The sequence below is a fragment of the Lithobates pipiens genome, unplaced genomic scaffold (assembly GCF_037356315.1).
Source record: "Lithobates pipiens isolate NorthernLeopardFrog02 unplaced genomic scaffold, aLitPip1_a1.2 Scaffold_23, whole genome shotgun sequence".
Classification (NCBI taxonomy): domain Eukaryota; kingdom Metazoa; phylum Chordata; class Amphibia; order Anura; family Ranidae; genus Lithobates; species Lithobates pipiens.
Window position 1 is genome coordinate 43,772,225 of NW_027507785.1, and position 126,111 is coordinate 43,898,335.

The window sequence follows — 126,111 nt, forward strand, 5'->3', positions numbered from 1 at the left end:
GCAGGGGTCTCAAACTGGCGGCCCTCCAGCTGTTGCAAAACTACAAGTCCCATGAGGCATTGCAAAGCTAACAGTTGCAAGCATGACTCCCACAGGCAGAGGCATGATGGGACTTGTAGTTTTGCAACAGCTGGAGGGCCACCAGTTTGAGACCCCCTGATCTATAGTAATGTTATTTTATTATATAATTTTATTGGTACTATTTTTTTTTGGATGATTAAAAGAATATGCATTTTATGATATATATGATGTTTAGGTGCAGCCAGCGATCAATCATTAAATATGTATGGCTTGCATAGTTACCATCTTGGGAAATGGTTTTATTTCGATCGCTGTATGATGGTATATAACAGTGATGGTGAATCTTGGCACCCCAGATGTTTTGAAACGACATTTCCCATGATGCTCATCCACGTTGCAGTATACTTGAGCATCATGGGAAATGTAGTTCCAAAACATCTGGGGTGCCGAGGTTCACCATCACTGTTATATAATATATAAATAAATCTGTCTGTTGCCATTTATGTTTAGATTAATATATTATTACGTACAGCTGTATGCAGTCCATTGTCTTTTGGAACTGTGTCTACTGACATAATAGGTCCCTGGTGTCCGTTCGAACTATTATTTTATCTTACTATGTTTAAAATCTATAAGAAAATGGCCGCGGTTGTAGGCTACAGCCACTAGTACGACTATTGCGATGTTTATCTATTACGGCTACAAGAAAATGGCCGCCAATAGCTGACACTATTTAAAGTGGTTGTAAACCCTTACAACACACTTTGACCTACAGGTAAGCCTAGATTAAGGCTTACCTGTAGGTCCAAGAAATATCTCCCAAACCTACACGGTTTAGAAGATATTTGCCAAAAGACAGGCACCGCTGTCTACAGCGCATGCATACGCCGTAGACAGCGGCGCGCAGGCGCACTGAGCGCGGCACCGTCAACGGCGAATATGCCGCGCGTGGCGGCTCCCGTGTGCATGCGCGGGAGTGACGTCATCGCGGCTTCGCCGAACGACAGCGGCGGAGCGGCAAGACCCACCGAGAAGATGGATGCGCCGGACTACAGGGGACAGCGGTGACATCGCTGGTTCCTGTGTCAGGTAAGTGACACATAATGGAGTACTATGCCGTGCGATGCAATGCATAGTAGTCCATTATGCTTTACCTTTGCAGGGAATGAAAGAGGAAGTAAACTCATCAGGGTTTACTTCCTCTTTAAGTACTTGTCCTCACCCCCTATCTTATTCCCTGATGAAGTCACATGACTAGTGACGATACGTGTCAGAGAATCACCAGACTTCAACGTCGGCACTTCCCCGTGCGCCTGCGGGGAAGAGCTGCACAACGACTCACGCATATGCGTGATACGATACGTCGTACGCGCATGTGCACACCTATGCACACGGCTATGGGTCTTACCTGATTGGCCTGACAGGCCTATAAAAGGCATCAATGTGCTCTGTGTCTTTGCTGGTTTGTCTCCTCAGCTCACCTGTGCTCCTGTTTCCTGTTGACCACTTCCTGTTGTGACCCGGATTGCTTGAAGACTACTCTGATTCTCTCCTGATCTGACCCCTGGCTTGTTAAACGGACTTCCTGCTCATAGCCTTGCTGACTCCCGGACTGATACCTGTGTTTGACCCTCGGCCTGCCTCTGGAATATCCTCTGTTTTCTGCACCTAGGTTTGCTGGCTCACGGACTGTTACCTGTGTTTGACCCTCGGCCTGCCTCTGGAATAGCCTTTGTCTCACGGACTGATACCTGTGTTTGACCCTCGGCCTTCACTCCAGGTGCTTGAACCCCTGGCAGGCATTTACTTCTACCAGTTCCTTCAGAAGACCTTCTGCATACTAGTCACCTGCTGGCAACCCGTGCCTCTCCGTGCCCTGTACCCACTGTTCCACCCTCAGGGGTACTGTGCACCCAGCTGCAAGGGAAGCCGCTCTCAGCACTTCGGCTTTGGTGAGTACCTGACAATACGCGTAGGAATACAGGAACGTAACAGAGATAGGAGGACACCGGAAGTGACACTTTGAGGAATTGCAAGATCACCTTTTGAATCACCTCTCTGCTCACGGAGTTGTTTAGCTTTATGGCACTGTGTGGACTCACAGATCGCACGATCTAATACAGATGGTTTGGTGTTGTGGATTTAAACACATTGAATTTTTACTGGACTTTTTTAGTTGTCACTGATGCACTTTATGTTATTCATGCTGGAACAAATGTGCTGTATCTACTTATTTCATTTTTGCACTGCACTTTATTGAATACTGGAAAGTTTTTAGGCACGGATGCACTTTAGAAGCTTTATATATTGAAGTAGTTATTATTAATTTTCATAGCACAACTTTGCACTTGTATGTTTTTGAGTCTGTTTATAGACACGTTTATTGTGATTGCTCTACTATTTATTAGCGTTATTTATTTATTTGGAGCACAACACCATTTATTGATTTTTTTTTTTTAAATACACTTATTTGGGGAGGGTTTGCACCCCTGCCAGTGATTTGCTGCAACCATAGTTTCACTTTATTTCGTTTCATATATATATATATATTGTGGCACGAGAATATCTTATAACTAATAATACATGTGTGCTTGTTGTTATATGTGTATCAGAAGTAGTAATGATACATTGTAACCAATATGTATTTATTAGATCACATTCTGGCATCACAAAATAAAAATATCACATTGCCACACTTTGCTTGGATTGCACATGCTGTATGTCCCGAAAAAAAGCTGATGTCCAGGCATTTTATTTACTAGAAATGATACGGAGGGTTAAAATTTGCGGTTGAATTTCTTCCTGCTTATTTTGGATTTTACAAATAATCACAATGATATTTATTTTTAAAGCCTGGATTAAGGGTAAATAATTGGCAGAAATTGGCAGCCTAACCTGACCACGGTGAGGGCAGCGGCATCTCAACACTTCCTGTGGTCGGGTGATGCTGACATTTTTAAACCATATTTTAGCCTTAAAGCTGAAAAAATATAGCTATGGTCAAACTTTCTGTAATAAAGTATGTCTCTTATGTATGTTGTGAAGGCAGTTGGATCCCGGAGATATCTCCTGTTCAGGAATGCCCCTTCGTCTTCCTCTTTCTAAATTTCTGCATCCTGGGAATATCTCCTGTTCAGGGATGCCCCTTCATCTTCCTCTTTCTAAACTTCTGTTCAGGGATGCCCCTTCATCTTCCTCTTTCTAAACTTCTGGAGATATCTTCTGTTCAGGAATGCCCTGTCATCTTCCTCTTTCTAAACTTCTGGAGATAGCTTCTGTTCAGGAATGCCCCTTCCTCTTCCTCTTTCTAAACTTCTGGAGATATCTCCTGTTCAGGAATGCCCTGTCATCTTCCTCTTTCTAAACTTCTGGAGATATCTTCTGTTCAGGGATGCCCCTTCATCTTCCTCTTTCTAAACTTCTGGAGATATCTCCTGTTCAGGAATGCCCCTTCATCTTCCTCTTTCTAAACTTCTGGAGATATCTTCTGTTCAGGGATGCCCCTTCATCTTCCTCTTTCTAAACTTCTGGAGATATCTCCTGTTCAGGAATGCCCTGTCATCTTCCTCTTTCTAAACTTCTGGATCCTGTGAAAATCTTCACTACAGGGATGCCCCGTCCTCTTCCTGCCTTTGTACTTCTGGACCTGCAATTGTAACATTTTTTTTAGATCATCAGGCAAGAACAGCAGTTCAGTACTCATGTCAGGGCTAACATGAGTAGTGATGCTGTTGTCACTACTGGTTTCAGCCTTGTAGCAGAAGGAAGGCGCCCCCATCCCTACAGTAAACCATTGCGCCCAGGGCAGCCGTCCCTCCTGCCCACCCCTTTGTCCCAGCCCTGGCTGGAAGACCCAGAGCTGTTAACCATTGCAGCGCCAGAAGCTCAGAAGACAGGAAGATGACGGGGCATCCCTGCAGTGACAATCTCTCCAGGATCCAACTACCTGCTCAGCATACATAAGAGACATACTATGTTACAGGTAAGTGATATAGCTGTAGGGATATGTTTTTAAGTAAGTAAGTAAATTTAGGCTTTTTAGACTTGTGATGCTTCCACAAACCATTTTTAAGCCCCGAAGAAGTGGGGCCTATTTCCCCGAAACGCATTCTTGTGTAATAAATATCGCAAATGTATTTCCAAGTGACATGACCGTTCTCACCAGACGCGCCTAACCACATATGCAAGATTTGGTTAGTCTTCTGATAGGTGATTCCTTCCAATGTGATCTCAGAGGCTAGGACCAGAACCCGCTCCCCCCCCCCCACACCAGACGTTCATCTCAGGCTTACCGCCTTCAAAAAGAACGCATTTCTTTGGATTTAGACCAGAACCAGTCCTCATTCTCATTGGTCCAGAGCTACAGGCATTACAATAGTGGTAATATAGAAGAAGCCATTAAAAAGAACAATGTTCTAAGATACATCCCAATTATTTCATAAATCTTTTTACTTACATAATAATAGAAAAAAAAGAAAAAATTGTCCGTGGATTCCAGTGGTGGATTGTCTGGCGTTTTGTATAATTAAACCCCCAGTAGATATTTCTCCTAATGTCTGCACAGATGTACATCAAAACCATTACATGATGACGTCATCGCGTTACACGGAGAGATGATACTTCTCATCCGTCTGTCAAATCTCGCTTAGTCCATGTCAGCTCCTATCAAGCACTTCAAACTATTGCAGCTTATATGTTCTTGACATGATATGGAAAGAGATTGCCCGGCTTCTTCTGAGCTGGACACCAGTCTTGGGTCACCATAGGCAGAGGCTAGTAAGTCTTGCAAGACATTTCGGGGTTGGGGAGAGAAACTAAACACCAAAGTCATATAAACACAGAAAGAACAGTCCAACCATAATAGCATCCCCCAAGGGGTAGTGAACCCCCGACCTCGGCGCTGTAAGGATAAAGTGCTATCTGTTATCTGCTGTACTGTGCCGGTACCGGCCATGTACAAGGTTTTTTATCCTTTTTACATATGAGAACAATGAAACATTTGCCTGCCACCACTATAGTGATGGGGTCCCCATATGTCAAATATAGTGGAGGGATCCCCATACATCCCACATATAGTGGAGGGGTCCCCATACATCACACATATAGTGGAGGGGTCTCCATACATCCCACATATAGTGGAGGGGTCCCCATACATCACACATATAGTGGAGGGGTCCCCAATACATCCCACATATAGTGGAGGGGTTCCAATACATCCCACATATAGTGGAGGGGTCCCAATACATCCCACATATAGTGGAGGGGTCCCCATACATCACACATATAGTGGAGGGGTCTCCATACATCCCACATATAGTGGAGGGGTCTCCATACATCCCACATATAGTGGAGGGGTCCCCACACATCCCACATATAGTGGAGGGGTCCCCATACATCCCACATATAGTGGAGGGGTCCCCATACATCACACATATAGTGGAGGGGTCCCCATACTTCACACATATAGTGGAGGGGTCCCCATACTTCACACATATAGTGGAGGGGTCCCCATACATCACACATATAGTGGAGGGGTCTCCATACATCACACATATAGTGGAGGGGTCCCCAGATATGTTAAATATAGTGTAGAAGCCCCCAAATATCTAACATATATAGGGAAGGGATCCCCACACATCTCATAAATAGTGTATTAAGTCCCTAAATATGTAAATATGTCAAATATAGTGAAGAAACCCCCATATATCTCTCACATATAGTGGAGGGGTCCCAATAAATCTCACATATAGCGAAGGAGTCCCCCTATATGTCAAATATAGTAGACAGGGTGCCATACATCTAAAATATAGGGGTAGGGTCCCCATAATTCTCACACATAGTGGAGGGGTCCCCCATATATGTTGATTATAGTAGAAGGGTCTCATATCTCACATATAGTGGAAGGGTCAGATATAGTAGAGGGGTCCGCATGTATCTCACATATAGCTGATAACAATGAAACATTTGCCTGACACCCATATATTGGTGGGGTCCCCATATGTCAAATATAGTGTAGAGGTCTCCATACATCTAACATATAGTGGAGGGGTCCCCATGCAAGTCACCTATAGTAGAGGGGTCCCCATATATGTCAAATATTGTTTAGAAGCCCCCATATATCATATACTGTACAGGTCTGCATACATCCCACACATAGTGGAGGGGTCCCAATACATCCCACATATAGTGGAGGGGTCCCAATACATCCCACATATAGTGGAGGGGTCCCAATACATCCCACATATAGTGGAGGGGTCCCAATACATCCCACATATAGTGGAGGGGTCCCAATAAAATATCAAATATAGTAGAGGGGTTGCCATATATGTCAAATATGGTGTAGAGGCCCCCATACATCTTATAGTGGTAGGGTCTCTCTCCATACATCTAACATATAGCAGAAGGACCCCCATGGATGTCAAATATAGTGTAGAGGTCTCCATAGATCAAACATATAGTGAAGGGGTCCCCAGGCATCTCACATACAGTTTAGGGGGTCCCCATATACGTTAAATATAGTGTAGAGGTCCCCATACAGCTAACATATAGTGAAGGAATCACCATAAATCTCACATATAGTAGAGGGGTCCCCATATATGTCAAATATAGTATAGAGGCCCCCATACATCTAAAATATAGTGGTAGGGTCTCTCTCGATACATCTCACATTTAGCAGAGGGGTCCCCATGGATGTCAAATATAGTGTATGGGTCCCCATACATCTCACGCATAGTGGAGGGGTCCCCATATATGTTGATTATAGTAGAAGGGTCTCATATTTCACATATAGTGGAGGGGTCCCCATATGTTTCACATAAAGTAGAGGGGCCCGCATGTATCTCACATATAGCCAAGGGGCCCCTGTACATGTCAAATATATTGGAGGGGTTTCTATGCATCTCACAGATAGTTGAGGGGTCCCCATGTATGTCAGATTTAATGGGGGCTCCTATACATCTCTCATATAGTTGGGCCTCCATGTAGCCAACATATAGTGGAGAGTCCCCCAGGCATCTCAAATGTAGTGTAGGGGGTTCCAATATGTGTTAAATATAGTAGAGGGGTCTCCCTGTACCTCACATATAGTAGAGGGGTCTCCCTGTACCTCACATATAGTAGAGGGGTCTCCCTGTACCTCACATATAGTAGAGGGGTCTCCCTGTACCTCACATATAGTAGAGAGGTATATATCACATATAGTGGTGGGGTCCCCATGTATGTCAAATATAGTGGAGGGGTCCCCAGACATCTCAGGAGGCCCCACATTTCTCACCTATAATGAAGTGGCCCCCACATATCTCACAGCTCCTAACAGTGTAAAACTAACTTGCCCAAGCATTGCCCGTCACCCTCTATAATTATGTGTCAGTTACCATTACTAGAAGAGAAGTACTATTACCACAACTCAAAACTGTATTATTGCCAGGAGCAGTCCGACTCATTATGTCGATGTGCCCATGAACACCGTGACACCCCCCACCCTGTGGATTTTGGTCGGGGGTCTCTCACACACGTGCAGCCTTGGCCATCTTCTCCATCGGAGGAGCCAATCAGCCCTTTCCTTATATCTAATAGTAAGAAAATCACAATCATCTCCCCGCCACCGAACACCCAGTGCAGAAATTCTCCGCACTCCCTCCAGTCACAAGCCTTGTGCAGATCGCACTCCTTCTGTCGAGGCGACGCCCCCGCGGAGCGCGGTTAAAGTTTGCTGAGAAAAATTAGCAGGGAGGAGTGAAATTCTTCCGGCCTGTCCATGTAGCAGGCATGCCCCGCCCCCTTCAGCGGGCTGAGGGTGTGGTTGGGTAGGTTCTGCAGGCTCTCAAGGGATTGGCTGCCCAGATTAGTGTCGAGCGTGCCATAGACGACGAGGGTGGGAACCTGCGTAGAATACAGAGGGAAATATTTAGTTACTATTTAGAATATTATGTAACGTAAGCTGTAAATAACATATGTATTCACTACTAAACAGAAGAATACGTGAACAAACCAGCTAATCAATGACAGAGCGATTAAAAGGTTTGATCCAATGTAGCGCGCATTTGTGAAGGCGGAGCAAATATTTCCTATATATTCTGTAATAAATTAAAGCCTATGATCGTCAGGTCCCCTCTAGTGGCCAAAATGCGGTATTGTTATCCGAAATACCTCAGTGAGAAAATATACCGCATTTTGGCCACTAGATGGAGATGAGGATTATAAATTAAATCTAATGCAGAAAATTTGAGGGACATTCCCCTCCACACCTGCTGTGCCCATTATAAGAGGTTCCCAACATCCCTGATGGGATAATTCTGCCACGCACCTTTAGTCATAGGTGACGTCGTCTGAGGTGACGTCACCTATGACAACGTGCGTTGGGTGGCTTAGACGTGTTGACGCAATCACGTGACCTCTGAGCGAATGGGCGCTCGCTTGCCGGCCGGCAATAACGCTGTTTTTTTTACCTCTGAGTATTTGTGTCTTTTTTTTCATAAACTTAGGGATTATATGGTAAAGCATTGATCCTTTTAGTGATATTTAAAACGTTGCTGTAATATTAGTCACGTAATATAGTTGGATGGGAGTAGTTAGATAGCGCAATTCTGTATTATTGCAGTGGCCCTTGGTTAAGCTGAAGTGCCCCTAGTCTAAATGTAATATTTGCAGCTAGGCTGTAGCCAGCCTGAGCTTTCTTTATGTTATCTGGGATATGTTTGGATTCATCCTAAGCCCAATGGTATTGATTGCTTTTGCCTGCTTCTAAAGCCGACTGGCCACCCCCAAGATAAGCCCAAAAAAGGTTCCAACTCTTCTATATAGAGCAGTGGTCTCCAAACTGCAGCCCTCTGATTCCTTTTATCGGACCCTTGGGGCATTATTCCCCCCTAACACTGACAACTGAGCACTATTCTTTCCACTGACACCAACAATGGGGACTCTTCCTCCCCACCACTGGTGTCAGCGGGGAAGGAATAGTGCCCCACCACTGGCGCCAGCGGGGAAGGAATAGGGCCCCACCACTGGCGCCAGCGGGGAAGGAATAGGGCCCCACCACTGGCGCCAGCGGGGAAGGAATAGTGCCCCACCACTGGCGCCAGCGGGGAAGGAATAGTGCCCCACCACTGGCGCCAGCGGGGAAGGAATAGTGCCCCACCACTGGCGCCAGCGGGGAAGGAATAGTGCCCCACCACTGGCGCCAGCGGGGAAGGAATAGTGCCCCACCACTGGCGCCAGCGGGGAAGGAATAGTGCCCCACCACTGGCGCCAGCGGGGAAGGAATAGTGCCCCACCACTGGCGCCAGCGGGGAAGGAATAGTGCCCCACCACTGGGGTCAGCGGGGAAGGAATAGTGCCCCACCACTGGGGTCAGCGGGGAAGGAATAGTGCCCCACCACTGGGGTCAGCGGGGAAGGAATAGTGCCCCACCACTGGGGTCAGCGGGGAAGGAATAGTGCCCCACCACTGGGGTCAGCGGGGGAAGTAATAGTGCCCCACCACTGGGGTCAGCGGGGAAGTAATAGTGCCCCACCACTGGGGTCAGCGGGGAAGTAATAGTGCCCCACCACTGGGGTCAGCGGGGAAGGAATAGTGCCCCACCACTGGTGTCAGCGGGGAAGGGAATAGTGCCCCACCACTGGTGTCAGCGGGGAAGGAATAGTGCCCCACCACTGGTGTCAGCGGGGAAGGAATAGTGCCCCACCACTGGTGTCAGCGGGGAAGGAATAGTGCCCCACCACTGGTGTCAGCGGGGAAGGAATAGTGCCCCACCACTGGTGTCAGCGGGGAAGGAATAGTGCCCCACCACTGGTGTCAGCGGGGAAGGAATAGTGCCCCATCATTGGTGTCAGCGGGGAAGGAATAGTGCCCCATCATTGGTGTCAGCGGGGAAGGAATAGTGCCCCATCATTGGTGTCAGCGGGGAGGAAATAGTGCCCCATCATTGGTGTCAGCGGGGAGAAATAGTGCCCCATCATTGGTGTCAGCGGGGAGAAATAGTGCCCCATCATTGGTGTCAGCGGGGAGAAATAGTGCCCCATCATTGGTGTCAGCGGGGAGGAATAGTGCCCCATCATTGGTGTCAGCAGGGAGGAATAGTGCCCCATCATTGGTGTCAGCAGGGAGGAATAGTGCCCCATCATTGGTGTCAGTAGGAGGAACTATGCCCCACTGCTGACAGTGTGGGGATTAATGCTCCATGGGCCAGACAAAAGCAAGCAAAGGGCTGCATCTGGCCCCTTGGCCACAGTATGGAGACCACTGTTATAGACAGAACTCCTGATATGATGGGAATTTGGGGAATTATGATGGGAGATCTTACTAATAAAGTACCCAAGACGTTCCCCAAGAAGGTGGGGATGACTCAGCCCACCAGGCTCCACCTATATCATTGATGGACTGACCCTTTAAATCTGCTTATATCTGCCCCCCAGATCTATAGCTCAGGGCCGGGTCTACCCTCCGCCCTGCCGGCACTTACCTGGATCTGTTGGTATTGCTGCGGCTTGAAACCTTTGGTCCCAACGGGGGCGATGGGGACGAATCCTCGGAGGCGTTCCGGGTGCTGCAGGAGGAGGGGTAAGGAGAACAGACCACTCATGGAGGGACTGATGAGGACTGGCTGGCGGCCCCCCAGGGACTCAATGATGTGCAGCAGATAGTCTGTGCGTCCTTTCTCCGATGACATTGGCTGGGCCTGCAGTGATTGGCCGTATCCTGGAATGAGACGCAGATCTCAGACACCCTCCGGGGAAAGATTTCATAAAAAACATACAAAAAGCTGAATTCTGAGACTATCTGCAAATCAGATTCCAAGAATGTCTTCTGAGGTCCTTTTATATTTATCCATTGCATTGTGTGACTAGCATGACTAATGTGCATTACTATGATAACACGCATGTAAACACGCTTGTATGACAGGCCGACAACATTGCTGCTAATTGCAAAGTAGCGGCTTCGCTTCCTGTAAATAGGAAGTGCTATTACTGGCAGGATCTACAGGTAAGAACATTTGCAGATTCACAAACAAAAAGATAGAAAGTAACATTGTTTATAAACATTATTCAGACAGGAGATAGAGTAACATTGTTTATAATTAATGTTAAGATGCAGTGGTGCAGCATGAAAAGAGGGGGGGGTGGGGGGGGTCCGGTGCGGTCGCCCTGGGCACAATATTTAGAGAGGGGTGCAGACAGGGCCAGCTGCACCAGCTGGTAAATGAAAACCTCCACATTGTGCCCGGGGGGCGAGAGGGTGCAGAGTGGAGGTTTTAGTTTACCTGCAGGAGAACGGATCCAAACATGCAGAGGAGGGCCGATCCTGATCCCAAGTGTGCAGGGATTAAGGAATGAGCACCATGCTGTGCAGGGGGGTCAGGTCGGGGGTGTTAGCAGCGGAGGGGGTCAGGGTGGAGGAGGCCCTCCGCTGGTTGGTGCAGCTACCACCATCACAAGGCGTGGGGGGATTGTGTGCGATAGGAGAGGGGGGGGGGGTGATCAGAGTGGAGGGGTGGTGGGGGAGGGGTGCGATCAGAGTGGAGGGGTGGTGGGGGAGGGGTGCGATCAGAGTGGAGGGATGGGGGAGGGGTGCGATCAGAGTGGAGGGATGGTGGGGGGGGGGGGGGGTGATCAGAGTGGAGGGATGGTGGGGGGTGTGTGATCAGAGTGGAGGGATGGTGGGGGGGGTGTGATCAGAGTGGAGGGATGGTGGGGGGGGGGGTGTGATCAGAGTGGAGGGATGGTGGGGGTGGAGGGTGTGATCAGAGTGGAGGGATGGTGGGGGGGGGTGTGATCAGAGTGGAGGGATGGTGGGGGGGGGGGGGGGTGTGATCAGAGTGGAGGGATGGTGGGGGGGGGGGTGTGATCAGAGTGGAGGGATGGTGGGGGGGGTGTGATCAGAGTGGAGGGATGGTGGGGGGGGTGTGATCAGAGTGGAGGGATGGTGGGGGGGGGGGGTGTGATCAGAGTGGAGAGATGGTGGGGGGGGGGTGTGATCAGAGTGGAGGGATGGTGGGGGGGGTGTGATCAGAGTGGAGGGATGGTGGGGGGGGGGGGGGGTGTGATCAGAGTGGAGGGATGGTGGGGGGGGGGTGTGATCAGAGTGGAGGGATGGTGGGGGGGGTGTGATCAGAGTGGAGGGATGGTGGGGGGGGTGTGATCAGAGTGGAGGGATGGTGGGGGGGGGGGGTGTGATCAGAGTGGAGAGATGGTGGGGGGGGGTGTGATCAGAGTGGAGGGATGGTGGGGGTGGAGGGTGTGATCAGAGTGGAGGGATGGTAGGGGGGGGTGTGATCAGAGTGGAGGGATGGTGGGGGGGTGTGATCAGAGTGGAGGGATGGTGGGGGGGTGTGATCAGAGTGGAGGGATGGTGGGGGGGGTGTGATCAGAGTGGAGGGATGGTGGAGGGTGTGTGAGCAGAGTGGAGGGATGGTGGGGGGGGTGTGATCAGAGTGGAGGGATGGTGGGGGTGGGGGGGGTGTGATCAGAGTGGAGGGATGGTGGGGGTGGGGGGGTGTGATCAGAGTGGAGGGATGGTGGGGGTGGAGGGTGTGATCAGAGTGGAGGGATGGTGGGGGGGGGGGTGTGATCAGAGTGGAGGGATGGTGGGGGTGGAGGGTGTGATCAGAGTGGAGGGATGGTGGGGAGGGGGTGTGATCAGAGTGGAGGGATGGTGGGGGTGGAGGGTGTGATCAGAGTGGAGGGATGGTGGGGGGGGTGTGATCAGAGTGGAGGGATGGTGGGGGTGGGGGGGGTGTGATCAGAGTGGAGGGATGGTGGGGGTGGGGGGGTGTGATCAGAGTGGAGGGATGGTGGGGGTGGAGGGTGTGATCAGAGTGGAGGGATGGTGGGGGGGGGGGGGTGTGATCAGAGTGGAGGGATGGTGGGGGGGGTGTGATCAGAGTGGAGGGATGGTGGGGGGGTGTGATCAGAGTGGAGGGATGGTGGGGGGGTGTGATCAGAGTGGAGGGATGGTGGGGGGGGTGTGATCAGAGTGGAGGGATGGTGGGGGGGGTGTGATCAGAGTGGAGGGATGGTGGGGGGGGGGGTGTGATCAGAGTGGAGGGATGGTGGGGGGGGGGGGTGTGATCAGAGTGGAGGGATGGTGGGGGGGGGTGTGATCAGAGTGGAGGGATGGTGGGGGGGGGTGTGATCAGAGTGGAGGAATGGTGGGGGGGGGGTGTGATCAGAGTGGAGGGATGGTGGGGGGGTGTGATCAGAGTGGAGGGATGGTGGGGGGGTGTGATCAGAGTGGAGGGATGGTGGGGGGGGGGTGTGATCAGAGTGGAGGGATGGTGGGGGGGGTGTGATCAGAGTGGATGGATGGTGGGGGGGGGTGTGATCAGAGTGGAGGGATGGTGGGGGGTGTGATCAGAGTGGAGGGATGGTGGGGGGGGGGGTGTGATCAGAGTGGAGGGATGGTGCGGGGGGGGGGGTGTGATCAGAGTGGAGGGATGGTGGGGGTGGAGGGTGTGATCAGAGTGGATGGATGGTGGGGGGGGTGTGATCAGAGTGGAGGGATGGTGGGGGGGGGGTGTGATCAGAGTGGATGGATGGTGGGGGGGGGTGTGATCAGAGTGGAGGGATGGTGGGGGGTGTGATCAGAGTGGAGGGATGGTGGGGGTGGAGGGTGTGTGATCAGAGTGGAGGGATGGTGGGGGTGGAGGGTGTGATCAGAGTGGAGGGATGGTGGGGGTGGGGGGTGTGATCAGAGTGGAGGGATGGTGGGGGTGGAGGGTGTGATCAGAGTGGAGGGATGGTGGGGGGGTGTGATCAGAGTGGAGGGATGGTGGGGGTGGAGGGTGTGATCAGAGTGGAGGGATGGTGGGGGGGGGGGGTGTGATCAGAGTGGAGGGATGGTGGGGGGGGTGTGATCAGAGTGGAGGGATGGTGGGGGGGTGTGATCAGAGTGGAGGGATGGTGGGGGGGTGTGATCAGAGTGGAGGGATGGTGGGGGGGGTGTGATCAGAGTGGAGGGATGGTGGGGGGGGTGTGATCAGAGTGGAGGGATGGTGGGGGGGGGTGTGATCAGAGTGGAGGGATGGTGGGGGGGGGGGTGTGATCAGAGTGGAGGGATGGTGGGGGGGGGTGTGATCAGAGTGGAGGGATGGTGGGGGGGGGTGTGATCAGAGTGGAGGAATGGTGGGGGGGGGGGTGTGATCAGAGTGGAGGGATGGTGGGGGGGTGTGATCAGAGTGGAGGGATGGTGGGGGGGTGTGATCAGAGTGGAGGGATGGTGGGGGGGGGGTGTGATCAGAGTGGAGGGATGGTGGGGGGGGGTGTGATCAGAGTGGATGGATGGTGGGGGGGGGTGTGATCAGAGTGGAGGGATGGTGGGGGGTGTGATCAGAGTGGAGGGATGGTGGGGGGGGGGTGTGATCAGAGTGGAGGGATGGTGCGGGGGGGGGGTGTGATCAGAGTGGAGGGATGGTGGGGGTGGAGGGTGTGATCAGAGTGGAGGGATGGTGGGGGGGGGTGTGATCAGAGTGGAGGGATGGTGGGGGGGGGGGGGGGGTGTGATCAGAGTGGAGGGATGGTGGGGGGGGGGTGTGATCAGAGTGGAGGGATGGTGGGGGGGGTGTGATCAGAGTGGAGGGATGGTGGGGGGGGTGTGATCAGAGTGGAGGGATGGTGGGGGGGGTGTGATCAGAGTGGAGAGATGGTGGGGGGGGGTGTGATCAGAGTGGAGGGATGGTGGGGGGGGTGTGATCAGAGTGGAGGGATGGTGGGGGGGGGGGGGGTGTGATCAGAGTGGAGGGATGGTGGGGGGGGTGTGATCAGAGTGGAGGGATGGTGGGGGGGGTGTGATCAGAGTGGAGGGATGGTGGGGGGGGTGTGATCAGAGTGGAGGGATGGTGGGGGGGGGGTGTGATCAGAGTGGAGAGATGGTGGGGGGGGGTGTGATCAGAGTGGAGGGATGGTGGGGGTGGAGGGTGTGATCAGAGTGGAGGGATGGTAGGGGGGGGTGTGATCAGAGTGGAGGGATGGTGGGGGGGTGTGATCAGAGTGGAGGGATGGTGGGGGGGTGTGATCAGAGTGGAGGGATGGTGGGAGGGTGTGATCAGAGTGGAGGGATGGTAGGGGGGGGTGTGATCAGAGTGGAGGGATGGTGGGGGGGTGTGATCAGAGTGGAGGGATGGTGGGGGGGTGTGATCAGAGTGGAGGGATGGTGGGGGGGTGTGATCAGAGTGGAGGGATGGTGGAGGGTGTGTGAGCAGAGTGGAGGGATGGTGGGGGGGGTGTGATCAGAGTGGAGGGATGGTGGGGGTGGGGGGGGTGTGATCAGAGTGGAGGGATGGTGGGGGTGGGGGGGTGTGATCAGAGTGGAGGGATGGTGGGGGTGGAGGGTGTGATCAGAGTGGAGGGATGGTGGGGGGGGGGGTGTGATCAGAGTGGAGGGATGGTGGGGGTGGAGGGTGTGATCAGAGTGGAGGGATGGTGGGGGGGGGGTGTGATCAGAGTGGAGGGATGGTGGGGGTGGAGGGTGTGATCAGAGTGGAGGGATGGTGGGGGGGGGTGTGATCAGAGTGGAGGGATGGTGGGGGGGGGGGGGGTGTGATCAGAGTGGAGGGATGGTGGGGGGGGGGTGTGATCAGAGTGGAGGGATGGTGGGGGGGGTGTGATCAGAGTGGAGGGATGGTGGGGGGGGTGTGATCAGAGTGGAGGGATGGTGGGGGGGGGGTGTGATCAGAGTGGAGAGATGGTGGGGGGGGGTGTGATCAGAGTGGAGGGATGGTGGGGGGGGTGTGATCAGAGTGGAGGGATGGTGGGGGGGGGGGGGGTGTGATCAGAGTGGAGGGATGGTGGGGGGGGGGTGTGATCAGAGTGGAGGGATGGTGGGGGGGGTGTGATCAGAGTGGAGGGATGGTGGGGGGGGTGTGATCAGAGTGGAGGGATGGTGGGGGGGGGTGTGATCAGAGTGGAGAGATGGTGGGGGGGGGTGTGATCAGAGTGGAGGGATGGTGGGGGTGGAGGGTGTGATCAGAGTGGAGGGATGGTAGGGGGGGGTGTGATCAGAGTGGAGGGATGGTGGGGGGGTGTATCAGAGTGGAGGGATGGTGGGGGGGTGTGATCAGAGTGGAGGGATGGTGGGGGGGGTGTGATCAGAGTGGAGGGATGGTGGAGGGTGGTGAGCAGAGTGGAGGGATGGTGGGGGGGTGCATGTCATGAGTATATCAGAGTGGAGGGATGGTGGGGTGGGGGGGTGTGATCAGAGTGGAGGGATGGTGGGGGTGGGGGGGTGTGATCAGAGTGGAGGGATGGTGGGGTGGAGGGGTGTGATCAGAGTGGAGGGATGGTGGGGGGGGGGTGTGATCAGAGTGGAGGGATGGTGGGGGTGGGGGGGTGTGATCAGAGTGGAGGGATGGTGGGGGAGGGGGTGTGATCAGAGTGGAGGGATGGTGGGGGTGGAGGGTGTGATCAGAGTGGAGGGATGGTGGGGGGGGTGTGATCAGAGTGGAGGGATGGTGGGGGTGGGGGGTGTGATCAGAGTGGAGGGATGGTGGGGGTGGGGGGTGTGATCAGAGTGGAGGGATGGTGGGGGTGGAGGGTGTGATCAGAGTGGAGGGATGGTGGGGGGGGGGGTGTGATCAGAGTGGAGGGATGGTGGGGGGGGTGTGATCAGAGTGGAGGGATGGTGGGGGGGTGTGATCAGAGTGGAGGGATGGTGGGGGGGTGTGATCAGAGTGGAGGGATGGTGGGGGGGGTGTGATCAGAGTGGAGGGATGGTGGGGGGGTGTGATCAGAGTGGAGGGATGGTGGGGGGGGGGGTGTGATCAGAGTGGAGGGATGGTGGGGGGGGGGGTGTGATCAGAGTGGAGGGATGGTGGGGGGGGGTGTGATCAGAGTGGAGGGATGGTGGGGGGGGGTGTGATCAGAGTGGAGGAATGGTGGGGGGGGGGGTGTGATCAGAGTGGAGGGATGGTGGGGGGGGTGTGATCAGAGTGGAGGGATGGTGGGGGGGTGTGATCAGAGTGGAGGGATGGTGGGGGGGGGTGTGATCAGAGTGGAGGGATGGTGGGGGGGGGTGTGATCAGAGTGGATGGATGGTGGGGGGGGGGTGTGATCAGAGTGGAGGGATGGTGGGGGGTGTGATCAGAGTGGAGGGATGGTGGGGGGGGGGTGTGATCAGAGTGGAGGGATGGTGCGGGGGGGGGGGTGTGATCAGAGTGGAGGGATGGTGGGGGTGGAGGGTGTGATCAGAGTGGATGGATGGTGGGGGGGGTGTGATCAGAGTGGAGGGATGGTGGGGGGGGGGTGTGATCAGAGTGGATGGATGGTGGGGGGGGGTGTGATCAGAGTGGAGGGATGGTGGGGGGGGTGTGATCAGAGTGGAGGGATGGTGGGGGTGGAGGGGTGTGATCAGAGTGGAGGGATGGTGGGGGTGGAGGGTGTGATCAGAGTGGAGGGATGGTGGGGGTGGGGGGGTGTGATCAGAGTGGAGGGATGGTGGGGGTGGAGGGTGTGATCAGAGTGGAGGGATGGTGGGGGGGTGTGATCAGAGTGGAGGGATGGTGGGGGTGGAGGGTGTGATCAGAGTGGAGGGATGGTGGGGGGGGGGGGGGTGTGATCAGAGTGGAGGGATGGTGGGGGGGGTGTGATCAGAGTGGAGGGATGGTGGGGGGGTGTGATCAGAGTGGAGGGATGGTGGGGGGGTGTGATCAGAGTGGAGGGATGGTGGGGGGGGTGTGATCAGAGTGGAGGGATGGTGGGGGGGTGTGATCAGAGTGGAGGGATGGTGGGGGGGGGTGTGATCAGAGTGGAGGGATGGTGGGGGGGGGGTGTGATCAGAGTGGAGGGATGGTGGGGGGGGGTGTGATCAGAGTGGAGGGATGGTGGGGGGGGTGTGATCAGAGTGGAGGAATGGTGGGGGGGGGGGGTGTGATCAGAGTGGAGGGATGGTGGGGGGGTGTGATCAGAGTGGAGGGATGGTGGGGGGGTGTGATCAGAGTGGAGGGATGGTGGGGGGGGGGTGTGATCAGAGTGGAGGGATGGTGGGGGGGGGGTGTGATCAGAGTGGATGGATGGTGGGGGGGGTGTGATCAGAGTGGAGGGATGGTGGGGGGTGTGATCAGAGTGGAGGGATGGTGGGGGGGGGGTGTGATCAGAGTGGAGGGATGGTGCGGGGGGGGGGGTGTGATCAGAGTGGAGGGATGGTGGGGGTGGAGGGTGTGATCAGAGTGGAGGGATGGTGGGGGGGGGTGTGATCAGAGTGGAGGGATGGTGGGGGGGGGGGGGGTGTGATCAGAGTGGAGGGATGGTGGGGGGGGGGTGATCAGAGTGGAGGGATGGTGGGGGGGGTGTGATCAGAGTGGAGGGATGGTGGGGGGGGGTGTGATCAGAGTGGAGAGATGGTGGGGGGGGGTGTGATCAGAGTGGAGGGATGGTGGGGGGGGTGTGATCAGAGTGGAGGGATGGTGGGGGGGGGGGGGGTGTGATCAGAGTGGAGGGATGGTGGGGGGGGTGTGATCAGAGTGGAGGGATGGTGGGGGGGGTGTGATCAGAGTGGAGGGATGGTGGGGGGGGTGTGATCAGAGTGGAGGGATGGTGGGGGGGGGGTGTGATCAGAGTGGAGAGATGGTGGGGGGGGGTGTGATCAGAGTGGAGGGATGGTGGGGGTGGAGGGTGTGATCAGAGTGGAGGGATGGTAGGGGGGGGTGTGATCAGAGTGGAGGGATGGTGGGGGGGTGTGATCAGAGTGGAGGGATGGTGGGGGGGTGTGATCAGAGTGGAGGGATGGTGGGAGGGTGTGATCAGAGTGGAGGGATGGTAGGGGGGGGTGTGATCAGAGTGGAGGGATGGTGGGGGGGTGTGATCAGAGTGGAGGGATGGTGGGGGGGTGTGATCAGAGTGGAGGGATGGTGGGGGGGTGTGATCAGAGTGGAGGGATGGTGGAGGGTGTGTGAGCAGAGTGGAGGGATGGTGGGGGGGGTGTGATCAGAGTGGAGGGATGGTGGGGGTGGGGGGGGTGTGATCAGAGTGGAGGGATGGTGGGGGTGGGGGGGTGTGATCAGAGTGGAGGGATGGTGGGGGTGGAGGGTGTGATCAGAGTGGAGGGATGGTGGGGGGGGGGGGGTGTGATCAGAGTGGAGGGATGGTGGGGGTGGAGGGTGTGATCAGAGTGGAGGGATGGTGGGGGGGGTGTGATCAGAGTGGAGGGATGGTGGGGGTGGGGGGGGTGTGATCAGAGTGGAGGGATGGTGGGGGTGGGGGGGTGTGATCAGAGTGGAGGGATGGTGGGGGTGGAGGGTGTGATCAGAGTGGAGGGATGGTGGGGGGGGGGGGGGTGTGATCAGAGTGGAGGGATGGTGGGGGGGGTGTGATCAGAGTGGAGGGATGGTGGGGGGGTGTGATCAGAGTGGAGGGATGGTGGGGGGGTGTGATCAGAGTGGAGGGATGGTGGGGGGGGTGTGATCAGAGTGGAGGGATGGTGGGGGGGGTGTGATCAGAGTGGAGGGATGGTGGGGGGGGGGTGTGATCAGAGTGGAGGGATGGTGGGGGGGGGGGGTGTGATCAGAGTGGAGGGATGGTGGGGGGGGGTGTGATCAGAGTGGAGGGATGGTGGGGGGGGGGGTGTGATCAGAGTGGAGGAATGGTGGGGGGGGGGGTGTGATCAGAGTGGAGGGATGGTGGGGGGGTGTGATCAGAGTGGAGGGATGGTGGGGGGGTGTGATCAGAGTGGAGGGATGGTGGGGGGGGGGTGTGATCAGAGTGGAGGGATGGTGGGGGGGGGTGTGATCAGAGTGGATGGATGGTGGGGGGGGGTGTGATCAGAGTGGAGGGATGGTGGGGGGTGTGATCAGAGTGGAGGGATGGTGGGGGGGGGGTGTGATCAGAGTGGAGGGATGGTGCGGGGGGGGGGGTGTGATCAGAGTGGAGGGATGGTGGGGGTGGAGGGTGTGATCAGAGTGGATGGATGGTGGGGGGGGTGTGATCAGAGTGGAGGGATGGTGGGGGGGGGGTGTGATCAGAGTGGATGGATGGTGGGGGGGGGTGTGATCAGAGTGGAGGGATGGTGGGGGGTGTGATCAGAGTGGAGGGATGGTGGGGGTGGGGGGGGTGTGATCAGAGTGGAGGGATGGTGGGGGTGGAGGGTGTGATCAGAGTGGAGGGATGGTGGGGGTGGGGGGTGTGATCAGAGTGGAGGGATGGTGGGGGTGGAGGGTGTGATCAGAGTGGAGGGATGGTGGGGGGGTGTGATCAGAGTGGAGGGATGGTGGGGGTGGAGGGTGTGATCAGAGTGGAGGGATGGTGGGGGGGGGGGGGGGTGTGATCAGAGTGGAGGGATGGTGGGGGGGGTGTGATCAGAGTGGAGGGATGGTGGGGGGGGTGTGATCAGAGTGGAGGGATGGTGGGGGGGTGTGATCAGAGTGGAGGGATGGTGGGGGGGGTGTGATCAGAGTGGAGGGATGGTGGGGGGGTGTGATCAGAGTGGAGGGATGGTGGGGGGGTGTGATCAGAGTGGAGGGATGGTGGGGGGGGGTGTGATCAGAGTGGAGGGATGGTGGGGGGGTGTGATCAGAGTGGAGGGATGGTGGGGGGGGGGTGTGATCAGAGTGGAGGGATGGTGGGGGGGGGGGGGTGTGATCAGAGTGGAGGGATGGTGGGGGGGGGTGTGATCAGAGTGGAGGGATGGTGGGGGGGGGTGTGATCAGAGTGGAGGAATGGTGGGGGGGGGGGGGGTGTGATCAGAGTGGAGGGATGGTGGGGGGGTGTGATCAGAGTGGAGGGATGGTGGGGGGGGGGTGTGATCAGAGTGGAGGGATGGTGGGGGGGGTGTGATCAGAGTGGATGGATGGTGGGGGGGGGTGTGATCAGAGTGGAGGGATGGTGGGGGGTGTGATCAGAGTGGAGGGATGGTGGGGGGGGGGGGGTGTGATCAGAGTGGAGGGATGGTGCGGGGGGGGGGGGTGTGATCAGAGTGGAGGGATGGTGGGGGTGGAGGGTGTGATCAGAGTGGATGGATGGTGGGGGGGGTGTGATCAGAGTGGAGGGATGGTGGGGGGGGGGTGTGATCAGAGTGGATGGATGGTGGGGGGGGGTGTGATCAGAGTGGAGGGATGGTGGGGGGTGTGATCAGAGTGGAGGGATGGTGGGGGTGGAGGGTGTGTGATCAGAGTGGAGGGATGGTGGGGGTGGAGGGTGTGATCAGAGTGGAGGGATGGTGGGGGTGGGGGGTGTGATCAGAGTGGAGGGATGGTGGGGGTGGAGGGTGTGATCAGAGTGGAGGGATGGTGGGGGTGAGGGGGGTATATAAAAGTTCACAGGTTAGGGGGTACAAATTACTTGCTGACAACCAGCACTATGCCATTGTTCAGATGGGAGATGCAAAGAAACATTGTTTATAAACATTGCACACCTTGGTATTCAGGCTCACTTTCCACCAATAGGAGATCATTTCAGCCTATAGGAAATACAATTACCTGGCAAGTCGACGGCCACCGCCCGATATCCGTGTTCTGATAGGATCTGCAGCGTCCCCAGAGTCTCCCAGGTCTGTGAGGTGAAGGATTGGCCGTGTAACAGGAGAACGGCGAACCTGGAACCCCGGAGACAGGAAACGTTCATTATACACACCGGAGACACCGAGTACAATACGAAGGAAACCCCCCCCCCCCCCCCCCCACTTCCCAAATCATGAGGGTGTTGTAGATTATTCAGGCACTTCCTGTGATCAGGTGACAACGCTTCCTCCCTGACCCCCAATTGTCTCCTGTGTTGTCACCCTGTCCTGTGCGCCCCCTGGTGGGGGACTACACGATCTGCCCGCTGTACATAGAGAAGCACAGAGACCCGGTGATGACATCACCAGTCTAAAATAGAGTATGGAATAAAATTAAGTTTTTATTCGTACATTTCATTGGCTGTGGAGGAAGATATACGAATGAAGGAGTGGCAACGCAGCCCAATCATTTCAATGGGCTGCCTTACGTGCGGCAAAGAATCGCATGCATTATTTGTTTTTTTTTTAACCGCCAAATGTGCGTTTTTTTTGGGGGGTTTTTTCGGGACGCCGTCACCAAGGAGCGGCACCGCAAGGCATCTTTCACTCATTTCCTAACTGTGTGCAAAATTGGAACAATTGTAAGCGCATTTGCGCTAAAGTGTGACCGCAGCCTCAGCGGCGAAAGGTGGCCTGGGGGGGGCGCACAGGACACCGGTGGCATTGGGCGTTTCTTGGGCGATCGGTGGCGCTCTCAATTTTGGAAGGCCTATAAAAATTACCAGGTGGTGCCCCCCTCCCCCTCTGAAGTGTAACATACGGCCAGTGCCAGGGCAAAAATTGGCAAAAATGCCCCCCCATTCACTGAGGGGTCAGGGGCACCCACAACCCTGCAATAAACCGTTGCGCCCCGGGGCAGCCACCCCTCCCCCCTTGCCCCGGGCCCAGCATATGGGGGGGGGGTGGGATTGTCCTCCTCACCTCTCGGTTGGGCCTCCCTCCAGGGCGCTCCGCGGCACGGCCTCCCGGTAGAAGGTGGGCCAGTCCCCGGAGAGGGTGGCGGTCCGGACGGTGACGTTCATGCTGTCCTGCGTCTCGGAGCGCGGACTCTCCACTTTGGGCTCCTCCAGGTCCGGCTTGGCGACGGGGAGAAGGAGGTAGAGGAGGACGGAGATGGACAGAACCAGAAGAAGGACGGCCACCTTGTTCCGACCCAATCCCATCCTTCCAGCAGGGGGGCGCGCAAACCGCAAATTCCTTCCCACGAAATCCCCCCCAACGCACGGCGAGACGGCTGCTGCTGTCTTATGTGACGGCTGATGATCCCCACCCCCTCCAGCTGCAGCTTCCCTCCCCCCTCCCCCACCCCTCCTCCGTCATCTGCCAACGTCTCTTCCTCCTCCTCCTCCCCCCTTCTACTGATCCTCAATGGCCGCTTCCATCGCAGCCCAACCACACAGGCGGCCCGCAGAGTCCCTTTAAATCATCAAATTGTTTCATTTGTAGGAGGAAAAAACTGAATCCCAATGAGGCTCCGCCCCCCCCCCCCGAGCGACTTTCATTTCCGACTTCCTGGTGCGATTTTTGATGTAATTTTACGCTCTCCTTCAATCTTTTTGTTGAAGTTTTATAAACGTACAAAGAAAACGATAACAAAACAAACAAACAAAAAAAAAGAAACATCACGAACTTTACATTCTATGGATCAAAGCCGCATCGAAAAGTCGCACCATTTTCAACGGCTTCCATTGAAAAGACTGGCGGTGCGACTTGGTTTATTTTGGCCATCTGTGTCCCCATTGGGGAGATTTCCCTTCACTTCCTGTCTCAAAGCCAAAAGAGGAAGTGAGGGAAAATCTGGGAATGTCAGAACTCTATAACACCCCCCCCGGTGGGAAGTGAAGGGAAATCTCCCCAATGGGGACACCACTTCTGGGATTCCCAGATTTTCTCTCATTTCCTCTTTTGGCTTTGAGACAGGAAGTGAAGGGAAATCTCCCCCAATTGGGGTCACTAGTTCTTGGATTGCCAGATTTCCCCTCATTTCCTCTTTTAACTATGGGACAGGAAGTGAAGGGATATTTCCCCAATGGGGACACTAGTTCTTGAATTCCTTGATTTTCTCTTATTTCCTCTTTTGGCTTTGAGACAGGAAATGAAGGGAAATCTCCCCAATGGGGACACTAAGACACTAGTTCTGAGATTCCCAAATTTTCTCTCATTTCCTCTTTTGGCTTTGAGACAGGAAGTGAAGGGAAATCTCTCCAATGGGGACACTAGTTCTAGTTTTCCCAAATTTTCTCTCATTTCCTCTTTTGGCTTTGAGACAGGAAGTGAAGGGAAATTTCCCCCAATGGGGACACTAGTTCTTGGATTCCCAGATTTTCCCTCATTTGCTCTTCTGGCTTTGAGACAGGAAGTGAAGGGAAATCTCCCCAATGGGGACACTAGTTCTGGGATTCCCAGATATCCTCTCACTTCCTCTTTTGGCTATGGGACAGGAAGTGAAGGGACATTTCCCCAATGGGGACACTAGTTTTGGAGTTCTGGGATTCTCAGATTTACTCGCATTTCCTCTTTTGGCTTTGAGACAGGAAGTGAAGGGAAATCTCCCCCAATGGGGTCACTAGTTCCTGGATTGCCAGATTTCCCCTCATTTCCTCTTTTAACTATGGGACAGGAAGTGAAGGGACATTTCCCCAATGGGGACACTAGTTCTGGGATTCCCAGATTTTCTCTCTTGTTCTCTTTTGGCTATGGGGCAGGAAGTGAAGGGACATTTCCCCCAATGGGGACACTAGTTCTTGGATTCCCAGATTTTCTCTCGTGTCCTATTTTGGCTTTGAGACAGGAAGTGAAGGGAAATCTCCCCAATGGGGACACAAGTTCTGGGATTCCCAGATATCCTCTCACTTCCTCTTTTGGCTATGGGACAGGAAGTGAAGGGACATTTCCCAACGGGGACACTAGTTTTGGAATTCTGGGATTCTCAGATTTACTCGCACTTCCTCTTTTGGCTTTGAGGCAGGAAGTGAAGGGAAATCTCCCCCAATGGGGTCACTAGTTCTTGGATTGCCAGATTTCCCTCTCATTTCCTATTTTAACTATGGGACAGGAAGTGAAGGGACATTTCCCCAATGGGGACACTAGTTCTTGAATTCCCTGATTTTCTCTTATTTCCTCTTTTGGCTTTGAGACAGGAAATGAAGAGAAATCTCCTCAATGGGACACAGATGGCCAAAAAAAAAACCTGTCAAACATCAAAGTCGCACAACAAGTGGCACCGCCAGTCTTTTCAATGATACCCGTTCAAATCGGTGCGCACTTAAATCCTCAGCGGCTTTGAAAAGGCGCCTGCGGTCCTTTGCAGCGACTTTCGATGTGACTTTGATCCATAGAATGTAAAGTTAGATCAAAATTGCACCAAAAGTCGTAATCAAAGTCGCACGGGGAATGGTGAACGGAGCCTCAGGATTACAATGTCTCTCTGCTATAGTGCGGGTGGGAAGGGGTTAATTGGGGATGACGGCAACCAAACCCCAGAACACCCCGGGGATTCGGATCGCCGTTCCAGAATCACAGCAACATGTGAGCGCCATTTCTTGTTAACGGCATCCCAATCGCTGCAAAATCGCAATACGCGAAGCTTGACGCTCAAAAATGGGAAGGGGGCTTCTCTTGGGCAACAGCGCCGTGCGTTGCGATTGTGCCTTGATGCAACCGCGATTGGGGGGCTATTAACAATCCGAATCGCCAAGGTGGGGAGGCAGCCTAAGACCCCATAAAACACTGAAGAGGTTTTCAGGCGTTTTAGTGGTAGAAATAGTGCCTGAAATCTGCCCCCATTCTCTGCAATGGGTGACGTCACACTGGGGCTGTTACTGGGCGGGTGATGGAGCCAGACTTGTGTAGCTCCGCCCTCTATGGATGAAGTCTGCTGCACACAGGGCTCTGCAGTGATGACACAGGCCCATCAGGGGGCGCAGCGATGGGACAGACGCAGTTGGGAGGTGCAGTGATTACACAGGCCCACCAGGGGGCGCAGCGATGGGACAGACGCAGTTGGGAGGCGCAGTGATGACACGGGCCCACCAGGGGGCGCAGCGCAGCAGATATAAAGTTTGTACAAAGCTTGGTGCTTCCTGTCTGAACTTTGGACTTGTGCTGATTGGACGGCTGCAGAGACAGGTAAGTTCCCTCCTCACCTGTCATTAATTATCAATCCTAATGAAGGGAAGACCTAAACATGTTCATACAGGGAGAGAGCAGACTGGGGGAGGGGGGGTAGTGGCTGGTGCAGAGCATTGCACCATGTACACGATAAGATCTAAGCAGGGTCTGCAGAGAATTGCACCATGTACAGGGTAGAATCTGGGCAGGGTCTGCAGAGCATTGCACCATGTACAGGGTAGGATCTGGGCAGGGTCTGCAGAGCATTGCACCATGTACAGGGTAGGATCTGGGCAGGGCCTGCACAGCATTGCACCATGTACACAATAAGATCTAAGCAGGGTCTGCAGAGAATTGCACCATGTACAGGGTAGAATCTGGGCAGGGTCTGCAGAGCATTGCATTATGTACAGAGTAGAATCTGGGCAGGGTCTGCAGAGCATTGCATTATGTACAGAGTAGAATCTGGGCAGGGTCTGCAGTGAATGGCAGAGCTTTTTCTCCTTTGTGGAACTACAACTCCCAGCATGGATCTGGCAGGTCATACAGCGAGCTGACTCCGCAGAGTCTGAGTTGTGTAATGCATTGTGTATATTGGCAAACACGGCTCAGCCTCATTTCACTTGTACTCTGACTATATATGGGACCGCCCACTCTGATTATATATGGGACCGCCCACTCTCAGCCTGATTATATATGGGACCGCCGACTCTGATTTTATATATAGGACCTCCCACTCTGATTTTATATATAGGACCGCCCACTCTGATTTTATATATAGGACCGCCCACTCCGATTATATATAGGACCGCCCACTCTCAGCCTGATTTCTGTATTGCAGAGAATTGTGAGCTGATAATATAAGGAGGGATTTCCTCAGTTCTATTATCTGGATGTAACCCGCTTCCCGGTTGGTTGGGGGGGGTCCTCTCAACACTGTCTTGTGTATAATATGAGGGAGGGAGGGAGGGGGGGGGGGGTAGTCCCGCCCGGTCGGTGTATCCGGGTCGGTGAGTGCAGCGCAGATCCCTCCCACCGCCTCCGAAACTCAATACAAAGGAATCCGGACGGATCGATTTCACCTTCTTTTCACGCATTAGGAAACCGCCATTGTGTGCAGCGGGGGATGTTCTGCCTCTTCCCTCCCCACCCCAATACAGTCCAGCAGGATCATTCAGGGCCCATTCACACCGGCCTGATCAACCGCGGTGCACCGAACGCTCTACAGCAACCGAAAATCACACGTGCTGCATTTTTTTGGGGTGGGGCTGTACTGCAGCGCACACGCCGGGGTGGGGAGGGGCTGTACTGCAGCGCACAGGCGGGGTGGGGCGGGGCTGTACTGCAGCGTACGCCAGGGTGGGGCTGTACTGCAGCACACGCCAGGGGTGAGGCTGTACTGCAGCACACGCCGGGGTGGGCGGAGCTGTACTGCAGCGCACGCCGGGGTGGGGAGGGGCTGTACTGCAGCGCACAGGCGGGGTGGGGCGGGGCTGTACTGCAGCGCACGGCGGAGTGGGGAGGGGCTGTACTGCAGCGCACAGGCGGGGTGGGGCAGGGCTGTACTGCAGTGTACGGCGGGGTGGGGAGGGGCTGTACTACAGCGCACAGGCGGGGTGGGGCGGGGCTATACTGCAGCGCACGCCAGGGGTGAGGCTGTACTGCAGCACACGGCGGGTGGGGAGGGGCTGTACTGCAGCGCACAGGCGGGGTGGGGAGGGGCTGTACTGCAGCGCACAGGCGGGGTGGGGAGGGGCTGTACTGCAGCGCACAGGCGGGGTGGGGAGGGGCTGTACTGCAGCGCACAGGCGGGGTGGGGAGGGGCTGTACTGCAGCGAACGCCGGGGTGGGGAGGGGCTGTACTGCAGCGCACAGGCGGGATGGGGAGGGGCTGTACTGCAGCGCACAGGCGGGGTGGGGCGTGGCTGTACTGCAGCGCACGGCGGAGTGGGGAGGGGCTGTACTGCAGCGCACAGGCGGGGTGGGGCAGGGCTGTACTGCAGTGTACGGCGGGGTGGGGAGGGGCTGTACTACAGCGCACGCTGGGGTGGGGAGGGACTGTACTGCAGTGCGCAGGCGGGGCTGTACTGCAGCGCACGGCGGGTGGGGCGGAGCTGTACTGCAGCGCACGGCGGGTGGGGAGGGGCCGTACTGCAGCGCACAGGTGGGGTGGGGAGGGGCTGTACTGCAGCGCACAGGTGGGGAGGGGCTGTACTGCAGCACACGGTGGAGAGGGGCTGTACTGCAGCGTACTGTGGGGTGGGGAGAGGCTGTACTGCAGCGCACGGCGGGGTGGGCAGGGGCTGTATTGTGGTGCAGGTGTGCCGAGAGAGAGCATTGGGGTCCTGTGCGGAATGAATGGCGCTGCATCACACATAACACGGGGCGGGGCCTCATTCACACCGTACAACGCATAACAAATACCACCTAACGCAGGGCTGGGTATTGGTTTCCAGTACCACAAGGGTCCTGTGATTCGCAGCGGTGCGTTCCAGAATTACAAGTGAGAGAGCCGAGCGGCACACGGAGATCCGAGTTCACATGAGATTGCTATTGACAGGAGTTTTTGCATTGAAGTCCATGGGAGGAGAGCGTGCATTGAAGTCCATGGGAGGAGAGCGTGCATTGAAGTCCATGGGAGGAGAGCGTGCATTGAAGTCCATGGGAGGAGAGCGTGCATTGAAGTCCATGGGAGGAGAGCGTGCATTGAAGTCCATGGGAGGGGAGCGTGCATTGAAGTCCATGGGAGGAGAGCGTGCATTGAAGTCCATGGGAGGAGAGCGTGCATTGAAGTCCATGGGAGGAGAGCGTGCATTGAAGTCCATGGGAGGAGAGCGTGCATTGAAGTCCATGGGAGGAGAGCGTGCATTGAAGTCCATGGGAGGAGAGCGTGCATTGAAGTCCATGGGAGGAGAGCGTGCATTGAAGTCCATGGGAGGAGAGCGTGCATTGAAGTCCATGGGAGGAGAGCGTGCATTGAAGTCAAGTCAAAGGAAGGCGAGTTTGCATTGCATTAAATGGGAGGCGATTTTTGCATTGAAGTCAATGGGAGGCAGTTGTGGAAAGAGACAAAAGCGCACCTGTAATAAAACCGCACAGAAACCGGAATGACTTTGCGAATTCAGTGCACATCGGTGAGAAGCCAGGGGCCGGGACGCAATTTCTAGTCGCCATGGTGACCTGGGATTTGTCGAGCCGCGACAGAACGCAATTGTTATAACCGATCGTTCCGTGCAAATCTGCCCGTGGATGGCGCGCACCGGCGCTGCGAAGGCACAGAACTGACGCAGAGCCGGATTTGCATTTCATTATTTCCATAAATTGCTGAAATTTGGACCTTTCACACGCCGCCGGCCTCCATTGCTGTTTATGGCGTTGGGTGTGCCAGTTATTGCCCCTTCTGCCCTTTCACACACATCAAGTTTGTTTTGAGTTTGTTATCTGTATGAGCAGCTGATTGGCCGGCGTGATAAGTTCCCCGCCTCCTCCTGTCCATCCAGATAATAGGGTCATCGCCCCCCATTGGCTTCCTCTGGGTTGGGACAATAAAAGTATCAGATCACAGAGCCGTCACCTCCACAGAGATGCACTTCAGAGGGGGCCTCCCAGGAGAAGTAAGGGGTCTACAATGTTATGTGCGGCCCACAGCCGGGGTCAGCGGGGTATCTGTAATGTGTACAGAGCAAGGTCAGCAGAGACTACCTAGGGACTCCGCTATGTAACGGGGGACTCTGAGGTGGATCCTGGGTGGGGGGGGGGGCTGTAATGTAAGAAAAATCTGATGGGGACCCTGATGTACTAGGGGTCCTCTGATGGGAACTGTGATTTAAGGGGGTCACTGATGGGGACCTTGCTGTAATGGGGGGCTTTGATGGTGGGACATCTGATGTGGACTTTGATACAAGGGGGGGCTGTAATGTAAGGGTTATCTGATGGGGACTGTGACTTAAGGGGGGGGGGACTGTGACTTAAGGGGGGGGACTCTGATGGGGACCCTGATATAAGGGGGACCCTAATGTTAGGGGGGACTCTGATGGGGACCCTGATATAAGGGGGACCCTAATGTTAGGGGGGACTCTGATAGAGACCTCGATGTTAGGGGGAACTCCGATGGGGATCCTGATGTAAGGGGAGACTCTGATGGGGACCTTGATGTAGGAGGGACTCTGATAGGAACTTGATGTAAGGGGGGGACTCAGGTGAAGGGGAGACTCTGATGGGAACCCTGATATAAGGGGGGACTCTGATGGGAACACTGATTTTAGGGGGGAATCTGAGGGGGACTCTGATGGGACCTCGATGTTAGTGGTGACCCCCAAGGGGACCCCCCCCCGATGTTAGGGGGGATCCTGATGTAAGGGGAGACGCTGATGGGGACCCTGATGTAAGAAGGACTCTGATAGGAACTTGATGTAAGAGGGGGGGGGGACTCAGGTGAAGGGGAAACTCTGATGGGGACCCTGATATAAGGGGGGACTCTGATGGGAACACTGATTTTAGGGGGGAATCTGAGGGGGACTCTGATGGGACCTCGATGTTAGTGGTGACCCCCAAGGGGACCCCCCCCCCGATGTTAGGGGGGATCCTGATGTAAGGGGAGACGCTGATGGGGACCCTGATGTAAGGAGGACTCCAATAGGAACTCCAATGTAAGGGGGGACGTCGATGGGGACCCTGATGGAGACACTGATGTTAGGGGGAAATCTGATGGGAACTCTGATGGGGATCCTGATGTATGTGGGTACTCCTATAGGAACCCTGATGTAAGGGGAGACTCTGATGGGGACCCTGATGTAAGGTGGACTCCAATAGGAACCCTGATGTAAGGGGGGACTCTGATGGAGACACTGATGTTAGGGGGGGAATCTGATGGGAACGCTGATGATAGGGGGGACTCTGATGGGGACCTTTAATGTAAGAGGGACTCTGATAGGAACTTTATGTAAAGGGGGGGGGGGGGACTCAGGTGAAGGGGAGACTCTGATGGGAACCCTGATAAAGGGGGGGACTCAGATAGGAATTTGATGTAAGGGGGACTGGAAGATATTCGGAATGAAAGCCCCTGGAAGGAGTCATGTGACTTCCTAATGACTGCCATAATAATCTGACATTTTTGGGTCTTGCCTCTTACATTGAAGCCCTGAGATACGTAAAACCGCAGCAGCCAATGGGAGAGTCCTATAGTACATAAGGCAGGAGGTGGAGGGAGATTCGCACTCGGGGGGGGGAGGGGAGGGGGCTCTTCTCAGGGCTGATAAGTAACACATTTGGGGTCTATTTATAGAAAGAAAAAACAATCTCTGCACAAATGTGACAAACATTCGCACAGCAGCAATAAAATTGCTCCATTTTGTGTAATCTGATTATTTCCTGTGATTGGAGGCGCCACCTGGTGGCCACAATGAGGTGTTTCCAGGAAAATACTGCATTATGGTCACTAGATGGCGCTCACAAGTGATTCTTCCCTCCTGCAGGTGGCAGCAGACATGGCGGAGGTCCAGATCCGGGAAGGATCGGTCAGCACATCGGGACAGACCCTGTTTTACCGCGAGGCGGTCCCGCCGCAGCCGCCCAGCTCTCCCAAGCCCCCCGTCCTTCTCCTGCATGGGATTCGGTTCTCGTCCCAGACATGGCTGGAGCTCGGAACGCTGAACAAGCTGGCCGCCGCCGGACACCGAGCCGTCGCCATCGACCTCCCAGGTGCGTAAAGAACGACTTGCGGCTACATCGATCAGCTATCACACATCCGATCATACATCCACATTTCCCGTGTTCTGTCCCTTTAAGAGCTCCGGACTTCCTGCAGTGAGCCGATGTAGTGTCACAGTTTGATGCCTATCACAGGATGGTGCGGAAGTGACGTTGTTGCGTACTGCGCATGCGCGATGCGCTCCAAACGCTCGCGCCGTGCGTTCCAACATAGTTTCGGCAATACAGTTCAGCGAAACCATCACATAATGTTACGGAAGTGATGTTACACACAACACAAACACGGGCCACGTTGTTGCGTACTGCGCATGCGCGATGCGTTCCAAACACTTGCGCCGTGCGTTCCAACATAGTTTCGGCAATACAGTTCAGCGAAACCATCACATAATGTTACGGAAGTGAAGTTACACACAACACAAACACTGGGCCGTTCGTTACAACACTAATACTTCCCTTGTTACCTAGTAGGTTTTGCATTGCTGGGACTTGTAGTGCCTATCCTGAGCTACATGCTTCAATGTTCAGTGTCCTCATCCCTATCCCCATGCTTCAATGTTCAGTGTCCATCCTTATCCCCGTGCTTCAATGTTCAGTGTCCTCATCCTTATCCCCGAGCTTCAATGTTCAGTGTCCTCATCCTTATCCCCATGCTTCAATGTTCAGTGTCCATCCTTATCCCCGTGCTTCAATGTTCAGTGTCCTCATCCCTATCCCCATGCTTCAATGTTCAGTGTCCATCCTTATCCCCGTGCTTCAATGTTCAGTGTCCTCATCCCTATCCGCGAGCTTCAATGTTCAGTGTCCTCATCCTTATCCCTGTGCTTCAATGTTCAGTGTCCTCATCCCTATCCCCATGCTTCAATGTTCAGTGTCCTCATCCCTATCCGCGAGCTTCAATGTTCAGTGTCCTCATCCTTATCCCTGTGCTTCAATGTTCAGTGTCCTCATCCCTATCCCCATGCTTCAATGTTCAGTGTCCTCATCCCGATCCGCAAGCTTCAATGTTCAGTGTCCTCATCCTTATCCCTGTGCTTCAATGTTCAGTGTCCTCATCCCGATCCGCAAGCTTCAATGTTCAGTGTCCTCATCCTTATCCCTGTGCTTCAATGTTCAGTGTCCTCATCCCTATCCGCAAGCTTTAAATGTTCAGTGTCCTCATCCTTATCCCTGTGCTTCAATGTTCAGTGTCCTCATCCTTATCCCTGAGCTTCAATGTTCAGTGTCCTCATCCCTATCCCCCTGCTTCAATGTTCAGTGTCCTCATCCCTATCCGCGAGCTTCAATGTTCAGTGTCCTCATCCTTATCCCCCTGCTTCAATGTTCAGGGTCCTCATCCTTATCCCCGAGCTTCAATGTTCAGTGTCCTCATCCCTATCCCCCTGCTTCAATGTTCAGTGTCCTCATCCCTATCCGCGAGCTTCAATGTTCAGTGTCCTCATCCTTATCCCCCTGCTTCGATGAGGACACTGAACATCGAAGCATGGGGATAAGGATGAGGACACTGAACATTGAAGCTTGCGGATAAGGATGAGGACACTGAACATTGAAGCACAGGGATAAGGATGGACACTGAACATTGAAGCTCGGGAATAGGGATGAGGACACTGAACATTGAAGCAGGGGGATAGGGATGAGGACACTGAACATTGAAGCTCGGGGATAAGGATGAGGACACTGAACATTGAAGCACAGGGATAAGGATGAGGACACTGAACATTTAAAGCTTGCGGATAGGGATGAGGACACTGAACATTGAAGCACAGGGATAAGGATGAGGACACTGAACATTGAAGCTTGCGGATCGGGATGAGGACACTGAACATTGAAGCATGGGGATAGGGATGAGGACACTGAACATTGAAGCACAGGGATAAGGATGAGGGCACTGAACATTGAAGCTCGCGGATAGGGATGAGGACACTGAACATTGAAGCATGGGGATAGGGATGAGGACACTGAACATTGAAGCACAGGGATAAGGATGAGGACACTGAACATTGAAGCTCGCGGATAGGGATGAGGACACTGAACATTGAAGCATGGGGATAGGGATGAGGACACTGAACATTGAAGCACAGGGATAAGGATGAGGACGCTGAACATTGAAGCTCGCGGATAGGGATGAGGACACTGAACATTGAAGCACAGGGATAAGGATGAGGACACTGAACATTGAAGCTCGGGGATAGGGATGAGGACACTGAACATTGAAGCACGGGGATAGGGATGAGGACACTGAACATTGAAGCACAGGGATAAGGATGAGGACACTGAACATTGAAGCTCGCGGATAGGGATGAGGACACTGAACATTGAAGCACGGGGATAAGGATGGACACTGAACATTGAAGCTTGGGGATAAGGATGAGGACACTGAACATTGAAGCACGGGGATAAGGATGGACACTGAACATTGAAGCATGGGGATAGGGATGAGGACACTGAACATTGAAGCACAGGGATAAGGATGAGGACACTGAACATTGAAGCACGGGGATAGGGATGAGGACACTGAACATTGAAGCACAGGGATAAGGATGAGGACACTGAACATTGAAGCTCGCGGATAGGGATGAGGACACTGAACATTGAAGCACGGGGATAAGGATGGACACTGAACATTGAAGCTTGGGGATAAGGATGAGGACACTGAACATTGAAGCACGGGGATAAGGATGGACACTGAACATTGAAGCATGGGGATAGGGATGAGGACACTGAACATTGAAGCACAGGGATAAGGATGAGGACACTGAACATTGAAGCACGGGGATAGGGATGAGGACACTGAACATTGAAGCACAGGGATAAGGATGAGGACACTGAACATTGAAGCTCGCGGATAGGGATGAGGACACTGAACATTGAAGCACGGGGATAAGGATGGACACTGAACATTGAAGCTTGGGGATAAGGATGAGGACACTGAACATTGAAGCACGGGGATAAGGATGGACACTGAACATTGAAGCATGGGGATAGGGATGAGGACACTGAACATTGAAGCATGTAGCTCAGGATAGGCACTACAAGTCCCAGCAATGCAAAACCTACTAGGTAACAAGGGAAGTATTAGTGTTGTAACGCACGGCCCAGTGTTTGTGTTGTGTGTAACTTCACTTCCGTAACATTATGTGATGGTTTCGCTGAACTGTATTGCCGAAACTATGTTGGAACGCACGGCGCGAGCGTTTGGAGCGCATCGCGCATGCGCAGTACGCAACAACGTCACTTCCGCACCATCCTGTGATAGGCATCAAACTGTGACACTACACCGACAACGCCTCCTCTGCTGCACCGAAATCCCCAGCACCGTTGTCACCGCCCAGTTTTACCCTGTAGGATTACAGAACACCTCCTCATCTCCATAACATAAGTGTAGTCCAGCATGGGAAAAACCGGGCTCTGTGTACAGCACTATGGTATATGACAGAGCTATATAAATATATAATGGTGTGTCACTGTGGGGGGAGGGGACATTAGAGTGTAAGCTCCTCTGTACAGAGACTGATGTGACTGTGGGGGAGGGGACATTAGAGTGTAAGCTCCTCTGTACAGAGACTGATGTGACTGTGGGGGGAGGGGACATTAGAGTGTAAGCTCCTCTGTACAGAGACTGATGTCACTGTGGGGGAGGGGACATTAGAGTGTAAGCTCCTCTGGCACAGAGCCTGATGTGACTGTGGGGGAGGGGACATTAGAGTGTAAGCTCCTCTGTACAGAGACTGATGTGACTGTGGGGGAGGGGACATTAGAGTGTAAGCTCCTCTGTACAGAGACTGATGTGACTGTGGGGGAGGGGACATTCGAGTGTAAGCTCCTCTGTACAGAGACTGATGTGACTGTGGGGGAGGGGACATTAGAGTGTAAGCTCCTCTGGTACAGAGACTGATGTGACTGTGGGGGAGGGGACATTAGAGTGTAAGCTCCTCTGGTACAGAGACTGATGTGACTGGCTCTCTGTACAGCACTGCGGTATATGCTGGTGCTATATAATGCATATTAATAATAATTGTCTTATTTGATTTGCCCTCTGTGCAGGTTTGGGCCGCTCCAAGGATGCCGTGGCCCCGTGTCCCCTGGCAGAACCGGCCCCGCCCTCCTTCATACAGGAAGTGCTCGACTCCCTGAATTTGGCCCCTGCAGTGATAATAAGCCCCTCCCTCAGCGGCATGTACTCTCTTCCCCTCCTCCTCCACAATCCGCAGAGCGTCGCTGCCTACGTGCCCGTCGCCCCCATCTGCACAGACAAGTTCTCCGCTCAGGACTACGGCCGCGTTCAGGTAAAAAAAAAAAAAAAGAGCACCTGCCAGCTGTTGCTATTTTCTCTCCAGGTCGAATCTTCTTCCTAGAGTAGGAAAAATACCACATCGTGGCCACTAGATGGAGCTGATGACCATAGTAAATAAGTATTTCCTGTAATCATCACCCCCTCCTAGTGGCCCATAATGTGGTATTCTCCTGATTCACTCTATGAAGAACATTCGACCTGGAGAGAAAATGACAATAAAACTTGACCTGATAAACTGCATGTACAGTCGTTCAGTTAACAGGACAAACAGCTTGGAATTTTTTTTTTTTTTTTTTTTTTTTTTAAATGCACCTCTTAACTCAGCGCTAAATCCCTCGTAGACGACCTGATTTTGGGGCAGAGTTTTGTGCGTAACAAAGCAGCTACCTCGCTGTGATCTATTGGAAATCTTTGCCTGAGCCAAGCTTTCAATTTATTTTATTTTTAATTACCTTTTTTTTTTTTTGTTTTATTTATTTATTTTTTGAAAAAAGTTAAAGAATTTTATTTACTTTTTTTTTGTTTTATTTTATTTTTAATTCAAAATAAATTAAAATTAAGTAAAAAAAAAATATTACCCATAAAAATTAATAATTTATTTTTAAATTAAATAATTTTTAACAAAATTTTTTTTTATAAAAAAAAAAAATATTAATAATAAAAAAAAAATACACCTCTTAGTGTCTGCTCTATAAATACTACATTTATAACTCTCTGTTTGTACGCTAGGTTCGCACTCTGATCGTTTATGGGGATGGAGATGAGCAGCTGGGGGAGGTCTCACTGCGGAACCTGAAGAATCTGACCAATCACCAGGTGTTTTGCATGAAGGGGGCGGGGCACGCCTGTTACCTGGATGACCCAGACACCTGGCATCGCGGCCTCTTGGAATTCCTCGCAAGCCTGAAATGAAGTTCCTGCGCAACACGAGCCGAACCGCTGTAATTCCATTGCGATTGTAGCGCCAGATCGAACGCCATGGACCGCCGGACCAAGTGCCATAGACCGCCGGACCGAACACTATAGACAGTCTGACCAAATATTGCAATAATAAATAAAATGCCCCTCCCCCTCCAATCCTCTCCGCTTCTCTCTCATACATACATATATATATATATATACACATACACACACACACACACACACACACACACACACACACACACACATACACATATATATATATTTGTAGCAGATCTTACAAATGACTTCCACACATTATAAAGTTGATTGCACACAGACTCATATAAATCATTTTTATAGACACAATACATCTCCTATCCTCACATCTATAGTGCAAACAAAATGATAGTGCTTTACAGAGAATGTCTTACCATCAATATGGTTGCCTGCACCAAAGAGCTTACAATCTAAATCCATAAAGCTGAATCCACAAAGCTTTAAAACACAAGGAAAAGTATCTTTTCATTTTAGCAATGTGACGGTTATTTTAAAATCTTATTAGACTGCTGAAAATAACTGTCACTTTTTTGAAACCAAGTACCCTTATCCGGGGTTTGTGAACTGAGCCCGCCTCTTATAAAGTGAACCTGTCATGGGAATGAAATAATAGGTTTGATAGAAGAGGTCAGCAGCAGTCAGAACTATAGATGTCGTCTTCGGGTACTTCTGTTATCTTCACGAGAGCCTTGGGAGCTCCCAAAACCAATAGGGGTGGGTGGGGGGGGGGGGTTGTGGTGTTCACTGGGACAATGTCAGTAGTTTTAAAGTGGACCTGCACCCTAAATCTCAAACTGCTCCCCTGCCTCTTCCCTCTCCTGAAAATTGACTTTTTTTTTCTTACTATGTACTTTGTGATTCTCTCTCTCGTCAAGAAATTATTCCAAACCCTTACATAGGTACAGATGTTCTGCAGAGCCACCGACGACACCCGAGTATGTGCCGGGCCTCCCGGCCATGCGCGCACGAGTGGGGCTTCCCAGATATGTGCAAAGGACTGCCGACACAGAGATGCAAAGCCTTCCTCGTTTTATGCACATGCATGGAAAATCCACAGCTGCCTAGGCAGGTTCTGCCAGGACCTGAAGGCCAAGCAGAGTCTGAGGGCATATCTGTGCATGCGCAGTAATGGCAGCCGGTGTGGGGGAGGGGGGGGAGCTTTGCCTGTACAGAACTTTACTGAAGTTCTGCTTTAACTTCCTCGCTCAACTAAAATGTGTTTTTGTGTCTTCCCAAAAAGAATTGAGCCTCTTCAATGGAAGCCAAACGGGGCATGAAGACATGATACTAAAGGGTTAACTTCAACCCTTCCCCAGTCCCCTAGTGCTGTTTCAAGTTCAGTTGGAGCCATCCATCGACAAGCCAATTGGAAGCTGAAAGGGCATAAAAATATGACACCCTTTCCCATTCTATCCAAGACTAAGTAAAATGTTTTTGGTGGAGAATGCGGGCAACCCCCAGCTGCTTCTCACTCACTTCAGTGCTGTTCCAAGAATTATTGGAGCCACCCATCGACCCAACAATTAGGGGCCAAAAGGGCATAAAAACCATGAAACTTGATGGTTCAACCTCTCCCCATTCTATCCAAAACTGGATAAAATAGTTTTCGGTGGAGAATGCGGGCAACCTCAGCCACTTCTCACTCATTCAGTGTTTCGATTAAGTTGGAGCCACCAAAGGGGGCCAAAAGGGCATAAAACAATACACAGATGGGTTCAACCCTTCCCCATGCTATCCAAAACTAGATAAATTGTTTTTGGTGGAGAATGCGGGCAACCTCACCCGCTTCTCACTCATTCAGTGTTGTTTCGATTCAGTTGGAACCACCAATTGGCGGCCAAAGGGGCATAAAACACAGAAGGGTTCAACCCTTCCCCATTCTATCCATAACTAGATAAATTGTTTGTGGTGGAGAATGCGGGCAACCTCACCCGCTTTGCAATCTTTCAGTGGTGTGCCAATTCAGTTGGAGCCACCAACAGGAAAAATATAAAAGATTCGTCCCCCTGAACCTTGTAGATGGGTTTGATCTACCGGTGGAGATGAAGGTGAGATTCCAGATCACAGGAGCAGCAGAGCCACTGAAAAGTCTTTGTAGGGAAAGAAACAAACACAACCAAACTCAGGTCCCAATCTGCCTGGTCAGATACGTCTTAAGGCCGGTCACCAAGATGCTTGGTTTCCAGGGCATTCATTTGGTCTTAATATTTATTAATAACACCCTAATCCACCCACAGTGCAGCATCATTCTAGCGGAGTGCAAAAGAACAATGCAGTCAGTCTAAATTGATCCCCTGCTTACACACCCCCCCCCCCCCCCCTGCCTTCTGGGCATAGCTCCACCAGTAGAGAATAGTCAGAGAGGGAGGTATTTGCTGAAAAATGTCCTTCACAGAATAATCACAGGTGCATTATGGGTGAGATTCTCCCAGGAACTGCAGTAGGCGGCACACTCTTTGGTTTTTACATGATGGTGGGGAGGGCAAGTCACAATTTTCATTGGCTGGGGTGGAGGTCTGGGTGTTGGACTCAGGCAGGACCACTGGACTGTGTGCACGTGGGACACTAGGGTAGTTCAGTGTATCAGGAGACACCAGGCATGGTAAAATGGTAAATATTGGTAGGAGTGCAGGGAGAAGACACATGATGTGCGCAGTGGGAGGCGGCCTCTAGAACTGCAGGAGCAGCAGGTAGCGCATGCGGGCCTGGCTCTCCTTGTAGACGAGGTATTCACTCTGACCGAAGTGTGTGTCTTTGTATTTAGGCATTTGTATTGGCGGTCCTTGAGGAACGATTATTTTCCTCCCGTCCAAGTTCAGTTCGGTATCCTTCTTGGGGTCTACAAATCAATCATAGAACAACATAAAAACCATATAAGGATATTATTAAATACCATAATCAGCAACAATGTCATATCTACAGAACCAGGGAAGGCTCTTAATGTCCCCAATACAGTGACGAGCAGCAGCCGCTTTGTCCTTAGAACCCGACCCCCCCATGACATACTTGCCCCGGGACCCCTTATTTCCAGTCTTTTAATATAAAGTATATTTAAAGACAATCAAAACCAATATAAATAACTCTAACATACATTATAAAAAAGGTACAGTTAGAGGTCCATGTATAAAATGTTCGCTGTGGGGATACGAAACATCTGCACGCAGGGGCGGACTGACAACTCATGGGGCCCCCGGGCAATAGGAGATTATGGGGCCCCTGGGCAATAGAAGATTATGGGGCCCCCGGGCAATAGAAGATTATGGGGCCCCCGGGCAATAGAAGATTATGGGGCCCCCAGGCAATAGAAGATTATGGGGCCACACAGTATACACACACACATACAGTATACACACACACACATACAGTATACAGACACATACAGTCCCTGGTTTTATTGAGGCTGACAACCCTGATGGTGCCCCCTAGTGGCATGGGGCCCTCGGTCAGTGCCCGAGTGCCCCAATGGTCAGTCCGCCCCTGTGCACGATCAGGAAGAAAATTGCTGCATTTACTCTAATATGTGTAGTTCCTAAATCATCAGTGCCACCTAGTGGCCATAATGCATTCCCCCCCCCCCCCCCCCCCCCCCCCAGAAACCCCTCAATCGGTATTGCAGCTACTAGATTGTGTCAATGATATAGGAACCCAGTACCAGGACAGGGTCGTCCAGCACCCAAGGATCCAGAATTGCAACCTCCTCCCTCCACTTTTAATACATGTACCACCCTGCATCTGTCCTTTGCCTCCTTGTTTGTCTGTGCCCGGGGCAACTGGCCCTCCTGCCCCCCCCTTTGTCCTGGCACACACACACACACACACACACGTACAGCGATTTTTGTAACAATTGTGTGGATGCTTATAGCCGCACAGCAAACATTTTACACATAGACCCCTTACTGTACCTTTGAATGGATTTTAAAGGCGTTACACTGGGTTTTTGTTGTCCCTAAATTTACTTTAGGTCGAAAACGTTTTACAGCCATAAAAAAAATTCTAAAATCATAATTGCCCAAAAAGTCTGGAAATGAGGAGCCCCGGGTCTGTGTATAAAATCTAAAATCTGTATAAACATCCGCACAATCCATATGAAAATTGCCACATTTTCTCTAATATGTGTAGTTCCTATGTGGTCAGTGCCATCTAGTGGTCACACTGCAAATCAGGAAACTAAAAATGTATCATGGCCACTAGATGGCAACGACGATCTAGGAACCACACATAATAGAGGAAGTACAGCAATTTTGGTTCTGTTTATGTAGATATTTGTCCAATCCACACATCGAACATTTTACACAGAGACCCTTTAGTTTTGGAAGCAGAAGTGAAGGACTAGAACCCCATTTTTTTTATTGCTGCCTGTCTTTTAAATGTGTCCTGGTGACCAATGTTACCAAAACAGTTGTCACCGGAAATGGTGACCTGGTGACAACGAAAAAAGGGGATTTCCCATTACTGTGGAGAGATTTCCTCCCATTTCCTGCCCCCAGAAAATTCCTTAAAAGGGGTTCTAACATTTTTCTAAAACAAGAAACCTGTTTAGACTTTGAAGATCACCTAACCTCCTCACCCACCCCACCAAAAAGTATTCAGGGTCTGATCCGGGGGGGTTGACAGCATTTAGTCACATGAGCTGTGTTAAAGGGGAAGATTACCCAATCAGAAGCCTCATCCTTTCCTTCGGCAGCGAGAATGGAATCCCAGTAGTATGATCCTGGAACAGTACCTTTTCCACTTTAAATACAACAGATAAGAAAAGAAAAGATTTTCATAATCCATACCTGGTTCTGTCATTCCGCGTGCCACCACACTGTCATACCCCGCGGGGGCCTTCTTCAAGGAGGGGTCATCTTTGGTGATGTGATACTCCTCCCCCAGGGCCACTTCATTCAGGAACATGATTCCAAGGGCCTTCGAGGTGCAGCCGACTGCGAGAGCAGAAAACAGATCAATGTCGTGGCATCATCAGTTCACAGTTCATATATCTACCATTCAATGGGTAACTCTGTGGTCTTGCAGGATTTGGTTCTGGGTTCAGTCCACAGTTGCATTCTCGGTTATGTTGGGAATAACAACGAATGGTCATAGGGGGGGGAAACTCTCCTCATCCAAAAAGTCCCACCAGCCCACAGCTGCACCTTTGGCTATGTTGGGTATAATAAGCTAAGGCCATAGGGGGAAAAGCCTGCTCCTCCTCCAATCAGTCCCACTAGCCCACAGTTGCACCCTTTGCTATGTTGGGTATAACAGACGACGGCTGTAGGGTGAAAACCCTACTTGCCCAATAAATCCCACCAGTCTACAGTTTCAGGTTTTGCTATGTTGGGTATAATAGCTGATGGCCGTAGGGTGAAAACTCTACTCGTCCAGAAAGTTCCACCAGCCCACATTTGCACTCTTGGCTATGTTGTGTATAACAGTCGACGGCTGTATAGGGAAAACTCTCCTCATCTAATAAGTCCCACTAGCCCACAGCTGCACTTTTCTCTATAACAGACTACAGCCGTATGGGGAAAGCTCCCCTTGTCCAACAAGTGCAGTTGTATTATTGACTATATTGGATATACCAGTCAATGGTTGTAGAGGGAAAGCTGCCCTCATCCATTAAGTCCCACCAGCCCACCAGTTGCACTCTTGGCTATATTGGATATAACAGTTGACGGCTGTATAGGGAAAACTCTCCTTATGCAAGAAGTCCCACTAGCCCACAGTTGCACTTTTGGCTATGCTGGGTATAACAGCCATAGGATGAAAGCTGTCCTCATCCAAAAGCTGTCCACCAGCCCACAGCGGCACTCTTGGCTATGCTAGGTATAGCTGCCTACATTTGTAAGGGGAATACTGTCCTCATCCAATAAGTCCCACAGTTGCACTCTTGGCTATGTTAGGTATAAGAGTCGACGGCAGTAGTGGGAAAACTCTCCTCGTCTAATAAGTCTTGCTAGCCCACAATTACACTCGTGGCTATGTTGGGTATAACAGCCTACAGCCATAGGATGAGATGTCCTCATCCAGCAAGTCCCACCAGCCCACAGTGTCTCTCTTGGCCATGGTGGGTATACCTGCTTACATTTGTAGGGGGAAAAGCTCTCCTCATCCAGTAAGTCCCACCAGCCCACAGTTGCACTCTTAGCTATGGTGGGTATAACAGTCAATGGCCATAGGGTGAAATTTTTCTCGGTCAAGAAGTCCCACCGACCCACAGTTACATTGTTGGTTATGACAGCCTACAGCTGTAAGGGGAAAGCTCTCCTCATCCAATATTGTCCCACCAGCCCACAGTTGCATTCTTGGCTATGGTGGGTATATCAGTCTACAGCCATAGGGGGAAAGCTCTCCTTATCCCACTGGCTCACAGCTGCACCTTTCGTTATAACAGACTACAGCCATAGAGGGAAAAGATCCCCTTGCCCAATAAGTCTCACCAGCTCACAGTTGCATTCTTGACTATGTTGGGTATACCAACCAATGGCCGTAGAGGGAAAGCTGTCCGAATCCCAGGGCTGGTGCAAGGATTTTTGACACCTTAGGCAAAACCTCATTTTGCCCCCCCCACCCACAGCTCCACCCCTGACTTCACCCCTTTTGTCCTGCCCATGTATACCCCCACCTTTTTAATGACGCACCCATCAAATACAGCCCACCAGTGCCCATCAAATGCAGCCTCACCGGCGCCCATCAAAGGAGCCTCACCGGCGCCCATCAAAGCAGCCTCACCGGCGTCCATCAAAGCAGCCTCACCGGCGTCCATCAAAGCAGCCTCACCGGCGTCCATCAAAGCAGCCTCACCGGCGTCCATCAAAGCAGCCTCACCGGCGCCCATCAAAGCAGCCTCACCGGCGCCCATCAAAGCAGCCTCACCGGCGCCCATCAATGCAGCCTCACCGGCGCCCATCAATGCAGCCTCACCAGTGCACATCAATGAATGTTTGCTTGCTTCCATTCATTCAGGAGTTGGGACACAGACACAGTCCTCCGCCGCCACTGCGCCTCTGATGTGTACGAATGGAACGGTGGCTGCCTGCTGATGCCGAGACTTAGTTGCTTGTTGCAAAGAGAATAGAGTAGTAACACCAGTGGCCGGGCGCCCCTAGGCAGCAGTGTGCCCTAGGCGGCTGCCTAGTTTGCCTAGTGGTAGCATCGGCCCTGCTGAATCCAATAAGTCCCACCAGCCCACAGTTGCACTCTTGGCTATGTTAGGTATAACAGTGGACGGCCATTGACAGAAAGCTCTCTACTTTTTTCTACAGCAGAGCAGTACTTGCTCCTTTCTCATCTAGGCTAGAATGGCAAGCTCTCAATTAGACTTACAGGGACGTGCTGTGGGACTCTGTGTGGCCTTCAGGACCCAACAGAGACCATCTACACAGGCGTGTTTTCCCCTCGCATATGAGCAAAGACAGCAAGTATAGAGGTTCCAGACCTTTGTTTTTATGCACATAGGCAGGGAAACCTTGCCCATTTGCCAATGTGGTGCAGGGCTCTGCCAGGTCCCTGTGCACGCATCAAATCTTCAAAAAGAGCAATGCGGGCAGATGGGCCAAGCCAGAATTAAGGGGGCTGAAGTTTTAATGCTTTGTAATTTCTAAGCAAAGATCCTCATGGAGTTTATACAGGGATTACACTCAGGACTCCGGCAGGTGAACAGGGTGATGGGGTGATAATAATCAGTGTGGGGGGGGGGATGTCAAGGGATCCCGTCACTCATGAATAGACAAAGCATTAGCTTCACTTTAAATGTGCCGCCATCTTACCGTATCCTGCAGATTTACTGTTCTCGGAGGCGAAGTAGATCCCTCTGCCCACGCGCCCTCCTGAATGGGGCATTATACGCAGGCCACTTTTCAGGATGGCCGCCACCACTGCTACGTTGGTGCCGTGCCACAGCAAGCGCCGGTTCTCAATGTCCTTGTGCTCTTTGAGTCTTTCCTCCTGTGGCATCGAGAGATACAAAGAACAGCAGATTAGAAAAAAAAGGAAAAGACGATGCTGGAGACCTGTCACAATATATAATTTACAAAGATATTGATTGCCTAAGACTAAGGTATCCCAACTTAATCACTGACATCTCATAGAAGCGATAACGTGTTATATTCATTATAAACGTATTCAATCTTGTTAAATATGCAGCTTTCAATAAAATAATCCCACTACGAAGGACCTTTTTCAGATACTTCCCGTTATAGGGTGACAACGCTCTGGCCTTCCTAATTGTGCTCCTGCGTTGTCACCCGTCACGTGTGTCCTCTGGTGGTAAAAAGCAGTTCTGAGGCCAACAAAAGCCCATTGACACAAACCTGAATTGTAAAGTATGACTGACCTCCAAGTCTCGGTCCACACGCCAGACATTCAGGATTTTCAGCGTCCTGTAGGTGGGTCCCGTATTCTTCAGATACTTATCAATCACCTTAGAGAGAGAGATACAAGACACGTTACATTTATAGAAGTCCAAGGCTTTCCAAACCATCGCTTGTGTAATCTCCAGTCCAATTCACTGCATTCTGCTAAAATTGAGAATTCCCAGGTCTGTACACCCGCTGTACCCATAATTAGGGGTTCCTACTATCCCTGTGCTGAGTTCCCGGGTCTGTACACCCGCTATGCCAGTGTTTCTCAATTATTTTCTGTCATGCCCCCCCTAGGAAGAGGAAAATATTTCGCGCCCCCCCGCGCGACTGTAAATAGTATCATTTGTCTATAAAATTGTTAAGTACACCTCTACATAACACTGTATCCTTATTAACGTATATGGAAATAAAAAAAAGAAAGAAATGTGGATCAATTTAGCACAGGATTTAACGGAGCGGGGGGGAGGGTATTGCAGAGTATTGGGTAATGCAGAGTATTGGCGGAGTATTGGTGGAGTAATGCGGAGTATTGGTGGAGTAATGCAGAGTATTGGCGGCGTATTGGTGGAGTAATGCAGAGTATTGGCGGAGTATTGGTGGAGTAATGCAGAGTATTGGCGGAGTATTGGTGGAGTAATGCAGAGTATTGGCGGAGTATTGGTGGAGTAATGCAGAGTATTGGTGGAGTAATGCAGAGTATTGGTGGAGTAATGCAGAGTATTGGTGGAGTAATGCAGATTATTGGTGGAGTAATGCAGAGTATTGGTGGAGTAATGCAGAGTATTGGTGGAGTAATGCAGAGTATTGGCGGGGTAATTCAGAGTATTGGCGGGGTAATTCAGAGTATTGGCGGGGTAATTCAGAGTATTGGCGGGGTAATGCAGAGTATTGGCGGAGTAATGCAGAGTATTGGTGGAGTAATGCAGAGTATTGGCGGAGTAATGCAGAGTATTGGCGGGGTAATGCAGAGTATTGGCGGGGTAATTCAGAGTATTTGCGGGGTAATGCAGAGTATTGGCGGGGTAATGCAGAGTATTGGCGGGGTAATGCAGAGTATTGGCGGGGTAATGCAGAGTATTGGCGGGGTAATGCAGAGTATTGGCGGGGTAATGCAGAGTATTGGCGGGGTAATGCAGAGTATTGGCGGGGTAATGCAGAGTATTGGCGGGGTAATGCAGAGTATTGGCGGGGTATTGCGGAGTATTGAGTAATGCAGAGTATTGGTGGGGTATTGCAGAGTATTGGTGGAGTAATGCAGAGTGCTAGTGACTAACCTGGTTTACTTCTCGGGTAGAGGGGAGGGAGGAGACAGTCCGGATCCCAGCGGCGTGTGTCTGCCGCTGGCTGCGCTGGAGGCCGTATGCGCACTTGTCCACGTGTATGGCCGATGTCATGTGACCGGTTGCTAGACGCGGAGCGGCCCTAGCCTAGCAACCAGTCACTCGGGAGGCAGAGGAGGCGGGCTACTCGAGCCCTGCTTGGAACGCACCGCACTGCGTGTAATGCCGCTTGTCCGAGCGGCTGTTTGTCACGTGGAGGGCTCCGAGATAGGAAGGGTTGCCATGACGACTCTCCTGCTCCTGCTTACATGATGTCAATCTCCAGTGTCAGACGGGCCCCCCTTTACGGAGCCTCGCGCCCCCCCTGGGGGGCGCGCCCCACTATTTGAGAAACACTGCGCTATGCCCATTATGAGGGGTTCCCATCACCCCTGCGCTGAATTGCCAGGTCTGTACACCTGCTGTGCCCATTATGAGGGGTTCCCATCATCCCTGTGCTGAGTTCCCGGGTCTGTACACCCGCTGTGCCCATTATGAGGGGTTCCCACCATCCCTGTGCTGAGTTCCCCGGTCTGTACACCCGCTGTGCCCATTATGAGGGGTTCCCACCATCCCTGTGCTGAGTTCCCGGGTCTGTACACCCGCTGTGCCCATTATGAAGGGTTCCGGCCACCCCTGCGCCAAGCAGGTGTACAGACAGGTGCCAAGTTCCAGAGTCTGTACACATGATGTGCCCATTATGAGGGTTCCCACCATCCCTGTGCCGAGTTCCCAGGTTTGTAACCTGCTGTACCCAGCATGAGGGGTTCCCACCATCCCTGTGCCAAGTTCCCAGGTCTGTACACCCTCTGTGCCCATTATGAGGGGCTCCCACCATCCCTGTGCCGAGTTCCCGGGTCTGTACACCCGCTGTGCCCATTATGAGGGGTTCCCACCGTCCCTGTGCTGAGTTCCCGGGTCTGTACACCCGCTGTGCCCATTATGAGGGGTTCCCACCATCCCTGTGCCAAGTTCCTGGGTCTGTACACCCTCTGTGCCCATTATGAGGGGCTCCCACCATCCCTGTGCCGAGTTCCCGGGTCTGTACACCCGCTGTGTCCATTACGAGGGCTTAGCAGCAAATCATCCTATTATAAGCTATGACTTACAAATGGAAATGATGATAACATGTAGGCATTCATAGCCTTCGGTTCCTCAAGCATCATGCTATTATTGATAGAACACTTTTACATAAAACCTGTTTCAATAAAGTGAAGTCACATTGTCCTGAGTACTTGCTCGGTAGACAGGTTCTCTCACTCACCTTGTACTCATCCGATTTAGGGGACAGTAAGTTGAGCTGACACTTCAATAGTTGATAATCCACATCCAGTGGGTGGGGGACCTCTTCCAGTTGGGATTCCTCTTCCTGCTTCACCTTGTCCGCCTGCAAAGTCTGAGCCAGCTCGATGTCTGCCAGGACCTGATGGAGTAATGGAAGCATTTAGAGGGGGGGACAACACGGCCAACAATATTCGGTTTTTGTATGCCTGTATAAAAACATAAATTCCGGTACCAGTAGCATGTCCTTCTTGGCTTGCAGGACCTCCAGGCTGTCGATAATGGGGGGTGTCTGGCGCCCGAAGTTGTGTGGAATGATTGTGTAGAAGCGGGAGGACAGGTCGCTCAGCTCCGGCTTTTTGGCTTTTCTGTCCAGCGCGGCCTGCAGGTTCTCCAGAGCGTCAAACCCCTTCGCTATCTGCGCCTTGCTCAGCTTCCCCAGCGGCATCTTCTTTATGTCTGCGGCGCAGAAGAGGTCACCTTTATTTCAGCATTGATATCCAACTATAGAGCTAGTCTATGAAGGCAAGTTTGCTTTGTCATCTTGTGCTCCTTATATTTAAAGTGGTTGTAAACCCTTACAACCAACTTTGACCTACAGGTAACCCTAGATTAAGGCTTACCTGCAGGTCCAAGAAATATCTCCTAAACCTACACGGTTTTCGGAGGTATTTACCGAAAGACAGGCACCACTGTCTACGGCGCATGCGACGTAGACAGCGGTGCGCAGGCGCACTGAGCGCGCCACAGTCAATGGTGATATGCCGCAAGTGGCGGCTCCCGTGCGCATGCGCAGGAGTGACGTCATTGTGGCTTCGCCGAATGACAGCGGCGGAGCAGCGAGACCCACCGAGAAGATGGAGGCTCCGGACTACAGGGGACAGCGGTGACTTCGCTGGCTCCTGTGTCAGGTAAGTGACACATAATGGACTACTATGTGATGCGATGCGATGCGATGCATAGTAGTCCATTATGCTTTACCTTTGCAGAGAATGAAAGAGGAAGTAAACTCATCAGGGTTTACTTCCTCTTTAAGGATTTTATTACCAACAGAAGGCGATGGAGCCAGCTCTTACTCTAGATCAGGGATCTCCAAACTACGGCCCTCCAGCTGTTGCGGAACTACACGTCCCATGAGGCATTGTAAAACTCTGACATTCACAGGCATGATGGAAATTATAGTCCCTGAGCAACAGGAGGGCCATAGTTTGGAGAGCCCTGCTCTAGACTTATATATATGCTGTATGGTCAAAGGTTATTTAGCCTGACCATCACACTAACTTCCTCTTCAAATTGATGGAGTTCAGGTTCCTCCAGTGAAGAGTCTTCTTAATAGTCCATTATACAAAGAGATTGCAGACAATGTCGCTCTTCCAACCTTGTGGTAACAGTTTGGTGAAGACCCTTTTCTGTTCCACCAGGACTGTCCCCTGTGTACAAAGCCAGCTCCATAAAGACATGGCGTGACCAGTTGTTTGGTGTGGAGGTCGTGCACAGAGCCCTGACCTCATCCCTACTGAATACCTTTGGGATGAATTTGGAAGGTCAATGGTGAGCCAGGTCTTCTCATCCAACATCAGTACCTGACCTCACAAATGCTCTTTTGGATAATAAGGGTTCTAGCCTTCCCCAGCCTTGTCTGGGGAAGGGCCTTCTCAGTTCTAGCATAATTGGAAGCCAGCTCTTTAAAGACATAGTTTGATGGGGTTGGTGTGGAGAAATTGGATTATCCTGCACACAGCCCTGACCATAAACCTTACTGAACACCTTTGGGATGAATTGGTACACTGATGGTGAGCCAGGTCTTCTCATCCAACATCAGTACCTGACCTCACTAATGGGCACAAATCATGGTAAGCAATATCTGAAGAGTGGAGCCGGCTCCATGAAGACATGGTTTGACCAGTTTGGTTTGGAGGAACTCGAGTGTCCTGACCTCGAACCTACCTAACAAATTTGGGATGACTTGGAACACCAATGGTGAGGCAAAGTTTTTTTTTTTTTGGTTCCCAATGTGAGAGTCAGGTCTTCTCATCAAACATCACTACCTGGCCTTATAAATGGCCACAAATTCCCACCGACACCCTCCAAAATCCAAATAGCCACAAAGTGGGAGCAACTGCATATTAATTGCTATGGGATGGGGTGGGGGGGGGGGGGAACTGAATATTAATGATGATGGGGGAGGGGGCAAACTCTTTAATATGAAGTTGATCCCTGTGGTCATTGATAATGACTATGATTGGAGGGAGGGGGTTTTATAGACACAAAGGGGGTCAACTTTATATTAATTGCCATGGGGTAAGGGGAGCAATTCCTCATTAATGACCCAGGGGGATGGGCAACTCTATTTTGAAGGCCATGAGGGGTGGGGACGACTCCATATTAAAGACTATTCCTCCCATTTCCTCTCTAGGTTGAGTGTTGTTCAAAAAAAAAAAAAGAAAAACAAAAAACCAAAAAAAGAAACACACCACACACAGGAGTGGTCTGGGCAAATGACACTAGATAAAGCGAAGGATGTGATCCTCAGCTCCATCTAGTGGTTATAATGTGGCATTTCCTTTAGTCATTATGCGAGAAGAACATTTGACCTGGAGAGAAAATAGGAGAACATTTGATTTTGCCCACGGAAAAAAATAAAAAAAAAGTACCAGTAGTCCTTCTAGAGGAAACGCGATGCAATTCTTTTATAAATACACCCCTAGCTGTTTGCTTCATATGGATTGGTCATTCCGTCTCTCTTTACCCAGATTCATGGTCTGCATGGCCTCCTTGAACATGTCGCTGCTGAAGATCAGTGTCATGAGATCCTGGGTGGGTTTGTCCAGGGAACATGCCTTCACCTTCTTTGACGCGCCGTCCACTGTGTCCACCTGGGGGGGGGGGGGGGGGATATATATACACACCTCAGCCGTCAGTATAAAATAAATGAGGTTGTATACATTCAACAAATCAATGATCAAACCCTTCATCCTGCACCCAAATATAGTCCCCACTCGGCTATGATTGGTTCTCAACTCTAGAAAAAATTTGCTAGGTGGTAGATCTTTTGGCGGTGGAGATGTTGTATGTCTCTTCTGCCAAAAAAACAGAACAAAAAAACAAAAAAAACAAAAAAAAAAAAACCTACTTCCCCTTGCTCTCGCAATTTTTTTTAATGCCCGTAAGGCAACGCAGCTCCTTTATCACGTGACCTCTGTGATTGGCCCTCAAAGGAGTCGCATGATTGGGAACCCATCCCGCTGGCTCTTGGCGACAGCTCAGTCAATGTGCTAGGAGCGTTCAACGAGTACACTCTCAGCATACAACGTTAGGCTACCGCGGACACCAGGGCCGTCTTTAAACGCAAGGCAAATGGGGCAGCCGCCCCTGACCCAGTCATTGTCGTGGGGGCCCAAAAGCAGTTGCCCCGTCAGCCTGCACTGCCCGCAAATAGTTCAATAAGTGGATCCGGGAGGGGCCCAACAAAATGTTTGCCCAGGGTCCAGTCAATATTAAAGATGGCCCTGGTGGACGCATTTGTTAGCAGTAATTACAGTGCCACTGCCTGCCTCCTCTTGCTCCATTACCCCAATCTATTCACTCTGACCCCTGCTGGTCAAAAGCGGCCATTTTAAAAAATATATAAATTGGCGGACGGCTTTTTTTTTTTCTTTGGTCTTTCCTGCACGCCCACTTGCACCTCATCCCACACATCCATGTACCTTCAACAGACGTAGCATCATACGGTGCAGGATGAGGTGCGAATGCCATGCTCCTTATCTCACGCATACACGGTGCAACATTACACTCACCTTAAGATCTCATAATTTTAAGAAAAATATACTGGGAAGGCACTGGGGACATGGCGTAGCCTTCCCAGGGTGCATCTATGAGGACCTGGCTACATCACCAGTGCCTCAAGAAAGGCATGAAGTAAGCTAGTTTAAAGTGGTTGTAAACCCTTACAATCCACTTTGACCTACAGGTAAGCCTAGATTAAGGCTTACCTGTAGGTCCAAGAAATATCTCCTAAACCTATACGGTTTAGGAGATATTTGCCCAAAGACGGGCACCGCTGTCTACGGCGCATGCGCCGTAGACAGCGGCGCGCAGGTGCACTGAGCGTGGCATCGTCGATGACGGAGATGCCGCGCAATGCCACGCGTCTCGGCTGCCGTGCCCATGTGCGGGAGTGACGTCATCGCTGCTCCGGCGAATCACAGCGCCGGAGCAGTGAGACCCACGGAGACCCACCAAGAAGATGGACGCTCGGAACTACAGGGGACAGCGGTGACTTCGCTGGCTCCTGTGTCAGGTAAGTGACACATAATGGGCTACTATGCGATGCGATGCATAGTAGTCCATTATGCTTTGTCTTTGCAGGGATTGAAAGAGGAAGTAAACTCATCAGGGTTTACTTCCTCTTTAAGTGTTTTAACTCAGCTCAGTGTTTTTTTTGTTGTTTTTGTTTTGTTTTTTAGTGATAGGTCTACTGTAACATTCTTGTCCCTACTTTGGAAACCCCCAAAAATATATATTTTTTGAAAGGGGTTGTAGAGGGGTGGGAAGACCTAAAAACTTCCAGAGATATACAGATTTTACTTCTCCCTGTGACCCAGTTGGGGAGATTTTTCCTCACTTCCTGTCCCTGTGACACAGGACAAGAAATAAGTAGGGGAGGTTGCCATCAGGACAGGAAGGTGCAGTCAAAACCATTGGGCAAAGTTCTAACCCTTCCACCATCAATTTTTGCCTCCCCGCCAGAAAAAAACTTAAAATTTCCTGTCCTAACAGCAAGGGAAACAATTCAAATATAAATATATGTGAATTTGTTCATTTTTCAATTGGTCGCGGGATCCAAACACCCCTACCAGATCCCTGACCTCCAGTGTTGTTAGGTGACATCCTCAAGGACTTGCCCGGGGCTGCCGACTGGACCACAAAGAAGTGGCTAGTGACCAATAATCCCAACAGTTTATGACAATTCTAAGTCCACCTACCTTGACCATGGCCTCTCCGTTTTCCTCCTCCTCATCGTCATGCTCCACCTCGATCATGGTGTATTTTTCCGGCGTGCGCTGTGGAAATTTCTCACGATCCGACCAGTTGTTCTTCGTCTTATCCTTAAACTTCTTCTCAAAATCCTTCTTGGCAGATGCTACATCTGTGAAATAACTCGTCTTGTTCTGGCCGACCTCCCCCTGTAATGAGAGGGAGTATTCTGGTCAATTGACAGGTCAGGAGCAGTTTTTGGAGGATGGTCACCTGACCGGGGGGGGGGGGGGGAATTCAGCTCCCTAACTGCTCACCTTTACAGGGAGGCTTATGATAGGCAACTATAGGGCCAAAGGTTTGAGGACACCTGACCATCATAGCTAGATGTGCTTGTTGAAACCCAACTGAGGGTAGGTACAGGGCACTAGACCCAAGTTTTTCTTAGAAATATCAGAAGATCTTTAGTTGGGACTAAAACATGACCTTGGTTTGGCAGCTCCTCACAAACAGGAGGGTTCCCAATCAAGGGGGGGGGGGGGGGGGTCACCAAGCTTGAGTAGCCAAAGTATATTCAAACCAGAAGTAGCGACAAACACGTGATGAGAGTCCAGGTATGTACTTCATTGGTCTATAAATGATTAAAGTGCAACCACTGAAACACATTGGCTCTTTGTGGTTAACCTTTTGCCATTTGTGGATCAATAAAGTCTATATTTGGACTCTCCTGTGTTTGGGACTCTTTGCGATTTGAATATATAGACGAGCTTGTTGGACATCCCAATTCAAAATCATGGCCATTATTATGGAGTTGATCCCTCTTTGCAGCTACAACATCCTCCTACTCCCCTGGGAAAGCTTTTCACAAGATTTTGGAATGTGTTTGTGGAAAATTGTGCCCATTTGTGAGGTCAGGTGCTAATGTTGAATGAGAAGACTCGGCTCGTCAACACCTTCCAATCCATCCCAAAGGTGTTCAGTAAAGGTTGAGGGCAGGGATCTGTGCAGGACACTCAATTTTTCTCCAAACCAAACTGGTCAAGCCTTGACAAGATTTTGGAAGGTGCCTGGGGGAATTTGTGCCCATTTGGGAGGTCAGATACTGATGTTGGATGAGAAGAACTGACCCACAAGTGGCATTTCAATTTTTCCCAAAAATGATTAGTAGGGTTGCGATCAGGGCTCTGTGAAGGACACAAGTTCCTCCACACCAAATTGGTCAAACCAAGTCCTTACGGAGCTAGTCAAACCACGTCTTGATGAAGCTGGTCCAAATTGGTCAAACCACGTCTTGATGAAGCTGGTCAAACCACGCCTTGATGAAGCTGGTCCAAATTGGTCAAACCAAGTCCTTATTGAGCTGGTTAAACCACACCCTTATGGAGCTGGTCAAACCGCGCCTTTACGGAGCTGGTCAAACCGCGCCTTTACGAAGCTGGTCAAACCGCGCCTTTACGGAGCTGGTCAAACCGCGCCCTTACGGAGCTGGTCAAACCGCGCCCTTACGGAGCTGGTCAAACCGCGCCCTTACGGAGCTGGTCAAACCGCGCCCTTACGGAGCTGGTCAAACCGCGCCCTTACGGAGCTGGTCAAACCGCGCCCTTACGGAGCTGGTCAAACCGCTCCCTTACGGAGCTGGTCAAACCGCTCCCTTACGGAGCTGGTCAAACCGCGCCCTTACGGAGCTGGTCAAACCGCGCCCTTACGGAGCTGGTTAAACCGCGCCCTTACGGAGCTGGTTAAACCGCGCCCTTACGGAGCAGGTTTTGTGCACCTGAACACAATAATTTAGAAGGGTGTCCACAAACATCTAATCTTAGATTGTATGTCTATGGGCATGTTGTGGGTTCCCTGTGACCTCTGAAGGCTCTCCCGTCTGATGTTTGGGAGCAAATATTGGCTTTCCAAAATTGACTTTTCCATCTGATATTACCCCTCTAAGGTAAGGCCAGGGAGCTCCATTTACCCTCCATGGCTGCAATTAGTATGATGCCACTGTTGACCTGTTTTTGGAAGAGGAGACTCCAAGGCTGCCATCCCTAAGCTTGCTGCTTTACTCTGTGCAGGACACTCAAAATTTTCCCACCAAACTGGCCAGGCCATGTCTTCATGTAGTTTGCTTGCTTTTGCAGTACTCACCACGCGGCCCCAGCGATTCCAGGTGACGTATTGGGGTGGTTTACCGGCAGCCCAATGAAGAAGTTGGATGATGTAGAATTTATTGTTGTTGTGCCCGATGTTGGTTTGGTTCAGCATGCAGTCATAGTCCTCAAACACCTGAAATAAGGACCAAAAACGTGCAAAGTTAGGTGCAGGATGATGGTCGTGATCGTGATCTGTCTCCATTGCATAGGGAAGAACAGAGGCTCACTGTCATTAGCATGTTGGTGGGGGTGAAGAGTTGAACTAGGATAAAACTTTAGTGGCACTTTTTTGTCTTAGTAGGGGGTGCCTATGTGAATACTCACATCTGATTGGGGGAGGGGTGTCTGTACTGTTGTACTGGGGGGGGGGGAACTGTCCTGAGGGGTCTGTACTGGGGGCTCTATTGTACTGGGAGCTCTATTGTACTGGAGGGTGACTGTCCTGAGGGGTCTGTACTGGGGGCTCTATTATACTGGGGGTGACTGTACTGAGGGGTCTATACTGGGGAGGGAGTTCTGTACTGGGGGGGGGGGGGTGACTGTCCTGAAGGGTCTATATGGGGGGGGGGGGGTGACTGTCCTGAGGGGTCTGTACTGGGGGCTCTATTATACTGGGGGTGGCTGTCCTGAGGGGTCTGTACTGGGGGGGGGGGGGGGGGGTAACTGTCCTGAGGGGTCTGTACTTGGGAGGGAGTTCTGTACTGGGGGGGGGTGACTGTCCTGAGGAGTCTGTACTGGGGGGTGACTGTACTGAGTGGTCTATACTGGGGAGGGAGTTCTGTACTGGGGGTGACTGTCCTGAGAGGTCTGTACTGGGGGCTCCATTGTACTGGGGAGGGTGACTTTCCTGAGGAGTCTGTACTGGGGGGGGGGGGGGTGACTGTCCTGAGGGGTCTGTACTGGGGGGGGGGGGGTGACTGTCCTGAGGGGTCTGTACTGGGGGGGGGGGGGGGTGACTGTCCTGAGGGGTCTGTACTGGGTGCTCTATTGTACTAGCACGTGACTGTACTGAGGGGTCTATACTAGGGAGGAAGTTCTGTACTGGGGGGGAGACTTCCTGAAGGGTCTATATTGGGGGGGGGGGGGTGACTGTCTTGAGAGGTCTGTACTGGGGGCTCTATTGTACTAGGGGGTGACTGTACGGAGTGGTCTATACTGGGGGGGACGGGGGGAGTTCTGTACTGGGGGTGACTGTCCTGAGGGGTCTGTACTGAGGGGGGGGTGACTGTCCTGAGGCGTCTGTACTGGGGGCTCCATTGTACTGGGGAGGGTGACTGTCCTGAGGAATGTGTACTGGGGGCTCCATTGTACTGGGGAGGGTGACTGTCCTGAAGGGTCTGTACTTGGGAGGGGGAGCTGCTCTGCATCACTGAAAAGGATTATTCTTTGTTTATATAAACAAACCGGGGAATGTGCACCCAGCACGTCACTCACCTCGTATCCGGCACATTTGGTCAGCATACATGCCGAGTCCACCTTGGCCTTCCCTTTCTTCCCAGAAGCAGCTTTCAATGCCTGTACAGCGCTCTGGAAGCGGTCGGGGGGCGGTGCCTGAATCTCCTCCTCCTTGATTTCTTCTTTGACTTTTGCCTTCTTGCCTTTCCCGGTGCTCTTGGCCTGGGTCGCTGCCCTCCTCTTGGGAGCCATCTTTGTATATTGTCTCTGCAACCAGAAAAGGGGGAATGACAAACTCTAAACAAATCATTGATTATAGATTGTCCTGCATTTACTTATTTTCCTAATTTACCAATGCAAAAATAAATAAATAAAAGAAAGAGGGGTCAAGAAATGAGAACGACAACTAAGGCCTCATGCACACGAGACGCAGTTAAACGCGCGTTCAGATGCAGTTGGACAGTTTTTTCAACTGCACCTGAACTCATTCAATGTTATCCTATGTGTCCATGCACACAGTCTCGTTTTTTTTCCGTTTATATGCAGTTGCGTTTAATCTCGTTTTTCCAGAAGCAAAAAAATGCGTTCAGAAACAAAAATTTCTGCGTTTCAGACGCAAAACGCGGCAAAACGCGGTAAAAGGCGGCAAAACGCCGCTACCGCGTTTAGCCGCGTTTGCGTTTATATGCGTTTTTAAAGGTGACCTTTTTTTTTTACATTAAAAATCTCAAAAATGATTGCAAATGATGAAAAACCATTAGAAAAATATTTTAAACAATTGCAATTGCAAGTGGACAATCCACAACTTGTGGCAAGTGACGTGGCAAGTGGACAATCCACAACTTGTGACAAGTGACATGGCAGGTGGCAAGTGATGTGGCAAGTGGACAATCCACAACTTGTGGCAAGTGACGTGGCAGGTGAAGTGGCAAGTGACGTGGAAAGTGGACAATAGACAACTTGTGGCAGGTGACGTGGCAAGTGACCTGGCAGGTGACGCGGCAAGTGACTTGGCAGGTGACGTGGCAAGTGGAAAGTCAACAACTTGTGGCAGGTGATGGGGCAAGTGATGTGGCAAGTGGACAATCCACTTGTGGCAGGGGATGTGGCAAGTGACGTGGCGAGTGGACAATCCACAACTTGTGTCAGGTGACGTGGCAAGTGGACAATGCACAACTTGTGGCAGGTGATGTGGCAAGTGATGTGGCAAGTGGACAATCCACTTGTGGCAGGTGACGTGGCAGGGGACGTGGCAAGGGACGTGGCAAGTGGACAATCCACAACTTGTGGCAGGTGATGTGGCTGGTGACGTGGCAAGTGGACAATCCACATCTTGTGGCAGGTGACGTGACAGGTGACGTGGAAAGTGGTGTGGCAAGTGGACAATCCACAACTTGTGGCAGGTGATGTGGCTGGTGACGTGGTAAGTGGACAATCCACAACTTGTGGCAGATGGCATGGCAGGTGACGTGGAAAGTGGACAATCCACATCTTGTGGCAAGTGACGTGGCAGGTGATGTGGCAAGTGACGTGGCAAGTGGACAATCCACAACTTGTGGCAGGTGATGTGGCAAGTGATGTGGCAGGTGATGTGACAAGTGGACAATCCACATCTTGTGGCAAGTGACGTGGCAGCTGACGTGGCAAGTGACGTGGCAGGTGACGTGGCAAGTGACATGGCAAGTGGACAATCCACATCTCGTGGCAAGTGACGTGGCAGGTGATGTGGCAAGTGACGTGGCAAGTGGACAATCCACAACTTGTGGCAGGTGACGTGGCAGGTGATGTGGCAAGTGACGTGGCAGCTGACGTGGCAAGTGGACAATCCAAAACTTGTGGCAGGTGACGTGGCAAGTGACGTGGCAGGTGACGTGGCAAGTGATGTGGCAAGTGGACAATCCACAGCTTGTGGCAAGTGACGTGGCAAGTGGACAATCCACAACTTGTGGCAGGGGACGTGGCAGGTGACGTGGCAAGTGAACAATCCACAACTTGTGGCAGGTGACGTGGCAAGTGACGTGGCAGGTGAAGTGGCAAGTGACGCGGCAAGTAGACAATCCACAACTTGTGGCAGGTGATGTGGCAAGTGACGTGGCAGGTGATGTGGCAAGTCACGTGGCAAGTGGACAATCCACAACTTGTGGCAGGTGATGTGGCTGGTGACGTGGCATGTGGACAATCCACAGCTTGTGGCAGGTGGCATGGCAGATGACGTGGAAAGTGGACAATCCACATCTCGTGGCAAGTGACGTGGCAGCTGACGTGGAAAGTGACGTGGCAAGTGGACAATCCAAAACTTGTGGCAGGTGACGTGGCAAGTGACGTGGCAGGTGACGTGGCAAGTGGACAATCCACAGCTTGTGACAAGTGACGTGGCAAGTGGACAATCCACAACTTGTGGCAGGTGACATGGCAGGTGACGTGGCAAGTGAACAATCCACAACTTGTGGCAGGTGACGTGGCAAGTGACGTGGCAGGTGATGTGGCAAGTGACGCGGCAAGTAGACAATCCACAACTTGTGGCAGGTGATGTGGCTGGTGACGTGGCAAGTGGACAATCCACAGCTTGTGGCAGGTGGCATGGCAGATGACGTGGAAAGTGGACAATCCACATCTCGTGGCAAGTGACGTGGCAGGTGATGTGGCAAGTGACGTGGCAAGTGGACAATCCACAATTTGTGGCAGGTGACGTGGCAGTTGATGTGGCAAGTGGACAATCCCCAACTTGTGGCAAGTGACGTGGCAAGTGGACAATCCACAACTTGTGGCAGGTGCCGTGGCAAGTGACACAGCAAATGCAAGTGTACAACTGCTCTCTATGCTGCTGCTGCTCACTCTGATCAAAATAGCAGAAATAGTTAAAAAAAATGCTTTGAGAGCTTGGGGAGGGTCTACATGATGTTATCTTTATAAACGCGTTTAAACGCAAACGCGTCTAAACGCGTCTAAACGCGGCATGCAAACGCGGCAAAACGCGCGTTTCTAAACGCGCGTTTCAGCTTTTTTTTAACAGAGGTTTCATCTGCTTCTCGTGTGCATGAGGCCTAAGTTTAATACTTGGTGCAGGAGCAGTCAACACGTTTCAGGGGCTCCCCAGTCCCCCTTCATCAGAGCTTGTGGTGCAGAATAAAAAAAAAGACTAAAAAAGCAGAGGGGACTGGGATGAAATGGTTAAAAAGAATGTAATAAACATGTGAAGGGGGCTTGTTCAGGGCAGCAGACAAACAACGCTTTCTTTTGGTGATATTGTCTGGAAAAAAAAAAAATCATTGAATTTTTTTCTGCAATCCATGGACAAAAAATATGAAACAAGGTTAAAGAAAAAAAAAATATATATATATTTTTCCGACTTTGATCAGCGTTTGTTTAAAGAGAATAGTGCTACTGTAGATACAAAGTATACATTATATTCTGTTATTTGTCCGGTTTGAAATGATACTAAAATTAGGATTCTGACACAAAGCAACGCAAAGTTATTTTCAAATTAAATAAAAAGGGGTCCCCCCCCCCCCAATGTTGAATCTTTGTTAATTTTTAAGTGTTGTATCAAAAAAAAAAAAAAAAAGAAGAAAAGAAAAGAAAAATGGCTAAATGTTTAAATATCAATGTTTATAAAAAAAATTTTAATAAAAAAAAAAAAAAAAAAAAAAAATAGGAAAATAAAATAGTAGAAGACGGAAAAGACGGAAAACGGAGAAGGTGAATTAAAAGTTAATAAGAGCTGATTAGGGTAAACTAAATAAGTTTATGGGGGGGGGGGGGGGGGGTTAAATAGCAACGGATTTTATTGAAAAAAATATAATTTTTATACTTCTCAGGTTGAGTTATCTGATATAATTTTCAGATGCAAGCTCCTACCTTTGATCTGCAGATGAACAGAGTAAATAAAAAAATAACAATGTTTGTATCTCTCTATCTCCCTTCTGATCAATGTTTATAAACAACGTTACTTTGTATCTCCCGCCTGATTACTATTATTATTATTATTTATACAGAATTTATATATTGCCAACAGTTTACGCAATGTTTTACAATATAATAGGGAGAAAGTACAGTTAACAATAAAATACAAGAGGATCACTTTTTATAAACAATGTTACTTTATATCTATATATTATTATTATATTACTATCTATATATTATCTATTATTATCTATATCTCTCTCTATCTCCAGTCTGATCAATGTTTATAAACAATATTTCATTGTATCTCTCTGTTTCCTATCTTATTAATGTTTATAGACAACATGTTACTTTGTATCCATCTCCTGTCTTACACAGTGTTTATAAACACCGTTCAGTATGTTTTAACAGCTGCAACTTCTTTATAGCTGGAAATTGCTGGCAAGTGCAAGGGAGAGCAGCATCGGGGAGAAGGACACGACTTCTACCTGCAGTATGTGTATGTCAATAAAGTATTTAAGTATGTAGCATGTGTAGTGTCAACAACTGGCTAAAGTAGAACTCCAGGCAAACTGCTAAATACACACTTGAAATACATATACCCCAAATATTTATCTGTCATATGACTGTGATTAACGAACCCTTTTCCGAGAGCACAGCAGAACTGGGGACCTCACTTACCTTTACTACATCCATTACAGCTTGGTCACCATCCTGCACCCCAACCCTTGACTAGAGAAAGGGGAAGCGGCACACGGATGACATCATCACTCTTCTTCATTTTATTATAAGCATGTGCAAACCGTAATTGACCTCACCTGGCAAAACAGGTGCTCCTGGCTCCTCCCCACCCAGTTGAGTGCCCCCCATAGCAAGCAGCTTGCTATGGAGGGCACATATGCAGGCTAACTCCTGAGCCAGGCTGTGTGCGTCTATTGACATAGACAGCAGGATTCAGCCCTGCCCCCCAGCTCCCTTGTCAATGGCAGTGATTGACAGCAGCAGGAGCCAATGGCTTTTACTGCTGTGTCTTAGCCAATGAGCAGGGAGAGAGCAGACAGAGCCTCTGTTCTCATGCACACCGCTGGATTGAGATGGGGCTCGGGTAAGTATTGGGGGGGGCAGAGGGGGAACTGCATAGAATGCATTAAGGTAAAAAAAACTTATGCTTTTAGAATCACTTTAAATGAACCCCAGATGATCCTGCCATGAAGCTCTTTGCTATAGGGTGACAATGTTCTGTCCCTCAATCTGTGCTCCTGCATTGTCTCCCCGTCACATGGGCTTCTGATGGAGAAGGTGGCCGTTTCAGCACAAAGGAAACCCTCCCTGAGAAATGCAACATGGTTGTTGCTCCATTATACAATACCATCATCACCCCCAGGTCGGTCTGTCTGCCCCACCAGCCCTGCACTTACCCTTGAAGACCGGGGGGGGGGGGGGGGGGGGTGCGGGGGGGACCAAAGTGTCAGGCACGCCTGGATGACATACAGCACCAAGCCGGATAGGAGGAAGGAGAATGGAAGCCTGTGCTTCTCCTCTTGGCCAATAGGGTCTCAGGAACTGCTTCCTAATTGGCCCGGGAGGAGAATCAGGAAGACAATAGCAAATATTAATTGGCTATTGTCACACAAGTGGGTGCAGTGCTCTGCGCCCCAAGCCCACCCCTTTTGAAGCCAATTAGGGCCTCCGGCTTTAATCACGTGCTTTAAAAAAAAAAAAAACCCATTGGAATCCATACGTCCGGCGCCACTGCATGTGGCCATTGCTGGAGTGAGTGCATCTAGAAATGAAGTGGCTGCAAAGAGGCCCGGGGGGAGGGAGATCAGCAGCACTGAGGTGTAACAACGGATGAAAGCAAGAATTATCATTTATAAAAATGCAATTGTTCACGATACACACAGAGCAATCTGAGCGTCTTCCTGTTAGGGATTACCTCTACTTTAAATAATGTTTTTTATCTGTATCGATAGTATTTCTTGTCTTGTGGATCGGTTAGGAGCGTCTCTCTCTCTGAACTCAGATCTGCGGTTTGCTCTCTGGGTGTGTCCGGGGAGTTTTGTTCTCAGCTCTATGGCAACACAGAGAATGCCCGATAGACATCCTCCCCATATGTGACCTGTTATAATTACTGACGTCAAGATGTCATCATCCGACACCAGAGCAGAAATGTCCGTTTGTTATCGGTTTAAATTCTTTAAATATCTGCAACAGAGACCGCCGTGTGCAAAAAAAAAAAAAAAAAACACATTGTGAGGTTTATCTGGGTATTCATTATAGAACAATACAGCTCCAGTCACACCAGAAGAACCTGTTTCTTGGCCATCGCAATAAGCGCAGTCCACCTGTAGGATGATTTTCTGTACATCCAGGCGGCTAACCAGGGCGGCTGGATAGAAATATATATATATATATATATATATATATATATATATATATATATATATATATATATATATATATATATATATACACACACACACACACACACACACACACACATACATACATATATATATATACACACACAATATTATATATATATATATATATATACATATATACACATACACACACACACACACACACGTGGTTCTGCACGTGAAGCATGCAAACACGCTTGATCTCACCCGTATTCACGGAGCACTTTATTATCTAGTACTTTTTTGAACGATTGCAAATCACTCTTCAGAGGCCTGCGAATCGCTTTTTTTTTTGTTTTTGTTTTTTTTCACGTTTATTGTTTATAAGCACAGAATATTAACTCATTATTCATTAATCTATATATGTGCGGCACATATTGGATTTATTAACCACCTGACATCCGCGCTATGGCCGAATGTTGGGCACAGCGCAGATGTGAATTGCCCTGTGCACGCTGTGATCACCGAATCACCGAGACTCGGTCCCGGCCCCTTACCATGTGATCAGCTGTCAGCTGATCACATGATCAAAGCAAAAGCCAATCACTGGCTCACCTTAAAGCGGAGGTCCACCCTAAAATGGACCTCCGCTCATCAGAATCCCCCCCCCCCCCCCCCTCCGGCGCCACAATTGGCACCTTTCAGGGGGGAGGGGGTGCAGTTACCTGGATAATCCAGGTAACTGCACCCACTTCCGGGATAGCTGTCTGCAGAAAGGGGCATAGATTCCGCCCCTTTCCGGGAAACACACAGATCCCAGAGGCAGCAGGGACCGTCCTCATTGCGCAGCGCGGCTCGCGCATGCACAGTAGGGAACCGGGAAATGAAGCCGAAAGGCTCCATTTCCTGATTCCCATACCCAAGATGGCAGCGGCAGCACCCGAGTGACGATCTAGAGATTGGCTTCGGGTGCCGACATCGCGGGCGCGCTGGATAGGTAAGTGTCACTATTTTAAAAGTCAGCAGCTGCAGTATTTGTAGCTGTTGGCTTTTAAAAAAAAAAAACAAAAAAAAAAACGCGGAGTCCCGGCGGACTCCCGCTTAAAAGGGGCAATTATGCCTCATAATTGCAACCTGAAAGTGCCCACAAGTGCCACTTATCTATGTCCACCAGTGGTGCCAATCAGTGTTGCCTATCAGTGTAACTGATCAGTGCCCATCACTGCCACCCATCAGTGCCGCCTCCTCAGCATACATCAATGACAGACAAAAATTACCCGTTTTAAAATTTTATAACAAAAAAAATAATAATAATAACACAATTCGGTCATTTTACTTTTTTTTAACAAAAAATAAATAAAAAAATACCACCAAAAGAAAGCTCTATTTGGGGGGGGAAAAAAATTATAAAAATTTAATTTGGGTACAGTGTTGTATGCCCGCGCAATTGTCATTCAAAGTGCACCAGCGCTGAAAGCTGAAAATTGGTCTGGATAGGAGGGGGGGTTTAAGTGCCCAGTAAGCAAGTGGTTAATAGTCATTGTCCATTGTAAATGTGGGTATATTAGGCAATTTACCACATATTATTCACAGTATATTATCACTCCAATAGCGCAGCACTATGTCTCATTGTTAATGTTGTCCCTGAATGCAGTTTGTTGTGTATGGGGGGGCTGCGTATCCACAGACCGGTCAGGGTGCCCATGCTGACCCGTCTCCACAGCCAGAAACACCTACATTGGGCACATGGGCATCAGAACTGGAGCAATAGAAGAAGGTGGCCTGGTCTGATGCATCACCTCTTCTTTTCCATCATGCGGATGGGCGGGTGCGTCACTTACCTGGGGAAGAGGTGGCACCGGGGGTTCAGGATGGGAAGAAGACAAGCCGGCGGAGTGAAGCTTTGGGCAATGTTCTGCTGGGAATCCTTGGCTCCTCCCATTCACGTGGATGTTACTTTGACACAAACCACCTACCTAAACACTGTAGGTACACCCCCTTCATAGACATTGTATTCCCTGATCGCGGTGGCCTCTTCCAGCTGGAAAATGTCCCCCCTTCCCCCTGACACACTGCGAGAATGGTTTGAGGAACACAATGAGTTTCAGATGTTGACTTCCAAATTCTCCAGATCTCAATCCAATTGAACACCTGTGGTAGGTGCTAAACAAGTCCAATCCATGGAGCCCCCACCTCACAACTTCTCACAGGAGGTAAATTATCTGCTATGGGGGTGGCTTGGTGCCGGATACCACAGCGTACCTTCACAGGTCCAGAGGAGTCCATGCCCCAATGGGTCAGGGTTGTTTTTGCGCCGAAAAGGGGACCTACTCAATATCAGGTGGGTGGTCATAATTTTATGGTTGGTTGGTGTATATACATCCCAAACAAGTAGTTTTTTTTTTTTTCCATCCAAGGACAGATAGTTGCAGCACACTTGTGGTTATTTAACCACTTCCCCGCCTGCCCTTTAGCAGAATGACGGCCGGGCGGTGGTTTTGTTATCCTGACTGGGCATCATATGACGTCCTTCAGGATAACATGCCGCCACGCGCCCATGGGGGTGCGCATCGCGGCGATCAGTGGAGCGGTATGTCCGGCGGAGGCTTTTTACCACATGCTCAGCCGTGTCCAATCACGGCTGATCACGATGTCAACAGGAATAGCCAGTGATTGGCTTTTTCTCACTCGCGGTCTGATAGACGTGAGTAGAGGAGAGCCAATCAGTGGCTCTCCTGATGGGGGGGTGGCAGACACCCCCCCCCCCTTAGATGCCCACACTGGACCACTAGGGACTCCACTAGGACCACCAGGGAAGTGGGCAACATGTAGATGGCCAGGTATGTACCCCCTGGCCATCCACATGTGCAAATGATGCCCAATTTGTGCCAGTCAGTGTCCACAAATGGGCACTGACTGGCACCATTATGTACCAATCAGTGTCATCCGTGCCACCTATGAGTGCCTATCAGTGCTGCATACCAGTGCCACTTATGAGTGCCCATCAGTGGCTGTCAGTGCCACCTTATGAGTTCCCATCAGTGAAGCCATATCAGTGCCCATCATTGAAGAAGAAAACTTACCTATTTACAAAAAAAATTAACAGAAACAAAGAAAAACTTGTTTTTTTTTTTTCAAAATTTTTGGTCTTTTTAGATTTGTTGTGCAAAAAATAAAAATCGCTGAGGTGATAAAATACCACCAAAATAAAGCTCTATTTGTGGGAACAAAATGATAAAAATTCTGTTTGGGTACGGTGTAGCACGACCGCGCAATTGTCATTCAAAGTGCGACAGCGCTGAAAGCTGGTCTGGGCAGGAAGGTGTCTAAGTGCTTGGTATTGAAGTGGTTAATGAATGATACAAAGTAACAGCAAGTAAGGCTTGATTCACACCTATGCAGGTTGCAGTTTGCATATTCCAGGTGCATTTTGCAGGTTTTTTTTTTATACACACACACTATGGGAAGCAGCACTGTTAGGTCTTGTTCACACCGATGCATTTTCTTTTTTTTGTTTTGCATTTTCAGTTTTAAAGAAACACACTACAGTCCATGTAACACGGTTTTCTATGGATGTAGTTCACATCTGTGCATTTTCTTGGAGAGGGCCAGGGACCTTTTCTGTTTTTTTTGGTTCCATAGACTTCAATGGATCAAAAACGTCTATTTAAAAAAAGCCGCAAAATGCACCTGGAATATGCAAACTGCAACCTGCATAGGTGAGAATTGAGCCTTGCTTGCTGTTACTTTGTATCATTCATTAAATAATCACAAGTGTGCTGGAACTACCGTATCTGTACTTGGATGGGGGGATATATATATATATATGTATATGTATGTATATGTGTATATATATGTATATGTGTTGCAATTGTTAGTCAAACTGACAGCGCTGAAAGATGGCCTGGGCAGGAAGGGGGTTTAAGTGGCCGGTATTGAAGTGGTTAATCTTCATTTTGCAGTTAGCAGGTTTTCACTATACTGAGACCCAACCCGTTATAAATCCTTCACAGGAAGGCTTATCAGAGGAAGAACCTTTAACCCTCTCCTACATATTCATTACTGACAATACAAATATAACCCCGCCCCCTTATACTACCGCTATAGAGATCACATGACCTCGTATCTCTTCCCACCCCCTCCACACCTCGCTGAACCAAATCACTGAACTCCGACCTCACTAAATATACATATTGTTCTATTCATTGTGTCCTAAAGGAATTGCTATAATTGTATCATTATCTCTCAGGAGGTACGTTATGTGTTTTGTTTTCCACCAAAAACTGATTATTATTATTTTTTTTTTTTTTTTTAGTTCGATATATATATATATATATGTGTGTGTGTGTGTGTGTGTATATATATATATATATATGTTATTTAGCCACTTCAGCCCCTGGAGGATTTTACCCCTTTCCTGACCAGAGCACTTTTTGCGATTCACCACTGCGTCGCTTTAACTGACAATTGTACGGCGATGACGCGTTGTACCCAAACAAATTTGACGTCCTTTTCCCCCCACAAATAGAGCTTTCTTTGGTGGTATTTGATCACCTCTGCGGTTTTTATTTATTGCGCTATAAACAAAAAAAAGGAGCAACAATTTAAAAAAAAAAACACGATATTTTTTCTTTTTGCTATTATATATATATATATATATATAATACTTTGCTTTTTTATTTAATTTTTTCCCCTCAGTTTAGGTCCATATGTATGTTTTATTATTATTATCATTTTATTCTCTCTATCTCTTCAAATGTGGTTAAGGAAAGCTGCACCCGGTCCACAATTAGTGTAAGTCTTCCCACTGGCCATACATATAAGCAAAAAGAGTCCAAAGGATTGCTGCACTTAAAAACTTTGTTTATAAAAACTATTTGTTTATTATACTTTGTATATAAGATTTGTAAAGTGACATCTCAGAAAGTGTTCAAAAAAATTTCAGTTTCGGGCTCACATCCTTCCTCCGATCAGAACACATCTGAGGAAGGGCGTGAGCGTGAAACTGACATTTTTTTTGAACAGTTTCAGATGTCACTTTACAAATCTTTGAACAAATAAACATAAACAAAGTTTTTAAGTGCAGCAATCCTTTGGAGATCCCCTCTCCCCTCTACCCGAGAATATGAATAACACAAAAACTTTTCTCTCACTCATGGTCCGTGTTTGGCTGAAGCCATTTATTATCAATCAGCTGTGTTTTACTCTTTTTAAATCATAATGGCAACAGAAACTACCCAAATGACACTGATCAAAATTTTACATACCCCTGGTGATTTTGGCCTGATAACATGCACACAAAGGGGTTTGAATGGCTATTAAAAGGAACCCTCTTCACCAGTGATCTGTTGGCTTGTAATTAGTGTGTGTGTATATAAGGGCAATGGGTTTCTGGACTCCTGACAGACCCTTGCATCTTTCATCCAGTGCTGCACTGACGTTTCTGGATTCTGAGTCATGAGGAAAAGCAAAAGAATTGTCAAAGGATCTGCGAGAAAAGGTAGTTGAACTGTATAAAACCGGAAAGGAAGATAAAAAGATATCCAAGGAATTGAGAATGACGGTCAGCCGTGTTCAAACTCTAATCAAGAAGTGGAAAATGAGGGGATCTGTTGAAACCAAACCACGGTCAGGTAGACCAACTAAAATTTCAGCCACAACTGCCAGGAAAATTTGTTTGGGATGCAAAGAAAACCCACAACTAACTTCAGGTGAAATACAGGACGCTCTGGAAACATCTTGATGTGGTGTGGCTGTTTCAAGACGCACAATAAGGAGGTACTTGACTAAAGATAGGCTGCATGGTCGAGTCGCCAGAAGAAAGCCATTACTACACAAATGCCACAAAGTATCCCACTTACAATACGCCAAACAGCACAGAGACAAACCTCAAACCTTCTGCCACAAAGTCATTTGGAGTGATGAGACCAAAATTTAGCTTTTTGGCCACAACCATAAACACTACATTTGGAGAGGAGTCAACAAGGCCTATGATGAAAGGTCCACCATCCCTACTGTGAGACACGGCGGTGGGTCGCTGATGTTTTGGGGATGTGTGAGCTACGAAGGCACAGGAAATTTTGGTCAAAATTATTGGCAAGATGAATACAGAATGTTATCATAAAATACTGGAGGAACATTTGCATTCATCAGCCAGGAAGCTGTTCATGGGACGTACTTGGACCTTCCAACATGACAATGATCCAAAACACAAGGCCAAGTCCACCCGTCATTGGCTACAGCAGAATAAAGTGAAGGTTCTGGAGTGGCCATCTCAGTCTCCTGACCTCAATATCATTGAGCCCCTCTGGGGAGATCTCAGATGTGCCGTTCACGGAAGACAGCCCAAGAATTTCCAGGAACTGGAGGACTTTGTGCCAAGAGGAATGGGCAGCTTTACCATCTGAGAAGATAAAGAGCCTCATCCACAAATACCACAAAAGACTATCATGTCCCCCACATCCTGCTGTCTTTTCTATTGGCCTATCGTGTCCAGCAGTCTTTTTCTCATTGGTCTATCGTGTCCTCTAGGGATGAGCCGAACACCCCCCGGTTCGGTTCGCACCAGAACTTGCGAACGACCCCCGCGTTCGGTACGAACGTTAGAACCCCATTGAAGTCTATGGGACTCGAACGTTCGAATTGGAAAGTGCTAATTTTAACGGCTAATATGCAAGATACTGTCCTAAAAAGGGTTTGGGGACCTGCCTCCTGCCTCAGGGGACATGGGTCACTGCAAAAAAAAGTTTTAAAAACTACCGTTTTGGCGGGAGCACTGATTTTAATGACGATTAAAGTGAAAAAAAAAAAGTGAAATATTCCTTTAAATATGGTGCCTGGGGGGTGTCTGTAGTATGCCTGTGAAGTGCCACGTGTTTCCTGTGTTTAGAACAGTCCCTGCACAAAATGACATTAAACGGAAATAACACCATTTAAAACTGCTTGCGGTTTTAATGTTATATCTGGTTCCTGCAATATGGTTGAAAATCATTCAGAAAAATGGCATGGGTAGCCCTCCCTGCCCATTACCAGCCCCTTTGGGTTTCGTACGCATATTAAGGGGAACCCCGTACCCATATTAAAAAAAAAGGAAATGCGTGTGGCCCCCAGGCCCTATATACTCAGAACAGCAGTATACAGGCGGTGCAAACAAGACAGGGACTGTGTAGGTTTGTTGTGTTAAGTTGAATCTGTTTGTCATTTTCAACTGGTACATTTTTAAAGTGTAGCTCCAGTCAAAAAAACTATTTTTAAGCTTTTTGGAAAACAGGGAAGGGTTATCACCCCTGTATAATTTGTTTTGTCGTCCATCTTTTTTCATCTCACTTGCTGTTGTCTCCTTGCGTTTGCAAGTAGGAGATGTTTGTAAATTGGATGTTTGAAAGTAGGGGCCTGCCCTATATGCTCTGCAGAAATGGCGGAACAAGGTGTTGGTTTTGCCACAACATTGTAAGCCCTCAAAGTGACTCTTGGTGGGCACTGGAGCGCCCTGCTGTGAACGATTATATCAAGAATTGTAATTACATGCCATTGTTGAACAGTGGTAAAAAAATTTACCTTTGGTGGTTGTGGTGCTGGTGCCACAACACTATAAGTCCTCACCGTTACTCTGGGTGGGCACAGGAAGGGGCCCTCCTGTGAAATATTATATCAAGAATTGTAATTACATGTCCCTGTTAAACAGGGGCAGAAAAATTGGGCCTTAGGCACTGGTGCCATCACACTGCAACCTCTGCCATATACTCTAGTTTTATTGCAGGAATTAGCCCTGCTGCAAAGCATTGCATCAAAAATTGTACTTAAACGCCCCTGTTAAACAGGGGCAGAAAAATTGGGCTGCTGGCATCACCCAGAACCAAAAATGTTCTTCCAACATATCAGCGGAGGAGGAAAAGGATAGACAATCAACATAACAGGACAGTCACTCAGCATCAGCATAGGCAGTCTTGAAGGGATGTGGTATTTCAAAAAAAATTATTCGGTTACATCAGCTTCAGGTGCTTGGTAGCTGTGGGTGATCCAAGACTGATTCATCTTGATGAAGGTCAGTCGATCAACTGATTCGGTGGACAGGCGCACCCTGTGATCGGTAACGAAGCCACCAGCAGCACTGAAGGTGCGTTCCGAAAGAACACTGGATGCAGGACAGGCCAGTAGCTCAATTGCATACTGTGCAAGCTCTGGCCAGTGATCCATCCTCAAGACCCAGTAAGCCAGAGGATTTTCAGTGGGAAAGGTGTCCAAGTCTGACCTTGCCCCTAGGTATTCCTGCACCATGTAAATTAGACGCTGGCGATGGGTGCTGGAACCGATCATACCTTTTGGCTGCGGACTAAAAAATTGTCTGAAAGCATCAGTCAGGCGGCCACCTTCTCCACCGCTCCTTCTGACTGATGCCTCAGCAACACGTTGTCCAGGACCAGGAGTTTGTGACCTCCCAGTCTCTGGGAACGCGTTGCACAGAGCTTTCTGCAAGGCCTCCCGGAGATGTCTCATCCTCTGCTCCCTCTGCGATGGCAAGATAAGGTCGGCAACCTTACCCTTGTACCGTGGATCAAGGAGAGTGGCCAGCCAGTAATGGTCCCTCTCCTTGATCCGAAGAATACGAGGATCCTTCCGCAGGCTTTGCAGGATCAGGGAGGCCATGCAGCGTAGGTTAGCTGAGGCATTCGGTCCGGAGTCCTCTGGGTCACTAAGGACAACATGATCCGCAGCTACCTCCTCCCAGCCACGTACAAGTCCACGTGTTTCTTGGGACTGTAAATCATCCCTATAAGACTGCTGATGCTGAGTGCCAGCCTCCACCTCCATGCTGACACAATCATCCTCCTCCTCCTCTTCCTCCTCCTCACCCTCTTCCTGTGTGATGGGTGGCACAGCAGGAACACTGTCTGGATAAAGGGGGCCTTGAGAGGCAAGGAAGTCCTCCTCTTCCTGCCTCTGTTCTGCCTCAAGTGCCCTGTCCATTATTCCACGCAGCGTATGCTCCAAGAGGTGGACAAGAGGTACAGTGTCACTGATGCATGCACTGTCACTGCTCACCATCCTTGTGGCCTCCTCAAACGGTGACAGGACAGTGCATGCATCCCTGATCATGCCCCACTGGCGTGGTGAGAAAAAACCAAGCTCCCCTGACCCTGTCCTGGTGCCGTAGTCGCACAGGTACTCATTGATGGCCCTCTGCTGCGTGTGCTGCAGCATGGCCAATGTTGAGTTCCATCTGGTGGGCATGTCACATATAAGGCGGTTCTTGGGCAGGTTCAACTCCTTTTGGAGCTCAGCCAGCCGAGCACAGGCATTAAATGATCGGCGGAAATGCACACAGACTCTCCTGGCCTGTTTCAGGACATCCTGTAAGCCCGGGTACTTGCCCAAGAACCGCTGCACCACCAGGTTAAGGACGTGAGCTACACAGGGCACATGGGTCAGTTGTCCCTGTCGGAGGGCGGAGAGGAGGTTGGTGCCATTGTCGCAAACCACCATTCCTGGCTTAAGCTGGCGTGGCGTCAACCACCTCTCGGCCTGCCCCTGCAGAGCTGACAAAACATCCGCCCCAGTGTGGCTCCTGTCCCCCAAACAAACCAGCGCAAGCATGGCATGGCATCGTTTTGCCTGCGTACTTGCGTAGCCCCTGGAACGCCTACGGAGCACCGCTGGTTCTGAGGACAGAGCACTGGAAGAGGCCATGGAGGAAGAAGAAGGAGGGGGTGGAGGAGAGAGGTGTGTCACAACCAGTAGTAGCATTTTGGAGGCGTGGTGGCGGAACAACCTCCAACACTACTGCACCTTGTCCTGCATCCTTCCCAGCTGCCAGAAGAGTGACCCAATGGGCCGTGAAAGACAGGTAACGTCCCTGTCCATGCCTGCTGGACCATGAGTCAGCGGTAATATGCACCTTACCGCTGACCGCCCTGTCCAGCGAGGCAAGGACATTGCCTTCCACATGCCGGTAGAGAGCCGGAATCGCCTTCCGTGAGAAAAAGTGGCGTTTGGGGACCTGCCACTGAGGAACCGCACATTGTACAAACTCACGGAAGGGGGCCGAGTCTACCAACTGAAAAGGCAGCAGTTGAAGTGCTAGCAATTTAGCCAAGCTAGCATTCAACCGCTGGGCATGTGGATGGCTGGGAGTAAACTTCTTCCGCCGGTCCAGCAGCTGGGGCAGGGACATTTGCCTGCTATAATCGGATGTGGATGTACCACTAGCAGAGTTCCCGGAAGCACTTGGCTGTGACACACCTAATTCTACACCTTCATTCCTCTCAGAGCAGGTTTCAGAGAGGACTGAAGGTCTAGTGGGGTTGGAGATGCCAGCTGATGAGGAGCAAGGAGAGGTCCGCTTTGTTCTTTGGTGTGGGTCTTTCAGGTACGCTTGCCAACGAGCTGCATGGCAGGTCAACATATGTCTGGTCAAGCATGTGGTGCCCAAGCGGCTGATGTTTTGGCCACGTGAGATACGCTTGAGACATATGTTGCAAATAGCAGCGGTGCGATCTGATGCACTCGTCTCAAAAAAGGCCCACACCAAAGAACTTTTAGAATAACGCGCAGAGGAAGCGCTCTGCGCAGGCGGAGCTCTGCGGTGTGATTCAGTCGGTGTGCTGCCCCTAAGCTGGCCCCCGGAGGGCATCCTGCCTCGTTGGACATGTGCCTCCTCCTCCTCCTCCCCCTCCCTCCTTCCAGGCACCCACGTGGAGTCAGTGCCCTCAACATCCCCTCCCTCTTCATCGCTGGAGCAAACCTGGCAGTATGCTGCAGCTTGTGGAACATGACTGCCAGATTGCTGTGCTTCTTGAGCATCCTCTCTCTCTGCGCTCACGCTACTGCCTTCCTCTAGCTGAGTGTCATCATCAGAGCCCACCAAACACTGGGCATCCTCCTGGAGCATGTACCCAACACTGTGCTCAAAGAGTTCAGGAGACTCCTCAGGAGGATGTGATGGGTCTAGGGAAGGAGTCACTGATGATGACATTGAGAGGAGGGAAGACGATGCGTTGGCAGCTGCTTTGCTAGTACCCTGAGACTGGGTGAGAGAGGATGAGGAGGATGAAGAGGGCTTGGTCATCCACTCTACCAAGTCGTTGGCATGTTGCGGCTCAACATGTCCAGCTGCAGAAAAGAAGGACAAGCATGTCCCATGGCCACGTGCTGATGACAATGCACCGCGTCCACGACCAGCACTGTTGTCTCTAGACACAGAGCCTGCTTGCCCTCTTTTATCGGCTCGCGCCTGTCTGCCTCTCCTTGCTGGCCTTCCAGACATGGTAATGGCCTGAAGGGAGTTGGGTAAAACAGTGGTTGGGTAGTTTATATTGTGCTGGAGGCACACAACACCCACTAACTCCTGCAGATGCCTTTTTTATAGAACAGCAGAGTTAAAGGGGTATATACAGATGTATACTGTGCTGTGCTGGAGGCACACACAACTTCCAATAACTCCCGCAGATGACAATCGGGCCCAAATAGAGAACAGCTATGTAGGTGGATAATAGCGGTATGTACTGGGTACAGAGCACGCACACAGCACGCACTATCTCCTGAGTGACACTACTGACTGCAAGCTCTATTGTTAAAGATGGACCACTAGCTATATAGGTGAGGTGAATATCACGGTGTATACTGCGGTCAGGGCACGCAGACAATAACCAGAAAACAGCAGAGTTAAAGGGGTATATACAGATGTATACTGTGCTGTGCTGGAAGCACACACAACTTCCAATAACTCCAGCAGATGACAATCGGGCTCAAATAGAGAACAGCTATGTAGGTGTATATAGTGGTATGTACTGGGTACAGAGCACGCAGACAGCACGCACTAACACTACTGACTGCAAGCTCTATTATTAAAGCTAGATCACTAGCTATATAGGTGAGGTGAATATAGTGGTGTATACTGCGGTCAGGGCACAGACAATAACCACTAAACAAGAGCAAAATAGTAAATCAGCCAAAAACGATTGGTGTGTAACTGTGTTGAAGGTACACAGAACACCCACTGCTTCAGATGCTAACAAACACTACACGAGGCCGCCTGAAAGGCGGCTTTATATAGTGTGGGGCGTGCACTACACAGGCTGAGCTATGATTGGCCACAGGCAGGATGCCTGTGTCCAACCATTGCTCTCCTCGCTGCTGGCGCTGCGATTGGCCAAGCATGCGGGGTCACAGTGCATGCTTGGCCAATCGTGAGACAGCAATGCATTGCGCCATCGCAGTGCATTGTGGGCCACACGAATTTTGCCGCGAACGGCCCAAACGTTCGGAATTCGGCGAACGCACGAACGACCGATGTTCGAGTCGAACATGCGTTCGACTCGAACACGAAGCTCATCCCTAGTGTCCTCATGTCCTGCGTGTTTTTTTTTTTTTTTTGTGTGGTATATTTCCCCATTATTTTATGTCCTGCGGTCTTTCCCATTGGCCTATGGTGGCCCCCACATCCTGTAGTCTTTCCCATTGGCCTATGGTGTCCCATTCCGCACTGTATTTTAGTTTTGGACCTCCCCGTTTTACACCCTATAATCTCTGGTCACTTCAACATAACAAATCATTAATTACCATCTGAGACTTTTTTGCATCAATGTAGCACATCTGTTTCCTGTTACAATCTCTGATTCTGCATCTCTGACAGTTAATCGCTGATTGAAAGTCTCTGTGATGAAGACCTCTACCTCCCGTGTATGAGGGACACGATTTGGGAAGGAACGATTGTGTGTGTAAGAGCGGGATTTACAGTACAGATTTTGATTGGGTGATTTATACAAAAGAACGATTGTGAGTGATTTTAAGGAAGTGACTCGATGTCGGAACTTTCCCGGCGGTGTAGAACATTTGCACTCGCTTTTCAGAATTCCCGGTGATGGATGTGAGAGTCTGTGACGTCATTTATAGTCATATTTGTACAGATCTGAACACCAGCAGAGCGCTTCCCAGGTGGTATGACGCTGCCAGAGACCGCGGCCAATGGGATCATCACACTGATCAGTCAGCCACTCAGAACTAGATCTAGTCTGATGTGGAGGTGCAGTAGAAAGGGCAGGGGGAGGGGGGGGCAGCAGTTGATGGAAGGTCATAAGGGCAGTTTACAGGGGGTCAGTGGTAGGTAGGGCAGTGTACAGGGTTCATCAGGGAGGAGGACAAGGGTCAGCAGGGAAGAGGACAGGAGTCTGCAAAGGATAGGGGGGTGCAGTCCATCCCAACACCCCCCCCCCCCCCCCCCCAGATCTGGGCATGCAGCCACTCGTATGTCCTGCAGAAAGAGCTACCACAACAGGGCCCGAGGACAGGGGTTAGTAGGGCGCTGTCCAGGGGTTTGGCAGTAGCTAGGGTGCTGTTCAGGGGCTCGGCAGTAGGTAGGGCGCTGTCCAGGGGCTCGGCAGTAGCTAGGGCGCTGTCCAGGGGCTCGGCAGTAGCTAGGGCGCTGTCCAGGGGCTCGGCAATAGCTAGGGCGCTGTCCAGGGGCTCGGCAGTAGCTAGGGCGCTGTCCAGGGGCTCGGCAGTAGCTAGGGCGCTGTCCAGGGGCTCGGCAGTAGCTAGGGCGCTGTCCAGGGGCTCGGCAGTAGCTAGGGCGCTGTCCAGGGGCTCGGCAGGGCAAAGGATGGGAGTCAGCAGGGGAGGGCACTGGAATTGGTAGGGCAGTGTACAGGGGCTCGGCAGGGCAAAGGATGGGAGTCAGCAGGGGAGGGCACTGGAATTGGTAGGGCAGTGTACAGGGGTCAGTAGAGTAGAGGACATCGGTCAGCAGGGCAGAGCACCGGGGTTGGCAGGGTGGAGGACAGGAGTCTGTGAAGAATGGGGGGGGGTGGGCCCGCAGACCTTCCCAACACACCCCACCCCCCCCCCCCCCCCCAGATCTGGCCATGCAGCCACTCGTATGTCCTGCAAACAGAGCTACCACAGCAGGGCAGAGGACAGGGGTCAGCAGGGCGGAGGACAGGGGTCTGCAAGAAATGGGGGGGGCGCAGCCCATCCCAGCACCCCCCTAGATCTGGCCATGCAGCCACTATGTCCTGCACACAGAGCTGTGTCTCTGGGTGGATTTCAGGCCTTGCTCACCCGGCGTGTACTACAGCATTACCTGCACAGAGGTACACAGTTAGCAAACAATGTATTTTTGCGACCTGCGCTTTTGGGTTTCATTAAGATTGCGCTGACACTCACTGCAGATCGAAGGGCAGTGCGATTGGAATGTGGTGCAGGAAATGCGCATGGATCGTGGGTTTCCCACACCATTTTCTTGTGTGAACCGAGGTTTAGGCCTCATTGCACTGCGTGTGCGCTCCTGTGCACTTCACATTCAGTTCTGTGCAGTGCGATTTCAGTCCTATTAATTTCAAATGGGCTGAAATCGCACCGCATGTGCTGCACTGCTTTTTGAATGTGAGGCAACCGCATTGCACGGTACTTTTGTACCATGCGTTCTGATGTGGGATGGAGTTTGCAAACTGCATTTGGGGTGACCTTAACTTGAACTGACCCCCCGCAGCAGATCACAAGGGCACTGCGATCGGACAGCGGCTCTCCAGCACTGCATTATAATGTGAATGGGCCCTCTACTACTTTAGTAAATTGACCCCAATGATTAAATATCACCCCCCCTCCCCCCAGCAGCTGAACCCCGTCGGCCTCCAATGCAGTCATTTGCCACCTGCGGCTGTCCAGGTGATGCTGGGACTTGTAGTTCTGCAGCAGCAGATCCACATAATGCACACAATATGATTGGACGCTGAGTTTGGGCCGGTGTGAGTCAGAGCTCGTGGGGGGAGGCGATGAGTCAGTTTGTCGGAATCTATAGTTGGAGAATCCCCATTTGTGACGCTGGCGGCTGCCTGCCAAGCCCCTCTTAGGAAGCGGCCTCATTTCAGGCCTAATGCCCAGAATGTGGTGTAGGAGGCAGCAGAGTCGTTATATTAGAACTACAAGTCCCGTCACACTCTGAACGGCAGCTGTTGTTGTTGTAGGGCCACACATCAGGCTGGGATCTGCTTGGCTGAAGAACTCCTTTGCTCTGCAGCTGTGCTGCTGCTGCTCTCCGGCAGCCTCTTTTCAGCCACTTCATCTCTACATGCACTCCACTGATGGCTGCATGGCATTCCTCAGGGTGGGTTTCCTGATGGTGACAACAGGGGATCATGCCTGTGTACTAGGTGTTTGAAATGGCCACTTGTAGCCTCCATTGGAAGCCCAGGACAGGCTGACAACCCAGGAGCACAATTGGGCAACAGGGATAGTGTTGTCACCCTATAACAGGAAGTGCCTGTTGCCTTATGACAAAAGTGGTGCTGATCTCCTGTAGCCTCTTTGCAGCCACTTCCAGTCTCCATGCACTCCAGTGATGGCTGCACAAGCGTTCCTCAGGGTGGTTTACCTGATGGCGACAACAGGGGACCATGTCTCTGTGAATTTTGCTGAAATGGCCATGTGTGATCACCACTGGAAGTCTGTATGACGGGGGTGACAATGCAGAAACACAACTGGGAGACCGGGACAGAGCATTGTTACCCTATAACAGGAAATGCCTGTTACCCGATAATATCTCAGTGTTGCTGATCTGCTGTAGCCTCTTTGCAGCCACTTCATGCCTCCATGCACTGCGGTGCTCATGGTTGGACTTCTGCTGGTGACAGCTTTCCTGCATAATAAGCTTCATCCTTAACCAGAGGTGCTTGTGACGGGGTGACAACACAGGAGTACAACTGGGAATCGTGGACAGAGTGTTATCACTAGTGGCAGCCCGTCCATTAGGGGGCGCCACCTCCTCTGTCCACGGCTGCCACCCCCTTGCTCTATCCACCGGCGCAAGTCTGACAGGTCACCGCCACACCCTATTCATTCATCCGGCCCCTTTCAGGACGCTGGGCGCTCATTCATCTGGCTGAGCGTGAATTACACCGGCGGGGTTTTTTTTTTTCTTTGAAGCATCTGATTAAAGCCAGAGGCTCTAAAAGGGTTCAAAATAGGATGAGCTCGTGGCACAGAGCATTGCGCCAGGAGCCCACCCAGTTGTTACAACAGCGAAATGAATATTCGCAATTGAAACCTGATCTTCAATCCAGCCAATCAGAAGCAGATCTGACACCTCTTTTCGGGCCCATCGGAAAACGGAAGAGTCCCAATTGGCCACTGAGGTGGAGGGAGGAAACGGAAGCCGCTGCGATGCCCGTCAAGAGCAGGGGGAAGGGAAAGCCGTCGCCACCGAGCAAGTGAAGCCCGGGAGAAGCGCTGCCCACCATAGATGGGTTAAGTGCACCAGACCCGACCGACAGGGGTACTTACCGTTATAGGGTGACAAGCAGTGGTGGCCGGTGGTAATTGTTTAGAGAGGAGTGTGGCAAACAGTGAAAAAAAAAAATGACCACTGGTTGTCACCCTATAATGGGAAGTACCTGAAATAGGATGACAGAGTGACCATGCAGGAGTAAAATTTGGAGACCTGGGCAGAGCGTTGTCATCCTATAACAGGAAGTTCCTGAACAAGGACCCTTATGGCAGGATCACCAGGAAATATTTTAACGAAAGCTGCAGATTTTCAACGTCACATTAAATCTTATGTGAGATTGCAGAGATTGGGTTTACACCTACATGAAATTCTCATTCTTCTTCTGCAGAACTACAAGTCCCAGCAGGCCGGCTCTGTGTATCTGCACTTTGCACGTTCTTGTCATTCTACGGATCTCATCATCCGTGTCACCCAATGCCTGCTACCAAAAACCTGCCCTCTGTGCAGATACAAGTCCTGAGGGCATTGCTGGGACTTGTAGTTCTACAGAAATTACCCCCCCCCCCCCCCCAGGCCGTATGAGTATAACGTTGTACGGTACGTACCGGCGGCTCTCCCTGGAGTGTGGAGGACGGTTAGTGGCGAAGACTTCGGACTACAGTGACAGCGACACACCGACCGCCCCGGGCACAGTCCTGAATGGAGCAAAACAAGTCAGTACAAGTCTGAAATCTGCTCGCCCCTCCTCCGTCTCCTCCCTGCGCTGTCATCAATGTACCACCCTACTGCTACGTCAGATCCATACTGGATTAAAGTCACAGAACGTAACAGAGGAGTAGTGGAGTCTTGTACCGTGTCAGCCATCGATCAATGCGGAAAGATCGCAGATTAGTTTTAGAGAGGAGAGCGATTTCAGTGTTCAATATACAAATCTACAAATGTGAAAAGAGATACAATATTACAAAAAGATACAATTCTATAAATAGATACAAATCCTACAATTCTACAAATAGATCAAGAGATACAATTCTATAAATGGATACAATTCTATAAATAGATCAATCAGAGATATAGTTCTATAAATAGATACAAATCTACAATTCTACAAATGGAATTCTGAACAAAATATATAATTCTATAAATGGATACAATAATAAAAATAGATACAAATCTACAAATAGATCAATTAAAGCGGAGTTCCACCCGTTTTTTTTAGTTTATTAAACGTCAGCAGCTACAAAAAGCATATCTGCTGACTTTTAAAGCGGAGTCCCACCCAAAAATGGAACTTCCGATTTTCAGAATCCAAACCCCCCCCCCCCCCACCCCACATTTGCCACCTTTCAGGGGGGAGGGGGGAGCAGATACTTGTCTAATACAGGTATTTTGCTCCCACTTCCGGGCATAGATACCCGAGCCACCCACGGGTATCTATGCCACTTTCGACTCGTTCACCCCCCCCCCCCCCCCCCTGTGCTGGACAGGAGGGACCAGTGGTATTGCGCAGAGTGAGATGAGCAGTAGGGAACCAGGAAGTGAAGCCGCTAGGCTTCACTTCCTGATTCCCTTACCGAAGATGGCAGCGGCACCTTGAGAGATCGGCTTCAGGTTCTGACATCACGGGCGCCCTGGACAGGTAAGTGTCCTTATTTTAAAAGTTAGCAGTATTTGTAGCTACTGACTTTAAAAAATTGGCAGAACTCTGCTTTTAATAAACTGACACTTACCTGCCCCACGGTCCAGCGATGTGGCCGCCCAGAGGCTTTCTTCTCTCCCCCCTACCCTCCTCAGCGCCGTCATGGTAACTGTGGGCATCTGGCCGCGACCGCTTACGGCTACAAGGCCGGTTGTGCATTGCGCATGCGCGAGTTGCGCTGCGCTCTCCTATTGGCCAGCTAATCTTCTGGGAGTTGTGTCCCAGAAGAGTGCTGGCAGGGAGGGGGCCGTCTAGGGGTGAGAGGAGGAGGAGTCGCCTAGGCGGCTGAAGATAGGAAACAGCAAGTGGGATAGAAAGTTTCACGAAAAAAAAAAGGGTACGCTCCCCCCCACCAAAAAAATGACATACCAGATGTGGCATGTGGGGGGGGGGGGAGGAGTGCTTAAAGCGGAAGTTCCACTTTTGGGTGGGACTCCGCTTTATAGACAGAATTCTTCAAATAAATGCAAATCTGAAAAACGGATACAATTCTATTACACGTAAAGCAGAGTTCCACCCTCTTCCGCTTATTTGCTTCCTCTCCCCCTCCAGGGCCACATTTGGCACTCTTCACGGGGGGGAGGGGGGAATGGAGACCTGTTTTTGACAGGGTCCCTGTCCCCACTTCTGGGATACGGGGCTGCTGTGCCGTTCCTCGGAGGTTCAGCCCCTCTCCTCTTACCTCCGGCCAATTAGAAAGCGCAGCGCGCTTTGAGCATGCGCAGTAGGGTTTCCTTTAGTGGAGATGGCGATGGCAACACCCGACAGTTGATCCGAAGATCGGCTCGGGGTGCTGACATCGCGGGCTCCCTGGACAGGTAAGTGTCCATATAGTAAAAGTCAGCAGCTACAGGATTTGTACAGTATTTGCAGCTGCTTACTTTTCATATTTTTTTTTTATTATTATTATTATTATTATTACTATTATTTTATTTTTTTTAACCTAGACTGGACCCCCCCTTTTTAAAGAGTCTGTAAAAAAAAAAAAGAAATTTATACTGCAGCTGCTGAATTTTACTATATGGACACTTACCTGTCCAGGGAGTCTGAGATGTTGGCACTCCTAGCTGATTCGTTAATTGGCTTCAGGTGTCGGTGTAGTAAGTGCCGGTTCACACAGGGGCGACTCAGATCCGACTTCAAGTCGCCCCAAGTCACCTCAGGTCGCACAACATGTAGAAATGAATGTAAGTGAATGAGAGCTGTCTTAATGCACACTACTGAAGTCGTTCCGACTTCAGAAAAGGTTCCTGTACTACTTCAATCCGACTTGTAGGCGACTGGTACCCATTGATTTCAATGGAGGTCGCCTCCAAGTCGGATCTCAGTCTATACGGAAGCGACTCTCAGAGAATTATCAGCTCTCAAAAGGAGTTCTCCCCCCTGAGAGCTCATTCTCTGATTGGCCACGGCAAGTCGCCTGGCCTGGGGCGATTTAAAGTAGTGTTGTAAGTCGCGTCCAAGTTGCCTCCAAAAGTCGTGTTGCCCCTGTGTGAACCGAGCGTAAGGCAAACAGGGAGTGAAGCCTTGCAGCTTCACAGCCTATTTCCTACTGCGCATGCGCGAGTCGCGCTGCACTTGCTGAATGGTCCTGCCGTCTTATGGGACCCGTGTGTTTCCCAGAATGCAGCGGGGGGGGGGGAAGGAGGAGGGGCCGAAAAGGTTGTATGTCGCCGTGTGGCAATCATACCCGGAAGTAAAGGTGAAAGGTGCCAAATGTGGAGGGGGGGGGGGGGCGGAATAAGCGGAGCTTCCTTTTTGGGTGGAGCTCCGCTTTAACCACTTTCAGACCGGACCATTTTGCTGGTAAATGACCAGAGGTCTTTTTACACTTTGGCACTGCGCTGCTTTAACTGGTAATTGCGCGGTCATGCAATGTTGTACCCAAACAAAATTTGCGTCCTTTTCTTCCCACAAATAGAGCTTTCTTTTGATGGTATTTGATTGCCTCTGCGATTTTTATTTTTTGTGATATAAACGTAAAAAGACCGCAAATTTTGAAAAAAAATGATATTTTCTAGTTTTTGTTATTAGAAAAATCCAATAAACTCAATTTTAGTCATACATTTAGGCCAAAATGTATTCAGCCACATGTCTTTGGTAAAAAAAAAGTCAATAATTGTATATTTATTGGTTTGCGCAAAAGTTGTCACATCTACAAACTAAGGTACGTTTTCTGGAATTTACGCAGCTTTTAGTTTACGACTGCCTATCTCATTTCTTGAGGTGCTAAAATGGCAGGGCAGTACAAAACCCCCCCAAATGACCTCATTTTGGAAAGTAGACCCCCTAAGGAAATTGATAAGAGGCATGTTGAGCCCATTGAATATTTTATTTTTTTGCCTCAAGCGATTGAATAATGACAAAAAAAAATTTTTTTTTTTTTTTTTACACAAAGTTGTCACTAAATGATATATTGCTCACACATGCTATGGGCGTATGTGAAATGACACCCCAAAATAAATTCTGCTGCTTCTCCTGAGTACGGGGATACCACATATGTGGGACTTTTTGGGAGCCTAGCCGCGTACGGGGCCCCGAAAACCAAGCACCGCCTTCAGGCTTTCTAAGGGTGTAAATTTTTGAGTTCACTTCTCACTACCTATTACAGTTTTGAAGGCCATAAAATGCCAAGATGGCACAAAACCCCCACAAATGACCCCATTTTAGAAAGTAGACACCCCAAGCTATTTGCTGAGAGGCATGTTGAGTTCATGGAATATTTTATATTTTGCCACAAGTTGTGGGAAAATTACAAACTTTTTTTTTTTTTTTTTCACAAAGTTGTCACTAAATGATATATTGCTCACGCATGCCATGGGCATATGTGAAATGACACCCCAAAATAAATTCTGCTGCTTCTCCTGAGTACGGGGATACCACATATGTGGGACTTTTTGGGAGCCTAGCCGCGTACGGGGCCCCGAAAACCAAGCACCACCTTCAGGCTTTCTAAGGGCGTTACAGTTTTGAAGGCCATAAAATGCCAAGATGGCACAAACCCCCCCCAAATGACCCCATTTTGGAAAGTAGACACCCCTAAATTTAGGGGTACACTAGTGAGACTAGGTAATAAATGGCGGGTGCCCTGAAACTATAAAAAAAATAACTAACCAACCAGCGTCACCTGTAACAGTTATATGGTGATCACTGGTGAAAGGGTTAACTAGGGGGCAATCAGGGGGCTTTATGCGGTAGTATATGGGGGTCCCTGGCGCTATAAAAAGCTGCGGCGAACCTAAATACCTACCTGCCTAACTAGCGTCACCTGTGACACTAATACAGCGATCAGAAAAACGATCGCTTATTAGGCTGGGTTCACACTGGTGCGATGCGGGAACGCCACGAATGCGCGGTGGGTTGCCGCATCGCATGCCTCCCGGCGGCAGTTCACACTGCCCTATGCGAACTGCTGGGAGTGTCAGTGAAATGTTAATGACACCCCCAGATCAGTTCGCATATCGCAGTGCGATCTGCAAACTCGGATCACATGGTGTGAACACCCATGCGATCCGATTCTGCTGCGGACCAAAAAAAGGGTCCCGTGCGAGTTTGCGGCGGGTGCGGCGGGTGCGACACGAATTCAGCCATACTATCTGTATAGCTGAACTCGAATCGCACAGAGATCGGATGTGATTTGCACTGCAGTGCGGTGCGAATCACATCCGTTCTCATAAACCGCTGCAATGTGAACCCAGCCTTAGTGACACTGGCGACGGGGGGTGATCACGGGGTTAAACCTTTATTGGGGGGGTTAGGGGGGTACCTTAGAACTAAAGGGGGCTAACCCTAACTGCCCTAACAGTTATTACAGTCACAAATGACACCCGCCAGGTGATCAGGGGGTTAAACCTTTATTATTAGGTAATAAATGGCGGGTGCCCTGAAACTATAAAAAAATAACTAACCAACCAGCGTCACCTGTAACAGTTATATGGTGATCACTGGTGAAAGGGTTAACTAGGGGGCAATCAGGGGGCTTTATGCGGTAGTATATGGGGGTCCCTGGCGCTATAAAAAGCTGCGGCGAACCTAAATACCTACCTGCCTAACTAGCGTCACCTGTGACACTAATACGGCGATCAGAAAAAAGATCGCTTATTAGGCTGGGTTCACACTGGAGCGATGCGGGAACGCCACGAATGCGCGGCGGGTTCCCGCATCGCATGCCTCCCGGCGGCAGTTCACACTGCCCTATGCGGACTGCTGGGAGTGTCAGTGAAATGACACCCCCAGATCAGTTCGCATATCGCAGTGCGATCTGCAAACTCGGATCGCATGGTGTGAACACCCATGCGATCCGATTCTGCTGCGGGCCAAAAAAAGGGTCCCGTGCGAATTTGCGGCGGGTGCGGTGGGTGCGGCGAATGGCTGAACTCGAATCGCACAAAGATCGGATGTGATTTGCACTGCAGTGCGGTGCGAATCACATTCGTTCTCATAAACCGCTGCAATGTGAACCCAGCCTTAGTGACACTGGCGACGGGGGGTGATCACGGGGTTAAACCTTTATTGGGGGGGTTGGGGGGGTACATTAGAACTAAAGGGGGCTAACCCTAACTGCCCTAACAGTTATTACAGTCACAAATGACACCAATGCAAAAAAATAAATAAATAAATAAATAAATGACATTGGTGTCACTGTGACTGGGGGGCAGGGGTAATTGGGGGGGTGATCGGGGGGGTGTGAGTGTGCCTGGCATGTTCTACTGTGTGTGGGGTGTGTTGGTGCAACTCACCGATCCGCTCTCCTCCGTGTCGGAACGAAAAATACCGACACGGAGGAGAGAATACATCACTTCCTCTCCTGTGTTTACATTACAGGAGAGGAAGTGATGTCACGGGGGATTCCTATTCGTCGGGAGCGATCGCGAGGGGGTGGCCATGAACGAATGGCCGTCCCCTCGTCCGGGATCGCTCCCGCACGAATACCGACCGCCGCAGGCACCGAGCGGGGGCCCGATCGGGCCCCCGACCCGGGGGAAGGCAGGGACGTACATGTACGCCCATATGCCTGCCCGTGCCATGCTGTCGACGTACATCGTCGTGCGGCGGTCGGGAAGTGGTTAAGAACCAGGCCTTCTTCTGACACATATCATATATATTTTTTTATTAAAAAAATATATATATAAATTTTATTTACTTTTTTTTTAAAAATTTTTGCAGAGGCCCTAAAGAATAAAATGGCGATCATTACAATTTTTTTTATGCTTTTATATCACATAGTATTTGTGCAGTGGTTTTTCAAATGCAATTTTTTGGGAAAAAATACACTTTATTGAATTTTTTTTATAATGCCTTGCGTGTATGACCCACGTCCTGTGTCAGGGGGGACAGGGATGCTTTTAAAAAATTTTTTATTTCAAATCATTTTTTTACACTGTCGCTTTTCAATATTTTTTGATTTTTTTTTTTATTGCTATCAAGAAATGTAAACCTCCCTTGTGCTAACAATAAAACATGACAGGTCCTCTTTATGGAGGCATCTGGGGTCTTTAAGATCCCAGATCTCTCCTCTACCCTTGGAAGCATCAGATCCAAAAAAAAAAAATGTTCATATCCGCCCCAAACCAGGAGTGATGTCATGAGGTCACTGCCGGTCTCCTAGGTCATAGAGGTGATGATCTGGTCTCTCTTCAACTCTGTGACTAGCCACGTGAACCATTGGATCGTTTCCTGGACTCGCCGATAAGAACAATAAGAACTACAACAAGCGATGCTGCAGCTGATCGGATCGCTTTTAGCGTAAACAGAATCGTCAGCTTGAAAAAATAAAAATAAAAAAATACCGGGATTATGGCAATAAACCTCTTAAAAACAGCAATGTTTACGGTATATAGGCACAGGACCATCTTTTAATATTGATTGGACCCTGGGCAAACATTTTCTTGGGCCCCCTCCATGCAATTTCACTCTCCACATGCTTTGAGACATACAATAAATAGCAGCTAGGCTCAAAATCAGTTTACTGAATCAGATCAGGCAGCAATTGCGATTGGTTGCCAGAGGTTACAGTGTATCATTACCGCTCACTGACTGGCTGCTAGAGGTTACAGCACTCATAACGGCTCACTGCTTATTTTCTAGAGGTTACAGCACATGACTTCTGCTTGTTTGGTTGCCAGAGATTACTGTACATCAATACTGCTCACTAATTGGTTGCTAGAGGTAACTGCACATTATTACTGCTCACTGATTGGTTCCTAAAGGTTACTGCATATCCTTACTGCTCAATGATTGGTTGCAAGAGATTAGTGTACAGCATTACTGCTCCTGATTGGTTGCTGAAGGTTACAGCACATCATTTCCTCACTGCCTACACACCATGGACTGAAGAGGTGAGGGGACCCATCAATAGACAGAAAACTCCTATGACTCCTGGGATCAGTGGCAATGCTGCGGGGGGGGGGGGGGAGGGGCATTGGCAATGCTGAGGGGTTGATGGGATCAGTGGCAGTGGTGGGGGGGATGGGATTAGTTAGGAGGAAGTACAGTGTGGCAAATTCTGAATCATGTAGAGCAAAGCTGGAAATGTTTGCCAGGTATGTAGTGGGGTATTCTACCAATGTAACAGGGAATTTACAATGACCACCAATGTGAGGGGGGATTTTCACTGACCACCATGTAACAGGGGACTTTATGCCACCCACCAATAGAAAAGAGGGATTTCTCCACTGACACCCTTGTAATAAGAGCATTTACTCCAACCACCAGTGTAAGGGGGAATATACAATGACATTCCTGTAAGGGGGAATTTACACTTACAACCATTGTCGCGATTTGTACAGACCACCAATGTAAGGTGACACTTCTACACTGACCACCAATGTAAAGGGGTATTTACACTGACCACCAGTGTAAGGGCAATTCTGCACTTGCAACCAATATAAAGGGAAATGTACACTGATCACCAATGTAAGGGGGGTTTACGCTCACCATCAATTCAAAGGGGGCTTCTACATGGACCACCAATGTAAGGGAGGATTCGAAACTCACCACAAATGCAAGTTTGTATTTTTTAACGAACACCAATATAGAGTTTCTACACTGGCCACCAATGTAATGGGGATTTACACTGGCCACCAATGTAAGGCTGGATTCACACCTATGCGTTTTTAGTGCCTTTTGCATTTTGCAGATTTGCTCTACAGAGCATGTTCCATAGGAAACCATGGTAGTTGGACTGTAGTGCAAATCTGCTAAATGCAAAAAGACTAAAAACGCATAGGTGTGAATCCAGCCTAAGGGGGACCTTCACACGGGTCACTAGTGTGAATGAAAGAATTGTACACCAAGCCCCGATGTAATGAGAAGATTTACACTGACCACCAATGTATCTGACACATTTGTGCGTCGGGAACGCATGCAAAATCACTTTCCTGACACCACAGAAATGCGCTGCCCTTTAGCAGATACACAGCAGTGCTATTAATTGTTAATGGTACCCTCACACATCGGCTGAGATGTGCGTATTCACATCCACCAAAATTAGGGGTGCGGTGGCACCATGTTTTGAAGAAGGGTTCCACCTCCAATTTGCTTATATTTTGTAGCACAGGCTGATGTTGGGCTTAATGATTGCAGTTGTAAGCAGGACTTTCCAGCATGCCCCTTTATCTCCTCAGTGGGCAGCATTCAGCAGAAGTGATGGTGGATATGACCTCCGGGGGGCATGCTATACATATAAATGCCGCCTCTATTTACATATCAGTGCCGCGGTCTGTGACTATTTATATATTAATGCCACCGCCGCTATTTACATGTAAACACAGGTTTGCAGGTGAGTCATCTGTACACCGCAATAGGGCAGAGCTGGGCAGCAGCAACAGAACTTCACACTGAGAGATCAAGACACGGCACGGGACTAAAACTTCCTGGGACAAGGGAACTTAAAATGGGATAGTTGGCAAGCATGAGACAGCTGCTTTTGGGCCCTGCCTTAAAAACGGTCCAGGGCCATCTTTAATATTGATTGGGCCCTGGGCAAACATTTTCTTGGGGGGGGGGGGGGAAGAGAGTCACTCCCCCCCCCCCCCCCCCCCACATTCTGAGACAAAATAACCGGTCGGCTTAAAATCAGTTTTCTGCAGCAGATCACGTAGGAATTGAAATCGGGTGCCAGGGATTACAGCCTATCCTTACCACTCACTGGTTGATTGCGAGAGATTACAGCAGATCACTACTGTTCACTGATCGGTTGCTAAAGGTTACTGCACACCATTACCGCTTACTGATTGGGTTGCTAGACATTACTGCACACCATTACTGCTCACTTATGGGTTGCTAAAGGTTACTGCACACCATCACCGCTCACTGATTGGGTTGCTAGACGTTACTGCACGCCATCACCGCTCACTGATTGGGTTGCTATAGGTTACTGCACACCATCACCGCTCACTGATTGGGTTTCTAGACGTTACTGCACACCATTACCGCTCACTGATTGGGTTTCTAGACGTTACTGCACACCATCACCCCTCACTGCTTGGGTTGCTAGACGTTACTGCACACCATCATCCCTCACTGATTGGGTTGCTAGACATTACTGCACACCATTAACGCTCACTGATTGGTTTGCTATAGTTTACTGGACACCATTACCGCTCACTGCTCACCAGGGGCGGACTGAGCATTAGCCCACTCGGGCACTGCCTGAGGGGGGTGCCAGGCCTCCTAGGTGGTCCCATCAGGGTTGCCAGCCTCAGTAAAACCAGGGACGGTATGTAAAAATCTGTTTTTTTTTTTTTTTTTTACATCTGTTTCTGAACTGTCCCTTACCGACATCCTTTTGGTCTAAAAATCCAGAGATTATAGCTGCCCCACCTCTCCATTACCTTCTCAGCCAATAGAAACATGTCTGGGTATACTGTGTGTACATGTATGTGTATACTGTGTGGCCCCATAATCTCTGATTGCCCGGGGGCCCCATGAGTTGTCAGTCCGCCCCTGCTGCTCACCCATTGGTTGCTAGAAGTTACTGCACACTGATTCCTGTAACTCATGCACTGTGCCCCCCTCTGTAAGCTGTTCTGGTCCAGATGCTGCTTTATCAATCCACCCCCCTCCACTGCTGACAGAAGGGTGAAGGAGAACATTCACAGCCCACTCTGTGTCTTTCATCTTAGCCCTGCTGACCGGAGAAATGGCGGGGGCGGGGTGGGGGACTGACCGTGACTGGAAAAGGGGCAGGGTGAGCGGGGGGGGGGGGGCGACACTGACCGTGACCAGAGAAGGGGCGGGGGCGAGCGGGGGAACACTGAGCCGCTCTGCCTCACTTCCTGTAACAGCCGCTGGTGACATAGGGAGAAGCGGGATGAGCGGGCTCCGGCACATACAGCCCTCATCTTGCCTCTCCTCTGTCACACTCAACTGGCCAGGAGAGCAAGTGGGGAATCGGCTGCACCCACAACACAGGACGCATATGTGTGAGCTCAAGGAGCAGTTGCTTTTGGGGCCCCCCAGCAATGATTTGGCCCTGGGCAACTGTCCCTTTTGCCCCACATTAAAGACGGCCATCGCTAGGCCCTCCTGAGACACCAGCCTTCATCCTGGCTCTCTCCAGCAAGGCTCCTCCCCTGGATCTCCTCAGCTTGGCTCGGCTTCTTCCACCCAGGCAAGACAGCCTAAGGACCGCCTCAGGATTAGTGGGCCCCAGACAGGCTTCTGGGCCTACTTGCAGAACTTGTAGCAACACACCCTCGAGCCAGGAGGGCCCCTGAAGTAACGGACTGACTGGAGCACATGACATCTGTCCAATAAATACCCCTTCGCAGAATGCACAGCGGCCAGGAACCTTCTACTGGTCTGTTTCTGGAAAAAAAATATTAATTACAGCTCAACCTAGTTGTAATTCTCACACTGTCCTGTGGTACCAGTGACACCTACTGGCAACAGCGAGGAATGCACAACTCCGGTCAAGTTTAGAACAGAACCAAATATACAATCAAATATGAGCTGTTTACAGCTCAGCCTAAAAAAACGAAATTTATAGCCCCATTTTTAGGAACAGGGGCCTACATTTATATATTTGTATTTATTTTGTATATATGTTAAAATGTATTTATTATGTTTGTAAGATTTTTAATAAACAAAAATTTACACTCTAATGATTCTACACAGCATGCGTTTGTGCTGTGATTGGACGGCGGAGTACTCGGCCAAAATTCACTCAATAAATCCAATTCACAAAGGCGACATTTTTATTAGAATTTCACATCTTTGTATAAAGAAGTGATCTCTCTATTTCTCCGGTTATGATGACACGTTGTTTCTCTTTTGTATTTCCTCTCTGGCTCCGCCCCCCACTTGCTGCCTCCAGATCCTTCGGAGTTCCGCCTCCCCCGCGGTCACCAGCTCCCCATCGCCTGTATTGTCATCACTCCGGACGATCGGCGCGTCTTCTCCGCCTCCAAGGATTGTTCCATCATCAAATGTTTTTTAAGTAATGCCTGCCATGCGAAATGGAAGAATGAAGATTATCACTTTTTTATTTTATCACATTTAGTGACCGCAAAGCAGTATTTTTCCTGAAATACCTTAATCAGAAAAATCCTGCGTTGGGTGTCACTATAGGAAATGGTCATATTACACAAGATATAGCAATTTTCTTGTTGTGGTTGTACAAATGTTTGTCACATTTGTGTATTTTTATTTTATTTTTTTATTAATAGACCCCAATGTGTTACTTTGTATTATGAGCGATGAGAAGAGCCCAGCGCTCCGAGCGTGGATCTCCCTCCACCACCTGCCTTATGTACTAACATTCTCCTATTGGCTGCTGTGGTTCAGCTCACCTCGGTGCTTCACTATATCAGGCAAGACCCAAAAAATGGCAGTTGATTTTGGCAGTCATTGGGAAATCACATGACTCCTGCCAGGGGCTTTGATTGAGAACATCTTCTGCCCCCCCCCCCCCCCCCCCACACCATGGTCTCCTTACATTACAGCCACATCCCCTTACACCAGAGTCCCCCTCACAGTTCTTCTCTCCCCCTTTACATCAGAGACCCCATGAGATTCCCTATCAGAGGCCCCCATTACATAGCAGGAGTTGAATCCGAGTCCCTAGGAAGCCTCTGTTGACCTTACCCCTTGACCTGTACACATTACAGATAGGTAACTGACATTAGCTGTGGGCCACATAAAATTTTGTAGGGGGCCGGATGTGGTCTCTAGGCCGTAGTTTGTAGGTCACTGATCTCTCCTGGCAGGTCCCCCTTTGAAGTGTATCCATCACTGGGGAGGCGGCAGCTCTGTGGTGCCTCCAGTCACAGTGATGTCATCAGTCTCTGGTGATCTTATACTTTAAATCTCTCTAAATAATATTCCAACCCAGAGTAAGCCAATGAGGCGATGGTCTCAGAGCTCCAAATCATCATTTTCTGGATGGACAGGAGGCAGGGAACCTACCTGTAATATGTCTTTCTCCTTGTTCAGGACCTCCAGGCTGTCAATGATGGGGGGGTGGGTTTTGTGTCCGGAGTTGTATGGAATGTTGGTGTAGAAGAGGGAGGACAGGTCTATCAGTGCCTGCTGTTCGGCATGTCCGTCCAATGCTTTCCGCAGTTCCTCCAGAACATTGAGCCCCTTCTCTATCTGTGCCCTGCTCGGCATTCCCAATGGCATCCTTTCATCTGAAACAGAAAGAGGTCATCTTTACTTGGCACTTGTATGACCAAAGGTTTACCAAACCCGACCATCACACAACCTCCTCATCAAATTGATGGACTCCAGTGAGGGGTCCTGGTAATCCTCCATCATACAAAGATATTGTAGACAATTGTGGCCTTCCAGCCTTGTGGTAACAGTTTGGTGAAGACCCTTTTCTGTTCCACCATGACTGTGCCCCCTCCCCCCCCCCCCCCCCCCCGGGTACAAAACCAGCTCCATAAAAACATGGTGTGACCAGATTGGTGTACCTGACCTCCCAAATGTGTACAAGTTCTTCTCCAAGAATGGAGTTTTTTTTTTTTTGGGTGTGGGGGTAGTAGGATAGCTATGCATGCTAGCCTTTCATACCAAACCAGAACCAAAAAGTTGGTGTTGGACTATACCGGTACTATATATATATATATATATATATATATATATATATATATATATATATATATATATATATATATATATATATATATATATATATATATATATATAGAAAAGCGGGAGAAGCGTTAGAAATAGTAGTAAAATTTTAGCATAAGTTTAATAATTAACAAAAACAACAAAATATTGCAATTAAAATTCTAATATACCCCAGATTAACCTATGCAGGTACTCATAATAGAGTTCAATTCTGGTGGCGTAGATGAAGAATTCCTCTACTAGTTTCGCGGATTGTCCGCTTCTTCAGGAGGAGGTCTATATAAATGATATACAATTCATTAACAATTAATATAATTACACAAATGAAACATTATTCAGCCAATAATATATATGTAAAATAACAAATAAAAAAGGGAATGTAGGGAAATTTCACTCGCCCAGAAATTCAGAAAAAAAGGGAAGGTAAAAACAAAATTTGGATAGGTGGGCCCCTTCTATGTTCCCCCACCACAGCGGACATGGGGGATAAACTGCGTATGGCACTAATAAAAGAGAGGATGTTGTTTTAGAGAGAATATACACAATAGGGATATATATGCACATAAATGTATATGTTCCCTTACTAGGGCCATAGTACATAGTTAATCCAGATAATGTACCAATTTTTACCTGATACAGATATATCTATATCTCTCATATATTTATATATATATATATATATATCTCTCTCTATCTAGATTAATATAATATTATATATATATATATAATATTTATTTATGAAGTCAAGCCTGTGTATGTAAACGGTGTTCAAATCACACATGTGAGGTATCGGCGCGATCGTCAGAGCGAGAGCAATAATTCTAGCACTAGATCTCCTCTGTAACTCTAACCTGGTAACCGAAAAAAAAAATATTAAAGCATCGCCTATTGAGATTTTTAGGTACCGTGTGTAGTAGTAGGTAGTGCGTGCGATTTATAAAGCGTGGCATGTTTTGGTAACTATTTACTCGGCGTAACATCATCTTTCACATTGTGCAAAAAAAATTGGGCTAACTGTACTGCTTTGTTTTTTTTTTAAATTCATGAAAGTGTCCCTTTTCACAAAAAGTTGCGTTTAAAACACCACTGCGCAAATACCGTGTGACGTAAAATATTGCAACAATCGCAGTTTTATTCTGTAGATTCTCTGCTAAAATATATATATATATGTATTTGGGGGTTCCAAGTAATTTTCTAGCAAAAAATACAGATTTTAACACGTAAACACCAAATGTCAGAAATAGGCTTAGTCATGAAAGGGATATTTGGGGGTTCTCTGTAATTTTCTAGCAAGAAAATTATGATTTTTTTTTTACAGCAGGAATGATCAATAAAGACTTATGGGGGGGGGGGGTGTCTACTCAACATGCTGGGGGTCTTCAAATGTATCCTCCTGCGACCTCGGCCAGGACGGGACGTGGCTCCAGAAGGGATGTCACCAGTGGTGTGGGAGAGAAATCAAGAGAGGACACGCCCCCTCGTAGTATATTTAAAAATTTCAATGGCTTCAACATTGCCAGTAAAAAAAAAAAACGAAATAAAAGTATCCTCCTGTTCCGAGCAATGACACAACCTGGCGGAGATGGAAGCCGCGGGACCCACAATGGGAAGTCAGTGTGCGCTCCACCAAAATGTGCTGTGTATTCCACCCTTGCGCGTTTTGTCATGGCGTCTTCGTCTCCTCCAGGCTGTGCAGTTGCTCACAACAGGAGGATACTTTGTTTCTATCCCTTATTATTTTTTATTTACAGAGTGAAGCCTCATTTGCTAACAACTGCACTTTCTATTTGCCTTTTGCAAATCGACCCCACAGACCACCACGTGCACATCCCGCTCCCCCCTCTTCTGTCAAATTCTCCGATCCACCTCGTCACTTCCGGTGGCGGACTGTCACGCGACTCAGCGCTGACCGGTTGCCTGGTGACTGGGACGCTGCGCTCCCAGCGAGCGGCGTGAAGGTGGGCGTGACCGGAAGAGAGCAGGGCGCTCACACGTGGGTCCGGTGCTCCAATGAGAGTGCGGTAGGCGTGACCGGAAGAGGTCAGGGAGCTCGCACACACACACACGTGGGTCCGGTACTCTGCGATCATGTCCGGCCTGTTCATCAAAAAGAGAGCGGAGAGGAAGCGGGGGGAGGTGAGTACCGTGACCGAAGGGCGGTGTGTGCCCGGGGGGGGTCACCCTGATCCCCTCCCCCCCCCCATATACAGTGTGTGTGGGGGGCAGCCTCCTCCTCCCTTCCCACCTGATCCCCCTTCTTCCCTATACACTGTATAATGATGAACTACATGTACCAGCGTTTCCCCATATACAGTACAATATATGGGCCCCCCCCCCCGTAGTGTTGGCTCCTCCTTCCTGCAGCCTGCCCCCGCCCCCTTCCCCAAAAATACTCTGGGGCACTACAAGTACCAGCATGTCATACAGTACATTGTGTGAGGACCCAACAATGACAGGTTCTCTTTATACTGCCGGATACTACATGCAGTGTGTTCATGTGTACAGCCTGACCCCCCCCCCTCTCCACCATACTGGAGAACTACAAGTGCCAGCATGCCAGAGCTGTGTATGTGAGGACTCGGCAGTGACCGCTCCTCTTTCTACAGACTGGTACAGTACAATGTGCCAGAGGTCAGTATGGGTGCCGCCAGACCCCCCTCCCCCCCCCCACTATGTGAGGGGAACTACAAGGACCAGCATATACATATACTACATGCAGAGAGGTGTGTGCCTGGGGTCAGCATGTCTGCAGCCTCATTGCAGACCATATATATATATATATATATATATATCACACAGTATCTCACAAAAAAGTAAGTACACCCCTCAGTCACATTTGTGTAAATCTTTTCTTCTCTCTTTTCATGTGACAACACTGAAGAAATGACACTTGTCTACAATGTAAAGTAGTGAGTGTACAGCTTGTATAACAGTGTAAATTTCCTGTCCCCTCAAAATAACTCAACACACAGCTATTAATGTCTAAACCGCTGGCAACAAAAGTAGAGGAGTAGAGTGTACTGACTTTTGTTGCCAGCGGTTTAGACATTAATGGCTGTGTGTTGAGTTATTTTGATGGGACAGGAAATTTACACTGTTATACAAGCTGTACACTCACTACTTTACATTGTAGACAAAGTGTCATTTCTTCAGTGTTGTCACATGAAAAGAGAGAAGAAAAGATTTACACAAATGTGAGGGGTGTACTTAATTTTGTGAGATACTGTGATATATATACATACAAGACAATTTTTTTCTGACACTTGTTGGTTTCAAGTTTTAAATCCATGATTTTTTGCTAGAAAATTACCAAATATATAACTTTTTTTAAATGTAACTTTATTGGTATCCTGCACTGATTGGCCCTCATTGGTCAGTACAGACACATGACTACACTGACAGGAGAAGCCCATCTGAGGCTCCTTCTTCCAGTATTGACTCCTAGAAGAAAGAAGCTCTTCCCATTGGTCGGTGTGGTGTTCCCCCATTGGTTGAGTCCTGCCAAGAAATGAGCACTTGCTGTTTGCAAACTTCATGATAAATTCTCATTCTGGGTCTGTGTATTACGGTGTGCGGACTGTTACACTTGAGGTGGGGGGCAGTATGGCTGCTATGTACAGCGAGGGGTCTGCAGGGGTGGGCCCTGGTTATTCGAAGTTGTGTCACCTTTTTAATCTTTCATGAGAAGGTGAATTTGCCCTTTAAGGAGACCTTAAAGGACTATTAGCCCCCCCCCCCCCCCAATGTCTTCCCCCGGACGTTCTGACAGATCTGAACTCCCAAACTAATCGGAGCTCAGCACTTCCAGGTTCATAGAAGAGATCAGAAAACGGATCCACCCTAAACCCCCCCCCCACTATGGAGATCCTGGCATCCAGGAGGGATGGGTGAGCCTGGCACACATGGCGGCCCCTTCGGTCACATATCACACCTCACTACTAATGTGTAGCCAGTAGGGGGAGCCGGCTGACATCCTGGCATTGCACTGGGTGTAATGTATACATCAGCGGGTGTGAAGGTGTTAAAGATGGCAGCCATAACCCAGTGGTGATTTTTAATTTTTTTTCCTCAGACGAGCGATGGGGACGCACAGAAGAAAAAAAAGAAGAAAATGGTGCATCTGCGGGAGGAGATCGAGAGCGACTCCGACACTGAAGTGTAAGATCTTGTTTCTGTTTTTGTTTATTATTTTCCCCGAAATTGTGTCCATCCTGATCATTGTCTGCCCCCCCCCCAGAGCCCCGACCCGCAGGAAGCGGGAGGAGGAGCAGGAGGACGTGGAGGAGACGGTGCAGGAGAAGAAGCTGCGATTGGCCAAGGAGTATCTGCAACAGCTGCAGGCACAGGGTGAGGAAGGGGGCTGGGCACCGCACCATTATGCTGTCTCCCTGTGTGTGTGTGTGTGTGTATATCCACCTACTGACCACAATACATGTATGTATATGTTGTGGTTTAGCGGGGTTGTAGATGAAGCTATCAGCTATTACCCCCCCCAGTACTTTTCCTGCTGTTTTTCTTTTTGAGCCAGCAATTCTCTTTCTTGTGAAAGGATCCGAGCGGCTAATTAGCAGCTGGATAGCTTTTAGAAAAAGTAAGAGGGGTTTCCTTTCCTTGGGCTTACTGTTTTTACCGGCGTGACCGGGAAATGATCCAACAGTTGTCACGGCTGGTCACAGAGGTGACCAGAGACCAGATCCTCTATGATCACCTCTATGATCTAGGCCAGTGATGGTGAACCTTGGCACCCCAGATGTTTTGGAACTACATTTCCCATGATGCTCAACTACACTGCAGAGTGCCAGAGCATCATGGGAATTGTAGTTCCAAAACATCTGAGGTGCCGAGGTTCGCCATCACTGATCTAGGAGCACCTGAGCGATGTCATGTCATCACTTCTAGTCTAGAACGGACGTAAACCCTTATATATATATATATATATATATATATATATATATATATATATATATATATATATATATATATATATATAATTTTTTTTTTCTCAAGTCATCTTCCAGGACGGCACACCTGAGAGATGAGAGGCTCCTCCCTACAGGAAACACAATCAATCGACAGCTGTTTTAAGTCCCCACCCTTCCCCTTGATCCTCAGTTTTTTGATTGTTTCTCCCTACACAGCGAAACTGTTTGTTTTTTTCCAAATGACCCGAAGCCTGGGGCTGGTGGTCTCCCCCTGGGAGCCGGACCACAAGCCTGGGAAGCCTCTGGGTCTGGTAGGATATTCTTGTCCTTCCTGGGGGGTTCCCCTATCTTTTTCTCAGGGCGGGCAGCAGAAATTGGAAGAGCCCCCCTGAGAGCTGAAGGACCCTGGGTACAGTGGTGTACCCAGAACTTCAGGGGCCATTATCCTGTCTCCCCCTCCTTACCTGTACAGGTGGCTGTTCAGACGGGGGTGCTGGCCATCGGTTCTTTCCAGGGGGATCTTGTCCCCGACTCCTGGGTCCCCGGTAGCTCGCGTGGGCTGCCGGAGAGGGCGTGGCAACAAGCACCCGCGTCATTTTCAAACTTCGGGAAAATGGCAGCGGCGTTCTTACCCAGGAGGGAAGGCTCAGAGTCAGTAGGAGCAGGCGCCCACATCCTCCTTTCTCTAGAGCGAGGAGGCACCAGTTTACTACGGTGGATGTCTGCCTTAACCACCTCAGATATGAAGATGGGAATGAGGAATGGAAGGCATTGCCCCCCCCCCCCCCCCCCATGTATATAGACTGACTGACTGGTACAGTGCAGAACACAGCCTAACCTAGCACCTCCCTATGGGGACAGCAGTTGGGGGGGGAGCACTTTGGCGGCTATCCTCCTTGCGTGTGGACCATAAGGATGGAAAAGCAAGCCCGCTGGCTGTGGCAAAAAGAGGAAGACGACAACGGTGAGTACTTTACTTTCCTTTTGCCGTGGGAAATTAGCTGTAAAATCCCCAATTCCAGCCAGAGGGTTTCTGGGCATTTGAGATCTCACCTGGGGTCTGGATTCAAATAGCCCTTAAGCTTCTGCTAAAAACACCAGCTGCAGCCCCTCTTACATCAGAGAAGCTGTATGGTTTACAGGTGGTGCAGAGGAACGAGTGTGCCTAAACCACCTCAGATGAGAAAGAGGTAGGTAGGCCATTGCTCCCCCTTCCCCGTGTATATACTGACTGGTGCAGTGCAGAACTTGGGTCGGGATACAAATGGCGCAGACGCCACTGCTAAAACCACCAGCCACAGCTCCCTCTTACAGCAGAGACACTGTGGTTATCGCAGCACTAGGTTGCCAGCCTCTCACTACATGCCCAGTTGTGGTACATTTAGTAGGGATGAATATAGCGTACAGAGGGGACCTGGTAGATACAAAGTTACTTACAGGCCAGGTATACCACTGAACAGGTTATTAATTGGGCAGTGGTTGGTGGATTTAGAAGCTCCCCTGGTCAGCAGGTGCACTAGGTTACCGGCCCTATTAGCCCAGCTGCTAGGAATCTGAAGTTGCTTCACAATGTTTAAAAGCTGACCTAACATTCAAGGATGGGCAGAGACCAAGCTACTGTGTGGCACAGTAGGGGTTCCCTTGTCACAGATCCTCCTTTTGGGGGTTGCCTGCTATAGTTAACTTTCATAAGCTCCAACCTCCCACTCCACCTTTACACTGTGTTTATATTATAGTGTAGGAGGTAAGAAGAAACTTTTTTTTTTATTGGTTTGAATTGGTCTCTAGGGCTGGGCTCATTGAGACTTTAGTTGCTAATCAGCACCACCTGGATATGTGCTGGCTAGCGTTTGCTCAGTCTATGGAGGTAAGGTAGGACAACAACAACAACAACAACTACTACTAATAGTAGGGTGTCCAACCATTTTAGGATCTGTTCCTTCTCTGGTGGTGAAGGTTTAGTATCTATAGCCCAGGCTATGCCTATGAAATAAATTGCCTGTTGGTTATTTCATAAAGGGATAGACCATGACTCCTCATTGGCTGCACACCAGTAGACCTCAGTAGTGAAGGTTTGTGCTTGCTGGGATGTTTTTGTGGCACAGCAGAAATACACATTGAGATTTGCGACATCTCTGCTTAATAAGGGCTATATTGCTGTACATCAGAAATGCACTGCACTGAAGCTTGTTGCTGTCCTTTGGTATATAAAGGTACTGCTTTGTTTGGCTACAGATCAGAAAAATACAACAGTGAAGGTGGTCTGTACTTTCTGGTTTTGTGTTGCACAGCAGAAATGCACATCATTGAGTCTGGTGACATCTCTTCTCATAATGGTTATATTGCTGCACATCAGACATACACAAGATTGAGGTCTGTCTGTGGGGCTTTGTGTCCTGTTTTACTGCCTTGTTGGTTACTTATCAGAAAGGCAGCAGTGAAGTCTGATGGTCCTGATTTGCGTGGCGCTGTGCTGATTCAGACAGTGCTATTAACAGCAATGGCTGCCGAGTTTAAGCATGCGATTTGACATGTTGAGTCGCATGACAAATCATTTCAATATGGATGTGCTATCTCTATTCATAGTGTTTTATTGTTGCACATCAGATTTATACAGCATTAAGGTCTGTGAGGTTTTGTGTCCTGTATTACTGCCTTATCAGAAAGGCAGCAGTGAAAATTGATGGTTCGAATTTGTTGGGCTACATAGTAGAAATACAAATTGAACCCCTGCCAGGTGTAGTACATATACTGCCTTTGGTAATCCATGTAGCACCACAAAGTGGTGTTGTGCTGATTTTAGCCATGCGATTTGACATGTTGAGTCGCAAGGCCAAATCGCTTCAATATGGATGTGCTATCTCTATTCAGAATTGTTATATTGTTGCACATCAGACATATACAAGATTGAAGGTTGTCTGTCCTTTTATGTCTTGCATATACTGCCTTATTGGCTGCATATCAGAAAGGACACAGCAGTGAAGGTTGCTTGTCTTTTTCTGATTTTGTTTTTGCTGCTCAGCTGAGACACATTGAGGATGGTGGCCTCTCTGCTCAGTATTGGTATATTACTACACATCAGACATACACAAAGATTGAATGTTTGTGTCCTGTATGTCCTATATTTACTGCCTTATCGTTTGTATATCATGCTAAGCAGTGTTTCTCATGGATCTACCTTTCTGCATCTTAGGGATACACAGCAGGGGTTTGTTGGCTGCAATCCTCCAGGGAGTCACAGCATTGGGGACCCCTTACTTGTTCGACCTGAAAATTGCTATTTGTTTTTTTTTTCCCTGCGACCTGTGTAATCTTGAGGTCTGTGGATCCAGGAATCAGGGACTGCTGGTGTCGCACAGACACAAATGGTACCCATTGGAAGCCATAGTGTATGTCTTCTCATGCGTCTTGCAGTCCCAAGTCGCAGGTTGGGTCGCACGGGTGTGGGAACCCTAAACTTATCTGTCCCTTCTGATTGAGGTTTTGCTACACAGCAGGAATACTCATCATGGCCTTATTGTTTTATTTTGCAGCAGACCAGAAAGATTGCAGCTGTAAAGGCTGTCTGTCTTTTTCCTCAGTGTCTGCTTTTATGTTGTTGCACAGCAGAAATACTCAAGATTGAAGCTTGTTGGTGCTTTCTGTTTCAGAAAAACACAATGCTGCAGGTTGCTTGTGTCCTTTCTCAGTGTTGGTTCTATCTGAACTACACTACAGAAGTGCATGACAGAAAGGATTGTCTTGTGTTCCATATTTTTCCCTGTGGCATAGCAAAAATGCACAACACGGGAGTTGGTGTTCATATTAATCTTATAACTGTGGTGGTTTGTCAGAAATACACAACATAGAAGTTTGGGTCTTTCTGTCTTTATAGCCTTGTTTTGCTGTACATAGGTAAAGCACAACAGTAAAGGGGGTTCCTGTCCTTTCCGTATTTATATATCAGTTATGACCTAGCTAGCTGCACTAAAGAAATACGCAGCATTTAGGGTTTGCTTGAGTCTTAATGTTTTTACGTCTTGGCAGCACATCAGCAAACCAGACTATGAGGACTGTTTGTCTACGTTGAGGTTCAGATTTGGGTCTCTTCCCATATTTGATATATTGGTTTAGCTAGTCACACTCAGGCACACAACATTGTTGTCTATGCTTGTGTCCTTTCTGTCTAAATCTATTGTGCCGTGCCCACAATCTATGATCATTTTATTTGTGATTTTAATAATGCATGTATCACCTTTTGTATTTCAGCCTTCTTTTCCATGGAGGGGCCAGGAGTTCGGGCTGCAGCTGCCACATGTCAGAAAACCTTGACCACTTACATTCAGGGATGCCAGAACCATTTCCTAGGGTTGAAGCCCTGTAGGGTTATGGGACACTGGAGGAAGGGGATAATGAATCGCCCTGTTTAGTAAGAACTTGGAGAGTTCTGTTCAGAGGAGTATTAGGGCCTGAGGATGAAGTATAAAGATGTATACCCGATCGAATAGGTTTCGGCTCGGTGCATGGCCTTCATTTTGTTCTTTTAGCAAAACTAGACGTAGCAATATGGGTAGTCTACTCCTGCTAGGGACTTTAATCTCCTGAAGAAGGCTCTCAGGCGTAAGTAAGGACATAGATTGGGGCGTGCCTTAAACCCAGGGTTCAAGCTTCTGTTAATCTATTTCCCTTAAGTAGGCTTCCCTTTAGTCTTTTGCTGACATAAAGATAAAAAGGAAGCAGTTTTATTTCCCTCAACAGGATAGTGTTAAGACAGGCCCTCTTATTGATTAATGTAGTGTCCTTGTCTTACACAGGTCTCTTATTTATCTTTTTAGTGGTTCTAAGTAGCACCTACAGGCATAATAGGCCATGGTTGTTAGATGTGTGAGATAGGCAACATTGCTAACCTACAAGTTTAACATGTTTTCTGATTACATTTTTAAGAGCCCATTTCACCTAGATACTGCATCTGAAGCGGAAAAGGCAGGAACATCTGTGGAGCAGACCTGCAGATCAGCCGCATGATCCAGCTAACATGCCTTCATCAAGCATATGAGCGTATGGAGTGGAGGTAAAGCTCACTGCAGAGCCAAGGTTCGCCAAGAGGGTCTTGCAGTGGCCCCACCCTAAGGTAGGCCTGAGGTACTTGTTTATCCTCTCAGGTGTGCCGTCCTGGAAGATGACTTGAGAAAAGTACCAGTTACTTACCGGTAACTGTCTTTCTGGGAAATCTTCCAGGACGGCAGGCCTACTTCCCGCCCGTTGGAGGAGGGAAAATTCTAGAACACTAGAAGGTGAGTACCTATGAGGAATGATTTCCCTTGTGAACCTGGTTCAGGAGTTACTTCTCTACAAACTGAGGATCAAGGGGAAGGGTGGGGACTTAAAACAGCTGTCGATTGTGTTTCCTCTAGGGAGGAGCCTCTCATCTCTCAGGTGTGCCGTCCTGGAAGATTTCCCAGAAAGACAGTTACCGGTAAGTAACTGGTACTTTTTTGGACGTTTACTTTCAAAGGTAGAGGAGAGACTTGGGGTCTTTTTGACCCCAGATCTCTTCATAAACAGGACCTGTCCTCCCTTATTCAACCTGACTTACTATGTAACTATAATTCTATTACAAGTGATGTTTACATTCCTTGTAATAGGAATAAAGGTGATTAAAAAATAGAGTGACAATATAAGAAAAATATTGTAGCTGCTGACTTCCATTAAAGTAAACGGGGGGAAGTCCGCTTTAAAGCAGAGTTTGTTCCACCCATTTTTTTTTTTTTTTTTTATAGTTTGCATACCCATAGATCATGCTTTTACTAATGGACATATAGTTTTTTTTTTATGGCATGTAAATACCTTTTTTTAAAACTAGGGTTTCACCCACACTTCCGGTATTTGCCCACCTAGGCGATTACATTACTAGGCGATTTTTACAAGGGCTCCAGCGATATCATGTATCCCAGGGGTCCTTGCGAATCGCCTAGTGATGAAATCTCGTGTTATTTCCAGACAGTAAATGACGCAAACGTGTCTGAGTGACAGGTTGCCGTAGCAATGGGGCGGGAACTTCCACCGACGTTGCTATGGCAACCTGTCAGGAAGACTGAGAGCCGCACAGCGGCATTATTGCGCGAAAACGGGAGGCAATCTTGGGAAATGAAGACAGGTGGGCTTCAGATGCCCGCAGCTTAAATGGAACCCGTCTGCTTCCCAGATCTGTAGGTACAAAACAATTTTTAAAGAAAGTAAAGTTGCAACACATATAAAATGTTGCAATTGTTAATGTTTTGGATAAATGCGGAACGTTTAAAAAAAAAAAAAAAAAAAAGTGTTTGGGGGACTGGAACTCGGCGTTATGGAATGGGAATAATGACATCTGAATGTTTTCTGTCCTTCAGAGGAGGATGGACTGGAGGACGAGGGTCTGGATGCCGTAGCCAGCCGCTTACAGGAGGATGTGGTGAGTGCCCTGGAGGGGGAGGGGGGGGGGGTCTTGCAGGGTCTTCATGGTCATTTTTTTAATTTAGTGCAGAGTGACCGGTTTTCTTAGGGCTGTGGGTGACAGCTGGAGTCTAATTCCTTTGTAAGCTCTATAGCTTTATGTCAGAGCTTACACAGGAGTAATGAGCTTCTCTCCCCCCCCCCAATCATACACATGACTGTATTTAGCTTTGGTGATTGGCTGCTCTGGCTTGAAGTGGGAAAAGGTCACCAATACCTGGAAGTACTGGGGACCTCCAGAGGTTCCAATAAATGGGGGGGGGGGGGTGTCAAAGTATTGGAGGTAGGGGGTGTTAATTGGAGAACCTGTCACCTCTCCCTGGTTAGGTGATGGATTCATTCCCTTTAACTACCTTTATTCAATTATTTAATTTTAGTGAATACATTTAAGCACAGTCATTGTGAAAACTGATACAGAAATTGTCTAATTATGGAGGTAATGTAATATATTAGGGAGGGATTATTACCAGTTAGCCCTTGTACACACGGATAATCCGACCGTGTGTGGGCTCCATCGGACTGTTTCCGTCGGAATATCCGACCCGACAAAGTTTTAGAGCTGGGCTATAAAATTTTCCTACAACATGATCGTTTGTAGAGAATTCCGATTGGACAAAGTGCCACGCATGCTCAGATCAAATTCCTACACCAAAGCTATTGGCTACTAGCCTGAACGTAGTTCCGTCATAACGAAATAACGTCATCATGTTCTGAACGATCGGATTTTCCGACAACTTTGTCCGACCGTGTGTATGCAACACCAATTTCGGACAAAATCCAACGTATTTTGTTGTCGGAATGTCCGACCGTGTGTACAAGGGCTTGGAGTGGTTAAAGCGGAGGTCCACCCTAAAGTGGACCTTCCGCTCATTGGAACCCTCCCCCCCCTCCGGCGCCACAATTGGCACCTTTCAGGGGGGAGGGGGGTGCAGGTACCTGTACAGGTATCTGCACCCACTTCCGGGATAGTTCTCTGCGGAAAGGGGCGTAGATTACGCCCCTTTCCGAAAGTCCCCCGCTGCCTGCTGGGAAACACACGGATCCCAGAGACAGCGGGGTCCATCCTTATTGCGCAGCGCGACTCGCACATGCGCAGTAGGGAACCGGGAAATGAAGCCGAAAGGCTCCACTTCCTGATTCCCATACCCAAGATGGCGGTGGCAGCACCCGAGAGACGATTGAAAGATCGGCTTTGGGTGCCGACATCGCGGGCGTGCTGGGCGGGTAAGTGTCACTATTTTAAAAGTCAGCAGCTGCAGTATTTGTAGCTGCTGGCTTTTAAAAAAAAAAAAAAACGCGGAACTCCCGGCGGACTCCCGCTTTAAGCTGTAGGATGTCTGTTGTATCACATGACATTAAAAAAAAAAACACTGAAGTCATGATCTGAAAAGTGATCAACATGCAAATGTTTTCATCAAAAAAAAATCATGTTAATCCACTCACTTCCCGGGCACTTAAACCCCCCCCCCCCCCTTCCTGCCCAGGCCAATTCTCAGCTTTCAGCGCTGACGCAATGACAATTGCGCGGTCATACAACACTGTACCCAAATTACATTTTTATCATTTTTTTTCCCACAAGTAGAGCTTTCTTTTGGTGGTATTTAATCACTACTGGTACATTTATTTTTTGCTTAACAAAAAAAGATGGAAAATTTAGAATAAATAATAAATATAATGTTTTAATAGTTTGTTGTAAAATTTTGCAAACAGGTAATTTTTCTCCTTCATTGATATGCACTGGTGGGCAGCACTGTTGAGGCACTGATGGGTGGAGCTGGTGCCTATTAGGTGTCACTGGCAGGGGGCACAGGTGGGCACTGAGGAGCTGATGGCAGCTCGCTGTGATCGGGACTGATGTCCCTCTCACGGCCGCTGGTGATCGGCTTTTTTTTTTCTCCTCACGCTGTCAGTCAGGAGAAAAAATAGCCGATTACTGGCTCTGTTGACATCACATGATCAGCTGTCAGCCAATGGCTAGTAAGGGGTCGGGATCTCATAGACTCGCTGATCACAGAGCGTGCCGCGTAGGTGGCAAGCAGGCCGCTCTGGCATGGGGCGACGCCAATAGACGTTGTCCCGGCAAAGCAGGTCCGTGCTGTAACCATCATTCGGCTATAGCGCGGATCTGTAGTGGTTAAAAAAAGAAAACCCCTAAAAGGAGGTGAGGTGCGGCTGTGATCATTGACGTTTGTTTTTTGTTTTTTTTCCCTGCAGCTTGAACAGCGGGGGAGACTTCAGCGTAAACTTGCCAAAGAGGTAAAATTACTTCATTGTACTGCAGTGTTTCATTCCATAGCTCTGACATATACAGCAGTGCTGTACAGAGAACACTGAGCCAGTCACAGTCTCTGTACCAGAGGAGCTTACACTCTAATGTCCCCTCCCCCACAGTCACATAAGTCTCTGTACAGAGGAGCTTACACTCTAATGTCTCTCCCCAGTCACACACTATTATTATTATTATACATTTATATAGCGCTTATATATACCGCAGTGCTGTACAGAGAATACTGAGCCCGTCACATCAGTCTCTGTACCCAAGAAGCTTACACTCTAATATCTCTGGTTATAAGGCAGCCCTAAAACAAAATGTTATTCCCAAAGGCGACATTTTTATTATTCTCTGTCCCTCTCTCTCTCGTATTTCCTCTTTTGCTCCGCCCCCCAGTTGCTGCCTCCAGATCCTTCGGAGTTCCGCCTCCTCCGCGGTCACCAGCTCCCCATCACCTGTATTGTCATCACTCCGGACGATCAGCACGTCTTCTCCGCCTCCAAGGATTGTTCCATCATCAAATGTGAGTTGTGGGAATTTTATTTATTTATTTTTCTACAAAGGTGGACTGAGCCTTTTAAGCTGGGAGGAGTTGAGTGGCGGGTCGGGATTGGGTGGAGCAATATGGAGACCTGAAACGGAGCGCCGTTTATAGTTTTGCTTGTTGGATGACGATAATGATGAGCTGTCATTGATGGTGGTATTTGTTCCTGCGCAGGGTCGGTGAGCGATGGGAAGAAGGTGCACAAGATTCCTGGCGGGCGGAAGGGCTGCGAAAAGACACATGTGGGGCACACGGCGCACGTCCTGTGCATGGCGGTGTCATCGGATGGGAAGTACTTGGTGAGCACTATGAGGGGGAAAATCATTTGGTGTTTGTTATTGATTATAATAAAATACAGAATTTTTATTGACGATATTAAAAAATTTTTTTTTTTTTTTTTTTTTTATTATCAATTATTTAACCACTTCCCACCCGGCCAATGCATATATACGGCCGGGTGGGAGCCGTCTACTCCTGATAGGACGTTCAGGAACGTCCTCCAGGAGTAGCGGGATCGCGCGCGCCCGCGCAGCGGCGCGATCCCGATGTGCTCGTGTCACCCGGACACGGCACATCTCAGATCGGCAGGAGGGCTCTGTGATTGGCCCTCCTGATCACATGACGGCCGTGTCCAATCACGGCCGTCATGTGATGTAAACAAACAGCCGGTTGCTAAGCAATCGGCTCTCCTCTCCTCACACGGAAGTCACCGCTGAGGAGAGGAGAGCAGATTGCTGCAGCCGGCTGATGATCAGTGAGTATGGGCTGCTTTTTACAGCTTTTTACTCACTGATCATCAGTGTAGTGTAAACACACAACACACCACACAGTACAAAGGCAGTCCCCACACATGTCCCCAAAACACACATGTCCCCAAAACATACATGTCCCCAAATAATAAAAACACATGTCCCTAATAATAAAAACATGTCCCCCACATATGTCCCACTAAAATCACATGTCCCAATGATTATCTGCACACATATGTACGTGATCACCTGCACACATATGTACATGATCATTTGCGTACATATGTCCGTGATCACACAAACCAATTATACACTTAATGGAATTTTTTTTACCAAAAACATGTAGCAGAATACATTTTGGCTTAAATTTATGACAAAATTTGATTTTATTGGATTTCTTTTCAAATAGAAAAAAGAAAATATCGTTTTTTTTCCAAATTTCCGCTATTTTTGCGTTTTATATCGCAAAAAAAAAAAAAAAACGGAGTCGTGAATAAATAACACCAAAATAAAGCTCTATTTGTGCGAACAAAATGATAACAATTTCATTTGGGTACAGTGTAGCATGACCGCGCAATTGTCACTGAAAGCGATAGAGCGATGAAAGCTGAAAATTGGGCTGGGAAGGAAGGGGGTGAAAGTGCCCTGTATTGTAGTGGTTAATAATGAAATAAAATATTTTTTGTTCCTAGAATTAATATAATAAAAAACAATTTTATGATGAAATTATTTATTATTATTAAAATATATATATATATAATATATATATTTTTTTTTATCAATTGTTATACCATTTTAATTAGGGTTGCACCAATACTAGCAATGGTGCCGATACTGAGTATTTGCACAAGTATTGGTACTCGTGCAAATGTACCGATACCTGAAACCTATACTTTCAGGCTCGGTTCTTTGAGCTGTCAGCGGGATTCCCCTGTTGACAGCTGAAGTGTTAAAGGACTCGTAAAATAAAAAACATTGTTTCTTTCTGTTTCTTCATCTGCAGATCAAAGGGATGAACAAATGTTCCTCTATTTAACCCCTTATTAACCCTTAATACTCTAATCGGCCTTAAGTCCCTCTTCTCCTCCATTTTAATTTTCCTATTTTTGTTTGTCTATTTTATAAACAATTAAAACAGTTGCGGTAGGTATCGGTAATTGGTATCGGTGATTACAAAAAAAAGTATCGTGCATCCCTAATTTTAATACTTTTGTCTTATTGTATTTTTAAATCCTTTTTTGTTCCTGTAATTAATAAAATTATATATTAATAAAAATAATGCTGTATTTTAGTATAATGAAATAACATACTAAATTAAAATATTTTATTGTATTTAAATATTGTTTCCATAATTATACTTTTATTATATTCTAAAAAGAACAATATTTAAATACAATAATAGTTTACTATATAAAAAGTATTGTATTAGTCATAAAAATATTATTTTTATTGAATTTTTTTTTTTTTTATCTTATTTATAATATGTTGTCATCAATAGCAGCTGATGTGTTTTTTGTTCTCCTTCAGGCCTCCGGTGATCAGAATAAACTGATCTTCATCTGGAACGCAGAAACCTGCCAGAATCTTCACAAGTTCCAGGGACACCGAGGAGCCGTGTCTGTGAGTCACTTACCGTCTCACTTACCTTCTCCTCTCCTCTATGTAAAGCTCTCTATAGTTCAGTAGTTACAAAGTCATGACCTCCTTTTTTTTTTTTTTTTTTTATAACCTGTGTAATGACCTGCGATCTATCTTGATATGGCATTGCTAGACACAAGGTGAAAGTTAAAATCAGGCTTGCGTTCAAAGTTGCTGGTGATAGGGGGAGGGGTCAGGGTGTGTGTCCCTGGCATAACTGGACGAGGGATGTTTTTGAGCATTTAGCAGCCTTGCTATTGGAAATCATGGGGCCCCTGTACAGTCTACCTGACCAGGCCCCTTCCCTCAACCCCCCCCCCCCCCCCCACCTCTACGGCCTGATACAGAAGTACTGTCTAGTTTTCTATCGGCGGCCCCTGGTAGCGTCACCACCTCATTGATGGCGAGGAACGGTGCAGATGTTGACCGACTCCAAGAAACCTGTCCACCACAGGAGGTCATGTGCTGTTCCTTGTCCTCCATGCTGGGGAACCCTCCGCTCACACCCCCGATCCACCCCCCCCCCCCCCCCCTCACCTGAGTGACTTTCCAAACTACCGCCTGACAACACACCCAACCCCGCTACCGCTCAAACGTGATGGGCTGCCATGTTGCAGTTGATTGGGGGGGGGGGGTGGCTGTCAGCAACTCTGGTGACACAACAGGGCCTGGATACAGCAGGGTAGTGTTGGCAGCCCTGGGAATAATACATTGGTAAGGGCATTGTAAGACTTCTACATCTGCTAACCCGATGGGGCCAAGGGAGTTTTGCCCTGTACAGTAGTGCCCTCCCACCTATTGGCAGCCCTGTGTGTTAATACAGTGGTAAAGGCATTGTAAGATCTCACCATCTGGTTACCCCGATGGGGTCAAGGCCTGGCATGGGAGTACTGCCCCCCCCCTCTTTATTGGCAGTTCTGGGGTTAATACAGTGTTAGCTCCATCTGCTAACCCAATGGGGCCAAGGCCTTGCATGGGAGGACTGCCCTGTACAGCAGTGCCTCCCACCTATTGGCAGCACTGGGGATAATACAGTGGTAAAGGCATTGTAAGATCTCCCCATCTCCTAACCCAATGGGGCCAAGGCCTGGCATGGGGGGTACGGCCCCTACCCCCTCTCTCTTTATTGGCAGTCCTGGGGATAATACAGTGGTAGCTTCATCTGCTGACCCAATGGGGCCAAGTCCGGGCATGGGGCTACTGCCCTGTGCAGGAGTGCCCTCCCCTGTTGGCAGCCCTGGGAGTGTGATGAGGGTATTGTAGGATCTTTCCATCTGCTGTCCAGAGTTAACTTTTTTAAATCCTCCCTTCTCTGCCCTCACAGGGACTCTCCTTCCAGAAAGGGACTTACCAGCTGTTCAGCGCCTCTCATGACCGCTCAATCAAAGTCTGGAATGTGGCGGAGAACTCCTACATAGAGACGCTGTAAGTGATGCGATTCTATGCTTTTGCAGCCTGCTGTTCTGCACGTCCTCCTGGACAGTCTGCTGCCATACCAGGGAGCCAATCATAGCGGCAAAGCCGAAAATCCAAATAGACTCCCGCACCGGCTCTTCCTCACGGTCCCGGTATATAGGATGTGTACAGGGAAGTGTGATTGGCTCGGTAGTTGGATGTGGTTTTGCAGCGCTGGGGCTCAGAGTTCATTTCCTAGCTGGGCTCTGTCTGCATGGAGTTTGTATGCGCTCCGGTGTTCAGTCTACAAACACGGCGGCGGGGTTATAGACTTCTACCTATGCCGGCTCTTTAGAATTGTCCCAAGGACACTAGAGTGTAAGCCCCTTTGTGATACAGCTCTGCGCTATATAGAAATCCCTGCATGTCTCCTGTAGAGCCCCCGTGGTATATGTCAGCGCTATATACTGTATATCAATGATGTCATCTCAAGTTCTTCCTCTTCTTCAGTTTCGGCCACCAGGATTGTATCACCGGACTGGACAGCCTGAGCCGAGAGCGCTGCGTGACGTCCGGAGGAAGAGACGGGACGGTCCGAGTGTGGAAGATCGCAGAGGAGTCGCAGCTTGTCTTCAGTGGGCAGGAGTGAGTCCGGGGGGAGAGGGGAGGATTTCCTATACACTTATCAATTGGACAGAGACACAAACTACTGGGAGGGAGTGTGCCATTGTGGGAGGGACAGAGACACAAACTACTGCAGGAAATCTCCCCATTGTGGGAGGGGCAGAGACACAAACTACTGCAGGAGATCTCATCATTGTGGGAGGAGCAGAGACACAAACTACTGCAGGAAATCTCCCCATTGTGGGAGGGGCAGACACAAAATACTGCAGGAAATCTCATCATTGTGGGAGGGGCAGAGACACAAACTACTGCAGGAAATCTCATCATTGTGGGAGGGGCAGAGACACAAACTACTGCAGGAAATCTCATCATTGTGGGAGGGGCAGAGACACACTACTGCAGGAAATCTCAGCATTGTGGGAGGAGCAGAGACACAAACTACTGCAGGAAATCTCCCCATTGTGGGAGGGGCAGACACAAAATACTGCAGGAAATCTCATCATTGTGGGAGGGGCAGAGACACAAACTACTGCAGGAAATCTTAGCATTGTGGGAGGGGCAGACATGCAGACTTTTGCAATTGGGGTTGCAAAGGGCCTCAATTTGTTGGGTGACTCGGCTTGCAATGTTTATGTCTTCTTATATTTGCATAATTATCAATATACGAACGTATTGGAGATGTACGGACGCAGTGGACTTGATGATCTGGATTTGTGGTTTGCAGGGGTTCTATAGATTGTATCCAGTTGATAAATGAGGAGCACATGGTGTCTGGAGCAGATAACGGGTAAGTGGCGCTGATTTGTTTTATGGTCGAATGTCAGGTGGGGGGTTCTGATATAGACTCATCTGTAATTAGTAGAAGCAGAAATGCTGACCCAGCTCCTCGGGTAATGATCTCTTGTCTCTCCCTTCTCTGTAGGTCCATCGCGGTGTGGCACGTGTCGAAGAAGAAGCCCCTCGCTCGGGTCAAGTGCGCTCACGGCACACGCGGGGAACCCGGCCTGGAGGAGCCCCACTGGATCTCAGCTGTGTCTGCAGGGCTGAACAGTGACGTGGTCGCCTCTGGTATGACTTTTCAATCTTTATTCCATTTTAAAGGGTCCACCAATCACAGGTGGAGTTTCCATCTTTACAATATTATACAAATCTAAGGAATCCTTGGCCCCTTGCTATGGCCGCAGGATCCGGGAACTCGCCAATGGAGTCCCTGAAAGATCAGAGACCGACACTTCATTGGTTGGCGGAACCCTTGAAGTGGAAATCTGTACTGTAGATGGGGGTGGGGGCGCAGGGGGTCCAGCATGCTCAGCTCTGTAAGCTCTTATACTGGGTGTGGAGGGGGTGATGAATTGTGCAGTTTGGGGGTTTCCTCGCTCTTGGTGTCGCACCGACATGTTCTGCTAAATTTTACTGGCAGGAAATGAACATTGAAGGATTGATACATTGTAACTGGAAATATATTTTATGTATGTTATGATCTTTTCACATGGTGGGATCCTCTCATTGTGTCTTTTCCTCCCAGGATCTCATGACGGCTCTGTACGTTTGTGGCAGTGCGGGGAGGGATTCCGGGGTCTGCACCCCCTCTTCACTATTCCCCTGGTAAGTCACAAGTCAGATATGAACCGCACCTCCTAAACTGTTACTGCTGCATTCTCAGTGATGTCACCGCTCTCTAGTGATTGTATGGGCTGCTTTCTCAGTGATGTCACCGCTCTCTAGTGATTGGATGGGCTGCATTCTCAGTGATGTCACCGCTCTCTAGTGATTGGATAGGCTGCATTCTCAGTGATGTCATTGCTCTCTAGTGATTGGATAGGCTGCATTCTCAGTGATGTCACCGCTCTCTAGTGATTGGATGAGCTGCATTTTCAGTGATGTCACCACTCTCTAGTGATTGCATAGGCTGCATTCTCAGTGATGTCACCGCTCTAGTGAATGGATAGGCTGTGATGTCACCGCTCTCTAGTGAATGGATAGGCTGCATTCTGTCATTAATGTTTATAGTAGATTCTTCCACTGAAAAGTCTGTTCTGAGTTTAATAGTACATTTTTATTTTTTTCCTCGCTTAGGTCGGGTTTGTGAATTGTCTCCAGTTCTCGAGTACGGCGGACTTTCTGGTTGCTGGAGTTGGCCAAGAACACAGGTGAGATGATTTCCGGGACTTTCATTTCTTCCATTTATTACTGAAGATCTAATGTACGCTTACTAAATCCTGGTGCAGCTCTGCATAGAGACCAATCGGCTTCCGTTTTTGTTTTTGTTTTGTTTTTTGGCAAAGCTTAATGGAAAAAGCTGAAGTTAGAAGCTGATTGGCTCCCATGAACAGCTGCACCAGATTCTGAATTCTCCAGTTTTTAGTAAATCTCCCCGTTGGAGTCCTTGTCGGTGTGAATTGGTCCCCATTGAGGTGCCTCTGCAGGCCAATAAACCCGATGTACCAACAGAAATGACTTACCTGGAGGCCTCCTTTATAGGAGGAGCTGTGAGAAGAACAGACAACTCTGGGGCCTTTTATGGGTGGATCATATTACATCAGTTACTTTTTGTTATCTTGAAAATCGTATTGCTACTAAACATTTTACATTATTTCACATCTTGGTGGGTTGAAAGAAAAAAAAAAAACATTTCTACAGGACAATTCATTGCTGTCATTTACCATAACCCCGATCCCCTGCCAGTACTAAACCAAGCCATATAGGTGCCCCCTGGGAAGGTTATCAGAGAGAACTTGCTTCTCTGATGGAAGGTGGTGGTAGGAGTGAAAGGGTGAAAGTATGCGATACGTATTTTTATTTTATTTTTTTGGGGTGGGGTTGTTGCCGGTGGCAAGTGGTTGGAAGTCAGGCTCTGTTTTTGTTTTAAGGCTTTCTCTTTTCTTTTTTTGTTTATTTTGTTTTTTTTCTTTGCATGTCAGTGCATGGGGGTAGGCGGATATATATAATATTTTTTTTTATTATTATATATTTATTTTTATTTTTTTTATTTATACCTCTCTCACACTGAGGCACTTTTTCCAGCGCTTTCGCACTAAAGAAAAGCACCTGAAAAGCTCACGAGAACCTATTTTCCATTAAAATCAACAAATGCTTTCACACTGGGGCAGTGCACCGGCAGGACAGTGAAAAAAAAAAAATGCCCCTCTCCATTGAAATGAATGGAAAGCTCTTCAAAAGCGCTCCAGTGTTTAAGGCGCTTCTAAACTGCCAGTAAGTGTGAAAGGGGCCTTAAGGTTTGCATTTTAGATGCACTTTATTAAACCTAATATCTCGCACACAAGCAGTACTTCAGTACAGGTATTCTGTGGGTTAGTGTTGGACCATCTCATGCTGAAGAGTGGAGTGGCTTCAGGGCTGCAGATAACGAGCAGGGCCGGACTTACCATTGGGCTTGACTGGGCTCAAGCCCATGGGCCCCGCCGAGATACATAGCCGAGGTGTACTTGGCTCAGTTCCGCTCAGTCACGCTTAGTCCCGCTCTATGATGGACATAACACATGGACTGGAGGTGACTGTGAGCCGAGCCGAGTACACACGGTTATTCTCAGTTCCGCTCGGGACTGTGAGAGGACCCGAGAGCCACTGAGATACACAGGACTCTGTATTTCAGCGGCGCCATTTTTAAACTTCAAGGCTGCAAATGACAAGGCTGCAGATGGACACTGATAAGGCTGCATTGATGGGCATTTAAATGTAAGGTTTTTTTTTTTTCCCCCTTAAACTTCCCTCCTAAAAGTTTTTTTCTCCTTTAAAATTCTCTCCAAACTTGGTGTGTGTGTTATACACCGAGAAATACGGTAATGTATAGAAGGAAGGGTCTGAAAGTGACTCAAGCCCAGGGGCCCCCACCACCCTAAGTCCTGCCCTGATAAGTCACAGATGTTTGGTCAGATTTGACACATTAGAGTGCTAGGCTTTGTATTTTCTACTCACACATCACTTTGTTCCTTTTTTTTTTTTTTCCTTTTCCTTCCTCTGGCAGACTCGGGCGTTGGTGGAGGTTAAAAGAAGCCAGAAACGGGTTGTACATCATTCCCTTCAAGAGGAAGCAGCCGCACAGTGAAGGATCCTGAGACTTCTGATGGCGGATGTTCGATTTTTTTTTTCCTGTTCAGATGTTTAATTATTCAGATTTGTATTGCATAAAAAGTTTTGTAAATGTGAACATTAGCGTGCCGTCTCCTCCCTCCGCCGCCGGCCACATCCTGTAAATTTTGGGGTTGGGGGAGAGACTATGCAGGTGGGCGGGAGCCGTCTGTAGCTGCAGATATTGGGGGTTCTGCCATTAATAAGAAGCCTCACCAAGAAGGAAAGGGGAGAGCAATGAATAAAAGGGGGGCCGAGGTCTGTGATGAAGTGCGATTGAATCTTTGTTGGGATGAAATAAATGCAGCAGCACGTCTCAGGCGCTTTCTTCTTGCTGTCCTCTAGGGGTGCTGGATTCATTGATGGTTATTGGGGCGACATCGCTGATGTTCACGGACCCCGGTGTAGTTGCCCTTCATGTGCATGGCACTACACTTGAGGCTCTGAGCCATAACCGTTACAGGCGGCTTTAAAAGTGGACCTGGACCCCCCCCCCCATTCGCGGCACAGGGCTCAAAAAGGAACAACGCCTGTGGCCGTTCCTTCAGAGTGTCTGCGCCAGTGATGTCACCAGCTGCATGTAATGTAAATATCTCCTAAACAGTACACGTTTTTGTAGATATTTTCACTACCTCTAGGTAAGCCTTATTATAGAGTTACCTAATAGGTAGGTGTCAGCAGAGGACGTTTACCCCCCCCCCCCCCCCCCAGTTAGAATCACCCTCTATTTCTCCTGGGACAATCCAAAAATGTTAGTGGTCACCAGAGCAATAGGTGGGGGGTATACCTATTTGGGGGACACCTGTTTCAGTGATGGCTGCCTTGAAGAAGGGAAATTGCCCCCACTTTACAGAGATTCCATCTCGCTTCTTGTTGCGTCTCCAGCAAGTTTAATCCCCTCCATGTCACCCAGGCGCCAAAAAAAATAAAAAGATTTGAACCCTTTTCTATGCTGTATGTAGAAAGTCTGCGCTAAACCTAGTTGAAATAGAAAAGTGTAATATTTAATGTGTCCACTAGATGTCTCCCTTCACCCAGAACTGAGCTGTGTCCATAAAGTGTTCACTGCCAAACCGTGTTTTTTTTATTTTTTTTAAACTCTGCACACAGTGAACTGCAAATTTTTTCATAAAAGAAAAATAATGAATATATACTTACACTATTTTATGTATAATATTATTAAAATATATATGAATATGATGTCTCGAGTCTCACCCGTCCGAAATTCTCCTTTTTGATGGGCTGAGACAGAGCAGCAGCACCACCATTGGCTCCCACTGCTGTCAAAGTCAGCCAATGAGGGAGCGGGTCAGGTCAAGGCTTCGTGTCTGAATGGACACAAGGAGCTGTGATTCATCTCTGGTGCCCCCATAGCAAGCTGCTTGCTGTCGGGGGCACTCGGCAAGAGGGAGGGGCCAGGATCACAGAAGAGGATCCGCGCTGCTCTGTGTAAATCCATTACAGAGCAGATAAATATAACATGTTTAGAAAGTCTTTTTCGTATAAAAATAACAATCACTTTAATAATAATATTTATTATTAAATATACAGTAATATATTTTATCTCACAAAAGTCAGTACACCCCTCACATTTGTGTAAATCTTTTCATGTGACAACACTGAAGAAATGACACTTGTCTACAATGTAAAGTAGTGAGTGTACAGCTTGTATAACAGTGTAAATTTGCCGCCCCCTCAAAATAACTCAACACACAGCCATTAATGTCTAAACCGGTGGCAACAGAAGTCAGTACACCCTTAAGTGAAAATGTCCAAATTGGGCCCGAAGTGTCAATATTTTGTGCGGCCGCCATTATTTTCCAGCACTGCCTTCACCCTCTTGGGCATGGAGGTCACCAGAGCTTCACAGGTCACCACTGGAGTCCTCTTCCCCTCCCCCATGATGACATCACAGAGCTGGTGGATGTTGCAGACCTTCCCCTCCTCCACCTTCCATTTGAGGATCCCCCACTGATGATCAATAGGGTTTAGGTCTGGAGACATGCTTGGCCAGTCCATCACCTTTACCCTCAGCTTCTTTAGCAAGGCAGTGGTGGTGTTGGAGGTGTGTTTGGGGTGGTTATCATGTTGGAATACTGCCCTGCGGTCCAGTCTCTGAAGGGAGGGGATCATGCTCTGCTTCAGTATGTCACAGTACATGTTGGCATTCATGGTCCCCTCAATGATCTGTAGCCCCTCAGTGCCGGAAGCACTCATGCAGCCCCAGACCATGACACTCCCACCACCATGCCTGACTGTAGACAAGACACACTTGTCTTTGTCCTCTTCACCTGGTTTCTGGTGTTTCATCCCATTTAGCTACCCACTGGACTGCACATGCGCGACACCGCCATATGCGTTCCAACACTGGCGATCTGCACTTGCGCATAATTTTGTGCCCACACTCCTGAGTCCAGGTTTGACATAGAGTCCACCCAAGTGGACATAGAGTTAGATTATAATTATGCAAAGTGAAGTGAGGCCGTGCCCAAAGCGTGGCAAACGAAGGGAGCCCGCAAAGGGCCCTGTGTTAGAACGCATATGGCGGCGTCACCCATGCGCACTACAGCAGGTAGAAAAATGTGATGGGTACCCGAATGTGATGCGACACCATCTGAACCAAATACGTTTATCTTGGTCTCATCAGACCACAGGACATGGTTCCAGTAATCCATCTCCTTAGTCTGCTTGTCTTCAGCAAACTGTTTGTGGTCTTTCTTGTGCATCATCTTTAGAAGAGGCTTCCTTCTGGGATGACAGCCATGCAGACCAATTTGATGCAGTGTGCGGCGTATGGTCTGAGCACTGACAGGCTGACCCCCCACCCCTACAACCTCTGCAGCAATGCTGGCAGCACTCATACGTCTATTTCCCAAAGACAACCTCTGGATATGACGCTGAGCACGTGACCTCAACTTCTTTGGTGGACCATGGTGAGGCCTGTTCTGAGGGGAACCTGTCCTGTTATACCGCTGTATGGTCTTGGCCACCGTGCTGCAGCTCAGTTTCAGGGCCTTGGCAATCTTCTTATAGCCTAGGCCAGTGATGGCGAACCTTGGCACTCCTGATGTTTTGAAACTACATTTCCCATGATGCTCCACTACACTGCAGAGTGCATGAGCATCATGGGAAATGTAGTTCCAAAACATCTGGGGTGCCAAGGTTCGCCATCACTGGCCTAGGCCCTAGGCCATCTTTATGTAGAGCAACAATTCTTTTTTTTTTTTTTTTTTTTTGTCAGATCCTCTGAGTTCTTTGCCATGAGGTGACATGTTGAACTTCCAGTGACCAGTATGAGAGAGTGAGAGCGATAACACCAAATTTAACACACCTGCTCCCCATTCACACCTGAGAGCTTGTAACACTAATGAGTCACATGACACCGGGGGAGGGAAAATGGCTAATTGGGCCCAATTTGGACGTTTTCACTTAGGGGTGTACTGACTTTTGTTGCCAACAGTTTAGACATTAATGGCTGTGTGTTGAGTTATTTTGAGGGGACAGGAAATTTACACTGTTATACAAGCTGTACACTCACTACTTTACATTGTAGACAAGTGTCATTTCTTAATAGTTTCATAGTTAGTAAGGTTGAATAAAGACACCAGTCCAACCTGAGTGAGTGTCTACAATTGTCCCTATCCCTGTACATTGCACACTCACATCAGTCCCTACCCTCAAGCAGCCCACTATCCAAGGTCCCAATTCATATACTAGGGGCCAATTTTGGACTGAAGCCAATTAACCTACCTGCATGTCTTTGGATTGTGGGAGGAAACCGGAGTACCCGGAGGAAACCCACACAGGCACAGGGAGAACATGCAGACTCCAGGCAGGTAGTGTCGTGGTTGGGATTTGAACCAGCGACCCTTCTTACTGCTAGGCGAGAGTACTAACCACTACACCACTGTAGTGACACCACTTCAGTGTTGTCACATGAAAAGATAGAAGAAAAGAGTTACAAAAATGTGAGGGGTGTACTTACTTTTGTGAGACACTGTGTGTGTGTGTGTGTGTGTATATATATATATATATATATATATATATATATATAATATATATAAAATAATTATCTATATTAAGCTGCCATTGCATGTTTACCTTTCAAGACCCATGAGTGCCACTCGCATATCATTTATTTAAAAAAATATATGTAACTCTGAACTGGTAACCAGTAGTATTGTTAACAGCCTTTCCCATGACACTCAGCACTGGTCTCAGGTCCCTCCTGTGTCCACTGATCATCCTTGAGATGTTTCTACAATGTGGTAAATTTGGTTGATAAGGCACACACCTGTCTATAGAAGGTCCCACAGGTAACAGTGCATGTCAGAGCACAAACCAAGCCATGAAGTCCAAGGAATTGCCTGTAGACCTCGGAGACAGGATTGTATGGAGGCACAGATCGGGGGAAGGGTGCAGAAACATTTCTGAAGCATTGAAGGTCCCAGTAAGCACAGTGGCCTCCATCATCTGTAAATGGAAGACATTTGCAACCACCAGGACTCTTCCTAGAGGGGGCCGCCCGGCCAAACTGAGCCATCGGGGGAGAAGGGCCTTAGTCATGGAGGTGACCAAGAACCCCGATGGTCACTCTCTGACAGAGCTCCAGCATTTCTCTGTGGAGAGAGGAGAACCTTCCAGAAGAACAACCATCTCTGCAGTACTCCACCAATCAGACCTGTATGGTAGAGGGGCCAGACAGAAGCCACTCCTCAGTATAAGACACATGACAGCCCGCCTGGAGTTTGCCAAAAGGCACCTGAAGGACTCTCAGACCATGAGAAACAAAATTCTCTGCTCTGATGAAACAAAGATTGAACTCTTTGGCCTGAATGGCAAGCGTCATGTCTGGAGAAAACCAGGCATTGCTTCACGTGGCCAATGCCATCCCTACAGTGAAGCATGGTGGTGGCAGCATCATGCCGTGGGAATGTTTTTCAGTGGCAGGAATTGGAAGACTAGTCAGGGTTGAGGCAAAGATGAATGTAGCAATGTACAGAGACATCCTTGATGAAAACCTGCTCTACAGCGCTCTGGACCTCAGACTGGGGTGAAGGTTCATCGTCCAACAGGACAAGGACCCTAAGCCCACAGCTAAGATAACAAAGGAGTGGCTACGGGACAACTCTGTGAATGTCCTTGATTGGCCCAGCCAGAGCCCGGACTTGAACCCGGTTGAACATTTCTGGAGAGATCTGAAAATGGCTGTGCACCGACCCTCCCCCATCCAACCTGATGGAGCTTGAGAGGTCCTGCAAAGAAGAACGGGAGAAACTGCCCAAAAATAGGAGTTCTGAGCTTGTAGCATCATACTCACCAAGACTTGAGGCTGTAAATGGTGCCAAAGGGGCTTCACCAAAGTACTGCGCAAAGTACTCATGGACATGGAATGTTTTTTTTTGTTTTTTACTTTTAATAAATTTGCGAAGATTTCAAACTCCTTTCACGTTGTAATTATGGGGAATTGTTTGTAGGAATTTTGAGGAAAATAATGAATTTAATCCATTTTGGAATAAGGCTGTAACATAACATAAAATGTGGAAAAAGTGAAGCGCTGTTAATACTTTCCGGAAGCACTGTATGCATTGAAAAGCTAAATGTATGAGCGGCGGGAATGCGGCTTACGGAGGTCTTTTGTTCCCGGGGAGAGAGCCAGTGACTAATGGACCCGCTAAGTCCCTCTGATAATACGGAAGATGGGAACACAAAGACTTGGAGATAATTCCGCTCGCAGCGGGAATGTGACCTGCAGCCAAAGAGTGAGCAGAGGGCGCCAGAAGCAACCATCGCCGCTCTGGGGGAGCTGCTGCCGCTGTGTGACCTACATCCAGCAAGGAACTAGAAGACGGATTCAGTTACCAGTTTCAGAGAGAGATCTTTTTGTTTTAAAAGCACAACCAGTTCATGTTTCCCCCTCCCCCCCCCCCCATGGTTCTCTCTGGTAGGACAAAGTCAAGAAGTAGATAAACCCAACATGTCTGTGAAGGATCACCTGTATGCAGGTGATGGGATATCTAGTAGTAGGTAGTCAGTGTCACTTCCTATTGGACCTGTTCCGTAATTGTTCAAGACATTCCTTGGACACTGTGCCATTTCTTCAGGCTGCCAGAAGATCATTAGGAACGATTTGTTATGGGCTCCAGGCGACCATCTTGGGGGGGGTGGCATCTCTTATTGGATGTCAAAAGCCTATAAGATGTTGGTAGACATCATTATATAGAAGATTCTGTGTCATTCAGTGCACCCACAGTATGAGAGTAGGTCTGGTAGATCAAGGCCAGAGTCTTGGTCTTGTCAAAGAGTAGATAAACCCAACATGTCTGTGAAGGATGTCCTGTATCCAGGTGATGGGGTATCTAGTAGCAGGGGGGTCACTTACAACTGGACTTGTTCCGTAAGGTTGAAGATATTCTGTAGCTTCTCCAAGTCACTTGTTGAGTTCTAATGAGTATCAGAAAGATGCCCCAACATTTATATCCACATGGGTCACCTCAACACCTTCAATCACCATGGAATGTGTCAAGGCAGATGTTGATTGTCCAAGAACAGGATGGGGGGTAAAAGTGGTGGAACCACCCTGTTCTCGTTACATCATCTCATCCTTGGCGCCCAACATAGGAGGGGAACTTCTGCAGGTCAAAGACAATATCCCCAATGCATAGATTCCAGAAAATGGTTGACGTGTGAGTGGGTGATGTAGTGACCACCAGCTGGAAACCGGAAGGACTTCAAGGCAAGAAATATGTCACCGGCACACCAGGGAGCTCCATAAAAGTGTCCAGCCATCTTCTCCTGTGATGTGATCACTCAATAAAGCGTTGGCCCTTTTATAGAGTTCCCTCGTGTGCTGGTGACATATTTCTTGCCTTCTACAGGTCAAGACTTGGTTTTCCTACAACTTAAGCAAAAACAAAGTTTCTTGAGGAAAGCAAGGTGCATATTTTGGACAGAGGGGACAACTGGTTGGAGAAAGGTGTGAAAGAGACCATCAAAGTGGAAAAATCATCCATGAACCTGGGTGGGGGGCTTTCTATACGATCTATCTTCCACATACAATATAATTCCATTATAATATCTCTACCCCAGAGTGGGCAGGTGTTGTGCTGTAGTCTGTCCACTGACCTGAAGATGACACTGTGCCATTTCTCCAGGCTGCCAGGAGACCATTAGGACTAATTTGTCCCCAGTTATGGGCTGCAGGTGACCATCTTGGGGAGGATGGCATCTTTTATTGGATGTCAAAAGCCTATAAGATGTGGGTAGACATCATTATATAGCAGATTCTGTATCATTCAGTGCACCCACAGTATGGAAGTAGGTCAGGCACATGGTTCTCGCTGGTAGGTCAATGTCAGAGTAAATGAACCCAACATTTCTGTGAAGGATCTCCTGTGTGCAGGTGATGATATATTTAGTAGGTGGTCACTTCCAACTGGATGTGTTTTGTAATGTTGAAGACATTGCAGAGCTTCTGGAAGCTACTTGTTGAGCTCTGAGTGTCAGGAAGACACCCCGACATCTATATCCATGTGGGTAGCCCCAACATCTTCATCCAATCACTTATTGAATGTGTCAAGGCAGGATGCAAGGCGTGAAAGTGATGGAACCACCCTGTTCTAGTTACATCATCTCATCCTTGGTGCCAAATATGGGAGGGGTATTTCTATAGGTCAAGGCTTGGTTTTACTACAACCTTAGCAAAAAGATGTTCTTTTGAGGAAAGTGCGATGCATATTTTGGACCGAGAGGACAACTGGTTGGTTAAAGGCATGAAAGAATCCATCCAAGTCAAACTGGAACAATCATTCCTGGACATAGGTGGTGGCTTTCCATGCCATCTGCCTTCTACAGTACATACAGTAAAACATGAGTAGATATGAAAGAGCGCCCGATAACAGATGGTCCTCTCTTTATATGGTATCATTTAGAACTTTATTGAATGTGAAAAAGGTTACAATTGGAGCCAACGCGTTTCAGAGGAACAGCCTCCTCCTTCTTCAAGACTGTTGATATGACACTTTGAGGAGTGGTCAGGCTTCAATGGAAGATGATTGAAATGGGAGATAATTGAATGCTGTCGGCAGAACTTGCGAAGTGCTGGCGTGTTTTGGATGCAAGGTCAAGTGTCATATCAACAGCACTGAAGAAAGAGGAGGCTGTTACCTTGAAATGCGTTGGTTTCATCTGTAACCTTTATCATCTACAGTAAAATTCTATATTAAACCATCAAGAGGGAGGATCATTTGATACCGGGCACTTTTTCATGCTCACTCAAGTTATGCCAGCTGAAACGGTGTCTCAGATCAGTAGTAGCCCCAAGATCTCAACTGAGTACACTACCATTTCCTACACTTGGGAGATGAATTCCCCAAAATAGACTCCCGCCTCATTCATCGTTTCATTATCCACCAACAACCTATTGATTGGTTCACCAGGCCAGCGCAGTCTTCTACGCACCCCAGTGTAGGGAGGTGTTGGGCTTCAGTCTGTCCACTGTCCTGAAGGTGGCTCTTCAAGCCTCCCGTTAGGACTAATTTATCCCGTGTCATGGGCTCCAGGTGACCATCTTGGGGAGGAGGAATGCAATCTCTTATTGGAAGGCAAAATCCCATGAGATTTGGGTAGCCACCTTGACACAGAAGTATTTATATACCCTGTTTCCCTGAAAATAAGACCTAGCGTGATTGTCAGTGATGACTGTAATATAAGCCCTCCCCCCCCAAATAAGCCCTACCCTGTTTCCCCTGAAAATAAGCCTTACCCTGAAAAGAAGACCTACAAGGACTTTAAATAGGGCTTATTTGGAGGGTAGGGCTTATATTGCAGCCATCATCGACAATCACGCTAGGTCTTATTTTCGGGAAAACCGGGTAGCAGATTCTGCATCATTCAGAGCACCTACAGTGTGGGAGTAGGTCGGGCACCAAGACTGCTTGTTGGGGAGGAGCGTTTTTCCTTACAGGCGCTCTTTTCTGCCGTCTTCATAGAACTGTCTCCCGCGGCATCCGGACCATCTGCAGGGACTCTGAGGATCACAGGGGGACCCAGTAATCTTATATAGTTACATAGTCAGGTTGAAAAAAGACACACAAAAAAAAATAATATCATACAATCCCCTATCCACAATTCTATACCCACAGTTGATCCAGAGGAAGGCAAAAAAACCCAGCAGAGCCATGATCCAATTTGCTAAAGCAGGGGAAAAAATTCCTTCCTGATCCCCCGAGAGGCAATCGGATTTTCCCCGGATCAACTTTACCTATAAATGTCAGTACCCAATTATATTCTGTACACTTAGGAAATAATCCAGGACTTTCTTAAAGCAATCCACTGAGCTGGCCAGATCCACCTCTGCAGGGAGTCTATTCCACATTTTCACAGCTCTTACTGTGAAGAAACCTTTCCGTATTTGGAGATAAAATCTCTTTTCATCTAGATATCTTCCAGATTTCCTCTAGATATCTTCTCCAAGGGAAGTGCTCCTCAGGCATTCTATGGTCTGTAAAGCCCCATACACACTATCAGATTATCTGCTGAGTTTTTCCCTTCAGATTTACCAAAACCATGTAGTAGAAGGGTCCTCATATTATATGGTTTTGGTAAATCTGAAGGAAAAACTCAGCAGATAATCTGATAGTGTGTATGGGGCTTAAGTTCCTGTTTTATCGCCATTGGAGAAGTGTTGACCCCCCTTCCTCCTTGGGTACAATGGTCGGGCTTCTAAATACGCTAGTGAGCAGATGCTGAGGCATGTGAATAAAAGGATTAACACCTATGCAGACTTCAGAGGATAGGATTCTAGAATTCGAACATGGCTGTTCCACAACTTCTACTCATCCTATCATGTTCTTGGACAATCAACATCTCTCGTGACACATTCAATGGTGATTGGATGAAGGTGTCTGTGAGAAAAGTTGGGGGATGTTCCCCACACTCATTAGAACTGAAGAAGTGTCTTAGCCCTTGTACACACGGGTCGGACATTCCGACAACCAAATCCGTCGGATTTTGTCCGAAACTGTTGCATACACACGGCCGGACAAAGTTGTCGGAAAATCCGATCGTTCAGAACGTGATGACGTAATTTCGTTACGATGGGACTACGTTCAGGCTAGTAGCCAATAGCTTTGGTGTAGGAATTTGATCTGAGCATGCGTGGCACTTTGTCCGATCGGAATTCTCTACACATGATCGGAGTATGTCCGATCGGAGCATTTTGTCTGAAAATTTTACCGGCAAGTTGGAAAACGTGGTCCGTCTCGGATACTATTCCGACGGAAACAGTCCGATGAAGACCACACACAGTCAGAATATTCCGACAAAACGGTCCGATCGGACACATTCCGTCGGAAATCTCCGGCCGTGTGTACAAGGGCTTAGAGAAGCTAGGGGACGTCTTCTTCACCATTACAGAACAAGTCCACCATTTTTTTACTGTCCCTCAAAGTGATCCCTTCATACAGCGGCAGGAAAGTCCTTGAAAACACCGACCCCCTCAAACTACAAACAGATATTTTATTTTACATAATACTGATATGAACAGCTTGTACCGTACAAAGCGAAAAAGTGCTTCCAAAACGTAAATTGTTGATTAAAGAGAACCCTGTCTGTAGGAACGACGGAACACGGCAGCTTTGGCGTGACACCATATAACAATATATTCTGACTTTATCAGTAGATGTCCCATATTTCTGCTGATGTCTGCATGAGTCTCTGCAAAAATTTAGTGCAACAAAGAAAAAGAGGAGATTTTTTGATACATTTGCACGTTAATAATTCTTTTCTGTTCCTGGAATGGTCGATAACCCCCCCCCCCTAGTCCTGGGTACCGCCCGCCACCCTATATACATTAAATTGTCACATGTCACCTTGCCTTTACATGCACATGAACTTTAACCACTTAAGGACCGAGCTTCTTTTTGACACTTGTTGTTTACAAGTTAAAATCAGTTGTTGTATATATATATATATATATATAATACATATATATATATATATATATATATATATATATATATATATATATATATATATATATATATATATAATACATATATTTTATATATATATATATATATATATATATATATATATGTATTATATATATAGATAT

At 48.9% G+C, this 126,111-nt stretch overlaps 4 protein-coding genes and 1 long non-coding RNA gene across 9 annotated transcripts; 2 read left to right on the forward strand and 3 right to left on the reverse strand.

Annotated features, from left to right (window-relative positions):
* Window positions 1-2,645: 2,645 nt before the first annotated feature.
* ABHD14A (abhydrolase domain containing 14A) lies at window positions 2,646-22,784 on the reverse strand. 3 transcript variants are annotated; one of them, XR_013262269.1, is made up of 5 exons: window positions 22,420-22,784; window positions 21,419-21,534; window positions 10,481-10,716; window positions 7,187-7,902; window positions 2,646-7,096 (listed from the first exon to the last, which is right to left on the reverse strand). XR_013262269.1 is itself a non-coding variant. In XM_077451489.1 (4 exons), the coding sequence occupies exons 1-4, from the start codon at window positions 22,659-22,661 to the stop codon at window positions 7,723-7,725; spliced, it is 774 nt and encodes a 257-aa protein (XP_077307615.1). In that variant the 5' UTR covers window positions 22,662-22,784; the 3' UTR covers window positions 2,646-7,722. The 3 variants fall into 3 exon arrangements, 1 of the variants encoding a protein (XP_077307615.1); XR_013262268.1 differs by having other exon boundaries at window positions 7,127-7,902; XM_077451489.1 differs by having other exon boundaries at window positions 2,646-7,902.
* Window positions 22,785-25,470: 2,686 nt separating this feature from the next.
* Window positions 25,471-36,685, forward strand: LOC143927418 (putative protein-lysine deacylase ABHD14B). Of its 2 annotated transcripts, none has more exons than XM_077451493.1 (4): window positions 25,471-25,626; window positions 31,083-31,308; window positions 35,359-35,600; window positions 36,338-36,685. In XM_077451493.1, exons 1-4 carry the CDS (start codon window positions 25,486-25,488, stop codon window positions 36,518-36,520), a joined length of 792 nt encoding a protein of 263 aa, XP_077307619.1. In that variant the 5' UTR covers window positions 25,471-25,485; the 3' UTR covers window positions 36,521-36,685. The 2 variants fall into 2 exon arrangements, with proteins under 2 accessions (XP_077307619.1, XP_077307620.1); XM_077451494.1 differs by lacking the exon at window positions 25,471-25,626 and adding an exon at window positions 29,107-29,222.
* A 165-nt stretch (window positions 36,686-36,850) lies between these two features.
* Window positions 36,851-79,286, reverse strand: PARP3 (poly(ADP-ribose) polymerase family member 3). Of its 2 annotated transcripts, none has more exons than XM_077451491.1 (11): window positions 79,120-79,286; window positions 56,069-56,296; window positions 54,630-54,767; window positions 52,499-52,699; window positions 50,263-50,389; window positions 47,749-47,972; window positions 47,497-47,655; window positions 44,886-44,972; window positions 44,320-44,497; window positions 41,347-41,493; window positions 36,851-39,407 (listed from the first exon to the last, which is right to left on the reverse strand). In XM_077451491.1, the coding sequence occupies exons 2-11, from the start codon at window positions 56,279-56,281 to the stop codon at window positions 39,238-39,240; spliced, it is 1,644 nt and encodes a 547-aa protein (XP_077307617.1). In that variant the 5' UTR covers window positions 56,282-56,296; window positions 79,120-79,286; the 3' UTR covers window positions 36,851-39,237. The 2 variants fall into 2 exon arrangements, with proteins under 2 accessions (XP_077307617.1, XP_077307618.1); XM_077451492.1 differs by lacking the exon at window positions 79,120-79,286 and adding an exon at window positions 61,869-62,021.
* Window positions 79,287-90,386: 11,100 nt separating this feature from the next.
* Window positions 90,387-94,255, reverse strand: LOC143927420 (uncharacterized). Its single transcript, XR_013262270.1, has 4 exons — window positions 94,158-94,255; window positions 92,462-92,567; window positions 91,620-91,843; window positions 90,387-90,658 (listed from the first exon to the last, which is right to left on the reverse strand). It is a non-coding gene; the product is annotated as an uncharacterized LOC143927420 (long non-coding RNA).
* A 19-nt stretch (window positions 94,256-94,274) lies between these two features.
* Window positions 94,275-115,074, forward strand: RRP9 (ribosomal RNA processing 9, U3 small nucleolar RNA binding protein). Its single transcript, XM_077451495.1, has 15 exons — window positions 94,275-94,427; window positions 96,364-96,449; window positions 96,529-96,638; window positions 103,582-103,643; window positions 105,899-105,940; window positions 106,353-106,479; window positions 106,675-106,799; window positions 108,777-108,869; window positions 110,212-110,312; window positions 110,793-110,927; window positions 111,631-111,693; window positions 111,829-111,974; window positions 112,432-112,511; window positions 112,983-113,056; window positions 114,892-115,074. The coding sequence occupies exons 1-15, from the start codon at window positions 94,380-94,382 to the stop codon at window positions 114,980-114,982; spliced, it is 1,383 nt and encodes a 460-aa protein (XP_077307621.1). The 5' UTR covers window positions 94,275-94,379; the 3' UTR covers window positions 114,983-115,074.
* The last annotated feature ends 11,037 nt before the right edge of the window (window positions 115,075-126,111 follow it).

Coding starts and splice junctions, on each gene's coding strand:
- ABHD14A (XM_077451489.1), bottom strand. CDS start 22,661: ATGGGATTGGGTCGGAACAAGGTGGCCGTCCTTCTTCTGGTTCTGTCC. Junction 21,535..22,419: donor GAGGGAGGCCCAACCGAGAG/GTGAGGAGGACA, acceptor CCGGGGTTCCAG/GTTCGCCGTTCTCCTGTTAC. Junction 10,717..21,418: donor GGTGGCCGTCGACTTGCCAG/GTAATTGTATTT, acceptor GTCTCATTCCAG/GATACGGCCAATCACTGCAG.
- LOC143927418 (XM_077451493.1), top strand. CDS start 25,486: ATGGGACAGACGCAGTTGGGAGGCGCAGTGATGACACGGGCCCACCAG. Junction 31,309..35,358: donor CGTCGCCATCGACCTCCCAG/GTGCGTAAAGAA, acceptor CCCTCTGTGCAG/GTTTGGGCCGCTCCAAGGAT. Junction 35,601..36,337: donor AGGACTACGGCCGCGTTCAG/GTAAAAAAAAAA, acceptor TTTGTACGCTAG/GTTCGCACTCTGATCGTTTA.
- PARP3 (XM_077451491.1), bottom strand. CDS start 56,281: ATGGCTCCCAAGAGGAGGGCAGCGACCCAGGCCAAGAGCACCGGGAAA. Junction 54,768..56,068: donor CCAAATGTGCCGGATACGAG/GTGAGTGACGTG, acceptor TCCTTATTTCAG/GTGTTTGAGGACTATGACTG. Junction 44,973..47,496: donor CTAAATCGGATGAGTACAAG/GTGAGTGAGAGA, acceptor TCTCTCTCTAAG/GTGATTGATAAGTATCTGAA.
- RRP9 (XM_077451495.1), top strand. CDS start 94,380: ATGTCCGGCCTGTTCATCAAAAAGAGAGCGGAGAGGAAGCGGGGGGAG. Junction 106,800..108,776: donor CATCGGATGGGAAGTACTTG/GTGAGCACTATG, acceptor GTTCTCCTTCAG/GCCTCCGGTGATCAGAATAA. Junction 111,694..111,828: donor GTGTCTGGAGCAGATAACGG/GTAAGTGGCGCT, acceptor CCTTCTCTGTAG/GTCCATCGCGGTGTGGCACG.